At 40.8% G+C, this 144,179-nt stretch overlaps 9 protein-coding genes across 10 annotated transcripts; 4 read left to right on the forward strand and 5 right to left on the reverse strand.

Annotated features, from left to right (window-relative positions):
- Nucleotides 1-2,991: 2,991 nt before the first annotated feature.
- On the reverse strand, nucleotides 2,992-12,734 carry LOC139345055 (zona pellucida-like domain-containing protein 1). The gene is made up of 10 exons (XM_070983512.1): nucleotides 12,641-12,734; nucleotides 8,610-8,836; nucleotides 8,342-8,526; nucleotides 7,430-7,502; nucleotides 6,351-6,448; nucleotides 6,131-6,211; nucleotides 5,337-5,508; nucleotides 4,622-4,739; nucleotides 4,449-4,469; nucleotides 2,992-3,134 (listed from the first exon to the last, which is right to left on the reverse strand). Exons 1-10 carry the CDS (start codon nucleotides 12,732-12,734, stop codon nucleotides 2,992-2,994), a joined length of 1,212 nt encoding a protein of 403 aa, XP_070839613.1.
- Nucleotides 12,735-16,798: 4,064 nt separating this feature from the next.
- hist2h2l (histone 2, H2, like) lies at nucleotides 16,799-17,496 on the reverse strand. Its single transcript, XM_070982707.1, has one exon. It carries the CDS (start codon nucleotides 17,494-17,496, stop codon nucleotides 17,116-17,118), a length of 381 nt encoding a protein of 126 aa, XP_070838808.1. The 3' UTR covers nucleotides 16,799-17,115.
- Nucleotides 17,497-17,825: 329 nt separating this feature from the next.
- Nucleotides 17,826-18,594, forward strand: h2ax1 (H2A.X variant histone family member 1). Its single transcript, XM_070982706.1, has one exon. The coding sequence runs from the start codon at nucleotides 17,826-17,828 to the stop codon at nucleotides 18,210-18,212; it is 387 nt and encodes a 128-aa protein (XP_070838807.1). The 3' UTR covers nucleotides 18,213-18,594.
- Nucleotides 18,595-19,766: 1,172 nt separating this feature from the next.
- LOC139344583 (heat shock cognate 71 kDa protein) lies at nucleotides 19,767-27,428 on the reverse strand. 2 transcript variants are annotated; one of them, XM_070982872.1, is made up of 9 exons: nucleotides 27,267-27,428; nucleotides 25,861-25,999; nucleotides 25,435-25,640; nucleotides 25,197-25,349; nucleotides 24,549-25,104; nucleotides 24,226-24,428; nucleotides 23,907-24,105; nucleotides 23,155-23,387; nucleotides 19,767-20,335 (listed from the first exon to the last, which is right to left on the reverse strand). In XM_070982872.1, the coding sequence occupies exons 1-9, from the start codon at nucleotides 27,411-27,413 to the stop codon at nucleotides 20,138-20,140; spliced, it is 2,034 nt and encodes a 677-aa protein (XP_070838973.1). In that variant the 5' UTR covers nucleotides 27,414-27,428; the 3' UTR covers nucleotides 19,767-20,137. The 2 variants fall into 2 exon arrangements, with proteins under 2 accessions (XP_070838973.1, XP_070838974.1); XM_070982873.1 differs by having other exon boundaries at nucleotides 25,861-26,072; nucleotides 27,267-27,395.
- Nucleotides 27,429-28,192: 764 nt separating this feature from the next.
- Nucleotides 28,193-35,978, forward strand: LOC139344882 (cytotoxic and regulatory T-cell molecule). Its single transcript, XM_070983308.1, has 10 exons — nucleotides 28,193-29,011; nucleotides 30,315-30,455; nucleotides 30,712-30,879; nucleotides 31,061-31,180; nucleotides 32,340-32,495; nucleotides 33,009-33,260; nucleotides 34,041-34,098; nucleotides 34,469-34,635; nucleotides 34,975-35,076; nucleotides 35,753-35,978. Exons 1-10 carry the CDS (start codon nucleotides 28,966-28,968, stop codon nucleotides 35,920-35,922), a joined length of 1,380 nt encoding a protein of 459 aa, XP_070839409.1. The 5' UTR covers nucleotides 28,193-28,965; the 3' UTR covers nucleotides 35,923-35,978.
- A 930-nt stretch (nucleotides 35,979-36,908) lies between these two features.
- Nucleotides 36,909-41,740, forward strand: LOC139344453 (heat shock cognate 70 kDa protein). The gene is made up of 9 exons (XM_070982645.1): nucleotides 36,909-37,016; nucleotides 37,981-38,190; nucleotides 38,972-39,177; nucleotides 39,259-39,411; nucleotides 39,520-40,075; nucleotides 40,208-40,410; nucleotides 40,602-40,800; nucleotides 40,981-41,213; nucleotides 41,296-41,740. Exons 2-9 carry the CDS (start codon nucleotides 37,986-37,988, stop codon nucleotides 41,491-41,493), a joined length of 1,953 nt encoding a protein of 650 aa, XP_070838746.1. The 5' UTR covers nucleotides 36,909-37,016; nucleotides 37,981-37,985; the 3' UTR covers nucleotides 41,494-41,740.
- A 1,025-nt stretch (nucleotides 41,741-42,765) lies between these two features.
- jhy (junctional cadherin complex regulator) lies at nucleotides 42,766-61,080 on the forward strand. Its single transcript, XM_070983624.1, has 8 exons — nucleotides 42,766-42,886; nucleotides 45,916-46,359; nucleotides 49,211-49,958; nucleotides 54,393-54,826; nucleotides 55,246-55,546; nucleotides 58,299-58,384; nucleotides 59,774-59,903; nucleotides 60,877-61,080. The coding sequence occupies exons 2-8, from the start codon at nucleotides 45,980-45,982 to the stop codon at nucleotides 61,078-61,080; spliced, it is 2,283 nt and encodes a 760-aa protein (XP_070839725.1). The 5' UTR covers nucleotides 42,766-42,886; nucleotides 45,916-45,979.
- A 4,908-nt stretch (nucleotides 61,081-65,988) lies between these two features.
- On the reverse strand, nucleotides 65,989-68,711 carry bsx (brain-specific homeobox). The gene is made up of 3 exons (XM_070983814.1): nucleotides 68,333-68,711; nucleotides 67,520-67,710; nucleotides 65,989-66,922 (listed from the first exon to the last, which is right to left on the reverse strand). The coding sequence occupies exons 1-3, from the start codon at nucleotides 68,700-68,702 to the stop codon at nucleotides 66,680-66,682; spliced, it is 804 nt and encodes a 267-aa protein (XP_070839915.1). The 5' UTR covers nucleotides 68,703-68,711; the 3' UTR covers nucleotides 65,989-66,679.
- Nucleotides 68,712-71,922: 3,211 nt separating this feature from the next.
- Nucleotides 71,923-74,895, reverse strand: lim2.1 (lens intrinsic membrane protein 2.1). The gene is made up of 4 exons (XM_070983480.1): nucleotides 74,721-74,895; nucleotides 73,917-74,066; nucleotides 73,291-73,425; nucleotides 71,923-71,984 (listed from the first exon to the last, which is right to left on the reverse strand). The coding sequence occupies exons 1-4, from the start codon at nucleotides 74,893-74,895 to the stop codon at nucleotides 71,923-71,925; spliced, it is 522 nt and encodes a 173-aa protein (XP_070839581.1).
- Between the last annotated feature and the right edge of the window lie 69,284 nt (nucleotides 74,896-144,179).

Raw genomic sequence — 144,179 nt, forward strand, 5'->3', positions numbered from 1 at the left:
CATGAACATTTATGAATCAAAAACATGCTGAAAAACTGCTTCATGCCTTTATTTCAGGTCGACTCCATTATTGTAATGCACTATTTACTGGCCTCCCAAAATAAAACACAGAGACCTCAGCTCATTCAAAACTCTGCAGCTTGGCTATTAACCAGAACCAAGAGGAGAGAGCACATCAGTCCAGTTTTAGCTGATCTGCACTGGCTTCCTGTAACATTCAGGATTGATTTTATGGTCCTCCTCCTTGTATACAAAACCCTTACTGAATGAGGACCAAGCTACATTGCTAAATCCCATGTGTGGAATTTGCTGTCAAGAACACTGTGATCATCTGCTGCTGGTCTGCTGGAGGTTTCCAACAACAGACAAAAGAAAATCAGGGATGTAGCCTTTGTCTATTATGCCCCAAAGCTCTGGAACACACTACCTACAGATAACAGGAAGCAGCTCACTGAATATTTTTAAGAGAAAGGTAAAAACCATTCTCCCCTGGTGACCTCCAGTTTAAAGATTTTCCCATAAATCTCCTGTATATTTTAACCTTACTAAACAAAAAAAGCTGAAAAGGTTGGCTATAACATAACGGCAGGCATAACCACTGGATATATGTGGTAATACAGGAGACAGTTTGTAGAACATTAGCTCTCATCACATCCAGTGAGGAAGAAGAAGGATGAACGTGAGAGGGATGGAAAACCTGCCGAAAAGGCTGAAATACTCGCAAGTATGTCATCAGTTGGGAGGAGGCTTACCCGTACTTCACGCAGAGCATCGTCAGTCAAACTCATGCTTTTTGTAATGTGCCCCACGGATTTCAGTCTATCACATGGAAATGTGCCAAGCATAAGCTCAGGAGCAGGAACATGCTCCACCAATGACTGTATTTATAGCATCTCTACCATTTTCATAACCTCCAACCCTCTGTCTCTCTTGCCAGTAGCCTCTCTCACAATCACAACTAAAGCATAATGTGTCACTGATGTGTACACGTCCCTCAAGTAACCAGGTATCTGATTGTGACCACCTGACTGCACTCACTTACTGTAGGAACTAGTTCACTCAGTCCTTGTTGCTCTCATATTTTAAAGCAAGTAAAGATAAAGTTTGTGTACCCTTGTCTAAATGTAAGGGGTATGTAGACTGGTTAGGGTGGGCCGCCAGAGTTCTCACCAAGTCCCCACCAAGTCTCATGTTGCTGACTGCCACCATAGTAAAGGAATGAGAAGTGTGGAGACCCTTGATGCTTCTATTTCATCCTTTTTTCTTTTTTCTTCTTTTTTATGTCTTACTTTAACTATTATTATCAAGGGGTTTTATTCTCCATCTTATTTGACATAAACTGTCTATCCCTGTTATTATGTTCTTTTTCGCATGAAGTACTTGGTGGATGTGATTTCTTTGTTGTAAGGAACTTTGAGCTGCAGTTCTTGTATGAAAGGTGCTATTCAAATAAAGAATTATTTCTGTTGTTATTATATCTTGTCCAACGCCTAAATAGCCAGAGAGAGTCTGTGGTGAAACGCGCCTACACATCTTCATTCGTGTAGCAGTTGTGCAGATGACTGGTGCTTCGTATAGCCACTGAAGTTCTAAGAAGGAGGATATGCTGTGTTAGTGGGTAGTTTACAGCCAAATCAAGGATATTACCCAGGCCTGAAAATGATAAACACAGTAAATGGCCCAAATATATAGACAGCCTAAATATAAGCATAGATGTCCTAAATATAAATGGCCTAGTTCTAAACATAGATATTTAAATATAATACATGGCCTTTATTTGTGAAGAATGCCCAAACATACGCTTAGAAAAACATATGTAAAATATTCATTTTCTCTTACGAGTTTTTATTGAACTTAGACTGGGGAACTGGTTCAGCTGTGGTCCATTTGTGTTTTCTAGCTGTCAAGGCCCAAATAGTCATCTGCAGGCATTTATTTGTTAAAAATATTCAGATGGAAAATTTCTACTTCAGTATGTTCAAACTTCTTTTGGTCAATGCCAATAGTACCTACAGCTTTGGGGATAAAATGGCAGAATGTTAAATTTCAAAAGAGCCCATTCTTGTGCACCAAATGGTTCAAGAACATGCCTTAGATAGGTCTTTTAGGCTCATTGTACTGGAATGGTAAGGTCCCATATTATGGTCATTTCTGGGCAAATGCAAGCTAGTCACCTGCCACCCTGTCAGAGAATAAGGCCTGACATCGTCACGTGCTCAGCACTCACCTACTCTATGGACAGCAGAGGCTGGGAGGCCAGTGCTCCACCTGCGTATCATGGATTTACAAACACGTCAAGTTCTAGATAAAGACACCGTGGGTTTCTTTTACAGAGAGCCTAAGATCCTTCATACAGCAGATTCTCTGCATTGAACGAAAGTCTTTCATATGTAACTATAATGTCAAATGCAGCTGCAAGCACATATAGAAAGCATGAAACATGCAAACAAAATAATATACTTTAATTTAAAATACCAGTATAAAAGTACAGTGTTGTAGCTTTATACATCACATTTGTGACGTCTTCTAAAGGGATCGCAAGAAACACCATAAAAATTCACCATAAATAATAACCATATGTTTTGAAAAACACCTTCTTTACCAAAAGAAATACAAAAATTTGTGAACCTAGATACAGATGTGATATAAAAAAGAACCTGAATGTGAGCTACAATACATACATCACCTTACTTTATAACACATAATCAATGCCCTCACTTCTATTACCCAATATCAGAGTATAAAATGAATATAAAAGCCTGAAGCAGTGTGCATGGCTATAATGTAGAGTTATGAGTCCATGTACAGTACTGTTGTTTCTGCCTGACTGGCAGGAGGGGATTAACTTGATGACAAAGGTTGAATTTATAGATCAGAAGATACAACGTTCTGGTATTCTCCCTCCTGTGTAACTAGTATTATATACGATACAATTCATGTGTCCCCCCCCCCCCCCCCCCATACTGTACGGGTAAATGAAACAGGACAAAATCAGGACAGAATTGACTTGTTGAAACTGATATTATGCTTGTACATATGGTGAACAATGAGCGCCACCAGAGTAAGGCAGATGGCCCCGAGGATGCCTGCTACCACTGAAACAGTCAGCACACTACTGTTCATCTGCTGAGGCCCTGGGAAGGAGAGAGACACAGAGCATTACACCATATAGAGCAATGTACAGTTTATGTACCAGTGAGCATGATGGAAACTGTACACTGTATTTATGTAAAGCATACTGATTCCTTTATTCAGCAACTGTGAAAGGTTTGAACTTCTCTGTCAAGCTCTCGTTTTCCTTTTCACACACCTTCTTTCTTCACTTTTTGTGTAAACAACCAAGTGCAACCATGAATGCCTTTGAGCAGAGACTGTCTGAAGATGTGTGCTGTTATCCCCATGTGTATAATTCATCACATTTTGCCCATGGATGTATTAATAGAGCTGGATACAGTGCTGCCACTCAGCCTCACCACTAATTAGTTCCAGTGGTCATTTGCAGCATTAAAAAAAACAATCCCCTGTAGCCCTTAAAGCATTTTCCCCAAAGATGACATTATTAAGAGACAAGTCTAACTGCAAAGAAGGTGAAAAAAACTATTTTTGTTTGGACAATGTCATGGAACGCGTGGGCAGTGCAAGCAGCAGAAACACTAATGGGCATGTGCAGTGTGCTGCACAATGTAGAACCAAAGCTGGAAGTCAAGAAACTTTTATAGCTTATTTGCTCATTGAACAAATTTCATTATAACTACTGGGCAACATATTTGAGTATGGTATGGTTCTTATAATACATCCATGATCTTGTCCCTCTCCATAATGGCAGGCTTTGCATTCTGCCTTCAGGTATGGCCATTTTCTTTTGAAACATATGGAACCCTTAATCCTGCAATAATGAAAGACGGGACTTTCAGACCACCTGGTGGCAGTGGAAACAACAATATTATGAATTTGTTAGGAAAAAGTTGCTTATGAACACATCTGGCAGTTACAGAGCAACATGACCGTTCATTTGGCGTCGTGTTCCTGGTACCCTGGCAAAAACACATCCAAGCTGAGGGGAGCTTCGCATTTAGGATGACAATTCTTTGCAGGTTCAGTGCCACTGTGCTTTTCTTGTTGTCATTTGATGATGAGTTTAAAAAAGGAGCCAGGGTTGGAACTTCTCTCTCGAGCTCTCGTACTTCTTTTGTCACTCAAGTGAACAACTGAGTGCAACACCATGAATACCTCTGCCATGAAACCCAACCAACAGCTGCTCACGTGCAACTCTAGGCCAAGGTAAGGATTCTTTGTCCCACCTTTCACTTTGGACAAATTCACTCATACTACATCTATTATTCCCTGTGAGTCTTGATCTATGTCTATGATCGGGGTGACTACATGACATTTTTGTTCAATGTTTGATAAAAATGCAAGAACACAGAGGATTGGCAGTGTATGCATACCTCCAGATGCCACCAGATATCCTGCAAGAAAACAAGAGAAAACCTGAGTTCATTCAACTCATGCAGACTGATATGTGACAGGTATGATTGAGCAAATATATAACTGTGTCTTCATGACTACAGTATCTCTGAATTCTGAGGCATCGACCTATGAAGCCTGTTCACATCCTCACCGTTGTTGTGGCGAGTAGTGATGGGGCCTGAGCTGATGGTGGCCATGTCGCTCACTGTGGTGACCTGGTCGTCGCTGATGGTGCGACGCCTTCTCAAATTGGTGCCAGTGGTGCAGTTCTGCAGGTGAATTGGGTGATTGTCTTTTTGGTTAGCTCAGTTTTCCAGCAAAAACAAAGTACCTTAGGCTTTTAAAGTGTAATAGAGTACTTGATAAGCCGCAGTGAAAATGAAAAACTTTCTGATTTCCATGAAAATGTTGTCTGAAAATACAACTACTATACAGTAAAGCTTTATATCTAGATCCATAGCATGATGACTGCATGATTTATGCGGCCCCATATCTCAAGCAATTCTGTTTTGTTCATATTGGACGAATCTGCATCTTATGACTTAGATCCAAGGCAAACGTCCAGTGACACTGGATATCTGGCAAAAGGATTGCATTTGTTATGTATGTATGTATGTATGTGTGTGTGTGTGTGTGTGTGTGTGTATGTATGTATGTATGTATGTATGTGTGTGTGTGTGTGTGTGTGTGTGTGTATGTATGTATGTGTGCGTGCGTGCGTGCGTGCGTGCGTGCGTGCGTGCGTGCGTGCGTGTGTGTGTGTATGTATGTATGTATGTATGTATGTATGTATGTATGTATGTATGTATGTATGTATGTATGTATGTATGTATGTATGCATGTTGCCCCTGGAGACAGAATCTGACCTGAATGAGGGTTGGGCAGAAGGAGCTCACACAGAGCCTGGTGGCACAGTGCACATAATAAGTGGACATAGTTGTTTCTGTGTCTTGGACAAAGCGGAAAGCCTCGAAGGAGAAGCGGGCCTCTTGTTGCTCTCCGTTGACTCCCATTACCGTCTGGCCATCCCGGTTACACCTTGAAGAGGAAAGACATTGATGTTTTTGTCCTGCTCTTCAGAGTTTTCTACCAGGTTTCAGTCCAACAACAACAACAACAAAAAAAATCAGCGATTCTGACCAACAGACAGGATATCTTCTGGATTAGTATGGGCTTGGGTCACAGGTGCTTTTACCACTAAAACAGACTGATAACGTGACCCTCCTCCTTTAAAAGGTTTCATATGGGAACTTTATGTTTGCATAATCTGAACACTAAGAAAAGGACCAAAAGCTTTGATGAGTTCAGATTTTTCCAGATGGAGCATCAACCATTCAATAATGAAGACCATGGGAAGTGGCTTAATGCCTACACTTGTATTTTTCTCTCAAACAGATCTGTAGTACACATGTACTTTTTGTGTTTTTTAAAATGGAATGTTTCCTCCTTCGTTCGGGAACACTCTGTCATCACAAGCCAAAAACTCCCTGCAAACACTGCAAACAGAGACTCTGAATATCTTCACACTGGAAGGAGTTGTCCAAAAGGTCCATTTTCAATAACCTAAAACTGTTTGTGTGTTGATGACAGGCCAAAATGAGTGTAGACTAGACAGGAGTCAAGCTGTTTCACCTCTCATTTCAGGAAGCTGATAACTCACCCAACAAAGAGGTCATGATATGACGTGTTGATGTGGAGAGGCGATGCTGTGGCATAACATCGGTCCAGGAGTACGTTGAATCTACAAGGAGCAGTTTTGGTTTTGGCCTCACATATTTTCACATTTCCAGATATTTGGCATCAAAATGTTACTATGTTTTTTTATTTGTAATTTGTAACAATAAAGAAAACAAAACAGTCAGCATACTTGTGTGAAGTACCTGTTAGTAAGGTTGGACGCCTTCACTTTTACATAGATCCTGGTCTTTAGCTCCAGGCCTCCTGGGGGGTTCTGCAGCATGGATGAGTAGCTGTTATCCTTTAGGCCCAAGAAGAGAAGAGAGGGAAGGATGTTTTTGAGATTGAACTGTGTTGGTCATTTTAACAGAATGCTCCGAGGCCCAGTATCAGTTTGCTGAGGTTGTTGTCTGGGCGACATGATGCATAGCTATAAGATAAGTGTTTCTATAAAATGCTATTTTCATAATTAGCCATGTCAAAAAGAAAAGGAGGAGATAGAATGTAACAAGTATCAAAGGTCTGTGTGTAAATAAGAAAAGAATCTGGTATCTGTGGCTGTCACAGGCCTAATAAACCCATCCACCACCTGAACTCTGCCTGTGCACTCATTGCACATGACTGGAGTCTTCCACAAGGCTCGGCAGATATTGTGAAAGCTGGAGTGAGCCAGTCACACAAGATAGAGCAAAGAGCAAATTTCTCAATGCTAACATGCTAGCTTGACTGCTGTGGGTACGTACACAGTCGTGTTTACGTTCATTATGATGTTAGGTGTTTTGGTTAGGGGAATTCTTCTTGTCTAAATGCACTAAAGATGCCGTTTTGACAGAAATAACCATTTGATAAAGATGAAATATGCATAGGCTTTTTACTGGTCAGACATTTTGACTTGTCACAGTAGAAAAAGCACAGGAGTTACAACAACAATGAAAATGGTTGTCACTGCTCGATCTGATTAGTGCATGCACCTGGTTAGTGTTAGGATTAGCCATCAGTCAGGTGTGAGCTCCTGACCTGCTGACATCTGGCAGCAATGCAGATTGGGTAGTGACAGTCTGCAAAACTGTCCCACTAAGCCATGATAGTATGACAGTGAGTCAGCATGCACAATACCAGGACCCTGAGACTGAAGCAGCTACACTGAATTCAAGCAAACATGTCGATTCTGAGTTAGAGGAGCAACAGTACAGTCTTTCTGTTTTTGATTACGTTTTACACAGCGTCCCGACCTTTTGGGATGGATGTTGTAAAGGAAGATTTCTGAAAGTTAAGACTGTACCGAGAAGAGTTGCATGCTCAGTGTGCTGATGAAACTCCCATTCTTGTCCTTGACTACCAGGCTGACCCCAGACCTGTTGGACAAAAAAATGATCTGTCAGCAGCCGGAAATCGTTCGGGGAAAAACCCAAATCATCATCAAGCAGATTGTGTTTCATCTGACACAGAGGGACACAACACACAAAGGTGAGAGTCGAGCCTTACTGAAACCAGAGTGACACCTCTGAGGACATGGCTGTTCCTGAAGTATGACCAAACATGCTAACTTGATATCTTTTAGAATTCTTTGAACATTTTTTATGAAAAAAAAAAAAAAGAAAAAAAGAAAAAGTGTGAGTGTAACATAAAAGGTAAAACTTTAATGGATATGACAAGAAAAACATGAGACCTAAGGTGAAAAAATTAAACATAGTAAACACCAACACATAAAACCTGTAAAACTCACCATACAATCCTACTGCTGTTACCACTCTTTCATGGTGCCCCACCACTGACTAGACTGAGCTGTTGATGAGCCTTTCATTTCAAAGCTTTCATTTCAGATCATTTGAGAAGTGTGCAGATATTAAGAAACAAGAAAGTAAGGTTTAACACACATGTTCATATCAATCATGAAACCTTCAAAAAATACTCTAATAAAAAGTGCAGGACTGAAAGTCATAGGCCCTTGAAGGTTCAAAATGTGCTTGCTGTGCACACCCACCATATCCCCCTGTTCTCACGTCTTTGTGTTTCAATTAGTTCCTGCTGCTACTTTTGCATGTATTTGTGTTATTGGAATTAATATAGAAAAATTTCATCAACAACCATGGTACCAATGCATAATTTGATTAACAAAGCGAGAGTACAGTTTCAGAGTGTACTTTGGGGAGCAGAGAAAAACACAGTGATGAAATGTGGACTTGCCACTTACACGCTCATCTGAGTATTGTTGACCAAGTACTGCAGTGGGTAGTGGCAGGAGAACCCGTACATCACCTCCTGGTGATAGGTGATGGCTTCTGTGCTGGGGTCCTTAGAGCAGATCATGCCTGAGATGGTGATGTACTGGACATTGGAGAAGTCTGCAAACAGTCCCGTCCCCACCTCCTGAGTGACCTTTGAGGAAAAAGGTTGAGTTTGATGAGTGAGAATCTGTGTGAGTGGCATCTGCTGGGTGTTTTCAGGTTTAGATAACCTACTGTCAGCTCGCTGGAGCAGGCAGAGATTGCCTCCTCTGTGATGGCGAAGCTGAATTTGACAACAGGTGGGTCTGCCGTCCAGTCAGGAGTCCCTTTACACTGGTGTTTGGAGTGCTCGGAGTTGAGGGCCAGCAGTGACTCATTGTATCCATTGAAATAGATGGGACACAGGAGGATCTGGAGGTCCATAGTCTGGGAGCCACAAAGAACCTCAATATCTGAGTTAGCTAAACAGAATGAGGATGAAACAAGAATTAACTTTCAAGATTTTGAACACTTTATTTGTCCATAATGTCAAACTGCAGGGACAAAACTCTACTGCTATACAAAACATCTACATATTCCTCTTCGAATGAACAGAAGAAGTCTCAGTAAATTAATATCATCATGTATACAACATCATTTTAACAAATACATACAACATACATCTGTTAAGTGTTTTGTTAGTGATTTACACAAACAAACATGGGACGCAGTGTAACAAGTAAAAACTAGAACCCAAAGATTCTTTGTTTAACAGAATACAACAGATTCAAGTTATTGGCCACAACTAGAGTCTGTGAGCTTCCTGCACCAGCAGCAGAACAAGAGCAGCTGTTCCTCATCCAAAGTTAACCAGCAGAAATCCTTTCTCACTTGGTGGCACATTGATAAATGAATCCTCTCGTTTCCTTTTTCATTTTATTAAGTCTTAATTTATTTCCAAAATTAGAAACAAAATTACACCATGGCAGCCAGTGGAATTGTGGGAATTAGTGTTGAATGTATGGACTCTCCACAGCCAGGGAATTGGTTTTTAATGGCAGGATAGACTACAGCTACAAAGAACAGCACGGCGCCATCTTTTCACCTCACACACAAACAAGCAGCTCTGGCCGTATCCACTTTAACACGCTTTCATCTTAAAACAGTATTTCAAAAGAAAAATGATCCCTCTCCAGTGTTTTAACACTGTCTGATTGTTCACACACACATTTCATTCAAGAAACGTGAAGCCGCCGGTGCACACACACTGAGAATGGATTTTACAGTCAAGTCAGAGATGTCTTGTGTCAAGCAGGAAATATCAGACACACATGATTTGTCACACACAATAATGACACACATTATTTGCATGTATGTCTTATGTCTGAATGGTATCTTTAAATTAGATTTGCTTTTGATTACAGGTTGCAGCTTAGTGTTAATATTTTGTAAATATGGGAAACCAATGAAATGCTTAGCATTGTAAACCAAACTGTATTTTCATTTCATTGTCCTGCTCTAACAGCAGTGTTAGCTGTCAGATGGATCCTACCTTGATGCCATAAGCGCATGACTGTTCCCAGGGTTTACGTTTTTCTGACGTGCGACGCAATGAGGGGACGTGCTGACGTATACAGGTGCATGTATTATGTCATATCCGGTTGCTGTAGTTGTGGTGGTACACTTGTATTGCCGTCGTTTATGTTACAGAGATTTATTACCCGATATACTTGTAAACTTATATTATTTCTGCTCAAGCACCAACAGTTCCCCCTTTTTCGGGACTTCCTCGTTAATTATACTGTTGTTTACGTGCTTGTTGGTTCCGCTAGCATTAGCTACGTTATCTCAGCACTTAGCGACGGCTCTCTCTTCCTCCTGCTCTCTTGCTCGGTGTGTCAGATGTTTCGCTGTTCCTTTGCTTCTTTAGTGATACAGCTACATGGAATAAATGTGGTTTATTGGCTGTGTTGGAGGCGAGGCTTGGCCAACACGAAGCGCTGCTCCGCGCTATGGATACCCAGTAGTTAGCTGCTGCAGCTAGCCAGGCCAGAGTAGCCGGTGCGGACCGACCCAGGTTGGCTCCTGAGCAGCCAGGACACCAAGGAAATGATGGGGGCACAGCAGTTGATTAGGGCTTGGAAAGACATGGTCAGATTAGGAGACATTCATTCATCCCCCTTTGGACGGAGTAGCTCTTCTTACAAATCTGACCGAGTTTATCAGTGAACCAAAACCATGATCACTCCGAGTGAAATCCAGGAGGCAGAGCTGTGTGCCTACACTGCTCTACGCCTCCGTAAGAGCGCCATAGAAACTGTGTCCCCCCACAGTGAAAGTAGCTAAATCTAACGTAAACAGAAGAACTTCAATGCCATGTCTTAATATAACTCCTCTGTTAACTTTATTTCCTCCCAAATTGATCACCTTGTTGGAAGTGCTGCAGGTTCACTGCTTATGGCACTTGACTCTATTGCACCTTTAGAAAAAGAATCTAATAAGAGAAGGAAAGCTCCATGGCATACACCCCAAACCTGCAAATGAAAAAAAAACATTGCCGTTCCACCAGTATGAAAGAATTCCAAGCCTGTCCAGGGAAGGCCCTCCTCAATGGCAGGGCTGCTCTTACTCATTATTAATAGAGGAAAATAAGATCAACCCCAGGTTTCCTTTCTATTCAGCGTTGTATTCATTATTACAGACAAATTCATCATCTCCTGCCATCAATTAGTCCCACTTTATCTTCAGACACCAGAACCTTAGAAACAGCTGTTCAGTCTGATATGTTATCTTTTCTCCCATTGACCCTCACCAACTAACTTCAATGATTTCATCATCTAAACCATCCTAAACCACATGTTAGAGCCCATCTCAACATGGCTGCTTAAACAAGTTTTACCTTTAAATGGCACTTCTTTGACCAACCTGTCTTTATCAACATGCTATGTGCTGTGGTCATTTAAAGTAGCTACAATAAGACTTCTTAAAAACCCTACTCCTGATCCAGGCGTTGCCAGTCAGCCAGAAGACTTTCTACACTTTATACATAACAATAGTTTGAGGATTTTCCATGATTCAGAGTGCATCACAGCACAGGTCCAAGGACTTGTCTCTGTACTAGTCTTGTTAGATCTGAGTGCTGCATTGGACACCATTGACCATCACATCCTATTACAGAAACCGGAACAGTTAATTGGTACTAAGCTGGTTTAAGTCCTACTTTTCAGATCAATTTCAGTTTGTGCATCTCAATGATGCACACTGAAGTTAGTCACATAGTTCCATAAGGTTCTGTGCTTGGAACGATAGGTCCTTAGGCAATGTTATAGGGAAACACTGTTTAACTGTTTTGTAAGATGTCACTGCTATGCACATGATACCCAATTATATTTATCAGTGAAGCCAGAAGAAACCAATCAGGTAACTAAACCTCAAGCATATCTCAGAAACTCACTTTCTTATGATGTAGCTGCTCTGGATGTCCTCCAGCACCACTGTAACCTGAAGTCTCCACATCTGACTCGATGTACATGCTTTGTAATACTGTCACTGTACATTACACATATTCTTTCTATTTTTTACTGTGAGCTTTTGCACATTACTCAGTCAATATTTACACATTCTATCGGTCACAAAATCTGTACAGCTCTTTTCTTTATAAAAACCTATATTTTAGACAATTTTAAATTTTCCTTGTATTTTTCAGATATTTCAACTGTAATTTTGTATTTTCTTTATATGATTCTTGATGACTCAATGACAGCACTTGGGACAGCACTTGTGGCAACATATACACAAACAACCATTCATGCATACACTCACACCTAGGTGCTTTTTCAAATAAATTGCCATGATATCAAACTTAAATATATAACACCTTATAACGGTTGTTCCATTTTGCTGTCATTCTTTCATCTTATCTTCAGGTACACATTGACAATGCAAAACAGCAAGAGCTGCTGCGAATACTAATTCCATTTGCAACTGTTTTTTTTTCCTTTTTTTTTGAAACAGGGAAATAATACCTTCATTCTGCTTGTTTTTTGCCCTCTACTGTTATATATAACTCCAGCAGTCAACAACAAGCTCCATTCAAGCTCTATTTTCAAAATCTGTAACACACCTCACAGAGATAAAGACACACTCAGATTGGCTGGTTGTATGTGCTGATGCTTACTGGGTTGCAGCAGAGAGGTATGAAAGGAAGAAAGGTGGGGGAGGGGCAGAAGTCAGAGCAGCAGGTGGATGAAAAGGATGAGAAACTGAACACTGATAGCTTCACTGACCTGGACTTCTAAATGTGGAGTGTCCGATGCAGGCATTTTGACCTTGGGTGAAAGGGATTGTGGCAAATTGGTACATCAGCAGAGCCAGCCACATTGTCTTCAAACTACTGGAGAAACAGTTGACAGAAATCACAGGAGCACATGACCATGACGAGAGCTTGAACAGACAGTGAAATATACAAGACCTCTGACTCCATGAGTGAAGGAGCACTCAAATCCTTTTCTTATTAAAGGTACCAAGACAACAAAGTAAAATGCTCCATGTCAGCAATACATTGTTAACAACAAAATGTACTTGCTATATACTTAAAGAATATCAAAAGTAAAAGTACCTGTAACTGTACACACACACACACACACACACACACACACACACACACACACACACACACACACACACACACACACACACACACACAGGGCTTTTCTCAAATCCTTGTTTTTTTGTGTGAAAAACTGGATAATTAACCTTTTCAGAACTCAAACAGTCATTTGAATTTGAAGGAACTGCTAATAATTCCTAGAAATTTGTCTTTGGTCATAAGCCATAAGCTTTGGCAACCCCAGTTTTAATGTTTATCAGTGTACAGTACTATATTTTATAACCTTATTGTACATGTTTTTAATGTTAATCCTAATCTGAAAAGTTGCCAGTAGCAATATTCCCCTTGCAAATGTAGAGGACACCTTTAAAGAGGAATGAAATATTCAAGTTAAGTACAAAATCACTTACAATTAATTATACTAATCCATCCTTGAAGAGAGCCGGGTGTATCAGTGAAAGCAAATTATTTCTTAGGTTCATTTTTATCTGGAAGCCATGAGACATTAAAAAAAGAAATAATGGGAATAGAAACTAAAATTTTGTGACAAACGCAGTCAGCAGTACAGACTTTTGTTGAATGGCTGTGTAATATCAAATTCCAACTAGAGTTTAGACCTGGCAGATAAAACAACATAATCCATTTATCTTATAGCCAATAAAAAATATTAACAATATTGCATGCTATGAGATTTCTCTTTGAGCCAAAAGCTTAAAAGAGTAATTTCTTACCTCGTGTGGATAGCGGGAGTGTTGTCCTACTTCAGGTGTCTTTTGTGTGTCTGCCGTTACCTTCATGACTTCATGATTTATACTGGCCTTCTTTCCAGCTAAAAGGATTTCACAGGAAGCCCACTGAGAAGAAAGGGGAAGGTAAGGGAGCAACACAAGATGGCTGGATACACCAACCGGATCATCTGACAGACATGGAACAAAAGGTGAACCTATATGGAGTGTCCTTAGTCTGCTGGAACACTATATCAAGTGGCTTTATATTGAAATTGTCATTTCAGCAATGATCTCAACCATCAGCAAAAACTGGTCATGCACCCTACATCAAGTCTGAACAGATAGATTCGATTGAAGAGAAGAGACGTTAAGGAAATCTATAGGGAAACATTTACAGTACGAAATGGGTTTAGACAAGATCATTTTATTTATTCTTTTAGACCAACTATGACTTGATATTCACTTGGTGTTTCTTACAACTCACTTAGTTGCAAACATAATGACTGAATTTTACTAAAACATCTTCAAGTACAGTTACCAGGCACATACAATCAGAGCAAAATCTACAGGAAACCACAAAACAAAAACAGCTGCAAGAGCCTCAGACAACCTGTGCTGAAGACATTACATAACCAACATATTCATACCCACTGCATTGTTTCAGCTATATTTATGCAATGAATTACGCAATTATGAATTCTGCTCTACTAAAGTGCTGTTTTTCGTCACATCAACACAATCTTGCCAGGGGCTACCACCCTTTGTTCAGAAATTAGGTCTCCTGCACACCATGTCACTCTTGGAGAGAAAAGCATACCCTGCCAAACAAAACCTCCAGCAGCTGTCACCTGAACCACGAATCCCCCCAGATCCCCTCCAGGAACCCTGAGACCTGATCCAAACAATGGCGTGGAGATGGGCTTACACAAAGCTTAGCATTAAGTGTCCTGTCTGTCCTTTTTCTCATTCAGCAGCCATAAATGTATCTGAGTGAGTTATTAGCAACAGATAACCTCCAAGATCTACTTTTTCTTAATCCTGGGTGCTGAAGCTTGAGTGGCACATCGTGTTGGCATGAACACAGTGTATGGATGTTTTTATGTCACATGACATCCCTCCCTTATGAATCATGTTTGGTTCACTCTGATCTGGAGCAGCTGCTTCATCACATTATATGTGGTTTTACTGTGAAGAACTTGTTCAGGTTTGTGTCAAAACATTTCATCCTTTTTTTTTTTTTTTAAAGTGACATTATGATTAAGTAGACCAGGAAACAATAACATGCTCACTTCAACAAAAACTCTGAACTTGAATATCACTTCAGTTAAGGTGATATTCCCTGTCCAGCATTCTCTCTCTTTGGTTTCTGTTTCCATCACCTATAGCACAACAACCTTCACATCCAGTGAATTCCTGATTGGAGCTGCTCCTTTCATTGTATACTGCAGTAACAAGATCTACATGATACCACAAAGATCCTGTTCTGCTTTTGTTGAATATTAGCCACCAGTTAATATCACTCCTGCTCTTAATCATGTGGCCAAGATCTATTCAATCTATTAAAAATGTCATTGCCAACGGCTGTTTCACTGTAACTGCTGTGCATATTACAAATAATGAACTCATTGAGAGCAAATAGCAACACTTGAAACTACATCCCATCACATTCTGCTTCTTTACTAGTCGAGTAAGGACAATAAAGATACAAGATGTCATTGGCCAGAATGATATGGAAGCTGAAAGTCTGGTATTTATTTATTGTGCTGTCCTCTTCGCTCTAAAATGTGACCATATGTGTTTGAGGCTTTGCTGATGTTCGTGCATTATTTCCTTCCCTTCATTATTTCTGATACGTTTCCATCAGTTTGCTGATTGCCGTATTGCTGATTGCTGTATTAATTCAGCCTCATTTTGTGTGTTTTGTTGGATCTGTGGAGCTTCCAAGGTATTTGGAATGATGTTTTTCATCATAAGCTCTGGAATGCTCTTTTGTCAACATTGTCCCGTTGAATAAAACTTGGCTCTATCATTTAATACTTTGGACCAAAGGCTGCTGAACTTTGGTTTCTCATGTTTGATGTTTCTGATCTTCTTGCATCTTGGTGTTGGGTCACTAGTCATTGTACTTGATTACTCACAAACACAAAGTTGCATTGATTGCACCATCATATGAATTTCACGCACCTGTTGTACTGTTTGTTGGTGGAAGGTGGCAAATGTCATTTACTCAAGTGGGCCGACTTCAATACAATCATAAGGGACTGCACTTCACTGAATATTTCCAATTCACTCTATATTTTTATTTCAGAACATTTTGCACTTTACAGATTAAGATTTTACACAGAAACTACAGGATCAAGTTTAGAAAATACAACACCATATAGATGAATTTAGGCAAAAGTATACAGTGGAGTTCGTAGTAGTTTCTCCTTGAACAGCTACCACATCAAGTCCTGTTTTCATGTAAACACATATGGAGCCTAACACTATGTGCATAACTGAACACTGTCAGGTCACATTCTGCTTTGTAATAGTGCTTTTTGTGATTCATGTACATTTTACCAATAATATCTCTGTACTTTCCCATCACATTTTCAGTGCAGTAATGGTGCACTGTGGTACAGCCTTTAATCATAAAGGAGAGTATGCTGGAGTAACAGGAAGACATTTAATTCTATAAATAGTTCATCTTATCTCTTTTAATCCTTATATCAGAATATATTTACAGATAAACTGCACAGCATTTGACCACCACTTGGCAGAGGCCCACTGAAGGCAGCTGTGGTTCTCACTGGATTGAATACTTGGTTTGTCATCTTCCCCCACCAGCCTGTGAGCACCTGCACCTTTCCCCATTAACTCCAGCTACCATTAGGTGTCACTCTACACCACAACCTGCAGCCAGAATTCTGTATTTCCCCCACAACGGTCTCATTTCACAGGACCACAGGTAGAAGTCAAACTGCTCACTGGAAATAAATCACAGCTTTAATCTCACATGGTTGCTTTGGACTGCGTCCTTACATACAATTGAGTGAGGCGGTCCATTTTAAGGTGCATGTATACAAATCAGTATTACAATGGTGCAAAGCAAAGAGTCCCACAGATTAAGAACACTGACTTACATTCGTTCTGAATTTATTAAGTTATTTGTTAAAAACGTTACACAGCTCAGGGAAAAAACAAACTAACACTGAATAAAAACAAAATGGCAGGCTAACGTTCCAGATCCAGTGAATCTCAAGACATTCAACCTAAGGCCTGGGTTCGATTGGCATTCATTCGCTTCAAAAACCGGAAATGGTGCAAAATCACAAACGCAGTCTTGCCAAGTAAACACCTGACACAGTGAAAGGGGTGTACACATCGTCTTGGAGGTGATTTGGTGAACGTTGTCCCCCTCGTATGGAGCCTCCGTCCACCTTTACTTGGAGCTGGTGTACTTGGTCACGGCCTTGGTGCCCTCGGACACGGCGTGCTTGGCCAGCTCGCCGGGCAGCAGCAGGCGGACGGCGGTCTGGATCTCCCTGGAGGTGATGGTGGAGCGCTTGTTGTAGTGCGCCAGGCGCGACGCTTCCCCAGCGATGCGCTCGAAGATGTCGTTGACAAACGAGTTCATGATGCCCATGGCCTTGGAGGAGATTCCCGTGTCTGGGTGCACCTGCTTCAGGACCTTGTACACGTAAATGGCATAGCTTTCTTTCCTGGTCTTGCGCCGCTTTTTGTCTCCTTTCTTCTGCGTTTTGGTCACAGCCTTTTTGGAGCCTTTCTTGGGCGCAGGGGCTGATTTTGCAGGATCAGGCATTTTCTCTTTGTGGAAACGTCAAAGCGACCGCAGGAAGGGACACAACTCAGGATACCGCCCCATCGCCGGTCCCCTATTTATAACGTGGCTGTGTAAATGCCTGTGTACCATTTCTTCACTGCGATTGGAGCACAGTCTACCAGAGGACAGGCATTACCGCTGGACCCGCTGCGCCATTGGCTCATGCATTCCAGTTTCACTCGGCCAATCGGAGAAGCCTTTGCGGTTTATATTCCTTTACTGACAAATACATTACGTAAAGGTCCAGACTGTATCATCCTCCATTTTACCGTATTCCTTCTCCATCAAGCACCACAGTTTGAACGATCATGTCTGGTAGAGGGAAAACCGGCGGCAAAGCCCGAGCAAAGGCTAAGTCCCGCTCCTCCCGGGCTGGGCTTCAGTTCCCGGTGGGTCGAGTCCACAGGCTACTGCGCAAGGGCAACTACGCGGAGCGCGTCGGCGCCGGGGCCCCGGTGTATCTGGCGGCCGTACTGGAGTATCTGACGGCTGAGATCCTGGAGCTCGCAGGCAACGCGGCCAGGGACAACAAGAAGACCAGGATCATCCCCCGGCACCTCCAGCTGGCCGTGCGCAACGACGAGGAGCTCAACAAACTGCTGGGAGGGGTGACCATCGCTCAGGGAGGAGTGCTGCCCAACATCCAGGCTGTCCTCCTCCCCAAGAAGACGGAGAAACCGGCCAAGAGCAAGTAATAAGACTCCCCGCAGGCCCCGACTGAGCCGGGACAAAGGGCTCCCCTCAGAGCCAGCCACTTTTTCATATCAGTGTTAGTTTTTTGGATAAATAACCTTTTAAATAAGGGGCATTGTTCAGTGTTGCTGTTTCTACAATGAAAACAGACACTCGCTTCACATCGGGACTATTCATAAACTGCTGTTGTGTTGTTGGCTGTGGAAAATGGAGGCGCGTTCAGAAGGCTGCAGAATGATGAAGGATGAAAAGATCCGTTTTTAATGTGGACCAATCCTGATGGGAGGGCTTGTTTTTAGTTTCACAGTGCTGCTACAAACGTTGCAAATTTGTTGTATTGTTTATGTCATGCTGTTTCAATAAATGTCCTGTAGCCTTTTGGCACTTGGCAGTTGGTCTTTGTGAGAGAACAAACGGGCTGCGGCTCCTCTGCTCTGTAGAATGCTGCAGTTTGAGCATATTTAAGCCTGCTTGTGCATATAAGCAGTGAGGTTCAGCTCATCCTCATCAGGGGGTTTAACTCCATCACGGTATAGATGGACTGAGAGTTCATCAAGAGAACAATGGAGAATGTTTTAACCAAGATGTGCAGTTTTGCATCATGGTGGTAGTTTGTTGTCACTCGCACTATCAAATTTTCTTTACTGCTGCAGGTGATATGAGCTCTGTGGAAACAGTGTCTGGTTGCTGGATTCTGCAGTTGACCATACATTTATTTTTCATATAAAGGCAGTTTCTACTCATTTACATCATGTTTGTGATTTTCAACCTGAGAGCTGACCAAACTGAAAGCTGGTTGAAATGGAGAGTCAGACATGACTTAGAATGGAAATCTGGGCCTGATTTCTCTCATTCACCTGGCATTAGCAGAGGATTTTCCATTGCATTTGTTTGAATTAGTCACATAATGGAACTTGTGTTTTGTACATGGGATTACTCTCCAACAATACAAGTAATCATTTTTATTGTTCTCAAACACCTCTCTGCTATCTCTCCCCTGCAGAAGCATGATTGAAACCAGTCAGCACTGCTAATTTCTGCTCTGCCTCAGAATTATTTCTAATTGAAATAGACCAGCAGATTAAAATTCATATGTTTAGGCTTGCATCTTTTCGGCAGCTACTACAGAAACCGAATATTAAGACTTAGTGTAACAACAACATTTTGATGCTTCACTGACTTATCTGGCTTTGGGGGGAGCAGAATGCAGGGACAGCAAGAGCACACTGCCCCTGGAGCTGGGGGCAAAGTCATTCAACATATTTCACTCCCTGTAGCTTCATTGCAGCACAGTTATTCTCTGCTCACTTTGACTGCAAAGAACATTCTTTTCTGTGTCTCCTAATTAATCCAAATAAAGTTAAATATGATAGAAAACAAGAAATAAGGCACTATTAGCTGTAGCTACAAGAATATTCTGTGTAACCAGACAGTTTCTGTGAGATACAGTTTTAACATGCTTGCTAATGCATATTAATATAGATGATAACTAATATTTGTGTTGATGACAATATTGTGCTGCCAAGAATCACAAACACCATCAAAACAACCTTAAAGACATTTGATATTGGAGTTGTATATTAATCTTCCTAGATCTTTGTCATTTTCGCGATACATATCAATACTAATCATCAATTAATTTAAATATTCCAAAAGTCCACAGTGACCTTTAAGTCCACTAGATAACTGTTCAGTACATGAGCACAAAGCTGTATGAAATGTTGGAAACAGCTGTCAAGGCACGTGCTTCAGTCATAGTTTATTGTTCTGGGCTTAAACATGACAGAATTAACAGACGGTGTTTCTTCACAATCCTCATATGTTCACAGAGCAAACATCACTTAACATCATGAGTCTGACTTTATGGTCTCTGCAAATGTCCATGCTTGTTTAGTGTTCAGGCATATGAACGAGCCAGACACTGTGATTAATCAACTTCCTCAATGGTTGGTCCAGAGGATCCTCCACCAGTTGGAGCACCACCAGCTCCAGGGAATCCGCCTGGCATTCCACCGGGCATCCCACCAGGCATGCCACCAGCACTCTGGTACAGATTGGTGATGATGGGGTTACACACCTTCTCCAGTTCCTGTTGCTGGTGTTCATATTCATCTTTCTCTGCAGTCTAGCACAAAGAAATCAGATGAGTAACACAGATGATTTTATTTAGTTATTAAGTATCTATATGGTTTAGCGGATGTGGAAACCTGCTAAATCCTAGACCTATTAAAGTTTGGAATTATAATGCTTAATCCATAATGCTTACTTCCTAGTGAATAAGCCACTCATACTTTCAACATAGAATTTACAAGAAATCATTCCAACTCTGGCATCAACCCATGAACTAAATTTAGGAATTTATATATATATTGAGCTCATATGAAAATGACTTCATCTTTAAAGCAGATATACAGTTGTGGTCAAAAGTTTACATACACTTGTAAAGAACATAATGTCATGGCTTTCTTGAGTTTCCAGTTATTTCTACAACTCTGATTTTCCTCTGATAGAGTGATTGGAACAGATACTTCTTTGTCACAAAAAACATTCATGAAGTTTGGTTCTTTTATGACTTTATTATGGGTTAACAGAAAAAGTGACCAAATCTGCTGGGTCAAAAATATACAACCAGCAATGCTAATATTTGGTTCCATGTCCCTTGGCCATTTTCACTTCAATTAGGCGCTTTTGGTAGCCATCCACAAGCTTCTGGCAAGCTTCTGGTTGAATCTTTGACCACTCCTCTTGACAGAATTGGTGCAGTTCAGTTAAATTTATAGGCTGTCTGACATGGACTTGTTTCTTCAGCATTGTCCACATGTTCTCAATGGGGTTTAAGTCAGGACTTTGGGAAGGCCATTCTAAAACCTTAATTCTAGCCTGATTTAGCCATTCCGTTACCACTTTTGATGTGTGTTTGGGGTCATTGTCCTGTTGGAACACCCAACACCCAAGACCCAACCTTCGGGCTGATGATTTTAGGTTATCTTGAAGAATTTTAAGGTAATCCTCCTTCTTCATTATCCCATTTACTCTCTGTAAAGCACCAGTTCCATTGGCAGCAAAACAGCCCCACAGCATAGTACTACCACCACCGTGCTTGACAGTAGGCATGGTGTTCTTGGGGTTAAAGGCTTCACCTTTTCTCCTCCAAACATATTGCTGGGCATTGTGGCCAATTAGGTCGATTTTTGTTTTGTCTGACCAAAGAACTTTCCTCCAGAAGGTCTTACCTTTGTCCATGTGATCAGCAGCAAACTTCAGTCGAGCCTTAAGGTGCCGCTTTTGGAGCAAGGGCTTCCTTCTTGCACAGCAGCCTCTCAGTCCATGGGTGCTTTTCATTACATTTAATTGTGCCTCCTTGTCTCCTCTCTTCTTCGTCGACCCGGAAGTCGTTTCCCCTCCGCCATGATGAAGGATCTTCCAATTGCTTAAATGCCCCTGAAGGAGACGAGGAGCGAGGAGAGAGGAGGCTTCTGAAGGAGATCAGAGTGAGGATACACCGGTGTAGCCTACGCGGAAGTCTTTTATTATTTAAGGGGCGTGTCGTATGTGGCACACGTTTGAATCATGGCGGGAGCAGGTCTTCACAAATGTTATCTTGATTCTTGTTTCAACTGTGTCCTTTTAACAATTGTATCTGTCACCAAGAAATTAATGAAAATTCTTGGTATATTACGGTTTTTTAAAGCAAGGCTACAAGGGTGTTGGTTTAATCTACCACACAGCCGTCCTCTGTTATGCCTCTAATGGCATATAATTGAAACCTCATCAATAGCAATCAGGAGTAGAACAGTCTGACTGCAGATCTGACCATAATATCACGTTTTACAGCTTTTACAGCTGTGCAAACGTCATCAGTAATTGACGTCGCTTCGGACTGACGCTGTGGAGCGAGGATTTTTCATTTCGGAGTTTCGTTTCCTCCGTCCTCACGTCCCTTCCTCGCATCCCTCTTTCATGTCCTCGCTGGGCGGAGCTAAGATGCGAGGAGAGGAAGCGAGTGGAGTAGACGAGGAGACCAATTTATGGAATGAAAAGCACCCCATGGCGATGCAAAACACGCTTGATTGTGGACACTGACACCTGTATTCCAGCAGCTTGGCAGATCTGCTTTTTGGTGGTTCTTGGTTGACTCTTAACCCTCCTGACCAATTTACTCTCAGCAGCAGGTGATAGCTTGCATTTTCTTCCTGATCGTGGCAGTGACAAAACAGTGCCATGCACTTTATACCTACAAACAACTGTTTGCACTGTTGCTCTTGAGACCTGCAGCTGATTTGAAATGGCTCCAAGTGACTTTCCTGACTTGTTCAAGTCAATGATTTGCTTTTTCAGATCCGTGCTGAGCTCCTTTGACTTTCCCATTGTAGTGTGTGTAGGCGTTTGTATCCAATGAGCCCTATTTAAATGGCCTCAGAGAAGTCACCAGCTGTAGTCACTCATAATCACTCACAAGAGGTTAAGAGGCCATGCTATGAAGCTCATTTCATTGACACAACTTTCTAAGTCACCAAAATTGCTAATTCATGTTGCTGTATGTATATTTTTGACCCAGCAGATTTGGTCAGTTTTTCTGTTAACCCATAATAAAGTCATTAAAGAACCAAACTTCATGAATGTTTTTTGTGACAAAGAAGTATCTGTTCCAATCACTCTATCAGAGAAAAATCAGAGTTGCAGAAATAACTGGAAACTCAAGAGAGCCATGAAATTATGTTCTTTACAAGTGTATGTAAACTTTTGACCATAACTGTATCTGTTGATATGCATTGACCTCCACCCTATCAATGATTTATTTCTTCTAAATTCAATGAGCAGACAAGAACACACATGCTAATAAGGAAGGGGAGTCACAGGAAAGTGGAAGGAAAAAAACATTATATTCTTGTTGTCCATATTCATAAACTTATGTTACTGTAATAAATCAGCACCAGTTCTCACCTGGTTCTTGTCCAACCAACTGATGACCTCGTTGCACTTGTCCAAAATCTTTTGCTTGTCATCATCACTGATCTTGCCAGCAAGCTTTTCATCCTCCACAGTGGACTTCATGTTGAAAGCATACGATTCCAGGCCGTTCTTAGCAGAGACCTTGTCACGTTGGACATCATCTTCAGCCTTGTACTTCTCAGCTTCCTGAACCATACGTTCAATGTCCTCCTTACTGAGACGACCTGTCAAAACAAGATCAGCATTTAAGTATCTGTTGTTGAGATAACACTGTGGCTGCACTTGAGTTAGCAGTTTAATCCTTTTTGTATCCTTGTCATTAGTGATGAGATGACCTGGGAGCCAGTGGCAATGCTAGGCGCTCTTGGGGCTCCAAGCAAGAATTCCCCAGGGCCCCCACCCCACCCGTGCATGCTGCAAAAATTTGTTTTTTTGCACATGAAAATGCACAATTTCTGGGACATTTGAGATGAATACTGAAAAAATAGATTAGTGGTTCTCAAAGTGAGGTCCAGAGACCAACAGAGGTCCCTGAAAGCCCAGGCCTATCAATAATCATTGTTGTAACGAAAGAAGGAATATTGAATTGAATTGAAATAAGTGGCTTGGGCCCTTCTAGTGGCCAGGGGCTCCAAGCAACTGCCTGGCTTGCCTGTCCACAGGCCCCATCCCTGCTGGGGGCAGAGTCAGACATTGTGGCACAGTACATTTGAGACTGTGCTTATATTCAACTCAAAACTCACCCTTGTCATTGGTGATGGTGATCTTGTTCTCCTTGCCAGTGCTCTTGTCGACAGCAGAGACATTAAGAATTCCATTTGCGTCAATATCAAATGTCACCTCGATCTGGGGAACACCACGAGGAGCAGGAGGAATGCCTGTCAGCTCAAACTTGCCCAACAGATTGTTGTCCTTCGTCATGGCACGCTCACCCTCATAAACCTGTTGGTTACACAGTATGCACTGTCACTTCCAGAAATTATGTAAGATGTAAGGTGATCTACTATCTGCTGTAAATATGAATTGCACAAACAACTGAATCTCATCTGTTAGGGTCTGCACCTGGATGAGCACACCAGGCTGGTTGTCAGAGTAGGTGGTGAAGGTCTGGGTTTGCTTGGTAGGAATGGTGGTGTTACGTTTGATCAGGACAGTCATGACACCTCCTGCGGTCTCAATACCCAGGGACAGTGGGGTGACGTCCAGAAGCAGCAAGTCCTGCACATTCTCAGACTTGTCACCAGACAGGATGGCTGCCTGGACGGCTGTAAATAAGGATGAGTGGTTAGATTTGGAAACATTGTTCACGTTAACCATCAACAAAAATCTTTTTTAAAAATCATATCTGGAGTTCCAGTTGGGTGGATAAGAAGCTAGACACTTACCAGCTCCATAGGCCACTGCTTCATCTGGGTTGATGCTCTTGTTGAGCTCTTTTCCATTGAAGAAATCCTGGAGCAGCTTCTGGATCTTGGGGATACGGGTGGAGCCACCAACCAACACAATGTCATGAATCTGAGACTTGTCCATTTTGGCATCACGCAGAGATTTCTCCACGGGGTCCAAGGTGCCACGGAAGAGGTCAGCGTTCAGCTCCTCAAAGCGAGCCCTGGTGATCGAGGTGTAGAAGTCAACTCCTTCATACAGAGAGTCGATTTCAATGCTGGCCTGGGTGCTGGAAGACAGGGTGCGCTTTGCCCTCTCGCAAGCGGTGCGCAGACGACGGACAGCTCTTTTGTTGTCACTGATGTCCTTCTTGTACTTGCGCTTGAACTCTGCGATGAAGTGGTTGACCATGCGGTTGTCGAAATCTTCCCCACCGAGATGAGTATCTCCGGCAGTTGACTTGACCTCAAAGATACCATCCTCGATGGTCAAGATGGAGACATCGAAGGTGCCTCCACCAAGATCAAAGATGAGAACGTTTCTTTCAGACCCAACCTGAAATATAAGAAAATTTTGAGCAAAGTTGTGCATATATGGGAAGAGATAAATCATGGTACTACTACTATCTACTATGACCTAAATCTCACCTTCTTGTCTAAGCCGTAAGCAATAGCTGCAGCAGTTGGCTCATTAATTATTCTCAACACATTTAGACCGGAGATAGTTCCAGCATCCTTGGTGGCTTGACGTTGAGAGTCATTAAAGTATGCAGGCACTGTGATAACAGCATTTGACACGGACTGAAAAAATGAGGAGAGGAGTTTGAAGTATACTGTGGTAGCACTGTTGATAGTGACCCAACATGTTATTGTTTTGTAAACGTACCTTCCCAAGGTAGGCTTCAGCAATCTCTTTCATCTTTGTCAGCACCATGGAGGAGATCTCTTCTGGGTAGAAGGTTTTGGTTTCACCTTTGTATTCAACCTCCACTTTGGGGCGTCCGCTATCACTAATTATATTGAATGGCCAGTGCTTCATGTCGGACTGAACTACTGGGTCCTCAAATCGTCTACCAATCAGACGTTTAGCATCTGCAATCCCCATAAAATTTGAAAGAAATATTTGTTTGTTCAGATACTTTAGGTTAATTTACATTTTCACATCATATTAACTCATGACAATGATTAATTGTCATGAGTTAATTGTTGTCATGACAATTAAGGACAAGACAATGATTATTTATTCACTCAGTGATCTAGCAGTCACAGTACAAGACAATTAAGACAATACTTCATACTGCAATAATCTTACCAAAGACTGTGTTGGTGGGGTTCATGGCAACCTGATTCTTGGCTGCATCACCAATCAGTCTCTCACTATCCGTGAAGGCCACATAGCTGGGTGTGGTCCTGTTGCCCTGGTCATTGGCAATGATTTCGACTTTGCCATGCTGGAACACACCAACACAGGAGTAGGTGGTCCCAAGATCAATGCCAACTGCTACCCCTTTAGACATGACTGCTCTGAAAAAGTAAAACGATTCATAGTGGATGTTATTCCAGCAGGGGGCAATGACACACAATGATGTGGGTGGTAAGGTATTCATATGTTAATCAAGTAGTTTTAGGTTTAGTCATATCTTCCAAGTGTGGTATATGATTAAAGATATACAACCTACCCCCTCCCACACACTTAGTGAGTGTAACATTTGCCTATTTCTTCTTCAGCCCTAACTGTGATGGCCTATGTCACCTTTCAGCACTATGGTGCAATGTAATAGAATAGCCTAGTGTCTGCCAAGGATCAGATGTCAGTTGAAGGCAGCCATCTTAGACTGTAGAAACACAATATAGGCCAAACTGAGGCCGTGTGGAGAATGGGTCTGGCCATCTGAGGCCATTTATTAGTCACATACATCAATTAGGAATCCCCGCATATTCTGCACTTGTTTGACTCATGAATGATTAAGTGTATTTTTGTGCAGGGCAGGAATGTGTGTGCCCCAACAGCAGAGAGCATTCTGCAGCATTCAAGCAGCTGGACCCTGGACAGTCTGGGAGAGACAGACCCTCATACTGCCCACACTGCCTGTGACTGCAGGATAAAGTTGCCTTGCTGCAGTATCTTGTCAGTCCGACATCTATGCTCTTAGTTGCATAGATTGGTGAGACTGATACCCAGCCAAGTGTCCAAAGAAATGTCATTTCAGTCATGGGTAATGCAGTTTTTTAATGCCTGAAATACAAATGATCAACTTTATAGTTTTTATGATAAAATTATGACAGGAATTAATAAAGCAAATGAAAGTAGGCAAATATAGAATTAGAAACTTGAAGAGTTCATTTGCAAAAACAGATAATAGTCTTGTTTTTAAATGAATAGAACAACACCAGTTTCATTTATGTTCTTTTGAGTGCTCAAGAGAAAAACATGATTAATGAAAATTAATATGGAAATGTCTGTTCTTGCAAATGAAACTTTCATACACAGAATCATGCTATATGTATCTTAATGAATATTATAGGAATATTATTGGGTTAGAAAGGAAGAAAAACATTAATCATGCCAGTTTATACACACCATTTAGGACAGCAGGCACCTGACACTACATAAAATATATCGTCAGTGTTCTTTGGCAGTAAGAAGCATGGCTGCACATGTCAGGGCTAACTGGGAATAACTATGCACAATCCCACTGAGAGATATTTTCATCCTACCTGGATGATGCTGTGGATTTGAAGCCCGACTCTCTCCTTCACTAGATGAATACAGGCAGAGGATGCTCGTCTCACTGCTTCTATACAGGCATCCCAATGGTCTGTGAGCCAATCAGCTAGTAGAGCAGCAGTGAGCTTCCAGCACATTCTGGATCAGTCTTCATGTTCCCCTTGAGCCGTCGTCCTCTGATTGGCTAAATCCTGGACAGCTGTAAAAAAAAAAAAACCTCTCAGAATAAAAAGAGATCAGAGACTGAAATAGCTGGAGAAAGTTCCAGGGCTTTCCTCAGTGTGTACTGTAGGTGGGGTTATGGTGAGAGGTACAAGCAAGTGTTGCAGAGAGCAAATAACTATCATTGTTTGACTGGACTGTAACCTGACTCCTTCATAAGTCAGGCTGCGACTGCAGGTGCTGCTGCATTAGCATCATTACATAACATGTTGCAGTCCTATGCATCCATTACAAACATACACCATACCACTACAGCAATATTTCCTGATTTACAGTAATGACAAGAAGCTACATTTTAATTGACAGAAAGACTTGTTTAAAAGGAATCCTCTATCTGAAGTATATTTAGCCTACAGCTACATTGGTTAAAGAATGATTGGTTCAAAAAATAAATGTAGTTTTTGAGATTTAATTCTATGTTATTTTGCTAATCCAGAAGTACAACTTAAATGTAACACTTGTACCGGGAGATCAGAGAGAGGTAATGATAGCATCAAATATGAAAGACTGGGAAAAAATCTAGGACCACGTGAGTAAAGTATAGGTTACTGATGATCTGTGTTTTTGATGAATAACTCCATCTGTTCAAGTGTTGAGGTACTCAAGAGGGTCCAAAAAGCATGTTTCCCTCTGTTAAGGTTACAGAGTTGATACAGAACAGAAGCATGTTTTTTTCTTTTTTTTTTTTGAAATAACAAATCAGGATTTGTTTGAGGCAAATTTTGTTTGGGTGATGTGTTCTGGGCACCATGAATGTTCACCAAATTTCACAATAGCTGAAAGTAGAGTAACTTAAAACTGGTACCGTCGGCTAGACCTCTCCACAGGAAACCATAGACCTGGGCGAAGCAGTTTACCTCAGCGACATGGCGGCTGGGTCGTGACGATTACAGTCCCTCAACCAGAAGTTCAAGAGAAGTTCATTTAATTGAGACCTTTAGGCACTCTGATATGCATTGAAGTGTTATGTTGTTGTTTTTTTTAAAACCAAGCACCCTGAAAATATTCTGAACTTTGAGCTCTCATCAGTTTTACGAACTCTATCTCTGTTGTCTCACAGAGAACGTGTTGACTTGTGACAGCAGAAAAAGCACAAATGTAACCAATAACAATGATGATGTCTGTCCTCCATGTTACTGTGAAACACAATATATACCTGTATTTGTTGTTAATGTGAAGATTTTTAATGAAAATATGCTGAATATTAAGCTTTTCATGTTTTCATGAAATAACATAAAATGATTGCTGGATAGTACAACCACAACATTAAGTCACAGAAACAGAGCTAATATGTATGAATCCTGAACTATTAACCTTGTGCTTTTACAGTTGGTATCACATGAGAATCCCTGAAATCAAAACTGGAAACCACAGAGCTGTGATGTCATGGAAGGTCCCTCAGCGGAGTACAAGTATATGAAGAGATGAGGAAACGCCGCAGAGTCAGAGCGGTAGTTAGTGACAGAGATGGAACCGAAGCTGCAGCTCTGCATCTTCACGCTGCTCATACAGGGTGAGTCCTTTACTATCATTACTTGTTGACTTTTTACATTGTAATGAAAAGAAGACAGTGCTGATATGAGACAATAAACTGAAAAAAAAAAGAAAACAACACACGTACCTACTGGAAGTGAAACCTTTCTAGGGCAGTGTGTGAGGTTTCAAACTTGATGGCTGACTGGGGAAAAATATTAAGGCAAAATTACAAACTCAGTCTGAGGAATCAAATGGTTGGATTTTTCTTGACTTAAAAAAGACTTGTTGTGTGAGCAGATGCTTTTTGAGACATTGGATTTGCATTTGTGCATAAAGCTTTAGATTTAGTCACCAGTACATGCTGGAATACGTTCGTATTTGGATTCTCATCTAATTTCTCCATGTTTGATTTCAATTTACCATCTATCTATTATTATGTTACCCACTTAACAGAACAGAACAGAACAGAACAGAACAGAACTTAATTCTTTAACAATTATTAGTACAGTATGTGTATGTATGCATTCATGTTTGAATATATACTACATATATCTGTCTGTTTGCTGTTGTGTGATAGATATATCTTTCACTGTATTTAGCATTTTCTGTGGATTGAAATGTCATTTGTACATCAGGCCACTAATGATTTGAAGCCTAAAGAAAACTCTCAGCAGCATGTTGTTTGCTTATGTAGGTTGCTTCTGTGGTTTTTACTCCACTGTTCAGTTAAAGTAATGCAATACCTTACACACAACCCACACGTGTGAAAACTCTTGATGACCTGATGATCCCTCAAGCCCACCTTCCTCACCACTGGTGTCAGTATGCCCCCACGTCTGTGTTTTCCAAACAGCTCGTCATTTGTACCCCATAGGAAAGAAAAAGCACCCAAAGCCCCCATGTACGGCCCACAGCTTATTTGTGTTTTCTCTTACACCCCCCATTGCTTTCACTTTCACCGTGAAACGACTGACCACATCACTTCCTGTCACATCAGAAGTGCAATATGTGTGCTACAGGGGGCTACTTCTTTTGTACCTGCGTTAGGGTGAAGAAAGTTATTTTTTTCCATGTTAAACCACCTCTGTGTACACACACACACGCACGCACACACACACACAGATGAGTCACACTGTGAGAAACAGAGGTACAACATCGGACACCTCTGTGTGCGGGGGAGGCAAACATACTTTAGCTGCTTTTGACTTGATGTCATTTTAAGAAATGTTACATGTATTGTCAAACTGCGCTGCTCTGCACTGGAAATAACATTGTGCTCTCAACATGATTTTCAAAGAAGTCAATGTTCCTATTTTTTTTTTATTTTTTATTTTTTGCAGTTTCACTTGCGGTGTGGCAGCGTGTGACCGTGAAAAAAGGTCAGACAGTTGACTTGAGCTGCCCAATCACTAATGCTCACCAGGCTAATGTGGATTGGAAGAATCCTGAAGGATATATTATGTTCTTCAAGCACAATGGAGGTAAAAATGAAATATCTTGTGCTTCAATCACATCAGCTAATGCAGGGATGCCCAAACCTTTTTCAAGTTTTTCATTTTCTATAAACATCCTGCAGTCAAAATCAGACCACATGTCGGGCCAAATTTGGCACCACCTCTCTGAACTAAAGTATAAGCAGCAACACAAATTGTATGCTATTTGGGTCAGAATTACAAGAATATCTCAGACCTTTGAATAAAGATATTAAACATCTTGTTATTTTCCTTCACTCCCCAGTTGAAGTGTCTCCAGGTGTAAAGGACAAACGCTACAGCATCAGTAAAGTGTCTGCGACAGAATTCACCATCAGAATTTCTGATATCACCTTCAAAGATGGAGGCAACTACACATGCTCTCAGTATGACACTCACATATCAGAGAAGAGAGTGGAGGTGACAGTGTTAGGTGAGTATAACCGACTGGGTCAGGGGTTAGATTATTGTTGAAGCCCCAAAGACGTGACACTGAAAATGATTTAGCAACTTTCCTGCTACAGACATAACCTTCACCACGACCATTATATTGTGTAGTTGGATGAACATTTCATAATACTGTAATAATTGTTCTGGTGTTGATTATTTTAAAGGTGATCCCAGAGTGAAAAAAACAAAGCATGGAGGAAGGTTTGACATTAAGTGCACAGCTGAGGGGAATCGCTATCCTCCCCAGATATTCTGGAAATTGGATCAAGGCCCAGAAATTCTTGGTAAGTTACTAACTAACTAAACTTGTGAACTTAGAATAAATGGCAAAGGTTACACTGTAATCAAGACGTGAACCAAAGAGTGGCACGGAAACTAACATGACCTGAATGAAACCTTTGGCTACGTTCCCACCAAACGCGATGAAACAAGATCGCGCGGCAAGATTACATACAAAGTCAATGCAAAGACGCGATTTGATGCGTCATTTTGCCGGGCGACGAGATGGACGCGATTGCGCGGCGCGATGGACGCGTTGGCCGCGAAAATCGCTCTCATCGCGTCGCCCCATCGCGCCATCGCTTCATCGCTCGAGTTGAAATTATTGAACTTTTGCGGCGGATTCGCGTGAAGACGCGCCGCGACAGCCTATCAGCGTTGAGATCGTCATCGACGTGCTGACGTACGGACGAGGTCGACGAGAGAATGAAATAGAAGAATGGAAGAAATGTTGTTGTTGGGCGGGCTTGTCGCGCGACGCGATGACGCTGCAAGGGGTTTTTGTACCAGCGTCAAAACTTGAGCGTCTGGCGCAACGCGATTTCATTTGAGGCGCGATTTGAGGCGCTTGGTGGGAACGTAGCCTTGCACGCTGCTTTTCTGAACCTCCAGGGCAAAAATGCTACTTCTTACAGAAGCCGGCCTCTTTTTAACGGGACATTCGTCTTGCAGCACTGTGGGTGGCACAGTTGTTTTATAGAGATGAAACAACACTCTGATTTCTGCTTCACTTTATCTTTATTTAATAGTTTTGTAGTACAGCACATGTGAATAGCAAAAACATCAAAATAGTAGATATGCTTGTAGACCTTTCACTGTTTATGAATGCCCAGCTCTTCATACTGGTCATCTGGTTTGTAGGTGTATCAAAATTTGATTTAGCAACCACAGAGTAGACTTGTATCTTGATGACACTACATCCTACAGTTACAGAAATCATTAACCACATTTGGTGTATTACTGGTTTGGTAAATGTTATTTCAAGGCCTGACAACAGTTTGCATGAGGAATTAAAAGTCCTTTGACACTGCTTTAATGATGAAGATTAGTAGTTCATGATCAAAACTCTCAGCAATGTCACAGTGTGATTGTTCTTTAACTGCTCATGCAAGCTGCATCACCCGCTTTGAAACTGATATAAATGTCATCTGTTCCTTTCCACAGCTCATTCCCAAGTCCTACATGAAGACAAAAAATATGTCTCAAAGGCTATGTTGACTCTTCAGTCTGTGGAGAACAGAACCACTGTGAAATGCCTTGTTCGCCACCCAGCTCTGCACTCACAGCCTCTGATGGACTTTATCAAAATTGGACCAAACTGTGAGTACAATTAACTTAATCTGGAAATAATTATCTCGGTCTGTCTGTGATTCATTGAAACCCCAGCTGAGAAAATTTGTAAAGATGACTTTTATAATAACCTAAACTTGCTTACTGTAACATACTTCTGCATAAAGGCTGATATTTGAGGAACAGTGAATCAAGCATGGTTGTGTCGTCATAAAGCAGGGAAAGCACTGGGAGGGTTTTTCCTCATGACTTGCTCCATTACACTGTCCACCATAGCACCAGACTGTGAAATTTGACCGCCACCCCCGCCAAAAAAAAAAAAAAAGCCTCTGTTATTTCCTCTTTCTGTATGTTCTAAATAGTCTGGTTTCCTGAAACACACACACACACACACACACACACACACACACACACACACACACACACACACACACACACACACACACACACACACACACACACACAACAGATGTCTGATTCATAGATTGTTCAAATGTCATCATGAATTTTCACTTAATAACATAAACCTCCTTTCAGTCACAGCAACAAAGTCATCAACGACCACCACAGCTCAGCCTCGAGGGCCAACAGAGGTGCTGAGAACCACCGGCTGGCTCAGCACGAGGAGAACAGCAACTAGAGATGTGAATAGACCTTCATCAGAGACCTCTAGAAAGTCATCAACTATGTCCTCCACTCAACTGTTTTCCTCCAATGAACCAAAGACAGTAGCAGCACACACTGGATTTCCTCTGCGCCCTGTTACATCCACAGGCTCACACCTCAGTACCAGAGGTGAGGGAAACTGCATTGATTTCTATACGAACTTCATAGCACACAGGCTTTAAGTGACAAAATATTCCGTATCAGATGACAGGTGCAGAGATAAGATAAGGGACACAAACGAAAAAGTTCTCTTAATGGTACAGGGCAGAATAAATGTCACATCAGTTCAAACTGTAAATGATGGCTGACCTCAAAGACTCACACAACACTGTGCATACAATATCTACATGGATTAATTAAGATGTACATGATCTAACAAAGGAAAGTACCCTGCATCATAAATAATGATGTGAGATAAATGAGGCTTAAATGGCTTGACACTATGCTGCACCTCTTATTTTTTGCTTTGTATCATAAATGTGGAATATATTACACAAATTGTCAGCCCCTGTGATGGAAACTCCAAATATCTTACCATTACAATGCATTTAGATCAGTCACTTTACCACCACTGTAGCTGTGATACCACAAGATCTGTTTCCTGTGACGGAAGCGTCAGAGTAAAGTGTGAAACTCGGTTACGTGAAGTGTATTCATAAATTCTGGAGATGGAACTGTGAGGCTTGATGAAGGTGAATTACTTTTCTGAGATGTGCAGAGCTTTGTCAAAGAATTGGTATCCCACCTTGAAAGCCTTAAATATTACACAGAACCTTACAATTCCTAGCCTCTTAAATAACATTCATCTGTTTGTCTTCTTGCAATACAAACACAATCCTCTTTGGAAAACATACCTTTTCTGTCATCTTTCTTCTAATAAGGTCTGTTGAATAAAATGTTTTTTTCTAGATAACTCAAGAACCTCTATATCATCAGGCTCAGCCAAGAGGAGGAATGATAACTTAAGATTTGAGAACTAGCTAGTTGATGCCATCTAGTGGTAATACTCAATGACTACAATTCACTTAATCCATTTCGAAAACAGGGTTGACTGGGGCTGCAGCATCTTATTAAAGCCTGTGTTAATTATTGTATCTTCCTTTGTCATTATTGCTTAAAGGCTGGACATCTGTGTCTGAGACAACAGAGGAGATCACATCTTTTAACCATACAGAGGGAAACAAAACAGGTACATCCACACCATTAACACTACCAGTGTCTGCATGGTACACATTAAAATTCAGGTCCTCTGGTATCTGGTGTCTTGTCTTAGGCACATAGTAAAACTGGTAGTGGGCTTTAAAAGCGATTCATGTTTTGCTGAACTAACTAGCAACATGCTGTCAATTCCCAGTGGGCTTTAATGACCCAAATATGCGTACAGGAAATGAAGGAAGTCCATCTTTACTAGTCTTCCTGGTGACATGTCTGATCTTGGGTCTTCTGGTGGTGGTTATCTTTTTTGCCGTCAAGCTGAGGAGAGCACACATCCTCTGGAAGAGAGGTAAGCAGGCCATATTCCCAATTTCTGCATGCATCGAATCAAACCAAACCAAACCAAACCAAACCAAACCAAACCAAACCAAACCAAACCAAACCAAACCAATATCAGCCTGAACCTGCTCTTACTTTGAACTTTAGTCTGGGTAATAAATTGATGAAGCAAATGGTTCATGCTGGTTGTGCTCTGGCCTCTGCTTCATGTGTGTCCAGAAATATCTTCCCACAACTATAGAATGCAGCAGTGAATAGTATTTAGACTTTCTTTTTGTACGCTTGTAGTTGCATCATAAAGCCAGAAGTACTTTATTTTTTGAAATGTATTTTAAAAAACATATGACAGTTTTTATTGTTACAGAGAATGAAGACTCTGATCCATCTGAGGAGAGCAGTAAATCCAAGTCAAGCCAGGAAGAGAAGAACTCCCAAGGACAAAGGCGAAGAGGTAGGCAGATGATTCAGCACTCCTTGAAGACCGGAAAGAATACAGAAAATACATTTGTGCCAGCAGAGACTGTAATCCAGCTGCAAAGAATTGTCTGTGTCTGTACCCATGGCATACTTTGTGAAGTACAACATGGATGATTTACAAAAAATGTTGTGCTTGGGGTTGAAATTGAATGTGATTCTTATGGAGAGTGTTTGCTTATTTTTGGCAGCCTGGGGGAAAAAGCACATGATGTCCACTTGTCAGTCAGGAAAGGCCATTTGTGGCCAGATTTATGTATGAGGCAGCTGAACTCAGGAAAACAATCCGAAATTATGGGTTAATTTCAAAATTTGCAGTAATTTCATGTCCAAACATTTAATGCTACCCATGAACTCCTTGTCAGCCCTGTGCTGCTTCTCTGTGTACATCAAGGTGTATCTCTATTTTTTGTATTGTACATTCTCATTGTCTTATTCATGGCCCATCGATGACCAGTATCCCATCAGCTGACACAAACCATGCCAAGCACATTGTGATACCTAAGGGAAAAAATGGCTTATTGGTTTTTGACTGTATCTGTGCCGACTTATCACATTCAGTTTCAAGGGTCTTTCCACAGAAACAGAGCTGGCACGTAACAAACTTGTTTTTGTGATGAATAACTGATTGTAATGTGCTTTCTCTCGCATAGGGTTCTTCAACACGGCATTCACCCAGTACGTCGTCGAAGAACAACCAGTGATAACTTCAGTGATAAACACAGCTGCAATGGTCACAGCAGACTGTGTACAAAAAGAACAGACTTCTCAACATAAAACCCCAGGAAAAACCACATGTGAAATAAAAGAGACAGAGCTGTAACAATCTGTGCAGCATTTAGAATGTCAGTGGTATCATCAGCACCAGTGAAACTGATGACTTTATGGCACTTATGACATAAAGAGTGTATGTTTACACAGAAGCGAACACAATGGTAACAATGCTCAGAACTGTGGTACTGTACTGTATGTATAATAGTGTGTATATTTTGTCTTTACATGTACTAATAAATTATATTTTGCTAGAACATGATGGCATACTTAACTTGAACATGGATGAGTGATGTTTAAAGGAAATGGCCTATGAATGATTCTTTTGCATACTATCTCTATTTTTGTGACATTTTCTATAAAGTGGCGTCATGCGATATGTGACATCTCAAAGGACTGTTTTCACAAAAAAGTCAGTCACAGAAATCTGTAGAGTATAGGTTAATCTCCAGATGTATGGTCCCATGCTAACACTGCAGGCCTCTGGCCTTCAAACACTCGTTTTACTGAAACAGAAACTAGATGAAATGCATGATCATCTGTCACTTTAACAAGGCTGGGAACAAAGGCCGGCCCTACTTCATTAGTCGTTTAAAACACACCATTTATAATCTATGTACACTGCATTATACGCTCCTTAAAAACGATAGATGAACAAAAATATTTAGAATATTTGACGTTCAGTGTTACTTTCGATTTTCACAATCACTCGTAGCTAGTCCCAGTTAGCCGCTTACAATGTCAGAACTGTGCGGAACTTTATTCCTTGCAAGAATAAGAGTATAAAATCATTCAGCCATGTCAAATTACACGCACTAATACTTCAAATAGATAAATACATCGTTAGCCTAAATACATTTTCTATCTCCGGACAATGCTTCCATTCAGGGCATGTGGTCGGCCATCGTGATTGTGAAATAATGGCCAGGATGTATTTCAACGTCATTACGTATGCTAAATATCATTGGTGGACCGTTAAGGATGGACTCGAAAACTCGACGTGTGATTGGCTGCTTTGCCGGTAATATATAAGGTTCCGCTAACGGTCATATCCCCCTTTCCCTTCTCATAACGGCGAGGACAGGCTAACGTCGCCGCAGTCCACTCCAACCCAACACCCAAAGTCATCCTCGGATTAACAATTCGGTAAGTTATCCGTGGATGAATCGTAAATAATAAGTATATATTTTTGTATAATTTCCACAACCCTCGTGGGTCGCTCCAATTGTGTGTTCCGTTAACTTTAGTATATTTGTTAGTAACTGTCGCAGTTTGGCAATATATGTAATTGTCTTTTAAATCACTAGTGTTGAATACAAACGATAACGTATAAATAATGTCGCAGATGACCAGATTCACAGGCGTCTAACCGGGCTGTCCTCCCGAGCACCCGCTTCCGTTGGGAGGGTGGGGGTTGGGAGTCTGAGACGTTCGAGAATGTTCTCGAACAACTAGAGTCAAGTCAGCGGGAATGCAGAGACTTCCGGTTACTCCTTTTCAGAACAGTGGCCTTATTTCCTTGCGTATGATTTAAGTCGTTGGTCTTGAAAGTAGGCCGAGCTTTTTAGTGATCAAGCTAGCAGTATATTAATTGCTTTATTGCGATCATGTGGAATAGAAAGTTGGTTTTATCAGTTTCCGGTTTTAACTGGCTGTCTGGTAAACTTAACGGCTCATTGTTGGACCAGACCTAGCGCCATTTTCTCACAATACCTTTTCTCTTGCAGCGTGGTCAGCCATTATGTTTATTTCCACGTTTAAACGCCGATTTGTCGAGCTTCATATATCCTTTTATATTGATAATACTGTTTGATAAAGACAATAGTCCATTAGTGACTGAGTTGCTCAAAGACTAGAGTGGTTTATAAAACAAAAACATTAACGTGCAGAAGAATTGTTTGTGCCCTGAATGCAATTTGATTTGTATAATCATTTCCTTGGTTCTGCTATTCAGCATTTCTTTGTCCGGCTGAAGTGTACTGAACTGTAGTGTTCTAACTGGTATTTGTGCCTCACTGTCATGGGCTGAATGTTTTGCCTTGTGCAAGTTTTAAACTACAGACTGATGTCAATCTGAATCCACGGCTAACAAATGAACTGTTTTCATTAGGAAATATGTCAAAGGGACCAGCAGTTGGCATTGATCTTGGGACCACCTACTCCTGTGTTGGTGTGTTCCAGCATGGCAAAGTTGAAATCATTGCCAATGACCAGGGCAACAGGACCACACCCAGCTATGTGGCCTTCACGGATAGTGAGAGACTGATTGGTGATGCAGCCAAGAATCAGGTTGCCATGAACCCCACCAACACAGTCTTTGGTAAGTGTTCAGTACTGAACAAGTGATATTGTCGACTTGTCAGTCTTGTCACACCTGTTTATCAAGTAATTTGTTGTCACAATAGTTGAGCACCTCAAAGTCAAACCCAACCCTACCTGCTTACCTTAAAGGTTAGTCACAGTCACTTCTGCTGCTGGACAAACCGTTTTCAAATTTTAACTCCTATCAATTGGATATAAGTGCTTTACTTACAGAATGGAAATAGTAAAAGTTGTACAAATGGTACACTGTAGTGGTGCATAATTCTATAGTTTCAGGAACGAAGCACAAAGAAACATTTGCATATCAATATGGGGTAGGCTAGCCAGTTATCTTAACACTTAGCAAGGGTAATTTACAAACAAGCTAATTACTAAAATGAGTCGTAACGGATTGCAGCGATACAATAAATACTGTTAACATTTACTAAATAGTTGAACATCATGAAATGCAGAGATAAAAGTCAATGTGTTATATGAACCTTATAGCAGTAATGCTAAAATATATTATCAATGAATATTGCAATGGTACAGCAGATGAGCAGGGAAAAAAGCAGAAACAAACCCGTAATCTCAAAATAAAACATGTTTTGTTCATTCACAGCAATAGTTGGAAAACATTATGAAAGCACTTCTGAACACTGATGATTTTTCTGCCACCAGAATTTTCTGTCCAAATCTTGAGTATCTGAGTGATCTTATTAATAATAGGCCACAATAGAGCGTGTTTCTTTTTGTTTAAAAAAAAATATCTGTATGAACTGTCTTTTTGTCTCCCTCAGATGCCAAACGACTGATTGGCCGCAGGTTTGATGACACAGTTGTGCAGTCTGATATGAAGCACTGGCCATTTAATGTCATCAACGACAACACCCGCCCCAAAGTCCAGGTTGAGTACAAGGGTGAGACAAAGTCCTTCTACCCAGAGGAGATCTCATCTATGGTGCTGACAAAGATGAAGGAGATTGCTGAAGCCTACCTCGGAAAAGTATGTTATTCGGCATAGCTCTGGATAAGAATTCCCATTTTGATATGATTGTACTAATTTTTGTCTTTTTTTCTTTTGCAGACTGTCAATAATGCTGTAATTACAGTACCTGCCTACTTCAATGACTCTCAGCGTCAGGCAACTAAGGATGCTGGCACAATCTCTGGGCTCAACGTTCTGCGTATCATCAACGAGCCAACAGCTGCTGCCATTGCTTATGGGTTGGACAAGAAGGTAAATAAAATTCAGAACAATTCAACCACACTTGATGTCCACTGTACATAACAAAACAGTGATCAATCATAAGTGAGTAGCTTTGAAATATTCTAACACTCGTTTCAGGTTGGGTCTGAAAGAAACGTTCTCATCTTTGATCTTGGTGGAGGCACCTTTGATGTCTCCATCTTGACCATCGAGGATGGTATCTTTGAGGTCAAGTCAACTGCTGGAGATACTCATCTCGGTGGGGAAGATTTCGACAACCGCATGGTCAACCACTTCATCGCAGAGTTCAAGCGCAAATACAAGAAGGACATCAGTGACAACAAAAGAGCTGTCCGTCGTCTGCGCACCGCTTGCGAGAGGGCAAAGCGCACCCTGTCTTCCAGCACCCAGGCCAGCATTGAAATCGACTCTCTGTATGAAGGAGTTGACTTCTACACCTCGATCACCAGGGCTCGCTTTGAGGAGCTGAACGCTGACCTCTTCCGTGGCACCTTGGACCCCGTGGAGAAATCTCTGCGTGATGCCAAAATGGATAAAGGACAGATTCATGACATCGTGTTGGTCGGTGGCTCCACCCGTATCCCCAAGATCCAGAAGCTGCTCCAGGATTTCTTCAATGGAAAAGAGCTCAACAAGAGCATTAATCCAGATGAAGCAGTGGCCTATGGAGCTGGTAAGTGTCTAGCTTCTTATCCACCCAACTGGAACTCCAGATATGATTTTTAAAAAAGATTTTTGTTGATGGTTAACATGAAAGATGTCCGTCTGTTGGTTTCCAAATCTAACCACTCATCCTTATTTACAGCCGTCCAGGCAGCCATCCTGTCTGGTGACAAGTCTGAGAATGTGCAGGACTTGCTGCTTCTGGACGTCACCCCACTGTCCCTGGGTATTGAGACCGCAGGAGGTGTCATGACTGTCCTGATCAAACGCAACACCACCATTCCTACCAAGCAAACCCAGACCTTCACCACCTACTCTGACAACCAGCCTGGTGTGCTCATCCAGGTAAGCACAATGTCATGTTATACCTGTCTGAGTTTTGCTGTGATGACATTTCTTCTTGGCATTTGTTTTTTCACCAGTGGTTTCAAGACCCAAGGTGGCCCAAACCTTTATTGGATGTCTTGTCACAATAATGTTGGTGCAACTATAGACACATTGTGGCTAAATTGGTTAACCCTGTACACTTCCAACAGGTTTACGAGGGTGAGCGTGCCATGACCAGAGACAACAACCTGCTGGGCAAGTTTGAGCTGACAGGCATCCCTCCTGCTCCTCGTGGTGTTCCCCAGATCGAGGTGACATTTGATATTGATGCCAACGGCATCATGAATGTCTCTGCTGTCGACAAGAGCACTGGCAAGGAGAACAAGATCACCATCACCAATGACAAGGGTGAGTTTTGAGTTGAATTTAAGCACAATCTCAAATGTACTGTGCCACAATGTCTGACTTTGCTCCCAGGTTGTCTGATCACTAATGACAAGGATACAAAAAAAATTAAACTGCTAACTCAAGTGCAGCCGCAGTGTTATTTCAGTAATGGATAATTAAATGCTGATCTTGTTTTGACAGGTCGTCTCAGTAAGGAGGACATTGAACGTATGGTTCAGGAAGCTGAGAAGTACAAGGCTGAAGATGATGTCCAACGTGACAAGGTCTCTGCTAAGAACGGCCTGGAATCGTATGCTTTCAACATGAAGTCCACTGTGGAGGATGAAAAGCTTGCTGGCAAGATCAGTGATGATGACAAACAAAAGATTCTGGACAAGTGCAACGAGGTCATCAGTTGGTTGGACAAGAACCAGGTAAATATTTTTTATGTATTTATTTTTTTACTTCATTTTAAACCGCATGAATTTGCCTTGACATTTAAATGTCTTTTTGCAGACTGCTGAGAAGGATGAGTATGAACATCAACAGAAGGAACTGGAGAAGGTGTGCAACCCCATCATCACCAAGCTGTACCAGAGTGCTGGTGGCATGCCTGGTGGGATGCCAGAGGGAATGCCTGGTGGCTTCTCCGGAGCTGGTGGTGCAGCTCCTGGTGGTGGATCCTCTGGACCAACCATTGAGGAGGTTGACTAAACATTGCATTGTTTCAGCTTCTGCTTCCTGAAAGATGTTTTCAAAGAAAGTAACCCTCTTGTAGCACTAGCTAAAGAGTGTAATTTAAAGAATTTAAATGGGGTTCAGGGATCACATTTATTGCATTGTTTGCGACACTGGGGAACAACTTGTAGTTGACACAGCTGAGCTGTCAGTTCATGTCTGGTTAAGTGTTTTGTATACTGAGATGTCACTGCCTTGACAATAAAAAAATCTTGTAACCCTCCATACGTCTGTTTCTGCTTTGCAAAGGCCTTCAAAAGTAAAGATGAACCTCATTTACAGGAAGGGCACTGAAAAATTTTGAGGTGACTTATGCTGAGATACAAGTATGATGAACATTTCAGTAGAGACACCATGAAATGTAGGTACAGGGCATGATGTGAGACTTGCAAATAAACTGATGATCACAGGGTTATGTGATCTGATACCAGTGTTAGTGTTGTGTAACAACATTATTATGTTGTGACTGACCACTTGTGCTGTTTTAATGTATTAATTTTAATGTTAATCTAAATATTTGTGACTTAAGGAAAATGGACTGGGAATGGGCATATGAGAGAGGAGCCTGTCTAACATAGTGAAATGGTGTATTTTAACCCAATTTCATCTTTTTCTAAACCTGACAAAGAAGTTTTGTAAAAGGCAACCAAACTGCCACAGCAACTGAATAAGTGAACTTAGACAAAAAAAAAAAAAAGTCAATATATCAAGTTCCACATGAAACGGTGGTGAAAAGGTGAAAATCCTTCAGCCACATTAAGATTAATACAAAGATAAACCTGGTTGCGCACCGAACGACCACTGGGGTAAATCGGCTCTGTCGACCGTTTCACCTGCAGATATATGTCAGGCAATCCGTATAGACTCGCTTGTTAGCAAAACGACTTTTTTGGCCATTGTATTCCAAACACCTATTAAGTGACTGCAGTATATTGCTGTATGCAACAGTGAAATGGTGACACATCTCTCTCTCAGGCCGAGTGGCGTTGTTTTAGGTTACAGTAACTAAGATGGTCTCTAATAATCAATACCAAACATATACACGGTAGACATGAACCACCATAAAAAGCACGGCTGTCATAAGTCACTGCCCCATCCCATTTAAGTGTTCCATTTCAGGAGTCTGGTACTCGCTCGCTTGAACGCACGACTTACTGGTGACAAGTGGAGTGGAGCCACTATTCAGTTTTAGAGCCATTAAGAAGTATCAGCTTCAACATTTCTGTCCGGCTGTGACAAAATGTCTGCCGCGAAAATACGTTTGACGTCAGAACGTGAAAGTCGGAACTTCAATCAAGACTGCTAGATGGCAGCGTTTGCGCGTCGGCGTTTCCATGGTAGCACTGGGGCGAGTACTGGAGGCAAACAGGTGAGTGTCTGAGTCGATTCTCTTACTTTACTCTCGGAATGTTTCTTTCCAGTGTTACTGTAAATGCAGTAGATTACGAGGTTAAAACTTTGTTTTGACACGAACGCTAGCGTCATTTTGCAAAATATACGGTCCCTGCAAAGCTATCTGACAGGCAGCTCTAATACTGTTGTTAAGCGACATTTAAACATCTGTCATGCTATCGTTCAGCAATTGCAAGAAACAGTCGACCCTAGCACGACCTTACTATTTTCCACTTCACGAACGTTAGGTGCGGTTATATAGAACAGCTACCGTTCTTTGGTTTGAGAGATTCAACCGAGGAAACAGTTCCTCTCACCAAGTTATTTCACTTTCTGTCGGTGGGGTGCCCTCCGAAGCAATGAATGCTTTCATTTAGGTAACGTTCCCAATCAGTTTTACTCCTGCCTAGTCCACATGTACACTCTTTTTTAATGGGCTTTCCCTCCCTCCTTCTACAAAGAACAGTTAAAAAATCTCCATAATCCATAATTATGAAAATGCAAAAATACTATTGAAACACTGACAAGAGCACGCCAAACCAACAGGCGGCGATATAGCGTAACCTTAACTCAAAAGGCATGCTGTTGCCCAATCAGAAGGCTACCTGCAGGTACACGTCGGAGCGTGCTCTTTGTTTTTTTATTCCACTATCAAAAAGGCACATGCCATACTCAACAGAATGTTGAATCAGAGACGTATGCATGTCTCCCCTCCCAGGATGATGGAAACCAAATCGACTTGCGAATAGATCTTAATAGTGTTTTCTTTTATACATCTGTCTGTAACTAATGATGGCTCCATACTACATTCTACAATATTCCTTTGACTTTCTTTATTATGTCTTTGATAATTTTAACATATTCCTCATCTCTCAGGTCAATGTTAAACTTCCAATAATCTTTACTTACCACTACTTTTTGGATTCAATACATTTCATTCAATTCAACACAAGAGATCTTAAAAACAGACTAAGAACGGACTTAGACGGTTTCTTTATTGAGCCCAATTTGGGAAATTATTTTGTTGTAGTAACAATTAAACATACAGCAAACACAGGATGTACACACAATTATTTAGAAAATTAACAAAAAATATAAACAGGAATAAAAATAAAAAATATAACTAAGTAAAACTAAATATAGTTATATAATATATCATACAATAAAAATACAATATAACTAAGTACAGTATTTACAGCAAAAAACAGTAAAAAAAATTTGTGCAAGTAGACCAAATGTGCAATATTACAGTAAACAATGATCTGTCAAGGGAGCGCTACAAAGAGACCCGTCTGATACATACTTCACAATTTCAGATGTTGCAAACCATAAATCTGTTCTGGATTTGGAGCTGCCATTTGGTTTAACCCATGAAAATTTGCTAACATCTGGATTCATGTCCCTCCAAACATTTATCAGAGTTTTGGAGCTAATAAAGTCAAGTAAAACGATAATATACTGGTTAGTGTATATCTAGAAGAGCATCTATCCTCCCATTCATCAGGCAGCAGATTTATGTCCCCACCAGTCAAAGTACACTCAGCACGATAAACTTCCTGATATTCAGAAATAACATCCATCATTTTCAATAGCAACAATTATTATATCAATAAGCACTGAGCAAAATAACAAAAAATCCTTCAACATTTAACACAACTGCAAGTCAATGACTGTCCTCCTCAGCTTTGAAAGTAGCTGCCTTCCCAGGACATCTACTGAAAAATAGGGTACACCGATCAACGACAGGATTTTTTTTAGAATCAGTGTTGCACAAATGGATGTAAATTAATCTTATAAAAAACAAAAAATGCAGTGGGCTTTTTGCCCTGCAAAATAAAAATATACCTTTCCTCTTCACATTGTCTCTGAAATCTCTTGTGTTTAATGAAATAAAAGATGAACTTTTGTGTAACATGAACAATATAACAAACTGCTCTTTTAAAACTTAGAAAACAACAACAATAGGACATGGAAACTGTAGATTAGAAGCTTTCTTAACATTCCTTTTGAAGTAGAAACACTGAGTGTTCCTCCTATATCAAGAAAACAAACAGCCCCCCTCGCTGACCACTTATCTGTCATTCTTTAAAAAAATATATAAATAAATGCAATGACCATTTCTAAATCCAAACCTTTTGCTGAGATATGTCTCTGTGGCAGATCCCTGTATGATTGCAGACCTGTGACTTCTTGCTTTTCTTCCATGGGCCATCTCTGTGCCGACCATTGGTGAACTGTACAATCGCCTGGTGGGTCCTGTTCCCATCCTTCCCCACCAGGCGATGCACAGTGTCCATATCACACCCTGCCTGATATTTTCATCCATCCTCTCCTTCAGAATGAAGGCATTACCTGCCTTTATCATGGCAAACAAAGGAGATAATAGTGCACACTCTGTCATCACAAGCCAAAAACTCAGTTTTCCTTGTTTACACATCAACACTGCAAACAGAGGTTCACCCTGGAGGGACTTTTCCAAAAGCTCCACTTTCAGTGACCTAAAACTGTTCTTTTTGTGAACAGAGAGCCAAAACATGTATACAAATCTATGATTTGGAAAATACCTGCGTGAAGTGTGGACTAGGCATCAATTTCAGGGTCCTGGTATTGTGCAAACCTGCTCACAAGTCATGACTGGAAAAAGTCAATAGAATGGAACCATCATTAATGTTACTGTATTAGCAATTTATTATTATTTCCTCCGTTAGTTCCCATCATCAGTACATGTTGTTTCAGTTGTCATTTAGAAAACTAGAAAGAAAGTGACTATGCAAGCAGAACTTCACTGCTTGGCTACAGAAATGAAACTATTTCCTTCATCTGAGGCTGGTAAAACTTAAAAGACTCCCAGAAGTCTTATGCTTTTAGACAATGTTTATAAATCTTTATTGCAGGCATTCAGTGACGAGCTCAAAGCCATTAAATAAATGCTCAACACACTTCAGCTCTTAGAGTCTGCTAGTCATCTTGTGCAAAAAAGTGTTCTTTTTTGTTTGTTGGTTGCAGACTTTGTAAGTTATCACATAGATGATCATCTTCATGAAGCAGGCTGTCCACCTGCAACAGAACAATGGATAAAGGATTCAAACGGGAAAAGATGTGTCAAATATTCAAAACTGAGCAAGAGAAGCATCTTTCTCTGAGGCAAGCAGTTCTGGCGGTCCAGTGGGACTCTGTGGAGTCTGACACAGAGAGCTTGGCCCAGGAGAGAGCTTACCAACAGCAGCTACAAATGTGTATCCATCAAAACAAATACATACTGCCTCATAAGGAGCATGCTGACAGTTTGCAACATGGGGACAGAGAGGATGAAGAAGCAAATGATGAAACTGAAGAGCTTCAAATTTATGACAGCCTAGATGAAGCAACACACCTCAATGTGAAGAGGAACCCCACCGTGTTACAGAATGAATATGTGGATACACAAATAGAGGGAAGAGAAGCAACAAGGTAAGTTCCACATTTTCCGTTTGTGTTTGACAAAAAGCAGCCCAGCTTTGCAGCAGTCAGTTGTGATCGTAAGAATGTTCTGTTGCACATGAAATGATGCCCAACAGTGGTGTCAGGCTATAATGAACACGCCCTGAATACACCTTTATGTCACTGCGGAAAAGTTAGACCCTCAACAGGGTCAGCAAAGCAAGGATTACGGCTCATCTTACAAGACTGAACTGGTAATATTCTAGATTTTTATTTTTGCGTACAATGTCAAAATACATCCATACGCATTTTTCACTTCCTTGCTTGTCTGTGTCCTTTAGCTAATAAATAGTACATTTGTTGGGTGAATTTGGTGCATTAGTGGGTATTTACACCAGCAGCACGGTGTGTCCAGAACATAGGACTTATTCTGATATAGAGTTATGCAGCTTGGCCAGTAGATGGCAGTAATTGATTTTAGTGGAACAATTGCTAATGACTGAACCTGCAGTCTTTATTCCTGGTGGAAAAAAAGGTATCAAAATAACTATTTACTCTGTTTTGATTAATACTTAATTTCGCATCTGGTTGTTATAGAGATGAATGAAGTATAGACATTGTTTTGAAAAAATCTGACTCATCACAGTCTGTGTGTAGCCTTGTGTTTCACAATAGTTCTATGAACATGTGGCATTATAAGCAATTCACCAGCATGGGATTGTGCCCAACCTTATTCAATTAACCAATTGAACTGGACAGTTACTTTCACTGTCTGTGACAAATTAATTAAAATTAAGCAGATAATAGTGCTGCTTAGATGAAATACAACAAGGAGAATTGCAGCAGCAATCAAAGCTTTTACTTTTAAACAGCACATGGATGATAAAAGATAAATAGCCTTCATTCATCACTTAACAATGAAATGGTGTCAGTTATTTAATGAGATGCAGACACCGATGGTAATTCGGGTGCTTTCAGAATAACGGCTTTCTTTTGAGGGAAATTAGATTTTTGTTTTGTTTGGGTGGATCACAATAAGTGGTCACTCATGGTCCATTAACAAGGATCATTGTTGCAGTAAAGGAGATCTCTCTTTCTCTCTTTTCATAGAGCAGATGTAGGCATCTGTGGTGAGGCACAACACCACATCTGTTTTTGCAGTCTTGTCGACTCGTATCGTTGTCTCCTCTTCTCGTTCCCTCAGACACTGCCTGATAGTCATTTCCCTCCAAAATAGAAAAGGGGCATTCTCTATTTTCCTGTCATTAACCCGTGCAGATTGATGCCCACCAAGTGTGGGTCCGTTTCCAAAGTACATTGTTTCAGAGGAAAATGACCATGACATATTCTCACAAAAGGCTCCATTTCATAGAGCCAAGGCAGCGCACACAGTCCCATTCCCATCATCATGTTCTCATAGTCCTCTCTACTGCCTCCTCAAAGCGGGTAAACCTTTTCACACATTGCCACTGCATACTTTACAAATGCAATGGGCATTCCTCATTCAAGCAAAAGATTCCTATTTAAGCAACTCCTTTCATCCCTCTTCACTACATTTTACACCTATCTCACTCAAAATATTGAAAAAGATATTTGAGTATTGTCCATGAGACCAGTTTTTTCATTTTCCCATTCAGTTTTTGTCACATTATTTCAGAAGTCTTTGTATTTAGGTGTCTGTATCTTGGGCAAGAAATAAGGCTGTGGTGTTTTGCCAGTGTTGAAGGCATCACGCTCAGCTGCATGTTGTCTATAATGCATTCTCCAACTTGTTTGAGTCTGAGTCATTAGAGAGACATCCCTTACCCTTTTGGCCTCATCCAAGTGAAGGGCCCTACACCTAGGCAACCCTCCCCCCGACGCACAGCATCATGGCAAGAGAATTAGGCAAAGAGGCTCTCTGCTATTTATTTTAATGAGATCTTTTCATCACCATCAGAAAGAGCATTTTAGCCTGCAATTTTCAATCCATTTCATAAGCTGAAAATTGCCGTTTGTGAACCATTCCCCTGCTAGTAGCTCTCAAATACACTCTCATTAGTGAGCCTGGAGGTGAAAATACGAAAATTATCTGTAAATACAGGCTCATAATCCCCCTCGTCTGTTTCAGTTTCAGAAGTCTCTGATAAGGTCTAGCTCTCTTTTTTGAGGACACCATCATTCTAATCAGAGCTGTACGATAACTCTTTTGCACATAGCACTGGTGCTACAGAGGGTGAAAGTTTTGTAGCACGGGCCACAAAATTGTAGCATGAGTATAAAACATCTGTTAGCGTCTCTAAAAACAAGCACAAGTAGTTCAGACAGATCACAGATCACTTAAATTAAAGATGCTGCATACAGGCACCATCCAAACCTCAACAAGAAACGTTTTTAGACAAACATTTTCTTCATTTTTTCAATATTTTCTTCTTCTTGTATGATAGACTACAACTACTAAGTAGAACAGTGATGCGCCATCACTATGTCCACACTATTACACATTGCATTTTAAAAACAGTGTATTAAAACAAGAACGAGCTTCGTTTAGATGAGAGTTTTTGCTCCATTTCAAACAGTCTCACACACACAAAGCTTTGGTGCTGCTGCTGTCACTTCATTTATCATACAGTTATGGCGTAATGCCCCTTGTTCTTTTGACTTCTCACTATAGGCTTATGTGGCATTCAGGTGTCCGAAAACACTACAACACTCATTAATGAAGCTGCTCTCCAACAATGAAATCAATCACTAGCAATATGATTAAGACTACTATACTTGGACATATTCTTTGATTTATTTTCTCATCACCAATAGACCTTTCACTTGCATGCATACATTAGTCTCAGGTGAGTTGTATTGAACATATCCTTATTGCTGTTGTCTTTCTTTAACTTTGCAGCCAGGTGCCAGCTGATGATGCCTATTCTGACCTGCGCTATGACCCCAACTGGAGGACCAACTTGATAGGAGCTGGCCACTTCAATGAGAGTCCACAAGTTTCTGACAAGGAATATTACCAAGTCCCTAAAGAGAAATCTAGTCAGGCATGTGGTGACAGACCGGGACTGGTAATGAAAGGAGGATACAGATACACTGTCTACACAAGCCCAGCTGTTGTGGTGACTCCTCATATGGCTGACAATCAGTCTGAGCAGTCATACAGCCTACACCCACAAGATGGTCAGAATAGCTCAGTCATATCTCCCCGGGGTCACAACCATGCTTTAAAACTTAGATCACCCGAGGCTGACCTTTCAAGGCCATCCCACAATTTCACTAAAAATGAACATGACAACATTTCACAGAGAGGATTCAGAAAGAAGAGTGGGAATAGCTGTGATGATGATGGTGAAAATATTAGCAGGTCTCCTGAGCTGACAGAAGACGTACATGCTATGTACCTCCAAGAATTTAAGACTTACTACCAGCAAGAACTGAAACTCTCAAAGGGAGGACACAGTCACACACAGCACATGAGCACATCTGCATTGTCAAGTCCTCAGGATTTGTCAAACAAAAAGCTAGAAAGACTCACAGAGAACATAGTGGAACGCAACAAAATAACCCTGGGACGCAACATGCCTAAATGTGTCTCCTATGTGATGGTGCATGCACATAAGCAGGACACGCCTCATAACATGAAGAAGGTGTGTATAAGATGTAGAGTTTTCTCAGTAGCACCTGGTTACGGTTAAAATCACAGAATGAGAATCTGATCTTTGAAATTTGCCATCAAACTCTTAGACAGCTCAGTAATGGTCTCCCTCAGGCATGCTTTCTCTTGAAACAGGTTGCAATTACAAAAACAGACACCAGGAGCTGCACTAGCACTAATAATCATTCATGTGCAGCTGAGCTATTGTTAGACTTGCATGACTTAAGATTAGGTTTGACTGGGGACAGACTACTGAAGATACTGGAATGAAATATTAAACAGTTGTCTTTTTAAACCCAGTTTAAACTGTGAGAGTTTACACTTGAGTTTTTGTGAAGTGTTTGGCAGTGCTCATGGCTTTATAGGCCATTGGTGAAGTTAACTACACCTCTTGAATCTACAGAATTAAGATGCTTTAACACAGAGGTCAGTTCTGGGGCTTGATCATGTGTACACAACAATTGTCTTTTGTAGAGATCTGGTGACTGTGCACTCAGGTGATAAGAAAAGTAGTCAAGTGTCAATATATTTATCCCTGAAAGCTTATTCTAATCTCAGAGACACCATTAATGGGCAGTTGCTTGAATGCAGCTTTTGCATGAGGGCAATGTAGGCTAAGATTCTTTGCTTTTTTGTTTTTTTTTCTATTTATTTCCTTTCTGCATCAGCCAAGCTCATGCTCATTTAATAATATTATTGCTATCTATATGCCTTTTTTTGTCATCTCAGACAACAACTAAGAGAATATCCTATGATGTTTGCTCTGACCCAGTCCGGAAAATTAATTTGGCAGAGGAGCATAGCTGTTTTTATCTGCCTTCTCCTCTACCATGTGAAAAGAGCCATGTCTGGCTAAGCAGTGCTTATTATGAGTTGATGTGTACAACAAGAACATCAGAGATGCATGGTTACCAATAGGCTCTCAGACATCCCTGCACCTGGCACAGTGGCATAATTGGTCAGGATGGCCCGCATTCCCCATTTGTCGGGCCACAAGACTGTTTGCTGGCTATAATACCCCCAACCTTGTTCACCCATCTGAGCCCCAGCCCTTTACAATGTCTCATATCATCACCATTTACATAGTCAAGAGCCGTTAGCTTTGTGCAATGGTAAACAGAGCGAGAGCCTTTCCCTCTCCTGAACCCTTGTGTTTTGTCATTTTCCCTCTGAATTCGCTTATTAGTTTTCCATTGCCCTTTCTCCCCATGGACATGTCTTACTTAATGGGGGACATAGGGCACAAAAGAAGGGGGCACCAATTTGCATGTAGTCTATTACAGTAAGATTAATCAATTAGTTGGGTGTGTTATGAAAACAGTATAATATATCAACAAACCTTACCAAAATTGACTTTTTAAAAACAACATGTTAGAAACAAGCTCATCAAAATTAATAAAATCTATTTCAAAAGTGCAGTTCATTGCAGCTTTGTGATTAACATGCTAACAGTGACAATCCACCCCAAAACAGAACAAACATATGAGATTTGTATTGAACAGACTTGCTGACATGAACATAAGGAGGTTTCTCAGGAAAAAGGACTCATTGTCATTGTCATGAAACGTCTTTTAACCAACATTATTGAATAATTACTGAATTAGAGACTGAACTAAGTGGCACAGTGGCAAGTGCTCAAGGTTAAACTGCTAAATGCACACTTGAATCAAATGCATAGCTAACTGTGACTGTAGACTGTTGTAGTGTCTGCAGAGTCACAGTCTGTTGGATTATATGAAGACAGCATCTACTGGTGATGTTTCTTGGTCAGATTGGAGTTTTGTTCTCTGGCCTCTTGTTTTGGAATAGGACTGTTTATGCTCATACATGCTAAATGAGAAGTTGAAGATCAAAGAAATAACATTTGAGAATTTTTATTCTTCTACCTTCAGTGTGCAAATTTTGGAAAATGTAATATCAAATGTGACAGAGATCTTAAAAAAACAAAAACAATGTTTCACAATTAGGATAACCTTTCCTAATAATCTTTTATCAAATAACTTGTTCTGCTTCCTCCCACCCGTCCTTGTCTCTAGCTCCTTGCAAAAGATGTTTCCATGTACAAATCGCGTCAGTTTCACAAATCAGTCTGAATCCAGGCAAGCCGGTTGCTTCTAGGCCCTTTTATAATTTTCCATTTGGTGTTTTGAAGACAACTGCCCTCTGAAGGCAACTTGTGATAATTAGACATGTTATTATATGTACACAATTTCCTAATGCAGCAAATGTTTAGCCCAGCCAAGTGGCAGAGTGGCGGTAGCAATGATTGGCTTCATTGGGGCTTGGGCCTCCTTTGATAAAGACAGAAGTAGCAGATCAATCTTCTGCTATTGCACTCACCCCTTAGAGTCCCTTCTCCTCTTGCAGGCCCTTACTTCAAAGCCAGGGGAACATAATGTACAATCTTTTAATAGCTTTAGTCCAAAGCTCTGGGGAGCTCTCTGCCACTGTATACCCTGCCTCAGTCTAAACACCTAATCAAGATTACCTGGGCTGGCCACAATAGCAGCTAAATGCAATTCAAGATCCACAGATCCTTTGAAGTCTTCATTGCGAAAAGCAGATGTTTCCCGGGTACAGGAGGTAATACAGCTAGCTGCAATTGCCAGACTTTGTTGTGACATCGTCTCACAGAGAAGCAATTATGGGCCTCCCAATTTAGTAGAAAAGATATTACACAGCTTACGATGCTCGAAATGCAATACAGGCCGGATCATTTGCTCCAATTGATTGGGATGTTTATAATGTGTGACAAAAGGCAATGGCGGGGGAATGGGTAAAGGTGAGAGGTACATAGTGTTTGTGTGTGTGAGTGTGTACACTCCTGGACATACAGTAGTCACTGACACCTGATCTTCAAACAACTGCTCATTCCCTATTGATCATCTGAAGCAGCCCCCACATGTCTAGAGGTCTCTCTGTCATTTCAGAAAGATCCCCCTTTTTGGTTCAGTAATTGCCAAAAGCATAAAAATATACTTGAAAGCTAGAGACAAAGGACAATACAGCTTACATACTACATCACACTGTTCCATGAAACAGCATAAGGTTTAGGTGGTTTGTCCAACGGTGCCCTGAATTTTTCTCAGCCTATTAGATGCAATCACAAACACACTTATTGATGGATGTGTTACAACTGGATCCACTCATTCCTTGTGACCTTCACCTATTCAAGCTCACAGAATTAGTGGCACTCAGTGAAAAAGTCTTCAGCCTGTCAATATCATTGATCCACTCAGATGGTCCTCTGCCACTGAGGGGAGTCCTGAAGTTAACTAAATGATTTTCATTACAGCATTAACAGAACATATTTCCATGCCACAAATGGGTACATTAGGAACAACTGAAACAGTAAATTGATGTAATATGATGTGGTCGAAGAAGACAGGCATTGATAGAAATGGGTGCAGTATTGATACGCCTGTGTAGGTTTAGTTGTATAGGTTTTAATGGGCTTTAGTAAAGGCTGCACTTCCCGTGTATAGACAGAAAGCATATAAAGACTGTTTATTTCAACATTCTTCTGGATCAGCATGTTGCTTTCTCTTTGTTATCTATATAAAGTTGCATGAAACGCTTAAGGAAATGCCAAGAAACCCCTGTTCTTTTCACTTGGTTGACATATCAGCCCAAACAATGTGTGACATCTGGTAAAATCTAGTGTGGAGTTTGTGTATGAAAGCATAATTGCTGAAGTTCCAGCAAGGGCCACCTAGCTGCTGCCCAGCAGGGACACTACAATCCTGGCTTAAATTACCTTTGGGGAATGTGGACACAAACACTGATGGTGTTGTTGTACTGAGGCTCGCCAGAGGCGATTTCAAAAAATAAAAAGAGTCGGAGTGAAAAAGGAGAGAATTGTAGAAGCATTATTATTTTGAGCACTTGAGCAGCCACCTTAACGCTGCCAAGCAGAGGAGTATGAATATTTTCCCACTAGAATGGGCAAAGCTGGTGTTTGCTAAATCAGCAGCATTAGATGCATGAGACACAGGCTCATAGACCTCCTGCTAAATAATTTGGTGAGATCATGCAAAGAAGAGCGCCAGCCCTTCTTACCCTAGGGAAAGAATTCTGCCTCTTTTTATAGAGCTTGTCTGTTGTTGTTTTTGTGGTGTAAATGGATAGATTTAGAGTTGATCATTTGTACACATACACCTTCAGAAATAGGCCAAGCCATACTTTGAAAGTTAGCATATCTCAGAAATGCAGAGGAGTTAAGTATATTATATAAATATATATAAATATACAGTCTTTGAATATGACAATTGCAAAATTAAACACATATTTTAGTTAATATACAGTATAATTATTATTATAATTTGTCTGGTTTCTGTTTGGTGTGAATGTTTTTGTGGAAAAACATGTTACACGCTTGCTCTGGCATTCTACATCAATGATGATTTTTATCCCACTCTAACCCCAGGTCACCCAGATCAGCAAAGGGAAGAAATCCCAGCAGAAGGAGTACTCCAACCCCCCTCAAAAGCAACAGCCCCCTGCCCTGGGGGTCAGAGCTGAGCGGGGACACTGTCTGAGCTCCCTATTAGAAAGACCAGCCGCTGTCACTCAGCCAAAACCTCAGAAGATGACTTCATCACAACCTTTGCCTCCGACCCTCCACCTCAACATCAACCTCAACGCTTCATCCCATCTCCTTCCGTTACTCCAGCAGAAGGACCAGGATTCCGTCACCGACGTAGCATCTCTTCATTGGAGCCCAGCATCTGAAGCTGAGTTTGCATTGTCCCCTGGGTATGGACAAATAAATACAGGGAAGTCCTCTCACATGTCACAGAAAGGGGTAAATGCGCAACCCCACCACCGAAACCAGGAGAGTAGCCCTGAACCATGGCAGAGGTGAACCATTTGTACAGTTTTGTTGTTGTTTCTTAACTGATCAAAGATTAAAATGATATTACATTTTATATTCATATTGGGAAGTCTTGATCACTGTGGCATCAAATATTAGTATTTGAGTAGAAACAATAGAGCAAATAAAGTCAAAAACAACAAAATACTGGAAGAACCGAATCAATTACAACACAACAGTGAAACACAGACAGATGACAACACACTACTCTGTGTCAAATGACAACAATAGCACTGAGACAAAGAAGAGGAGTTGAAAAATATCTGATTGATGCACCATGTGAATAGGCAATACATAAAAAATTCTATAATATGAAGAATCATGATTTGTTTAATTTTTTTTTGTCAAGTAAACTACTATCATGGGACCCCTCATTTTTTATCCACCAATTATTTTTCTATTTCAGGACAACTGCATCAAAGTGGCCATTATCCTGTGGAAGGGAGGACCAGATGTGGAGTCCAGGTGAGGTTCACATTAAGCAATTTCCACAAAACCTCCCCAGGACACCCACCACCCCTTCGTCACTGGGTTTGGGCTCCTACACAGTTCTGCCTCCTATAGAAAAGCCAATGACTGGAAAAGAGCCTGAGCTGAGCCCCATTCAGGTTGTGAGCACAGCTTACCCCATCCATAGAAGCAGCTCTGATGGCTACCTGATTCAGATGGAGAAACAGAAGCAGCTGAAGGCAAGAGTCGCATATAAGGTCGGTGTGTCTGTGAGCTTCATTAGTGTCCTGAATGGAAGGATATTATATGTTCACACATTTTCCTATGATGTACAACAGTTATATATGTATTTATCTGTGTATTCACACACACACACACACACACACACACACACACACACACACACACACACACACACACACACACACACACACACACACACACACACACACACACACACATAAAACCCTCTATCTGAGTTTAAAATCCATGCATTTTAATTTGTGTTCAAACACAGCTTGAGGACCACAAAACTCACTGGCACATACTGAATAATCACATTCAGTTTAGCAAAATAACTCATTATGCAGTTTCACCGAACAAAAGTGACACATGAATTCTTCAACTGAGTGGCATTTCCCTTTAATCCCCACATACACAAGAGGTTACACAAATAAATGCTGCTTTGAAGTCACAAATAATCCCCTCAGCTGTCTCCATGCAGGGACTGCTTAATCCAGCAGGAGTGTTCTGGTGACTAAGGGCACAAAACATCAGGTTAATTGTCTAGCTCCACTAAGATTCACTTAATTGCTATAAGATGATGACTATATAAACCGCAGGCTCTGAAAAGCCATTTGAAGATGTGTTAGAGGATAAGGTGATTAAAAGGGAGAGAGTCTGTGAGGCACAGGGCCACTAAAGATGCCCATTTGCATTTAATGATTTGGCTGTTGTTGTTTTTTCCCCTCTCCTTTGGTTTGTCAGACTCAGTTGTGCAGGTGGGTCTTGAGTATGCTATAGAAAGTGACTCAGTCATCCTGCCTTTTCCAAAGTATTTGCATAGACAGTCAAGCCATGTGAGGATTATTATTATCATTATTCGTGCCTTGGCTTTAGGAAGCACTTGTTTTATAAGTCAAACTTAGTTCTGGTTAACAGTTTCTAACTCAAAGTGGAAGACTTATTTAAATAGAAATGCTGTACTAGTTACTGTGTGTCTCACTGGTGAAACTACTCTCAGCACTGGTGTAAACTGACTGCGAACAAACATTTAAAAATAAAGATATTTTTATCATTTCAATCTTTTTAGCAGCCATGCTTTAAAGGACCAGTGTGCAGGATTTTTGGTATCTAGCAGTGAGGTTGCAGATTGTAGGCGAACCTCCAGTGGTCGCAAGAAAAGGCAAAAGACCCTCAGTGTTTGGATTGTTGATAATTATTTTCAAGTGATTATACAGTAATTAAAACATACTTATGAATATTAGATTCCATGGCTGCCATATATTTGTGAATAGATCCCTCTAAATCTAACACAGTGATCCTTTAACTGCCATAATACAAGAAAATGATGTGATCTATCTGTGTTGAAGCTAATAGCCTCAGCTGATACAACCTTACACATGGTTGGCCATGCTCTCAGCAAATGATACACTACACAGCCAACATGAGCCCAACAGCATTAGGATGCCAGTCATGGCAAAACAGGGAAATTCAGGCCTCAACTCTGATTGATTATATGTGTAATGTATCATATTTATGTTGCACTAATGTGAAAAAATAAATTAGTTTATTGTTAACATTGCAAAGCACAGCATATTTTCCACACCAGTTAACAACTAACAATTGAGTTACCCATGAAAGGCTAGAACGTATGATTATGTGCTTAGTTGTATTCACGCTGGAGCCCTCACATGGTCCTCCTGTGGTGCCCACCACTCCCCACCCCTTGACCTCCCATCTCTCCCACCATGTCAGCCATCATGTCTGATGAGATTACAGGCCCAATTTGTAAAGCAGTTTGGCTGCAGTACCTGGGCATGAAAGCAGATGAGCGTTGGAGAAAGCGGGGAGAAGGCTTGGAAAGAAAGGTACCCTGTTGTGTCCATGGCCAAAGGCTAAAGCAAATGAAAATCCTCCTTCCAAAAAGCAGCCAGTACAATCTGGAATGTTTAGCTCCTTTTTGTCTGCAGCAGCATGTGGATTGCCTGGTCTCTCTCTCTCTCTCTCTCTCTCTCTCTCTCTCTCTCTCTCTCTCTCTCTCTCTCTCTCACACACACACACACACACACACACACACACACACACACACACACACACACACACACACACACACACACACACACACAGTCACAGTCACCAGTGCCTTTGCCTGTATTGTATGACCTCAGCTTCAGCTCACCATCAATGTCTGTGAGTGCTTCAGTATCATTTCAGAAACACTATGTTAAGCTGTAGATGGTGCCAAGGCAAAATCCCTCACAAACTCATATACTGTTTGTGCCAATTTGAATTGAATTTTGGTCTTAACCTGGGGAAAAATAGTGCACACAAACTAATGTTAACTACTACTAGTTCTCTTGTTTATTTGGAGTAAACTGGGTTTATTTAGCATGACCTAGACAGCCACTATCGTTGAGCTTAGCTTCATGGCTTCATCATCTTGGGTGATGACCAAAGTGGAAGACCAACTGACAGACGGACATTGCCATTATTGGAGCCACATATTAAGAGTTACTAAAAACATGACAACAGTAATCTATATCTACATTGATCAGAATTGCAGTTGGGATTTCATTGTTAGTAGCATGGTGCCATTTTGACAGCTGTCAAACAAATGCAAATCAGTTCAAGAAAGTCTGTTTCAAAGTAAGTGATCACAAGTGTCACTTGATGTTTGATAGCACAAGTCGGATCGATTGTCAAGTTACATCTGTCTCTCTCTCTCTCTCTCTCTCTCTCTCTCTCTCTCTCTCTCTCTCTCTCTCTCTCTCTCTCTCTCTCTCTCAGGCATACAGTCTTAAAGACTACAAACAGCTGAAATCAGATATACATGTACAAGGCCTGGGTCCGGATTATAAAGCCATTGAAAAGACAGTAAGTACTGACCTGACCTCAGAGTCATATCAGCAGAAATTGTCACTGACCCATCAGTTTGTATGAGGTGTGTTCATTTATATTTACCTAGAAACTGCACAGATGTAGTATTGAGGTGCCTCTGAATAATGCACAAGCAGGCGTGTTAGTGTTTTGTGGACTACTGGTGAATATAATTTAGTCATAGTGCTCTCTGTTTTCGCCATGTGATGTCGTTTGATGCATGTTGCTTTGGAGTTGTTGATACAGTGGCTTCTGTTTTCCATGAAATCTTACTCTTGTTGAGGAGGAGAACTTCCAAAGCAGTTTTTACACCACAATTGGATCCTAAACATCAATTGAAAACTTTTACTTACCAATTTCTTTGGCAAATGTTTCTCTTGACAAACAGTAACTACACTCAAAACAGAAAGCTAAAACAAACTGTAGTATTGATTGATTGAGAGAGAGAGAGAGAGAGAGAGAGAGAGAGAGAGAGAGAGAGAGAGAGAGAGAGAGAGAGAGAGAGAGAGAGAGAGAGAAACAAAGTCGAGTTATTCCTTGATCCTACTGGGCAGACAGAAGCTAACAAGCAGAAAGATTCACATCTACCCCTGCAACTTCCATGTCGGCTGTCTGGTATATTTTTACATGCATTCATCATTTTATGAGAGCTTTTCACCAATATGAGGCAGAAATCCATCTGTAGCATCTACATGTTTCTGCTTTCTATGTTTGAGAGCTTCTCTGGCAGATTTTCTAGCCAAGACATAGAAGATGGTTCAAATGAAAATAATACAAAGGCTGTGCTACATTTCAGGATGATATCTTAATTTGCTGTTAGGCAATATCAGATATAAGAAGTGACTCACACAGAAAAAAATGTGATAAGAAATTGTTAGGACAAACATGATTAGCTTTCATCCAGTCAGCCTCCTGATGTCCTCTAGTGCCAGTGTGTATCCACTGACCCTCTCCCAGCTCCCGTGTTCATCATTTAAAGGCTGCTATGCTGTTCCACAGATAGAATACCATTTACAAAGCAAATGAGAATACCCCTAAGAAGTTAAGTGCTCTTTGTGCTTTGATATACTTTTGTTAATCCCCAGTTGTATAAAGTGAGCATGTTTGGCCAATTTACACTAGATTGAGCCCTGTGCCTCTCTAGGGCCAAGCCTATTAGTGAATGATATGTGTAAATGTTGATAGGCCTACTGAATGGCTCGCTGTGTTTGTTTTTTTGGGCTGTGTGGAGAGGCTCTGCAGAGGGGAACACAATGAGAAGGGCTGTAAGGGAGAAATGGCTCAGTTAATTAAATCCCCTTTTATAATCTGCTTCTGTTTCTCTCTCTCTCTCTCTCTCGCTGTCCTTCTCTTTCACTCCCTCTCTCACTCTTTCACCATCATCATGCTGAGAAAATGAAACAACAGAGGCTGTATTCAAATGTGATCCGCGAGCGGAACAAAAAGATAAGTAGGATTCCCTTTCTACCGGCCAAGGACCCGGAAGGCAATGACAAGAAAGTTCCCAGGATGAAGGTGTGTGTGTGTGTGTGTGTGTGTGTGTGTGTGTGTGTGTGTGTGTGTGTGTGTGTGTGTGTGTGTGTGTGTGTGCATGTGTGTGTGTGTGTGAACCCTAACACATGTCCCTTTCAAAACAGGCAAGTATGCTTGTGGTTGTGTAAGAGAGACAAGTTGTGACTAAACAAAATGGCAAAGAAAGGGTGTATGAGATGAGGGAGAATGTCACTGTATTGTCCCAACCTGGGACCTGTCTGTCAAAGCCTTACAGGGCAGGCTGTTAGCCTTAACATCATTACTCTAATTGTTCACATTTCACCATCAATTAATATGTGCCACCATTTTATTCACTACCAATAACTAGCTCATCATGCTCAACTACTGCCAACTTACTACCTGCTACTTATTAGAAGCCCTGCTTCATAGCCACAATGGCAAACTGGTCATGTGACAAATATTTGTCATATTTGTGATACTATAAATGATCATGATCCACCAAGGCGATGGTACTCTTTATTAGGCTTCTTGGCACTTTGTTGTGAACGTAGTGTTTTAGTTTATGCCAGGATCCTGTTGGAGTGATGTTATCTTTCCATCTTTTCGCCAGGCAGGCCAGGCAGCATAGGTTGCTGTGGTTAGCTCAATAGTCCACTTGTGCCACTTTATGAGACAGGAACAGGATTTGATTTGAATTTTATGAAATTTTTACATTTTTCACAAAATGAAAACATTCTAACATTTACACTGTTGGTGATGGACAATTCCACCTTATATTTACTGTATTACATTTTAACATAACAGTAAAGTTATACAACAATGGCATACATGTTGCACTGTTCATTAGAGAAACACCATGAAATTTGAAAACAGACAGACGTCATACAGACATTTCTGAAGAACCAGCACCATTGACAGCAGCTTGTACAGTATATGGTGATCAGTGAGTACATAGACATACGTGGCTCTGTCTCTGTCTCTCTTCCAATCTTAGGCCTTGGAGTATGCCAAGACCATAGCCAAACCCCCCATACAGTCTCAGCCAAAACAGAAACACCAGTCCGCAGGCTTCACTGAGCACACTTCGTACTTGGAGGGCTTGGACGAGTCCCAGCCTGCCACATTGGAAGTCCTTAGAAAACGCCATGAAGAAGAAAAGAAGGCTGTGGCTCTCTTCAGAAAAGTGCATGCTGTCTGAGGCAAGGTGAAGTTCATGTAAACAGTCTATGGAACCCATGCTTTCTTTAAGAGAATTACCAAAAGATGGCTAAAGATAATGTCTGAGACGAGTGGCTCAGCCACCACCTGTGTTACTTTTAACATCACAAACAACATCGTGGTTCTCAACATTAACAACAACAACAAGAATCTTTCTGAATGAAAAACCCCAAAACAAATAAACATACATTTTACAACAGGAAGTGAACATGATTTTTCAGTTAGTTTAAGGTATTAAAGTGTTCCAATTAATATGACATGTTGATATTTAAAAACTATATAAATGCAACCTACAGCAAAATATCCAATGTTGTTCCCTTATATTGATGTTATTTGCAATCGGTTTTTGCAACAGTGGATGTCATGATGACATTGTGTCATGTCATGTGGAGATGTTAGCTTGTGAGCACTTTGGCTAAAGAAAGCAGTTTAATTGCCTCTTGCATGCTGCTCAGTGTACTTTCAGTGCCTAAGCACAATTATAGCAGGCCAAGTGGACAGCTGTGGTGGTGTGGCACTTCTCCAAAACTCACTTTATGCACACATTCCTAGTTTCACATCAACATCAAGTATAGAATTATATTTGATATGATATATAATAGGGCTGCACGGTGGCGCAGCAGGTAGTGCGCGTGCCTCACAGCAAGAAGGTTGCCGGTTCGATCCCCGGGTCAGGCGGGGCCTTTCTGTGTGAAGTTTGCATGTTCTTCCCGTGCATGCGTGGGTTCTCTCCGGGTACTCTGGCTTCCTCCCACAGACCAAAAACATGCTCATTAGGTTAATTGATGACTCTAAATTGTCCGTAGGTGTGAGTGTGAGTGTGAATGTTTGTTTGTCCTTGTATGTGGCCCTGCAATCGGCTGGCGACCGGTTCAGGGTGTACCCCGCCTCTCGCCCATTGTAACTGGGATAGGCTCCAGCCCCCCGCAGCCCCGAAAGGGATAGGCGGTATAGATAATGGATGGATGATATATAATAATGCTTATCTCTGGTGCTTGTTTTAACTATAGAGACATGCCACCAGTAAGCTTAAAATGGTCATTTTGTAGCTTGGATTTGGGATTTGTGTGCGTGAAAGGGAAGCCCAGGCGTCACAAATACCATCAAGACACAATAGAAAAAGTGAAACTAACTACTGAGACCCCAACTTCTTGAGGTGCACTTTGGAAAGAAATCAACAGTTTTTGAATGACTGTATCTGTGTCATTACATGTCTGCAGCATCGAAATGAAATGGATTTTATAGAAGTTTATAGTTTGATTTAGCCTGTAGCAGTGTGGTGACACGAAAGGTGGTGACATGCATGATCAGCCAGAGCTGTGCTTTTACTCCTTGAGTAACCTTGTTTAATTACATTGTCTCATCGACTTTGATGCACAGTCTCAGTGGGAATTGTTGTATGTGAAATTGCTATGTTGTCTTGCAAAAGGCAAAATAGATCATTTTAATATTATCTTTATCTTATCTTCTCCATATGCAAACATTACTGGTACCAAAAACAAGCAGCCCTACCACATCAGTCACAATTATTGCAGTCTTTGCATACCCCAGGTATGGATAGTTGGTTTTTGAGGCAGCTTCGTGTCAGTGAAAATGTATTTACAGGCACTGACTACATGAGTCTGAATGGGAACAGGTGGATAAAGATGAGCAACATACTTTTCCTAACGGCAGAGATGAATCTTTGCACTGTGGGATGAATACTGTTGTAATGAATCAGGTTTGGTGCGTTAAACTAATTTTAGCAGCTGCACTTACATGTAATACTATTGTATGTTCAGATGGAATTGTGTGTTTGTACATGCTCAATAGACAGATATTAAACAGTGTGTTTTTGGCAAGAAGGAATAAACGGCACTGAAGACCTACTGGCTTTAATTAAAAATAAGTGGTTGTAGTATGTCAGCAGTGCCACTGAGCAATCATAGAATCACCAACAGCACTTTTTCATTTTCACTATACAGTCCAGCAACTATCCCACATCACTGGCTAATGTCCATGCTCTATTTTTTATGGAAGAGACAGGTGATTCCCTTAATGTTATTCCAGCCACATGATCAATTTGTCTGCTTGCCACATTACACCTGCCTACACTGTTTAACAAAGAATAATCCACACACTCTTTGTTGTGGGTCTGATTGTTGTCCTTCCTTCATGTCTCTGATTCACAGTGGAGGAAATCCTTCTCAAATGACGGATGACATGCTGAAGCTCACCTGCTTTGGTCCTAGTCATAGGTTTTGTAGCCATGTTCTTAGTAGAAACTCCTCCCAACACAAAACACTCTCAAGCAGCTCATTTTACTAATTGAACCCTCAGATCATTATCAAAGCACAATTTACCTCTGTGCAATATTTTAATTAGATTATAGTCTCTATTTAACCCATCATAGACTCTTTGAAGCTCTGTGTTTTTAGTGTTAAGTCCTCAGATGCGCGGTTGGAAACAAATGACAGAGCCCTTTTTAATTTAATGAGAAACCCTGCCTATCCAGACTGAGTCTCTTTGCATCTTTTTTAGGTCCCACCTACTCATTTTTTGCCATTGAAATCAGTTAATTGAAGGAGTCTTTCACTGCTATACATGAAGGGGGCCAAATTAGCATACCTTTCTGCCCATTGGGAAGCTAAGGCAGACGTGGATGCTTTGATGTGAGAAGCACGCTTTCAGTAGGCGGCAGGCTTCCTGAAAATGAGCTGATGGCCCTCCTATTAGGCTCAAATGCAGATGCGTCCATGTGTTGCAAAACGCTTAATCTTTTAATTGATCACCTTCTGCATGGCCTGTTCTCCACATGGTTTTTCTCCCACTGCCTGTTAATCAGAATCGCATTTTGATGATGACACAAATTGCTTTTCAAAAGGCAGGAAAAGATGGCAAATCCAGTACGAAGGACAAGAGAGGACTACATTGTAAAGGGAGATGCAGTGAGAGATGCAGCTTTTGGTAAAACAATTAAAAACCTGCAATAGGAGCTTTTTCAAGATGCTGAAATGTGTGTGTGTGTGTGTGTGTGTGTGTGTGTGTGTGTGTGTGTGTGTGTGTGTGTGTGTGTATGTATTTGTGTGTGTTATCAACTCAATTATTAGTAAGTACATACTTTACTACCCTCCCAGCCTCCATTGTCATAATAAATGAACATTAAATAGTTTACTACAACACTTTCAGGCAAACAGCTCTTTTGTTTGTCTGCTTCCACAGTGTCATAGACCTACAGTCTCACAGTAGCTCTGTCTATGGACCCGGGGGCACACACTCAACAATGCAAAAGTGGCTTTTTTGTTAGTTGTTATACTGGACATCTGTTGATCAATATCATTTGAGGATTGTCTGAATGAGATAACCTGCAGCATGGACTCGTGCTAAATTACTTAATCAGTGAATTAATGAAATAACACTAAAATAGTGCATTACTTGTATTCATGTTTTTTACATCCACCATATTGATTAGGACAGAGGCAATATTACACTATTGCAGTAATTCCTGCTCCAAATGATAAACTCACCAAATCACACAACAGGGCCAACCCACAGAGAAATAATGGGCTAATTTCTTCAGTCTTCACTGATAATTAAATACCAATATGTGCTAAAAATGATGCTGAATCTCTTGATTTTTTTGGTGTTGTTTTGTTCCATTCTTTCCACGAACAGTGTTCAGAAAAATGTCTCTTGGCAGTAGCAAAATTAGATGTGTAATAAATAAATGCTCATGCCTGCAAAACTGATTTTGGACTACTGTTAATTTTGTTGTTTGTTTAGATAGAAATACCTAATATTTCCATGGCCATATTCTACACCAAACACACTGGCTGTATCAAATATTTATGTAGGCACAAGGAATACATGTATCAAAATGAATACATTTGAACTCTAACCATATTTTATTTCTTGATATGTTGAATTCTTATGCTTTTAGGGGCATTTGTGTGTCCTATTTAAATAATTAATACTTGCCGGCAGTGACTCAAAGGAGATGACAAAGACACATTTTCATGAAAAATAAGATGCTACTGGATCTCAGAGTTCTAATTTCAGCATTGTTAAAATTTCTAATTGATAGGTACACACCAGCAGATTGCTCAACATAGCTGTGCCACAGGGATGCTTTTTTAAATTCATTTTATTCTGTTCAATGAAACAGTTTTTGCAATGTGGATATTTCCACCTGACTCTGTTGACTTGATTTTCTGGAGAACACCGAAGTCCTTCCATCAAGCTTTGACCGGCGTGAAGGCTGTGCTTTGCTGCTGCGTTGGCCCCTGAGCCACACGCTCAGCACAGCACTGATGCAAACATGTACGAAATATTAGAAAAATCTGAACGCTGTGGTCACATTTTCTCTTCTGCTCAGCACAGAAGTAAAGCGCCCGAGGAAAACCAGAACAATAATAACTGAACTGCAAAACACTTGCGATGTGGAAATGAATAGAGATTTAGACTCACATTGAACTGAGGGAGGAATACATAAAATCCTCCTTATTAACGGGCAGTCCCGTGAAAGCGTTTGGCAGCTGCTCACTATTTCTGTCTTGCTGTCCGTTTCCTGCGCTTCTGTTTGTTGGCTTAATGCTCAGCGGGTTCCAAGCCACCATGCAGGAGACCCAGTAGACAACAAGCAGCCTCGCATTCAAGACTAAAGCTCCATGCTGTGGACACCGGCTCACAGTGAAAGTGCTTAGGCCTACAACAGCCGAGCACAGGGCCGTTTGAACTCCCTGCAACATAACGGGATCACACGCACATGTGCAGCTAAAGGTGACATTACAGTGATGGTACTGCGACGTGGCTCGAAATCAACCCTGCTCATTTGAGGTATGACACTGGCAAGAAGAATACAAATGGGCTTAAAAATTAGCAGGTCTGACAGAACAAACGGAGCCGAGAAGCGATTCATTATTTATATTCTATGTACAGACAATAATATAAATGCCAGCCACTGAAGAACAGTGACTCAAAACTTGATTTACAAAACTCCCAACAATATAGACAAACGTCAAATATTAGAAGTAGACAATAAAAAAAAGAAAAGAAAAGATAACGTTAAAAAAAGAGCAGCACGGGGAACGTCGTTTGGGCTAAGTTGAAAGGGATGGGGCAGCGTGACACGTCTGTGTCACAAAGCAAGAGCTATTCGATGGGGTTCTTTATCATCATTTGTACAGATTTTCCGTCTGAAAATAAAAAAGACAGAAGTGTGACATTTTCTAAAAAGACAAATGTCGACAACTTTTAGTACTAATATTAGGCTACTACAAATAAGAGTGGTAATAATAATAATAATAATAATAATAATAATAATAATAATAATAATAATAATAATAATAATGTTATGTATTCAGTGTCTCGTCAGGCGTAATGCGAAAATTCTCACAACCTATACACAGAGGAAAAGGGGAATTGTAAAAAAAAATCAATCTGCGTATTTGAATAAATATTAACATTATACATTATTGTACTGTATTGTATACCCCAGTAACTTATATTGGCTATTTGACGTGGAAGGAAAAGTCAGTATTATATACAGGACATTTACAGTGTGCTGAAAGTCGCTGCGTAAAGAACAGCTCTGCAGCCTACTATAGTAGATGATCCGGGGAGCAAATGTCATCCTCGATATCCACATCGTCGTCGTTTTCCTCCAGCATGTACGAGTCCGGCTCCAGCGCGTGTTTCAGCTCCTCCGCGCTCTTGTCGTTCAGTTCGCTCTCGCTGGAGTTGTCCGCCGACCTCTCCAGCTCCCCGGGGGTCTTCCGCTCGTCCTGCGCTTTTCTCAGCTGCTTCTTATGCTTCATCCGCCTGTTCTGAAACCACGTTTTCACCTGCACGGAGGAAATTAGAAGGATGATTCTTTATTAGCCTGTGCTCAAAAGAAATACCAAAGGCGCTCAATATCAAGTCAGCATTATTTGGATTTTTCAGGTTATTTAAATTGACTAAACGACGCAGACAGAAGAGGAATATGGAAAAAAAAAATGTATCATTGAGTTCGCTTCCTACTAGAATGACCTGTTGATGTAACTGTTTTCTTAAAGCTCTTCACTTATGTATTATTAGAGTAGACTTCATTCAGGTACGCATGAACACTTATTCTAAAAAGGCAAATGTCATTGCTGTACACTTTCTGGATTTCGTCGTGCTCTGTTGTATATTTGATATTGATATAGATTTAGTATTTTTGATTTTTCATTTGTGTGTTTCTGTGGCTCGTTTGATCTTTTTGGGGCTATAGTTGGAAAGAATAAACCAAAGGAACGCATTTAGAAACACACACGTTTCCCTGCACAAAGGCATCATACATGAGCACATGCCGCTTTACCTGTGTGTGTGTGTGTGTGTGTGTGTGTGTGTGTGTGTGTGTGTGTGTGTGTGTGTGTGTGTGTGTGTGTGTGTGTGTGTGTGCGCGCGCGCGTGCATACCTGTGTCTCGGACAGACTGAGCGCCGTGGCCAGCTCCACTCTCTCCGGTGTGGAAAGGTAGCGCTGGATTTCAAACCTCTTCTCCAGGCCGGACAGCTGTGAGTCGGAGAAGACCGTCCGGGCCTTCCTGCGTCTGCAGTGCTTCCCTGGTAACTCTGCGTGATGCTGGAACAAGGCCGGCACCTGCATCCCTGCAGAGGATGGAGACAAGAGATTTCCAGTTGGAACTTTTTTCAACGACATCAAAAATCTAAACAAACAAATGACAAAACTTCAAACATTCGAGTCACCGAATTCACTGTAACTGGATGAACAGACGTTTGGGGATTTCTGCTTTGATGATGGCTGCGATTTCCCGTGAATGTAAAAAAATACAACTCGTTTTAGCCAAACCAGTTACAGAATAAATAGGCCGATAATAATTAGCTTTTAAAGGTTGGACATAAGTGAAGATGAAAAGGAGAATAATCTAATAATAGTTCTTTACACTTGAATGCAGCGGAGGTCAGCAGCTTATTGCTCAAGCAGGGTTCAGTCAACTTCTTCATTTTGTTTGTGAGGAGATTCATCGCAGCCCGTCTATCAGTGCAGATGATATGTTCCATACTCATTCATGTTGTACAGGGTTCTGTTAATTTACAGATTAATACTGACAGCTGCTTATCTAAACCGAAAAGTAACAATGTGTTAGTATTTTGTAAAACTAGCGAACAGACTCTAGTTACTTTCTTGTTCGAGCAACAGTTTACTGCATGTGTGGCAGAAGTTTCCTGTCAGTCGAGGCCTCTGCCTCTCAGGCTCTGCTCTGCTTACCAGATGTGAAGAAGTACTGGTGATGCTCTGGCTTGTGGAGAGGATGGTGCGGATGTGGCGCAAGAATTGGGGTTGGCATCAGTGGGTATCCGTACTCAAGGATGGGCATCCGGGAGGCTAGGGTGCTACAGAACGGCGAGGGAATGACCTCTCTCAGCGGCTTGGGTTTGTGCAATAAGATGTCCTCAATGAAAAACGACGTCGACCTCTGGGTGGGCGCCGCAGACGCGTAGTTCATACTCATGATGTTAGATTGGGTTTGTTGTTTTCCTGCCTTTAAACCTGCACCAGCATCTATCTCTCCCCCCAGGTCTCCCAGGCTTAAATGCAGCCCCTGTGTGTGATCCGTGAATGACACTGTGTCGAGCATTACATAGATATCAGTGGGAGGGAAGATTTCCAACAAGTATTTATTCGGACAGAGTAGCGGATTGGGGAAATTGATTTGCACATCAGCCAATTAGAGCTGCGTATGGGCGGAGGGGCGATGTGGGGGGCCGGCTTTTCGCTCTGATTGGCTGAGACGCGCTGAAGCTGGTGAAAAAAAGCAAACAGGTTCCAGAAATGCAGCGCACCTGTGACACACTTCATTTGAATGGCAAGTGAAAATCTAGCCGAGCATCAGCTCGTAGCGAGGCTTGTGTTTTTGCCTAGCAACCATACGTTTGTATCGACCTCATGAGAGAATTATTTTCACCCATTGCAGTGTGGAAAACAGTTTCCGGACAAAATTAGTATTAATTGTGAAATTCAGAATCTCTGAAAAAGAGATGTACTGGCCATCTCTCTGTAACCCACGGCCCGCAGAGCGCTGCTCATTGTTGAACAGATCTGTTAAAGGATAGTCCGTTTGGTGCGGTGCCATGGAACTGACATGTGCACCATATTGCTATGGTGGTATTTTCTGCTGTTTCACATTATTTGAAGGAGCATCTACGAGCCATTACAAGCCTATGGGTTACTTAAATAAAATGTACAGATAAGATTTTATATCATATGGTGGAAACATTTGAATATTCCCGCAGTTGTTGGTGTTTAGTCTTTGTAGGCCCTCTGTTCAGTAGTGAGTTAAAAGTGACTTTTGATGACAGTTTATGTCATTTGGCTTTCTGGTGTGATTGTTCACTGTTGCCTGCAGTATATACTCCACAGCACATGGATGTTAAAACATATATTTGCACATTTGTATGTCATACATATTTGTTCAATCTATTAATCTTAATCTAATTAATTTTATTAATCTGTGTTTTTATTCCTCATGGCATGGGCCTCACGGATTTTGTGTAACTTTTCCAGTGATCGTATTGTTCCAAAGGCCAATGACTCTATAGAAGTCATCCATACTGATGATGAACATTAACACAAAACTTTAGATTGACTTGTCTGGAAACTTGAACATGCGACCACAGTGTTTAGAGGCTAATTGTCCGGGAAATTCACTCGAATTACTTCTGCACTCTTCCTTCATGTTAGTAGTTTTTGAATCAAGTGATGTAGCCTGTGTCACAGGAGGATTGTTCTGCTACAGGTCTGTCTAGTAATTCCGCGCAAATTGGCTGTAATTGTCAGTATTAAAATCTGGGAGAGTACAAGTGCCGCTCCTGTGCCCATTTGCGAAAGAAAGCGGTGCGCTATAATTTGTTGATATGGTGTTGTCATCACATTTCCAATCAGGCCGGTTAATGTGAAAGTGTCTTAATGTAGGCAGAATTCACGCTGCAATGCTATTAGGCAATTAAGGGAGATGTCAGAGCGGAAGTTGTAATCCTTGGGCTGGAGGACAGGATTTCCATTTGATCAGATGGAGGGAGAACACATTAATTACTGGGAATCAGTTACGATGAAAAAGCGCTGTTCTGCTGCATTAGTTTGCATAGGTTTGTGTTAAATGGACGTTTGTGCTGAAAATGTAAATTAGCACAGCTGAATGGTTGCAAATCAAACATCTTTTGGCATGACGGGGACTGTACATTAGTTTACCTGCAGATGACTCATTAACAACACCACCCATGAGTGGAGCTGTGGCAAAATCTGACACGCTTATTCTTAGAATAACATAAATATTTCTGTCGTTTCTTTTTCCATCAATAGCCCATTAGTCGGAAAATTAATTCAGGAAATAAAAGAAATTCTTTCCCTCTAGCAGGTTATCCGACGATTCTAGCTACATAGAAAACTACACGAGGACGTATCTTAGGCGGTTTTCTTGTGAACAGTGAAGTTAGAGAATAGCAGCAGGAAAGAAAAGACCCTTTAAACACATGGCCGACGCAGATGGAGGTAACCCTGCTGCACCTGGCTGTGCGTCAATCCCTTTTATGGAGCGCACCAGGATAACAAGTTGCTTTTAAGGGGAAATTAGAAAGTAAATGAAACAAATGGCGGTGAAATCGTCTTAAGGATCCATTCTTGAGGCGCGGTTAAGCGGCTTTTTGTGGCCATTTCATTAAGTAAAAATTTGAGCCGGTCTGGCAGTGCGTCACTTCGTCAAGTGGCGCGCAAAGAGGTTTGCAGTAGTGTACTTGGCTTATAGATTTGAAATCATCCGCGCTGGTGACAGTCAATGATAGAGCAAAGGAATAAAGGGATGCAGGAATACATCCCTTTATTTCTGGTGATCCACCTTTGTGTAAAGATGAATCTACGTTTTGGGGCTTACACAAATAATAATATAAATCCGTGGTACATGCTTGTGTCCTTTATGTTCCTTTCTATTGCTATAATATAGAAATCATAGAAATTGTTAAATTAGAAATACTTGTTGGGTTTGTTCGGTTTCAAGCTTGCAAACAACGACGTTTTAGTAACAGAATCATGGTTTCTGGTATTTCATTTTCAGTATGAAATTTTTTCAATATTTCTCTGAAATCTGATCACTTCAGTTGTAAGCACTTACATCAATGCACTCGCCAGAAGGGCAAGGAAAAACGATGAATCACTGTATTTGTTGTTTAATTACGTATGAGTGTGATTTTGGTTGTCATATAAGCACATGCCTTTTGCTTTGTATTTGTCCACTACATGTTCGTTCCATTATACGTCACATTAGACATCATGGAAACCATCATGAAAAAAGAATTTCCAACGAGGCTCTCCTTTTGAAATGTACCTATATATAGATGTGCGTTCAGTTCAGTTGCATAGGCTTGCATGAGAGTTTCAGGGTGTTTTTTTTTTTTTCAATCCAGCCTGGTCCATACTTAACTTAGTAGGACAGAGTAATAACTCTCAGTGGTTATGGACACACAGTAGCCTATCATAAAGCAGGGGCGGAACCGAATGGAGCACTCTAATGAGCACTCTAATGACACCAAACCCGCTGGCCAGCCTCCAACAACGTTACCAGACAACACTAAAAACACTGTCAAGGAAAGAAATGTAAAGTGTGTACAGTCTGTGTACAGTGTATGTGGATGAAAATGAAGAGGCATATATTTACCAATTCTTTATTGAAATCATTTAAACTTTGATCATTCATGTTCCAGAGGTAAGCTCTGCATCCATGTTGGTGGTGAGAATCTCCACTCAGCCTCGATGCAGCTCTCCTGGTCATAATCCATGGCTTATTTCTGGATGATGGTTTAAGTCTTCTAATGAGAGTTAGCACTCCTGGGGCATTCATGCATCCGATAGGCACATAAATAGAATATACCTGAAAAGACAGAGAGGAAAGGTCTTTGTTATACATCAGTCATTTTTAACTCATAAGCACCTAAAAAAATGAATTATTGAAATACTGAGTGTAATGATTTAGTGAATTTGTGGCAACAGATGCTTATGTTTAACTCATAAAATTGTAGTTTTATATTTGCAGTTTATTTATACAATATGCATGACTGTGTGATTTGTGTCATTTTAATTCAATATATATTCTGTGTATATGAGTGTATGGAGCAGCTTTGTTTGGTGTGATCAAAGTGACCAACCTAACTTACTGGGACACTTATTTATGGCCCTCTGCTATGTCAAAAAACCTTTACAGTGCAAGTCAAATCATTATATTAGCCACTCCATGGTATGCATGTGCTGTTTATTTAGCATCCAAAGAATTACGGCCAATTCCGAAAATATCACACAAATACATTTGTATCACAGTCTTGTAGTCTTCCATCACTGTACGTCAGTCGTAGCCATCATTTTGCTGATATTTTCCGTGTCAGAAAGACAGTTTAGCATCATGGTATTTTCAGCATATGGATGCTGTTTCCCTCCATTTTCATATTCAGTATGGTGAAAAGCCTGCTGAACAGCAGGTACTGCACAGCATGGTGGAGGATTCAGAGATGAGCACTTACTACAAGCATCACTTACTGATAATGTCACATCATTGATGCAACTGCTTGACTATGGATTAACCCATGTGTGGCTTGACTGCTTTCTGCTGAGGAAGTGAGTTGTTGCATTGTGTAATATTACATCTGTAGTTTTGCTTTCTTAAGTTCAGTACATGAAGTTTGGATACCAGTTGCATAGCCAGTCAGGCACTAGTTGAGGCCTTGGCAACATGTGGAGGTGAATACAATTTTACCTGCTTCAAAAGGTACTGCCTGATGCAGTGTAAAATTATTCATACAAGTAAAGAGTAGTTAGAGCCTGGTGCGAAAAATTTGTTATCCAAGCAGTGGTTTTATCTTCACTTCGCTGAGTTGGTTGTTGGTTCTCTGTAGATAAAAGAGCTTGGTCTGTACCAGCTCTATATGGAAAGTGTCCTGAGACAACTTCTGTTGTGATTTGGCGCTATACAAATAAATTGAATTGAATTGAATTGAGTGTATTAGTTGCTCATCCAGGAACTCACTCAAGGTTATAGTTTGAAGACAAGTCAACATTAAGCAGAAAATGATCACAGTTGAATTTCAAACTGAACACATGATGAGTGGAACCCTGACTAATGAAGGAGTTTGATGGAACCTTTGAGGACACCTAATGCAGTTTGGATTGTTGGGCTGCATGTTTACCTGAAAAGAAGGTGAGCACCACTGACACCCAGCCAATGATATAGGACCAGGAGAACCTCCAGTTTCCATAGCGTTTCCCATAGTAGTTAATAGTCACACCAGTGTACACTGCCATTGCTAGAAACACTAAAAAGCCTGAGCAGGAAAAAATAATATAAAAATGTTAAGAAAATTGTATTGTACAAATACTAAAACCATTATGAGAGGCTGCTCATTGAAGATGTACATCTCAGTTAGAAATCACTGAAGTTATACTTAAAGTATTTCATGGATTGACTCTTAGTAACAGAATAACACCGAATTATATTACTTATGCGGAACAAAGGTCGCTTCAAATGATGAAAAACAAAGCATTAAAAACATGGCGTAATGAAAGCTCTCTGTCATGAACGAGGACTTTTATGAACGTAACAAGCAGCTGTACTTTGTCTTGAAATTGCGCCGATAATGGAATCATTAAGAAGTCATTAGTTCATGATTAGTATGTTCTTTTTATGATTATTCTGATTATTATTTTTTTCAGAAACCTGAGTGTCAGTCTTTGGTGGTTCTAATCTGTTAAGATAAAATCAAATGCAAATTACAGCTCAAACCAAACAGTAGCAAAACAATAGAGTTGAACTTACATGAGATGAAAAACAATATGCCTGCAGCAAAGGTTTTGTCAAACCTGTCAAATGAGGAGTAATGGATGAAGGCCATAATGCCAATGATGATGCCAATGAAACAGGCCAAAAGAGAGAGGATCATGAGGGCACGGGTGGCATCTAAGTGGGCTGTGGACAAGGTCAAACATCAGTAGGAGTCACAGGTGGGGTCAATGGAAATCAACAGAGGTGAATGATTGTGACCCTGTTCAGGCCAAGTTAACAAGGCAATATGATGAGGAATGGTAGGATGGATCTTTTTTTTTGGGTGATAGTGACAATTTTTTTGGAACAGTATGAAATCTAATAAAAAAAGTCAAACCATTGGAGCGATGCTATCTAACATTACGAAGCCCATATGCTACAGCCACTAAGTGAAAAATGCTTGGACTTGTTACACTACTCATACGGCTCTCATTTCAGTGCAACTACATGGAAGAGCAAGTCAGCCCAGCCGCACTTCCAAATTCAAATTACTCTTGCCAATTAGCTGGCCAGATCATTTGAGATAGTTATCACCATTGTCAAGACAGGAGAAGAGCAATTATTCCTTCATAATTCCAGTTTCCAGATTTAAAATGACAAAATGAAGATAACCTTTCTTACTGGTACAACTCTTTGAAAAAGTTGCAGCTTTGTTGGCTCCACCCATTAAATTTTCGCTCAGCCAATGAAATGATTTCTGTCTCTGGAGCAGCTTCATCTTCCAGAGATGTTTGTAGAGCTAACTAAAAGTTAACAGTTTCCCAGTCATCTATATGAACCCTCCGTGGCCACACTTACCAATGCTGTCGTTGTGTGGGAAGCATTTCCCTGGCATACAGTAGCGCCACAGGCCCTGGTGCATGTAGTTACTGGATTGTCGATACTGCATCCAGTAATCGGTTGCTGTGGAAACGATCAGGAGGATGTTCCCCACGCCTGCACAAAACAACCCTCCACCCATAAAGCTGTACATCCTGCACCTGCAGACACACACACACACACACACACACACACACACACACACACACACACACACACACACACACACACACACACACACACACACACACATATAGATGAACATAAGGTCACTTAGCATCAGTGGCCAGTGGCACGGCCCCCTCCTCTCCCCACCTCACACACTTCAGCGAGAGAGGGTCTAAGTGTCAGTAATTGCGTTGTAATGAACATATTATTTCCACTGGATTGAGCTGAGGGGTCGCCTGTGTGTATGCTCCACTTTGTTCTCTAGGAGATCAGTCCCCGAAGATGGGCTTTACATACACCCCCACCCCCAGTGCAGACACACACACACGCACGCACGCAAACATGTCCAGCCTCTATCATGTCCAGCAATGCTTTGATACTTGATACATCTATTGCTCATTGTTCCACCTGGATGCAATATCCTGCAGCCATTCTCTCTCTCTCACTGAGAGCTGTCATGGATTTTTTGGGGAAGGATGATAGATAGATGCTGTATATCTTGTTATGTCTGAAATCTGAACGGGATGCTCGATGAAGAGCTCTGTGTATTCATTGAAGAGGTTTGTATTTCCGCTGAATCACATTTCCCTGTGAGCATCCTCTTCGGCAAGTTCCTGCAGCTGTCTCAATCTAAACTAGAGCACTTTTTAAAACCAGTTGATCCCCAGCACATCAGTCGTCTCAGAATGTCAATGTGCCATACAGAAAATTCTAATAATTGTATTTAGTCAGCTAGTTGGATTTAATGTTCTAATATTTCTATATATAATTTTCTATAATCTTCTTTCAAGCCTGGACACAACTTCCTGAAAGAAACAGTTGCAGTTGCTTTTCCTTTCATTAAGGGGTCTTGACTGCGACTGGTGCTGACCTCAAGGCTGACTGTTTCCTCTCAATCACACATTCACTTTTCCCCAGAAATTCTTCAAACCCTTACGTCCAATCTCTTCTATTCCTGTAAAACACCTGAGAAAACTGACCTACTAGGATTAAGAGAAATACTGCGCATGTTTTTCATACAGTGGTTTCATTGCTACAAAGCCTTTCCTTTGTTCTACAATATCTGTGTGGTAATCAGTTTATAATAAGGCTTACATTTCTCCATCTCTGTTTTTTGTGCTTTTTTTCAGTAAGAAAACCTCAAGAGGATATATGTTTTTAACATCTTTTCATCCACTGTCACCACACTTGTACCTCTTCGCCTGCAGAGTAAGAAAGGTTTGTCTCCATGGAACTTATGAAACTGGAAATATATCAAGACATTTTAAAAGAAAATAAAGTGAGACAAATAGCGCTGTCTCTTATACAGTGAATACTAATATTTGCAACCTTCCCTGTGGACGGACATTCCCTCTGAAAGCTGGAGCTGTGTCTCCGCATGGGAAAAAAATAAAACAAATACATAAAAAGGAAAACACAAATAACTAAATGAACGGCAGCAGTTATTGGACAAATTTCAGTATTATCTTACCTTAATCAACCCCTTTTATGAAGACGTTTATGAAGACAGGGTTACCTGACAAAATACAACAAGATCCTATAATGCCAAGACAGGCAGATTTCCAGCAGGGTAACAGCACTAGCGTTTGACGGGGTGAATAGGGAGAAACTGGGGCTACAACAAACACAGCACTGAGACAATAGGCCAGAGCGACCACCGGCCAATCAGCACCCTCCAGTTTTGTGGTTTGGGAATCTGCTGAAAAAACAGAAACGGTCAAAGCTTGGCAAGCTGAAGCAATACTGATGACTGCATGGTTTTGATTGAAGGGCTGAACTGGCTTTAGTGGAGGGCAAGCCAGGCATTAAATCAGAGTCTTTGGCAGCTCTGATTCTGATTTTTGTCTATTTATAAAAGCAAACATTGTCACACTGTTGAAAAAGTCTTATTAAATCTTGATATGCCAATTAAGTTTGAACCTTTTTTGAGTGCACTAAATAAATTACGCTAAATATATTTTTTCCAATGCATTTTAGTGAAAATTACAGTAAATATATAGTAATATTACCACATACACTATGTGCACAACTTATAAGTTACATTTAATATTTTCATCAATCAAGGTAAAAGCTATGATTCACGATTTACTTCAGTGTATACTAATTACAAAACATACACAATTTAAAACTTTGAGACAACTGATACATAAACTTTGTCACTTATATTTTATCTCCACAGTGTAAATGCAGTGCTTTGAGCAGTAACTATGAGGCAGATATTGGATGGAAGATGGTTTAAAGTGAGAGCAACCACATGCTCTGGTTACAGTTCATCTTGTATTCTATTTTATTTATATTTTTATTATAAAAGTTATTGAAAATTCTTTAAGCAGCATTTCATCTCTTTTACTGACGATTGTAGCTGTGCAGTCTATGAAGGTTGGCGGTTCTGCATAGCATGTCTTGTTGTTGCTCTCTGTCTGCTGGATGTGTAAATATGCAGCTTTTGTAAAGTGATTATAAATCAATCTCACTGTTGTTCTTAAAGCTCACTGCATCGCCCCAGAGAAGTGAAAAAAATCTATTCCTGCAGCTTGACAGATGAAAGAGTTGGATGTGTGCAAACAGTGTGTTTGCTGACAGTTCATGGAACAAGTGTTTGCTGTAGTTTCCTATTTTGGTGAGGGAAAGATAAGGCCACCTTCAAAGTGCATTCAAGTGACATTCTAAGTAGAGAGAAAGTGGATTGTGCATCGATGCCAGGTGTAAAGGATCATGCTCATATTTTTTTCACCATGATTTGGAAATCGAGATGTTCACCCTCATTCATTTCTTACAATCCTGTATAATTTAACAGCATGCTCCTGCTGAAATACTAATCTATAGAAATCCCACCTTGAGAATTGGCAGCACTGAAGGTAAATAGAGCCGCCAGATGTTTGAAGAAGCAACTCACACCAGCACAGATCCCTTCACTGTGCTCTGACTTGATGTCTCCTTCATTCTGACCATGGTCGTATTTCCTCTTGTTGTGCCTCTGTGCCATATCTAGCCAGGCCTCCCTTTGCTTTGACACACACACACACACACACACACACACACACACACACACACACACACACACACACACACACACACACACACACACACACACACACACACACAGACCCTGAAGATGAAAGGAGAAGAGTAGCTCCATTACCTGCATTACAGCAAGTTGCTCAGACCAATTGACAGCAACAAAATGCCCCAGAAAAAGCATTTTTTCTCCCTGAGATTTGAGTGCTGTACTTACATCTAACTTCATTTTTATAGACCACAGCCTATTTTCTTCCATCTGGAGTGTGGCAGCCAGGAGGGCATTTGATATCCTCCCATGCACCATCAAAGTGGACAATATGCCTCTGTGACAGAAGAGCAAATCCATGTTTTCTTGAATTCATCCAGCTTTTGAAAGATTAATTTTGTTATGGAAAGTCTACATTGATGTGGTATCATTGATGGGTAAGGAGCTCACACGGTACTCGGAAAGGTAATGTGACAAGAGTAATTACAAGGAGTGTGTGGCTGGGTGGCTGGCGTGCCTGCATTGTTGGGATAAAGTTGCTAAGCTTAGGCATGTCTGAAATCCTCCTGTTCATGTGCTCACCTGCTGTCTGATCAAGATGATCCACACACTGTCATGTCACTTTTTGTCTTCATGTGAAATTGTTTCAAGCTGTATCTCACTGAAAAAGTGACATTTCAGTGATAATAATGTATCTGTTTCCCTGAATGGTCCTTTAACCAATGGTGGAAAGAAACTAAATACACTTACGTATGATTTTGAGGTACTTTAGTATTTCCAATTTATGTTGCTAATATTGTACTTTTTATTCCACCACATTTATCTGACTGCTAGTTACTTTGAATTTACATGCACAACATTTCAGTTTGTAAGTGCTGTGTAAATATAGATTAAAGGCCCTGCATGCCCACACAGGTGTATTCATTTATTATGTCAGTTTATACCTGCTCAGTTTGGAGCTGTGTGAGGCTGCCTTGCTTACATGTGACTGCAGTGGGATTTGGTTTCCTTAATTATTCATTCTGCTAACAATTGCACACATTCAGTATTATTTCTTGTCTGCCGGCAAATCCCAAAACAATATTCATGGAAATATAAACACACAACTGCAAATTTTGGATGACAAGCAGTATCTCTTTTGTTTATCATTTTCATTTGAAGATAATATCTCGATTTTCAAAATTTGAGTTGACACACAGCTGAAGCAAAATGTCCTGACATTCGTGATCACATAGTACATGAAAACCCTGCACTGAGAGCTGATCATCAGCTGCATGTTTTGTTTCTTGTATATATATTTGTTCTTCATGTTAAGTAATTTCAGTTTTTATTTGTTTCCATGACTTTCTCCATATGCATATTTTACTTTGCATCACGTTTCTACATAAACCCCACTCTATTTCTCTTTATATACAGTCCCTGCCAGAAGACGCATCCTATCAATGAGAGGCTTTGATTCATCTTTGTGCTAATTAAACCAGTGGTTGAACATCAGACGACCTTTCATGATGGACAAAATGTACAAATTATAACAACACGTCCAACATAATGCTGTTCCACAGAAAGATAGCCTATGGATCATGTAAGAGAGGTATGAAGGTGACCGGAATAAGGTAAAAAGTGGGAGATGCTGGTATTTTCCAGCTGTGCCGTTCACAAGACACAAGGCCACAAAAACCTATAATGGCCTCTGAAAGTTATCGACATTAGCGGGCAAAATGCTTCTAAATCTTTACGTCCCAGCCACGCTTTGCCTAAATGCTTAAATCAACTCCTCGGAATTGAATTTTCAAGCCTTCAAATGGCTAATTTGTGCAGCAAGTGCTTTCAGCGTTTTCTCAGCAAATGAACGTTGGCTCTAATCATAAGAGCATGTGGATGGCGCTGCCTCTCCACACCCACCCATGAGACAGCCGTGTGGACGGGGAGAGAAACATTTCCACTTAACCACTTAAATGAATATATCAAGAAACTAATTTGCCATTTTAATTGCGTGATTTAGGAAGACGCTACTTCACTTGCCCCTCTTCCATCTTGGTTGATTTCCAATGTGAGCGCACATTAGATTGATCTATGAAAGACTGCAGAAATCACAACACTTAAGTCTTTTCATTTTCCCTTCCTAATTAAATAATTGAAATTCCTGTCAGTGTCTGCACTTAAGCCACACACAAACATTGCAGGCATGCTGTGTAGCTGAATGAATCGTGAAAGGCTTGTTTTTATCTTTTCTTGTTTGTAGCCTGTTCTTTTCTTTGCCTTCAACCTTTTTCTTTTTTGTCTTCCAAGAACCACAGATTCATTCCATCTGTCAAGCCCAGAAATAGATCAGTACATCCATTTTGTTGAGATTTGCCCATCCCATTAAGTGATTGCTTGCAGAAATGGCAGGGGACATTTCTTCTGATACGTTCCCTGAAACAGCGCTGGCAGACATTAAGGACATATTATTGAGTCCCATTTTCTCCCAGCCACAAGGATATCCATTAGAGTGGCACACAGCCCTAAATTTTTCCATTTTCTCCCTCACCAAACTTGACTTTACACATTATTTCTGCCTCTGTTTTGTAATTTGCAGCCACAAATTATATCAGGGAAAAGCCATCTCGTAGCATGTGGCTCCTCTTCCCAGGGCTATTTGCCAAGACTTGATTCTGAAGTGTCAAAATGGGCCCATCGTTACAGCTAATCATGACTGACAGCAGGATGCTTTAAAGTCCATACAAGTTGGCCCACACTGGAAACTTTTTGTGTGTGTGTGTGTGTGTGTGTGTGTGTGTGTGTGTGTGTGTGTGTGTGTGTGTGACAGACAGATTTTGTTCATATTCCTGTGTACAAAGAGTGTCTTCTCACACTGTTGCTTTCCAGACAGAGCACATTTCTTTCTATTTCTGTTTTCTGTTTTATGAAGCACAATTCTATCCTTATCAAAATATCCAAATATTACTAATGTAGATGATCAAATTTTGCCTTTCTGTTTTGCAAACAGAATGGAAAGATTAAAAATGTCATGTAATGTAATGCTGTCTAATCCAATAAAATCAGTAATAGCAAAGCTAGAAACTAGAACATCAATGCAGATGTGGAAATGTGCTGCAACTGCTCTCACTCCATCTCCAGCCTGTTTGTGTTGTGTTTGAAATATAGATTGACAATAAGATTATTAGAATTTTCCTAGCTCCTCGAACCATTGGCTTTAAAATATTCTAGAATTTCTCTTTTCAAAGCTGCCACCCCCCTTTTTTTTTTTTTTTTTTTGCAATTTACAGTTGACTATTCAGTGCTGTGTTTGTTTAATTAAATCCAAGGCAATCATGGTGGAGTAATTTTACTACATTTAGCACTAACAGGTGTTTCAGGGAGGATCGAGTGATGATATTATTGTTGTTATTGTTTACCCTGATGTTTTGGCCTATAATTGCAGCATAAAATGTTATACCTGCACATCCCTAAATGTAACATCTACAGACACACACATCTTTAATTGCTGTTGTACAGACATGTTTGAGAAAAGAGTCACATTGGCTTTAGTGTTGCTGGGTGAATTAGTTTAACCTATAATATTAATATTAAAAGTAATTAGGTACGTTACATGATTACTGCTATTAGAAAATACTATAACCTAACAAGTTCAAAGAACATGGAATCTTTAGTTGTTGTTTTTTTTTTTTTTTTTGCAGTTGAACTGCAATGAAAACAGCACAGTGCCGCATTTGAAGCATGTGAAAGTGAAAAGAAACCGAGGCTACCTCAGTGTTGTGGAGCTGTGCTTAGCTTGCGCCTTTTTCCAGTTGGAAGCAGAGCTCTTCACAGCTGACAGACACTTATCACCCAGGCACACTTTCTATTTCACTGTGATGATCTCTTACACCCATAAATTCAACATAATGCGAGTACTTCCACGACATAAAGGCTGTCCTTGCTAGCTGAGCTACACATAAGCACAGACACAACTGTGGGATCGGATACCTTCCGCTAGTGGGCAGCAGCAGCTGAAAAGTCGGAAAGAAACACAAACAGAAACAGTTATGATTTTGTTTATTTGAAAAATAAATGACTGATTACTTGAATTGCAAAACTAACTTGTTATGGTACATTACAACAAAAAAGTAGTTCAGTTACCCCCAGTGTTGGTAACCAGTGTTGGCTCTTGTGAGAGGAAATCTATGCTTAGCCCAAATTAGGGTTCTTCAAATTGTCCAGCGACCTGTGTTTGTCTTCCACTGCTGCCGTTTCCAATTTTCTTAGGTGTCTTTGTAGCAGGTTATAGTTAGCTTATATTGAAGATAAAAATGTGTTTCTACTTTTGTACAGGTTTGACTTAAGTTAGCATGACACCTCCTACGCCATCATTCCAATTTGCTCAAGTGTGTTTCACTTTATTTTGAAAAACAATTGTCATTATCTGATAACTGTATGTGTACACATTAGCAAAATTATGTCCACTTGACCATGGCCTTGTTGCGTTGCTCACTCATTCAGAGATAAACTCCAGGGTATTGCACAACGATGAACACAATAGCTTGTAATAAAATGCATTGAAGACCAGATCCACCAACAAACAGGTCAAGCCTTTTCACAGTGTTGTGGAGAGCACAATCACAGAGGCGTCAGAAGGCAGCTCAAAGGCCACAGCAGCCCCCCGCTGAGCTGACATTCTCATTGTGCCTTGCCCATTAATTCTGTCATTGTTGCTGCCCTGGCCTCCTGGAGTCCTATCAAAGACTCAATAACCACTGCTTAACCAAAGTCCATTGCCAATTCCCCCATCTCTCTCTCCCCTCTCTCTGTCGCTCACTCTTGCTATAAACCATCTGACAGCACGCGGGTGCGCGGAGCAACTGCCTTTCATTTCGACATGGCCGGGTTGAAAAGGCCATTATTACTCTGTAATTGTGGGAGTCAAACCCAATTAAGCAAATCTGTATGGGGGCAGATGCCGCCTACCCCCCACCCACACACACTTCGTTTACCCCTTTCTCTTGCTTGCTGTCACTTCACGTGGGCCGACTTGATCTCTGATGCGAGTTGTACAAGCAGCGACTCAGACCCCCGACTGAGGGGGACATGTTGCTAATTGAATTCTTGCTGGTCATTTGCTTCTTCCAAGTGAGCAAGAAGAAAAACAGAAAACTGCTACTTCATCTGCTGAGGCCATGGGAAGAGAAAGAAGTGAAATGACACTCCTGTCTGCAGCAAGCGAAGGAAAAAGAGGCGAGCAAAAGCTATTTAATCCACGGGGAGAGCAGTGAGAAAAGAGGGGCTTAGGCCAGCAGGGATCTGTGCAGCAGCGAGGGACTCCCTGAGCAAACGCTCCCATTCAAGCAGCATGCCACCCCCTGAGTCCGACACTTCCTGTCTCAGGGAGGGTTGGCTCTGAAATTAGGAGAGTAGAACTAAGGCAATGTTTACGCTTATATGGATAAATCTTAACATGCATCTTATTCTCTGTGCTTTTCGGTCCCTCTGACCCACCAAGCAGGTGTTTCTGACAAGTGACAATTAAACCATGTTTGAAAAAAAGCTGTTCAGACTGAATAGCCGTTTCATTTTACTTCATTCATTCATGTTTTACATATTATTTCTGTTTATGCCTAGTATAATACATAGTATGTATTATTATTGTAACATATCTTTATAGCCACAATCATAAATACATGGATGAAAGACTTTTTTGCACTTTTCTCATCATACCTGCTCTGTCAATAACAAGCAGTTCTTCAGAGACTATGGTAAGTCAGTAGACATGGTGTGAAGTTGATCAAGTGACTTGGCCAATAGAAGAGCTTCAACCTTTTTTCTGTAGTTTTGATGTTTCAGTGAATTTTGAAAAAATACTACTCAAAAGAGAAACTTTCAACATAAAATGAATGCTTTTATCAGCATGGAGGCTAAAATATAATGTGAGATGTGGAATTAACCTGATCGATAAAAGCATGATGAGACACACTGGCAGGATATTTAGGGTTTTTAGTATTTATTTTAATATTCTCTGGCTAGAATAGTACGCTTTTGAAGTAAGTCATCGATATGGAGCTCCAAATTGATAAATATCAAATAAATAAATAATTACAAAATAATCACATGCATAGGATTTTGTTAAATGAATAAATGAAGCAATCATTTGTGAAATTATTTAAGAAATTATTAAAACTCAACTCATTATTATGATGTTTACTGATCATGGTTATTCATCAAGTCACTTCTTATTTTCTGAGCTTTATAGGACTTCAGTTTTATTTCACAATGAGCGAGAGTGAGAGCAGGAAAAAGGTCAAATGAATTCTCAATCATCTATCTCATACACAGTGCATGGACACAGAAACTAAAGCCCCTATTTGTTTATTTAACTTAACAAGGCTGCACATGCTACCTAAAAAGCTAGGCGGGGCTGTGAGCTAGATTTATTACTCAGCACCAAAGAGAAAAGACGGTGTGACTTGAAGCAGTGTTTACGTAATGTTAACCTGGTTATTATGTAACCTGCAGGTGATAGCCTGTTGGTGCAGCCACCATATTGGTACAGGGAAGCATGTATGGTTATTAAAATCATCATAAATCACTGAATTTTCTAAAGATTTTCAAGTGGTTTGGTTTGTTACAAATGCCAGACATGTACTTATGTTACAGGATACTACAGAATTATTATACCAATATAATCTTATGTAGATAGTAATAGTAATATTTCTATAGCATAATATTTAAGATGAACTTATTTTTGTAATTCTATTATGATTAGAATTGTTTTACTGCATGTAAAATGGCTGTCATGATATAGTTTTGTCTATTATTAATAAAACAAATGAAGACATAATTACAATAAAGCTGAAAGATTCAGTGAATGGCAGTCTCAACAATTCTGTTTTGAATTATACATATACATATGTAATTGATAGTATTCAAACGGTGAAATATTCACATTTTGCTAATTTCCATTTTTCCAGAGTTTGAAGAGTTGCAGTGTGACAGTTAAAGTCTGATAAAATAATGTTACAGACAGGCAATTTCATAAAAAGCTAAAAAAGATTTCTGATGAGGTTATCGTCATCATCATGTATAAAGACTGAATCCGACAGTTTTATCCCCTATACTGTTCTCATCTGCCCTGTAATACCTGAGGATTTCTCTCTTGGTTGTTTAGAAGATACTATTACTCTTATTCTGAGTGACAAGGAATAAAATTACCACAATAAGCAATAGCCTATTTGCTTTTATACTTTTATGGAAGAAAAGTAAGTGATGCATGCCCAGTCTGGGGACCCAAAAGGAAATGACGCATCTCATGTGTTCTTGGTCGGGGGGATGTGATTGGCTGAAAGGTGAGGGGGCAGTGACTGAGTAACACTGTGAAAGAAAATGTGCCACTTCTGACATCAAAGCATATTGTTGCAAAAGGGCATTTTGAAATAAAAATGTATAACCAGTAAAATCACGAAAATGACATGAACATTCCATCATAATACATTGGGTTATAATACTTTCTTCAGTTTTCTCAGAAATTGTTGGTTCATGTATAAATTTGACTTATTCATATGATTATTCATTTAATAATATCCTTTTTATCAATTTAATATTCCTTGGTAATAACTTTGAGGTAATAACTTTTGATTGTTAAAATACATAAAGAAATGCAAATAAGACATGTAAACCTGCATCCAATATTTGATGATTTACAATTCCAATTAACAGGGTTAAGGTTAGGGTACTCCAACCCTAACCCCACTTAACATGTATGAGTTTTGTAACATCTAATTTAGATCTTAATCTACTGTATCTTCTCTACATGAAATGGACTATTTTTATTTTTCTAATAGGCAGTGAATATGTGTGTGTGTGTGTGTGTGTGTGTGTGTGTGTGTGTGCATGAGCTGTATGTATCAGTCAGTCATTTCAGATTGCACAACAGGTATTGAACCAATTACAGCACACAGTGAGAATGCCCACATTGTGAAAACAATGATTTCATCTAATGAGCAATGTGGTAGTTACTGTTGCCGCCACACCAACCTATCCTGGACTAATATGGAGGCAGTGAACAAGCAGGACATTGTCAGTGCTCACCCCAGTGGGTATCGCATGAATAAGAGCACTCATCCAGTTGATTTAAACGTGTGTGATCTCACGCCTCTTTCACTCCCACCTTTGTTGCCTTCAGAAAGGACAGGTCATAACAGGTCAGTGGACACACACACCCCTTAACAGGCTGCATATGTGTGTGTGTTTGAGTGTGTTGTTCACTACATGGAGGAGGGGTTGGTCGTTTTTGAGTTCCACCCCTGTTGAGTGTACACAGCGCTTTCCTTTTTTTTTTTTTTTTGCCAGCATATACAAAGCCCAGACCTAGACCCCAGAGGTGCAGGGACTCATGTGGTTCTGAATAACCTCGGCCTCCCTCCTCCCCTTCGGATTGGTTCTCCTCCCTGACTCTCACATGCTTTAACCCCCTTTAACCTCTTTCAGAAATCTTGGCACTTGTTCTCCATCCTTCATGGGTATTAAGCAAATGATCAAACAAGGAGACAAATGTGTGTCTGTGTGTCTGTGTTTGTGTGTGGACATTATTCCATTTCATTGTGTTTCTCTATTTTCATTTCCAGTCTGTAATCTCCTCTCCTCTCAATAATCAAAAAACCTGTAGACCAGTATTATATTAACAAGCTCTTTACAACATACACCTCCACCTTGTCCCCAATTATATATTTGCCTAGCAGTTTTATTATTTCTATGGATTCTACTATTTGATTTTAACTACATCAATAAAACAATATTGTTATTATTGTGCTCTTTTATTGTCATATTATACACTATATCACGCTATTAACTTGATTTCTATTAAATATCATTCATATTGTTGATTATTGCAGTATAGTCTATATGTCATTATATTAGTATGTATATTGTATTTATTATTTATAGCTGCGTCTGTGTATGTATACTTTGTTCACGCATCATGGCTGCACTACTGGGCTTCTTTTAAACAATCTCTATACGTTTAAATGTTTTTATGCTCGTATAGTATAAGGTGCAATAATGTATATGTTAATTATGTCTTTTTGAATATTACCTCTAATTTCTAAACAATAATAAACAACTCAGTGACTGTACATGAGCAGATGTGTACATGTAGCAATGTCTGAAAACCTTCACTTTAGAATTTAAATGCAAGTAAACCTTTTGAGAAAACACAATATTTTATCAAGCTAAATATCTTCATCATGTAATGCCTCATCATTTGGAGGAAGATGCATTTTTTTTTACAAATGCACAACATATCTGTTGTAGCCTGACCACTCCTCTTCAGACATTTTAATTATTAGTCACCGTAATTCTCAGCCTGGTTTCCACCTGTAAATTAACATACCTTCAGATGTCTTGATTCTCTCCGGTGGTTGTCACCTCCGTCAATCAGGGCATAATGGCAACTGGGGAACAAATGCAGCACTTGGAGGGACAATTGAGGAGGCCAACAGTCAGTAATTAACTAGTTCATAAGGCAATCTCATTAATTATCCCCTTCACTGGTTGCTATATTCTCTGGACGTCCTGATTACATGCTTATTGACTCTGAATCCTATGACGAAATGTTCCTTGCTCCACTTCCTAATGGAGTCTAAAAGAGGAGTCATTTACAAATGGCTTTATTAGGCAGAGTGCCCACATGGACCTTTAAAATGTTACTTGAAAATGCAATTTCACCTGTCGTTTGCAGGAGGCTTTCATGCACTTAAGCAGAGGTCATACAAACAGCAATGTAATTAGCGGTCTCCCTTTTACAGAGTCTGCTGATTTGAAAAGCGTTACACACCTTTTCTCCTCCATTCAGCATTAATCATTCATTTTCAGGGGGAAATCGCCAGGCTTATGAAAGACAAAACGTCATTCTGGCTGGCCGCTGCATGAGGCTGTGGATTTGTTAGACATACATGGGGAGGGTTGAGAAGCTTTGTGTCATGTGAACCTACTGTAGGAGAGGGCAGACCTTTGATTTTCTGTGACAGGGAGACTCAGTGGGGTCAAGCAACACTTTAAAAGTTACAGGAGTCATTTATCTTTTTCAGATTTGAAGAAACTTGATTTATATATTTATGTATATATATATGTAAATTATGTAGGCCAAACTCTGTACCTTGTCCTATCCTTTGAAAAAATGCTAAATGAAAATATAGATAAATATAGATATCTATAGATCTATATAGAGGAATATTCTGTGAGGGCAGTACCACAACCTGACTTACAAGCCCACAACACAGCAAACACAAACTATTAGCAAATTTCTAGTGCAATGGAGGAACCTTTTAAATGTGAGCAAATACTGAAATTTGCCAAACCTCCTCAAAGCACATCTCACCTCATGTCGAGCCTCCCAGCGTGACTCTAAATGCAGATAACGAAGAAATGGAAAATGGAGCCCAAATTGACCCTTTCACAGCGTGTTAAGTCAGTTTGTATGGGTACCTGGAGTGGCTGTCCCCCTCCCATCAATAAAATAATTTAAGAACACATTATACTCCTTTAAAAGGGCCCATTTGTCAGACCAGGTGACTCTTAAAAGACCCTGCGGATTAGAGACGCCCTGCATCAGGTACTTTTAATTCAGCCACGATCGATATGACTTAGGCTGCTGTTGTGTTGGGAGTGAATATTAAAAAAGAGTATTTCAGTTAAAATGTCTCTTGTGCATAAAGTCAATAAAAATGAATGGGGGGTCGACAGAGGTGGAGACCATACACGTTGTGGTGCAGTTCTACATGTAATTTGCAGAATTCGCATTGGTTTTCTTGGAAATAGTCACAATAATCATAATAATGTAGTATGAATAATGACAGCCATGGAACAAAATGAAAACTATTTTTCATAATATACTGTCAGCATGTTGGGACATGCCCCCCCTCGACCCCCACACAACCTTCTCTGCCGGTTCTTTTCTCTCTGTTGCCATCACACAGAAAAAGCAGTCACCTAATACATCGTGTAACATTTAAAATGTGCATCACGTCAATCCCTCACTTTGATTCTGCCCTGGCACTTTATTTTACCTCCATCCATCCATTAGCTAGACCCACTTATCCTTAAAGGGTTGTGGGCTATAAGGTAAAATAATCGCTGTACTTATTTGTTTATTGTTTATTCAGATCCCCATTACCTGGTAGGCAGCTATTCTTCCTGGGGTCCACATTAAAGCAGAATACATTATGAGACAACACACAAGAAGCATCCACACCAAATCACATACTGTATACATCCCTTTAACCTTTCTAGAAAAAAAAAAGCACAATCTATATCAACCATAACAACTTCAAACATCAACATTCAGTCGCTCTTTCAAGAAAAAAAAGCTATGGGACATTTTAGCCAGATGATGTTTTTAATTCAACATGGTTGAAACTTAAGTGTGATGATATGCAGTGTAATAGTTTTGTAAGCCAAACATGTTATGTGTATCTTGCATAAACTATTTGTCAAAGCAGCCACAGCAATTACACAGCAACATGAAACTAACGCACGAGAGCATGAGAAAGACAATGAAGAGGGAGAGACAGCACCTTGATGCAGGCAAGAGATGTGACCCACGACCCATTAATCATAATTTATAATAATGCAGTGCAGTGAGGATACAGATGTTTCATGTAGGAGAGGAGTGAAGCCTAAATGCAGATCTCTGACACAAAACCCAGGTCCCACTCATACCTGAGCAGTATCCTCTCAACATCAAAAGAGAATCGAGACAATATCAATAATAATGATAATTATTTGATTATTGATCTGGTGTCAGTCTCTCAAGCATTACTCCAGTTATCCATAGCCACATAGTTTCACAAGAGGTGACACAAATCAACATACAATAAACATACATAAAATACAACAAATAGAACAGAAGAACAGAGGACAATAATCTCAACAAAACAAGATCCCTAGGAAGGTCTTATTATGATAACAGCAAGATTCCCTGATATCCACTTATACATCAGGCACTAATACTCAGGTCATCATCAAACAAACAGGCAAGATCATTAAATCTACATAAGGTGCTTTTTTTTTTTTTTTTTGCTGCTTTTTAAAATATATTCTACTAGTTTTCCTTGTTTTGTTAAGGAACATGGAAACACATTCCAATGAGTGGCAGCTCTGTACAAAACAGTTTTCTGCACTGGTGAAGGAACTACTACATGACCTTGTGTTGCCTGGTATTTTGAGTGCGTGCTTTTAGTTATAGCTAGAATACAAATGTTTGCAAGAAAACTTGGAGTTTGAAAATTTTAGCACTTAATTTCAGACACTGCCCTTCCCATCTTTGATACAATCTAATCAATATGACAGCACAAGGCAAACTGTTCATCCAGCATGACACCTAAAAGCTTCACTTCACGGACCTGTTCCAAAACTATATGTTTCATTGAGAGGGACAGTAGCAGCTCACTTCTCAATGCACAATTCACAGCAAAGATAATACACTTTGTCTGTAGGTACATTTAGCGCAAAAACATAATATTTTCCACCCAATTACACACATGCAAATTTACTTTGCAGAACTTCAGTTTGTTCATCAAGACTATCAGTGGACTTAAAGTGTATAATCATCAGTGTACATCTTCATAATTGCCCTACTCAGAAAAAGGAGTAGGTAATTAGTAAAAACTGAGAAGAGGAGTGGACCAAGGCAACTTCCTTGGGGAATCCCACATCCTAAATTTCTTGTAATTGAGAAACTACCATTAAAGTAAACATACTGCATTCTGTTAGTAAAGTAAATATTCATCCATCTCACAACAGCTACACTGAAGCCATATGCCCAAAGTTTTTGTGTACCTATTAGTGGATTATTTTGGTCACTAAAAGATAACAGGCATTTATCACTATCAACTATTGCTACTCTATTTCAGAAGCACTGCAATCTCTCAGCCTTTCACTGCTGTGTTATGGTGGTTGTTGCAGGTAATTAATTTTCCTATATTGTATAATAATGTATAGAATAAATCACTAATATTAATTATTCTACATTGTGAGTACACATGTATATAATAAGAATTATGTAATACACCAAAGTTAAATGCTACAAATAATTGATATAAATCAAATTTATGATTGTGCTCCTGGACTTCATCTAATAATTTGGAATTATTATATTACTATGTTAATGACGCAATGATATTTCTGTTTTTCTTGCTCAAGGCATCATTAGTGATTCAACAGTCCAAGGCATAACCTCTGATCAAATGTATAAAATTGGATTGACACCTATTGTCACTCTCAAATTGTTTGACAAGGACAAGTACTATACAACAAAAATGTTTTCTGCTCTGTTGGGTGGGAACAGTATTCTCAAAAGCACGCCTGTAATGCTTTTAAATTGTACCCAAGTGTAGAAATCACAACACCAGCATTAAAGATTGTAATATGGACTTGGATATTTCTAAGCCAAAACAAGAGGAGGAGATAAACTAAATAAAGCTGGCCAACAGTATTATTCACTACAATTAAACTAACACAAAATTACAAAGACACTAGGAGAGGCAGGACTGATTAATCTGGTGAAAGCTTTGCAAGGCAGCTCCAAAACTCAGTAGACAGGATGTTAACACAGTCTAACTGCCCCAGGATCAGCATTCTGGACAGCTGTCATGGCAGTTGTGGACTGGGAACTGATGCACTAGGTTATGATCTAAACCTGTCACTTATCAACTATATGAAATGATTTCAATTTCTCTGGAAACTTCAGCTTTATGCCTCTTGTTACGATGTATTCAAAGGGAGTTATTGTTGGTTTTCAGTCTATGACATTGCTGTGTTCAGCCAGCAGAAGAATCAAACATGATATTATTCTGAAAGACATAATATACAGCTGTGAGATTCTATAAATATGTTGTTTTTCTTTCAAACTGTTTTTGTGAATGTATCACCAATTATACCCGTCATGGTCCAGACATTTGGTCTGGAACAAAACAACTTTGTTTTGCTGTCTGCATTTCAGTAAGCACATTTGTCATCCACACTTGGAGCCGATTGGAGTTGCTGCTTTCTCCATCTGTTTGTCAGTGACTGGAGGTTCGCGTCAGCTGAGCGAGGCAGTGATTTGGCATGTTAGTGAGTGTGTTGGGGCTAATCAGACAGAGGGGCCACTGTAATGGACAGAATCTGGGCAGAATCACAGCTAGACCTGCCTCAGTAGGGAGCGGGTAATACAACTAATTTCTCCACTGTCTCAGCGACCGCACAGACGGAAATGGGGTCAACAAAGGTGCAGGCAGCATCAAATGAACAGCTGTTGCCTTTCTCATTGTAGAGCTGCCAAAGAGGAGAATCTTAGCAAAGCCCAGCCCGTGCCCCCACCTGCTTTTGGTGTAAATGCAGAAGAATGTATGTACAAATTAAGGGCAGGACCTGCTCATATTACTTTCATTCTTCATCTCTGAAGCTTGCCTATCAGCGATGGCATACTGTGAGAACACTCAGTGCAGCTGTGTGATGAAATGTGCATAGGGTTACTCATAGATTCCTTTATTGGCTGAGGTTTGTACGTTGGTTGTGATAGAGAAACAATTGGCTATTATAAAGACGCCTCTCGTAGGGAAATAAGGTGTTAGTGTGTACATTGAAAAGGCTGGAGGTAGCTGTATGAAGTGTGGGTCTTTGTGATAAGACGCTGTGTATGTATTAATGCAGATATTAAGGTCCAATCGCTGGAAGCTCTGAGAGTTTGTTGTCCCATTTCTCTGTGATTGGACTTGTCCAATTCTAATCACAAAGAACAGATGTATGATACTTCATTTCATCAGGGTGCTGGCATCTATGTAAAGTATTTTCAACCTTGTGAGCTGAAAAATATGGACCTAAGTAAACTATGTTCTCATATAGTTCTGAATCAACACTTGCCTTGTTTTTATTCATTATTGATCTTATTTTTCTAGTTTATTATGCACAGCTATTCAGTGAATTGGCTTTGTTGTTTATCTGACTTTTTGTCTTAGTTTACTTTGAGTTGATGAGATAAATCTGGAATTCCTAATGAATTTCAGTCATTGGTGTATGACTTATAGGTTTCTTATGGGAAGATGTCCTACATTGTTTATCTTCACAAGACAAATATATATTAACTGACAACAATGTGAGGCAACATGCCAAAACTCAGGCCGTGTTGGTGTGAGAATCGCAATGGTGGAAAAACATACCAAAATCCTTTGCTTAAGCATCAGTGTCACAATTTGAAAATACTGCATTAAAGCAGTGATCCATGCCAGACTGGCAAATTACTGATGAATTAACATTATGCATGCAAGTCAACAAGTCCTATGAAAAGGCCTTTCTGACTTCCCTGTTTGTGGCACACACAAATATATACTGTTACTTAAAAAAAGGATTAGCAATTTCCTAAAACAGCTTGACAGTTTTTTTCTTTCTTTTTTCTTCAATCTATCAAACATTATTACAATTTTACAATTAGAGTTAAAATGTGTCATTTGGCAGACGCTTTTATCCGAAGCAACGTACATATGAGATTTTCATACATTACAAGCAAGGTTCTAGATGGGGGAGAATAACAAGAGTAAGTGCCCTAAAGCAAATTTCTGGTCCAACTGGACATAGGTGCTACAAGGCAGTTAAACAAAACAATGCAAAAAGTCTACAGTCGACCAAGAGGTTTTTTTTTTTTTTTTTTTTAATGAAACAAGGTGTTCAATAAAGAGCTTGGTCTTTAGTCTTTTTCTAAAGATTGAGAGGGACTCTGCAGAACGAATGGAGTTTGGTAACTCGTTCCACCACTGGGGCATTTGTTGATAATAAGAAAAATACAGAAAATCACCATCCTTGTTCTGCAAGCGAAAGGGCCATCAGCACACTATAACAATACTCCATTACGGGAAAAGACCATGGATTATTACTATTGATATATTAACATGTAGCTATTAGTCAATATAGAGCCATTTTTACTACTTATTACTGTTATACCTGGTTGTTTTAATCTGTAACAATGATATTTTCCAAGAACATTACATATCTGGATTGCAAAAATATTGCATTATTAACGCTCTTAACGCAAATCAATTTTAACGGCGTATTTTTTTTATGGCGAGATTAATGCTCTTTGTGACCTAGTGAACTTGTAGTTTTTTATAAGCTGTGGCCAGTGCTAGTATAAGAAATACCACAGGATCCGGTTGTAAAACGGAAACAAAACAATAGGCACGCCCCACACACGAGTTTGCGCTTGTCTGCTCGCTATCTTTTAACAGTATTACATCATTTGAGCACCATGCCTTTGTTCTTAGCAGCCCTCCTATTCTTTGCATAACAGTCTACAGACCACCCCAGTATTCATCCTCTTTTATCAGCGAATTCTCTGAATTCTTATCAGTTATTCACACCACCTACAACAGGATTTTAATAACTGGTGATTTTAATCTACACATCCACAACATCTCGGACACAGTATCCAGAGATTTTTTAAAATCTTAAACTGTCTGGATTTTAAACAGCATGTTTGTTACGCATGTTGATGTTACGCAGCCGACCCACAGCAGGGGGCACACCCTGGACCTGGTCATAACTTATGACCTGTCCGTGGGGGTGTCCTCTGTCGTGGATCTGGCTGTGTCCGACCACTACTGTGTGTTTTTTTAACATCGCCAGTTTTAATCAGCGGGAGGCACCAGTGAGAACAGTGAGGAAATGCTACCTAACTCCTGAAGTGGCTGCAAATTTTATCCAGATTTTACAGAGCACTCCTGCAGAGATTTTACCAGCACCCTGTGATTTTATTGTTGACAATTTTAAGAGCAATCTGAAGTCCACGCTGGACACAGTGGCTCCTCTTTTAACAAAAACAATTAAGAGAAAAACTATACCTCTGTGGAGAAATGAGGAAATTAAGCAACTGAAAAGAAACTGCAGGAGTGCTGAGAGGAAATGGAGAAAATCAAAACTAACAGTCCACTATGAAGTTTTACGTCAACATCTCAAAACTTACAATATTAAACAGGCAAGAATTTCTCAGTTCAAAAAACTAATCTCTGACCACAAAAATAATCCCAAATTTCTCTTCTCCACAATTGATCTTTTAATAAACAGTAATTTTAACAGATCTCACAAGACAATAACAAATACTCTGTGTGAAGACTTTGCAGACCACTTCAGGCGCAAAATTGATAACATCAGATCCAGTCTTTTATCTCAACAGGTTTTAACTACCAACACGTCTGGATCACAGGTTTTACCTGAGGAAACCTCAGGTAACCTGAACCGTCTCATACCTCACTGACCGACACTTCTTTGTAAGTTGGGATGCATGTTCCTCAGGAACCCATGAGATCAAATGTGGGGTTCCCCAGGGGTCAAAATCTTTTTAATTTTTACATGCTACCCCTCAGGGACTTCATCAGGAGGCACGGCATCAGCTTCCATAGTTATGCTGATGATATGAACTGTACATTAACGTGTCTCCTGATGACACAGGGCCAATTGATGCCCTTTTTGACTGCATTTCAGACATGGATGGCAGAAAATTTCCTTCAGCTCAACCAGGACAAAACAGAGGTCTTAGTCATTGGTCCTGAAGGCCAGAGAGAGAAACTTTTACCAAAACTACAAGATCCTAAACCAACACATTCTGTAAAAAATCTGGGCGTGATTTTGACTCTGAGCTTACTAAGTGCGAAATGCCGAATTGGGTGCGAACAAGATGCTGAATGGAAAGTTTAGTTTCAAAAAGTTGCCAGATGGGTCGACTGACAAGACCAAAGTTATCTGTGTGTATTGTTGGTGTGAACTGAGTTATTTATTTTTTTGTTATCTGTTCATCAACAGTGTTAAATTGTGTGAGATTTGATTCATTCAGATGTGAATGACTGCTCAAAGTGAGAATGTTAGTGTGAAATAAAACACTACACATTGTTTTCAATAAAAAACATTTGCACAAAGCAAGCCTATCCACTTTTCCATGTTGATAACAGTATTAAAATAATAATTCATGGACATTTAGAATAGATAAAAATGTGCGGTTAATTTGCAATTAATCGTGAGTTAACTATTTAATCATGATTAAATATTTTAATCGATTGACAGCACTAATCTGGATGTATTTTTTTAACCTGTAGGTAGCTATCAAGTGAGAAATTCAAATAATCAGGTAAAGTGCAGAAAGCTCAAACATTCACTCAGACAAGAACAATAGATTGTGTGCATTATTGTGAAAACGTGTACAAATGTGCACAGTATCTGTGCGATGACCCAGCTGGAAGGTGGACTCACTGAGCAAACAAATGGCAGCTGCTCCTGCAGTTATGATGAAAACAACATTGAGGGTGTTTGGGTGGCTGGTAGATAAGGAGCCTTTGAAGAGGCATGAATCACCTAAAATGATATGTTGCCCACACAACAAAACACAATCACCAAATGCCCTGGCGCTTAAAAGATCCTGGCCTCTGTTACTCTAAGTAAGATCGAAATCTCCTTTTTTATATTTCTAGTTGGTGATCATTTACACACTATTTCATACAGGCTTCACCATCTACGGCTATTGCCTGTGAGTTTATCTCTTGAGCACCCTTTAAACTTTAATCCATGCCCATCTGCATTGTGAGCCTATCCCAGCTGTCATTGGGCGAGAGGCGGGGTACACCCTGGACCAGTTGAACGCAGGGCATATTCTGTACCATGTTACAGAATTCAATGAATACAGACAGGAAAGCTGGTGCTTAAATACTCTTGCAGCCAGGTGAGTCTTGATTGGTGATTGGAATCAGGTGAGGTCATGAGATGAGCAGGTGGAGTGAGTAGGCAGGGCAGACCTGCTACATGCAGAACATGTCCACACAGACAGACAGGGAGAGACAGAGAAGACACAAAGGGAAAAAGGGAACCAACACACTAGGAAAAAGGAGAGGACAGGCCAGTGATCCTGATAGTAACCCATCCCCCTTTTAGCTTACCTCATGTCTCAGGATGGTCTCTATGGAAATTTCTGAGCAGATCAGGGTCCAGAATCCAGGAACTGCTCACCCAGTATCTCTCCTCTGGTCCACAAACCTTCCCATTCCACCAAAAATTGTTGTCTGGGCGGGAGAAGGGGGTTTGGTTGGAGGTTAAAGCTGACTGGCAATAAGAGGCTTGAGCTGAGAGACATGGAACACGTGGATTCTCATGTACAAAGCTATTTTGCTATGGGGTTGACAATGGATTTTATTCTGGTCCCAAGAACTGGGGAGCCAGCTTTCAGGACTTATTTTTTAACTGTGAATGATTTTAGCTGATAACTAAACTCTCTGACCTGGCTTATATGGCAGAGGTGGTCTCTGTTCTCCTCCACGGTTCTTAGTAGGGCAGACTGAGTCACCGTCCATACTTACAGACGCCTGCAGAGGTGCAAAACAAATCCGAAAGAAGAATGCTGCAAATATCAAGACACACACAACCCCAAAACAACTGCAAGAGACAAACGCTGCAAATTTACTGCCCATCGGCACCGATAAGCCATGGGGCCGCCGTCTTGGATCAGTCACCCGCTCCACTCAGTGCTGTTTGGCAGGCGCAAAGAAGTGTCAGCACATTTAATCCATCGTAACTCTCTGAATACTCAACTGATTTTCACGCGTTTTTTTTTTGCTGCAAACGTCATACATGTAGCTATGATAGAGGACAAATGGTTCGGCGTATTTTAATATTCACATGGGATTAACAGTAATAGAATATTCTGATGTAGCCTAGACTGTAAACACACACACACACACACACACACACACACACACACACACACACACACACACACACACACACACACACACACACACACACACACACATGTATGATCACAGGCAGTGATCATACATGTGTCCAGTCTCATTCTGCAATAAATTTGCCAACAGCTTGCATGCTGGGAGAACTCATATGCTCTCAACTTTGCAATGGAAATACTGGATCACAAATGCAGATTGTCCTAGCCAAAAGATAATATCTGACTTTGTGGTTTATAGACAGTATTAAGGCCAGGCAGAAAATGACTGACATACCAAAAGAATTAATCCAGACTTGCCTCCTTTCACCAGTGTAGCAGTGGACTACTTCTGATGCAGTGAGGTCAAGAGAGAACGGGCTATAGTCAGAAGGTATGGCATCATTTTTACCTGCATGGCTGGCAGAGATGTACACTTGGAGATTGCCTATTCTGAATACTGACTGTTGTATTAATGCCATAATAAGGGTCGTGTGTCTCAGGGGCCAAGTGTATCATTTCAGGTCAGACAATAGCACAAATTTTGTTGGAGCAGGGTAATAGTTAAGAGAAGCCTTAGCTGCCATAGACCACAAGAAGATTCTAAAGGCAGTGATTGTACTTTGAACCCCCATCATGTCATGGAACACGGAACTGCTTCTCATGGATCATGAAGAGTGACAAAGACCTACCAAGACAAGAAAAGACTTGCATGTACAATACAGGTGAAGGCAAAGACGGGTCAGTTGGAGCTGCCCATGTTCAAACTTTTTTCTGCTTAAAAAGCAGTATAAAGATCTTGTGGCAAAGGTCATGACCCACCATTAAATAACCCCTCACTCAGACAGAAGAAATAAAACACAGGAAGAACAGACTTTTTATGACTCCCTTTTTCTTTATTGTAATAGTTCATACCTTCACAATTAGCGGCTGCAGTGTAGGAGCTATTTACCATGTCTGTGTATTTATGTCAGTTTATACTTAGTAGCCAACATTAAGTTTACCATGGCAGTGTAGAGTAGTGTGGTAGGTGAACTCTACATGGGTGCAGGTGAAACAGACGATGAATGATGAATGGGGGATGGGTATAATTATTTTTATGGCTCACATGCTTGTTTGCTGGAGGCACCCATAGTCAAAAACCAAACCAGTCATCTTATCAGGTTTTATTTGCAGGTTTTATTGGGACCCCTCTGGAGGGCGGCAGCAAAGGCAGAACCTCTCTTGAGGCCGGTGTCAAAGGCAGAACCCCTCTCAGTCTGGAGGCCGATGGCAATAGCAAATCCAATCTGGATATTGGGCTGGAGGCGAATGGCATAGGCGGGTCCCCTCTAAAAGAGTTTGAAATGTGTAAGGACCAAAAACCAGTGGCAGAACCTAAGCAGGAAGCTGGCAATAGGGCAACAGGACTGGAGATCGGTGACAGGGCAACAGGATTGGGGACCAACACTAGGACAGCAGGACAGCAGACCGATGTTAGAGTTACATACTTTACACTCATCTCCTTATAAGCTACATACACATGGTCACACAACCAACATGCCCTCCAGCAACTATAAGCTGCACACACATAGCCACACAGGCAATATGACCTTTAGTAACACAGGTAACACATAATTTACATACAGAGGGGGGTCTAGCCATCTTCTCTTTCAGGGCGCTGTCTCCTATGGATTGGATGTGTTGTGTGCCAAGAGACTGGGACCAGCCTGTGGACCAAGGAGGGAGCACTAAAGTCTAAACCACAATGATCACCACCTGTTCTGACCAATCAGATAGCTGCACATTTCTTTTTGAAAGCTCTGTATAATGGTAATTCAGGCATTCTCATTCTGGCAGGTGGTTGCAGCCACATTTCCACTAGCGCGGCTCGACTCGACTCTACTCTACCCAGTTGTTTTGTGTTTAGGGATAGTACCTGGTACCTGATACTATTTTTAGTACCTGCTCTGGCGAGGTTCCAAGTGAGTAGAAGCGATACTATATGTGTGACATCAACAGCCTGTCGGCCACTGATTGGCCGAAAAGTTTCGTCACTGGTCTGCGACGCCCAACACCGGAAAAACAATCCCGCCCCCTCCATTGTAACGCCGGGCAACAGCAACCGCTGACTTTATTCTTTATTCTCACTTGAGGGAAATGGCTGCTCGTAAAATATCACTTGATGACTAAAAAGCCACAAACCGAGCAGCAAATACAACATTGCCTCGATGTCCTCCATTGTTTGTCGGCTCTGTTTGCGTCGCGTACAAATTGACGTCATGGCAGTTTCGCGCAGCAGTGGTATGACGACCCCATCTACGTTGAGGAGGTACTATGAAGTACTCAATTGTAATGGAAATTCAGCCAAACCAAGTAGAGTAGAGTAGAACCGAGTCGAGTAGAGCTGGAACTGTGCAATGGAAATGCGCCATAACTGCCTGCAGACTGCAATTTCTCAATAGACTGAGATCCATGTACATGTTCTCTATTTTATCCTTAACTGAAGATAGAATATCTCCTGACCTCTTTCTTCAAAAACGACCACGCTCACACCGGCAATGGGACAGCAGGACTGGAGGCCAGTGAGGGACATGGTGAGGCCAGGGGAATGCGGCTGGAGAGCACCTGTTACACTTTTAAGAATGAAGCTGTGGTCGATTCTTTGTGTCGCACATTAATTTTTTTATTCCTGCAGAAATGGTAACAAAACATACTAGTCTTAACGTCTGTGTTGCTCCGTGTTACTCGTACTGTCTGACGTATCACCCTATTAGCGACTGGCCTATCTCAGAACACACATTACACGTTTATCAAGTCAAGAACAATCAAATTACAATCATATAATCATGTAGTAATCCATCCTGTAAACAATATTTTCACCGTAAGTATTTATACTCAATGAACTTCTTTTTAATCTCCACTTATTCTACCATGAACTGTTTCACCTTTTTAACTTAGCCTAGAACTGTATTCATCTCACCAGTATTTATTATCATCTCTGTCTAGCTCTATGTTGCTCCAAAATAACGATGAAATCTAATACTGAAATCATGTCTTACATATAAACTCTTATTTTTAAATGTAGCAGGATCATCCATGTTCGATAGATCGTTCCGCTCTTATTCTGAAAACCCAACCGGAAACTGTGTACTGCCGGTGGTCAAAACTGCAACGCGCGCACTTTATTATTGTTAGCATGGTTAGCATCCGCGTCGTTAGCCTTCGCTCTTTCATTCACACAAATAAAGATTTTACTTCTTTCAACTCATTCGCTAGCCAGAACTCTTAACACTGTGATTCTATCAAAGGTTGCTTGTTCTCAATTTAGAAAACAGTTTTATAGCTCGTTTTCAACATTTTTAGCGCTGCGTCGCCATAGTCAGCACTCGTTACAATGGCTCGCTCACTCCATTTATTCAAATCACTATATGTCACAGTCTAAGGCTTATACATGTTATATTATTTTCATACATATTTCAAGATATTTTAATCATGTCTCTGAAAACAGTGCCACACAACCACTGTCAAGGAATGCTGCAGGTCAACAGTATCTGAGGGTAGCTGCAGCTCTGGACCAGAAGGGGGCAACTACATCTCTGGCTTAGGAGATAGCTGTAGCTCAGGCCCAGGAGGAGGCTGTAGCTTGGGCCCTGGAGATGGCTGCAACTCTTGCTCATGAGATGGCTGTACCTCGGGTTCAGTAGATGGCTGGAGCCTTGGTTCAGAAGATGGGGGGGCAAATCAGAAACAAGACATGACTGGAGGTAAGGACACTGTTGGCTAGCTGACTCAAGGGCTGGAGCTAGCAGGATGCAAGCAGGCCTATGGCTAGCCAACTTAAGAGCTGGAGCAGGCAAGAAGCTACCAGGCCTGTAGTTGGCCAACTCGGAGGTGGGGCTAGCAAGAGGCTAGAAGGCCACTGACTAACCCATTCAGGACCTGGAGCTGACAGGAGGCCAGCAGGCCAGGGACTAGCTGGCGCTGGAGCTGACATGAGTCAAACATGAAACAGCGAAAAATCGTAATGTTTTTAAATTAAAATGCATTAATATTGCCGCTTTCCTGCCACAGGCTGCCAGTAACTGCCCGAAAGTTCCACAGGCCTCCTCTTGCAGTGCTATTAGCTGCCAGTGCTGCTGTTGCTGTCTGTGCTGAATCTTCCGAGTCAGCAGTAGTTGTTAAACACATCGCCCATAGTGTGCTAGCCGGCTGCCTCTAACCTCTCAGTTATAATAGGCAGCACAGACTAAAAGCAGCACATTTCCTCTGTCACACACTCAGATGTTTTCCCCACACATAACAAAATGAGTCCCGTCATTACATCTATTGCTTACAGCGCACACACACACACACACACACACACACACACACACACACACACACACACACACACACACACACACACACACACACACACACACACACACACACACACACACACACACACACACACCTCTGTCTGTCTTTGGTGTCTCCTCTCATCCCTTGGTAGGTGTGACTGTGAATGCATCTAAATGTCATGTCCTAAATGAGCTACAAGCTACAGTCCCCACACACCTTCTTTCCAAGTGTCCAGTTCCAAGGTTGTGTGTACTGGAGTCTCCAGAAGCTTCCTCTGGGCTGGACCCCCTGGAGGGCATCAGAGCACACTCCTCCAGAGGCAATGCATCTTACATGGCTTTGCACAGAAGCATGACAGCGGAGGACTTTTGTATTGCAGCTTATTGGTCTTCCCCCTGTTCATTCATATGCACTCTCCTGCCTGCTGGCACATGGAGAGCTGCCTTCTTGTCTCTATTCTGTTCCTGGCTGGACTGTTATAGTCCATAACATTCATCTCCACTTTCACACAGCTGTAGATTTTATTTGTTGCAAGCCTTCATATGGAGAATATTAGATATTCTCTTATGCTGTGCCATTGGGGGGTTCTGACACGATAGCTGGGCATTGAATGCTTATTGTGCTTGATATTTTGACCTTGATCAGCCATGGTAATTTGTAAGCTCTCAAAAATTTGCCATGGTATTTCAGCCACCTCCACTCCACTGAGGTTCAGACTGTTACCCATATCTGTTTTTCTTGCTCCAGTATTAAAGAGAGGTTAGCTCAATAACAAACCTAAATTTAGGTTTCAGCATCTCAGGGATAAGAACATTAAGCACTGTTTGGTAAGATGAGGCCCTTAGTTTGTTCCAGTTAGGTTCCTGTGCACTGCTGACAGCCAGCTAGTTATCACTCTACTATACTGCAGCAGATCACTGCTGTTATCATTGATATTGATTGATGACTGGTGAGGTTGATGCAATTTGGACCAAGAGCAGGAAGCAATGTTGTGATTTAGACTGCTTTTGACCTACAATCAATACTGTGTCTGGATGCATAACTGTTTAGCAAGAGAAGAATTCATCAATGTGAGTGACCAACCGAGTTAAAAACTTGCCACCTGCGAGCACGGCTGTTCACCGTTGCTGGTTGACCAGTAATCCAACATAAGGCAGGAGGATCATCCAGTATGTTTTTTCCTAGTTGGTTTAACACTAAATATTGAGAGGACAAAATTTCTTCTTTTTTTGGAGACATTTGATGAATACAAATGGGCCATGATGTTTATGAAGTCTGTGAAGAACAAACAAAAAAACAACAAACAAAGAAGGCAGGAATGAATTACACACATTTACCCTGGATACCACACATCAGTCTCTCATACACCAAGCAGCTTAGCCAGAGAAAAAGAGAGAACAGGAGGCAAAAACTGTAATGCACATGCCATCTAAGGCTGAGATGCAGTAAAGCTTCCCCATCAGGAGAAGTAATGGATTAAAGGCCGCTGTGGCTCTGCAGTTTGCCAGTCAATGTTCTTTTGCTCTCCTCCAACCCAAGCCCCCCTCCCTCCCCTGTTCCCTTCCCGCTGGAAGAAGTTGATTTGCCATCAATTGCCATCTTGGCTGGCGCCATTAATGCACGCCCACAAAAGGATGACACATCGCATTATCACCTCACTCCCCTTCAAATTAGAGCTGAGCGATGCCTCGGCGCAGCTTGTGACTGGTTAACACTATCAGCTATTTGTAGGGATTGTTCTCTAATACGCAGCGTCTAAAGATTTCATCAGGCATTTGATGACGGAAATAAACCACTGCCCACAGGGAAATTGAACTGATTAATGGAATTATGCGTTGGAGGGGAGTCGATACAGGCAGCAGACACTCACATGGGGATGAACAGAGCTGTTTATCATGGGCCAGACTGGAGTGGCTCGGCCGAACAACCTCTGTCAACAACACACTCACCTCGAGCAGGGCCTAGGTTATGTGTGTCCACTGGAAAAAACAGGGATTAAAGCCTGTGCTGCTAACTGTGGCTGTTCTCAGCCTGCCTCCACTCTAAATGTCCACGGCCATATGGGTCCTGTTGGATACTAATCATTTTATGTCATCAATCTCACAGAAAAAGCATTATAAATCTTACCATGTAGGGTAGGAACTGCATTCAAATACCACTTCTTCTGCTTTTACGCTCTTATTCTGAGACAGTTTTGTGCCTTCATTCAGACGGGCCCCCCTCAGCATTGTTAAGTGCTCTCTTAGTCCGCCTTAATGCACCTCTACCCTGCCACCGAAACTGTAGACGACCCCCTTCCACCATTATAGCCCAGTCTGTGTCTGATTCACATGACAATCTCTTTTTGCATGAATTGTTTCTGGCTCTTAAGGAGGATGCAGACAGGTTGCTATGGTCATTTGACAATCAGCCACACACTTGGGAAAAAGCAGTTGGCCTATTAAAGCTATTCTCATTCACTCCCTCCTAGAAAATGTGCTAACTACTAGAGTGATAATACAGTTTTTTTTTGTTTTTTTTTCCATAAATACATTAGCTCATGAACATTTTATGTGAACAATAACAATAACAAAGCTTCTTTTATTTTTACACTGTTTACCAAAATCAGAGTCAGGGCAAACAAAACAGGTATTGAGTGCATGTTCACACACTGATGCTGTCTCACACTTCACTCAAACTGTCAATGATAATGTTGCTCAAAAGGTGTTTGGGTAAGATATTTTAAGTTAAATATTAAAGTATAGGTAAGTTAATTATTTCTGTAGTCACACAGTCCACATAGCCAGAGCCTCGGTTTGTAACAACAGAATGAATTAAAAATAATGTGTAGTGACATCTAACTACATTTAATATTTCTTAGTTGATTAACAACTCATAGTCTAGTAAACTTCCTTAGGAGTAAAAGCTTTGTGCACAGAACTGACTGACATAATGACTATGACATTGTTACTGAATTAGCAATTAGTTGGTTTAAGTATCCTCATTGTCTTTGCCAAGGAAAAAATGCAAATGAATAACATTATGAATAACATTTGATGGTTTTCTTCTTTAACAGCTCATGCTAATATCTCTGAAGTCATGAAGTCAAATTTGCAACAATTTCAGGACAGTAAATTGCATATAACTTCTTTTTTGTACTTACACACTCAGATTGAGTTTCGGAATGATTTCAGAGGTACCTTTCTTGTTTCAAAGCCTGCTGCAATTTTTCCTGCCTCTCTCATGTGACATCAGCCTCTCTTTTAAAGGATTTTCACCACATATTTGTATAAAAAAAAACTGTCTTTGAAGATTTTTTCTTAGGAGTAATTAAATAACACTGAATACTTTTAATCACCTAAATGTATGCAATTTAATGTACAGTTTCATTTGTTTTTCAGGCCATGCAAACATTCTGGAACATTCTGCATATTGGTTTTTGTTATATCAGTAAAAATAGACATACACCTTCAGTCCAAATGAAATTACTGCAGTTCATTTCATCTTACTTGTTTGTGTCAATGTAGTAGTGAACAAACTAATAACTTTAAACACTATATTCTAGAAGTGGTGTGTTTATTCACTAGGAAAATACCACCTGTATTCTCACAAACTTTAAGACAACATAACCTTCATTTCACAGTAATCTGAGAATTATCTCCTCCTAGACTGATGTGGCATTTGTATGGATATGCATAAGACTTCTGTGCCAAGTTATCCCAAGAACTTCTGTATATTTGTAGAGAACACAGAAAATGATCAGTAGCAGAGCTGTTGTAAGAGATGAAACCATTGTTTCCTTAGTAGCCTTAGTGTAAACATGGTTTATCCATCTTCAAAGCTTTAGCAGGAGTGCCCTCTGGTGTATGATCAATGAAACTGGAACAAGTCAAATCCAAATCCACTGAACAGCTGAAAGCTGAACAGCTGAAAGTGTTCAGGGTTCAAAAATCCACTAAACTGTAAGTAACTGTAAACTAAACTGTAAACAAATCAGACTTTCTGCAGAATATGATGTTTCAATAGAGGACATCTTTTTTCTATTAGGGTTCAAAACACTAAAATGGGCTTACAAGCCTTACAGCATCACAGGACTGAGATACACATACTTATTATAAATGAGCTGATAAAGATTGGCTACAAACACAGCCGCCATCAACCAATAAACTTTTCAAGGTGTGGAGCTTTGGAGGAAAATGGCCATAACTCATTATCAATTTGTCCAATCATCATCAATCTGGGCACATATTTTCAGGCCATGTTTGGGAAAAGGCCCACTGAGGCATTTTGAGCTCAAACCATAGGGGGCACTATAAGCACCAAAAAATGGTAACCTCGACAACCAGGGGACACAATTTCACCAGTTTCGGTGTGCATGCTCTGGAGGCAAGTATGAACCAAAATCTGAGAGCAATATTGATTTGTGCAAGTGGCCATGGTCTATCACAGATTTGCTCATAACTCAAGATTCCTCTGAGCAATCCTGTTCCAAAAAACGGCCCACAAAATGATGAATTTTAAAATTACACGTTTCTAAGATAACTGGAGTATATCCTATAATTTCTGAGACACTTAACCTGGACATATTAAATTGGACATATTTCCCAGTCAGAGTCAATAGCAAGAAGAAGACCTAATGAACATGGAAATGTTCTGGATGTCAGACATGCTTTATGGCCTTATGTGCCATTGTTAAAAGTTGTAATTTTGTCATTATGCAGCCAGTTTCAGTATTCTCTCCGACCACCTTGAACTGTCATGGAGTTTATGAGAAGTCTAATGTTTTTTCTTAATGCTCTTCTACGTGACCCAAAATTAAAGTGCAGATGCCATTTCATTGTCACAAGAAGTGCACATACAAGCTTTCCCCTTTTTATTTTAAAGTTCCCAACACATCATACAGGATTTTTATGACAGTGAAGCAATTTCAGATGCCATGTACAGATGTCATGTCATGTACAAATGTTTTTTTTTTGTTGTTGTTTTTTTACTGCAGTCTAGAACGTGAAGAATGAATAAGGAGACTTTAAAACATCATTAAGGGTTTGCAGGATTCAGATGGCAGAGAAGCAGTTTCATTGTAGGACAGTTTATTATTGTCAACAGCTGGTAATTCTTTTAATTTATGTTTTTTTTGTGAGCCTTTAGTGATACATCGAAATGAATGGATCAAGACTGAGACTTTGAAATAGAGCATACGAGTCATACAGTGGTAACCTGTGCATAGTTTCACTAATTGCATTGCAAAAATCAAGTATTAGTCAAAATAGGACTTTTCTTCTCATTCGGGGAGTGACAGTGCCATTTAACATTGCAATAGTGAAAATTAGACATTCTTGCAAACAAGCTAAAAACACTGTTAATGTGTAATCATTCATAGGCTTATAGGTTGGACTCAGTTCTTTTTCTTTTTTTTTTTTTCATCAATTTATCTTTGCATTGTGGTGTCATACTGATTTTCTGTCTTGTTTTGTTCAACCACTACCACTGCTCATGCTCCAGTTCTCTCTCTGCTGAATGAATCATAATTAAATAAATCATTTCCTGGGAGTTTTCTTAAACTAAAAAAATATGACAGTCCACCTAACCTATTTATTATCTGATGGTATCTTGACTCCTGTCCAATATAAGACAATTTTGTTGCTATAACAAGCAAAAGTTGCCATTCCCACCAACTGTAAGAACATGGTGAATCCACAAATGCATGTTTGAAAACACAGATGGGCCAATTAAGATTCCAGTTTAAAAGCAGAGGGATAAGCGTGCAGTGCATCTCCTTCAAATCCCCTTAGTCAAGGCTTCTGTGCAGTGATCTGCTTTGCTGCAGATCCGGCTGAGACTGGAGTCTAACGCTCATGTCTTGAAAAAAACAGACCTTTCACCCATTAACCCCAAACTGTCAAACAACACACACACCATAATGAAAATTTCAGTTCATCTTATGTCACAACTGTCCTTGATGATGAGGGCTTGCACAGGAGAACGTGTGTTGTTTCATTCCCCTAATGTGGAATGAATGCTAAAAACCTCTGACGGGAGCAGACAGTGCATTATGTGAGTCTTTGGCAGGTTCTCCGAACCGGCTGAAGGGGAATAAAGTGACTACGAGTTAATCACTTCATATTTCTTCCTCCAGGTTTCATCCATCTTCCTGTGATGACTTACTGCTGGCAGCCACTGAGGCATTAGATCTGAAAGTGATGGGAGTCATATAGACTTAGCTTTTGGCTGGAAATGATTTAGCGAAACAATGCAAAAAACAAAAAAACAAAAACAAAAACCAGACAGCACCCCGAACCCCTGGAGACAGTGTTTTTAAGCTTCTGGTGGTTTGTTCTTCAAATACATTAAATAAATCCCTTTTCCACTGGCAAGTCGATAATGAGATTACACACAGAGGCTGTGTGGAAAGTGGGCCGAAGAGAACAGCAGGGCTGAGTCAGTCTAGAGAGATGAGAGATGGAGGATAGTGTAAATCAGGAGCGGGTGGAGGAAGGGCCAGGGTGCAGAAATAAACTGTAAAGTGTATATAATGCTGCTTTCATATGATGAAAAAGCACAAGAAGAAATTAAATAGAGAATATAGAAACACACACACACACACACACACACACACACACACACACACACATATATATATGGCATTTAATGCAGTAATACAGTATTACAGTATTTCCAGCTGTGCTGCTGTGATGTCAGAATGTCTGCTTTGAAAAGGTCTGCAGTTCAGCTTCATTGGAAACTATAAAGAAGCAAGAATCAGAGTTCAAGTTAGCAACATATGTTCAGAAAGCAAAACACCAAACGTTAAGTACAAGATATATTTAGAACAAAATTTTGGGGCATCACTAATTTATGTGGTAAGGGGCCCTCAGCTCTGGAACTTTGCTTCTCTGTAACCTTGTTTTAAACCAACTTTTCTATCAAATCCTTATTATGACTTTTTGTTAGTCTGCTAAATATATTTGTTATTATTCATTTTGGGAAATATACCTATTCACTTTCTTGCCAAAAGTTATACGACACGATTGATGCCTCTGTAATATTTGTACCATAGACCGTATGAAACATCTGTGATGTCACCCAAAGGTTTCGAAAGAACCATGCTCAACCAATCCTGCCAAACTCCCACCTAATCCAAAAATGGACAAAGAGGTGGAGTGTGGGTGGACCCATACCCTACATTAGCTAAAGACACCAAAAGCATCTTTTGTACCAGGCTGTAAAACATGTTTATTTCTGTCGGGCATTTTAATATGGAGGTCTGTGGGCATTGACTGACTTTTGGAGCCTGCCTCAAGAGGCCATTCAAGGAACTACAGATTTTGCACTTTTATGTTGGCTTTATCTTTTATGCCCTGGAGGTTGCTGTTTGATTTGTAAGCTATCTACAAAGCTAGACCCAGCAGCTGGTTAGTTTAACACAATGACTGGAAACAGGGGGAACTTATGGTTTTAGTTATACCTGCAATCATATTTAGCAAACAGAGATGAGAGTGGCGGGCTGTCAACCTAATCACCCAACTCTCATCAAAGAAATGTATGAGCATACTTCCCAAAATGTTAACATGATTTCTTGTGCTGCAATCCTTTTTATTTTCTTCTCATCCTTTTCTTTTTTCTCTTGTCATAATTATTCATGATCTTTTCTTGTCTTATGGGTATTCCATTGCATATTACTGATCATGATACTTGAAGACAAAAATAAGTCTGGTCAGATTTATTGTTGGGGCTGCAATGTGTCTTCCTGAGGGAAATCAAAGAGGTGAATCATTTTTTCTGATTTTTATTGACCCCTGTTGGTGACCAGTGGCAACAGCAGCTCTGTGAGTACTCATGTGCTTGTAGCTGAAACAAGAGAAAGTTACTTGAAAATAAATGTTTAAGGAAAAGCTATTACATGCAAAACAATGACACATCCATTTTTTGTTAGTGATCAGCTCTGTCCTGGTGAAGTACTGGTGCCATTTTGTGGTATGGGGCAGCAAAAAGCTCACCTATTGCAACGTTGCTGTCATTTTTTGCAAAAAGTTCTGGTTACCTTTCATGAAGCCTTGCAGCAATTTCACTGGAGCAATGAATAGTCGGTTCACTGTGTAAATAGATGGACACAGCGGGGTGTCATAAGAAAAGCCTCTAAGCACCTTGAAAATCGCTGCCTTTTGAATTCAACCGTACTGGCAGAACACAAAGAAGCCCGCTCCTCTCATGGAGTCCACATGTCGGTATCCTTCAAACATTTCTCTTTGAGAGGCTGGTGTGCAGTAGCAGCTGCACTCTCCTTGCCTTCATTTTGCCCTAAAAGTATTTTTGATCAAACCTGCTTCACATGTATTGATTTTACTGTGAACATTTTAAAGATCATTTCAAATATTTACTAGAGCAAACTACAGCAGGTGCATTGCAATGCACATTATCTGTTTTTTGTATACTGTATTAAATGTTTATTTTTTTCTATATATTTTTCAGTTTATATTTTTCTTCACTAGTGCCGTGGGGTTACATACATTTTGATGCAATGGCTTGCATGGAGTCTGAAAAGGGCAGAGGCAAACACTTTCTAAATGTTTCAGAATTGGCCTGGAACCTTTGTGGGTTGTCACATCCCTCTCTTCCCCACCTGATCTGTATTTTTTTTCTGCTGTATGAAACATTAGTAAAAGAGAAAGGCCACAAAAATGATCCTTTAAAGGGCAGCTCCTCTTCTGCACCCCAGAAATGCAAGAGGGATCAGGAGTATTATGATTCATTGGGGAAAAGTTTTGAAATTGTTTAAAAAATTCATTTTGTTTTTTCCCCCAGTTAAATGTTCCATCTCATGGGAGCAAAGAACGCAATATCCTTGCATTGCTGACCCCAACCCAAGAGCAAGTACTATATTCTATAACTGCGTGTGACTCTAAAAGAAAATACTGTTGAGATATCAGATCAGATAACACCAACATTTAGTTCTGTTGTTTAGCCTACAAAGTAGTCAACCAGGATCTCTAGTTTATAGTTATAAATCACTGTTTGTGTTTAAATTGTCCCACTCAGGCCCACATTCATATCATTCATGTTTATTGTTTGTATATTAAGTGGAGTAGAAGTTGGCCACAGCCTAAAACTGCATTTGCAAGCTTTTTCCTAAATAGCTTTGTATTGCTCAACATTCAAGTAGCTTTAAAAGCTGACTGCAGATCAGTGTGAGTTGTTTGCATAGCTCACATACTGTGAAATGACTGAATGGCTGCTGATCAGTGGTAGAGCCAGGTGTTCTTCACATCTGTATACATCACTGTGGATGGCTACCACTGCACTCTTTCACATGCTGTAGGGCCTAAAACATTGTCCCTGATTATACTTTATCGTAATATCTTCATTCGGTGTGCTTAATCTAATTATTGTTTAATCTTCCTCAGTAGTTTTGTGCTTCTTTTATTCTTGCTGATGTGCTTTTCCATGCGGCTCCAGCAAGTTCAGTTTCCTTCAGGTGGTCATTAGTTACATCTCATTATTTCATCTAATACCCCTTTTTTCTTATAGTTTATCCTGATATTGGCTGTTTGGTAAAGAAGACGAGATGGTGAAGAAGTAATATTTTAAAATTTTCTCAAAAGTGGAAGCATTGAATTTCTTTGGAGCACACCAGGATTGCATATGTATTACTGTATGCTCAGGAAAGAGGGAAACCCATGACAGAATGAGAAATCTTCTTTATAGATTTTTTTTTGCCCCCCATTTCACATTTATTTTTCCCTAAATTGGTGCCAGCCACAGGCAAAGCATACAAATTACACATAACTTCAGCCTCAGTTTAGAGGGCATTTCGCCCAGAATTTCCCTTGAGAATCAGACAGCATCATTCTACTGTTACAAAGCTTTTACTTCATCTCATCATGTCTCTCTTTCTCCTGATATACTGTTTACTATTTCAACCCATTTGTGAGTCATTATTCTCAGTAATGCCTTCTTCACAGCTCCCATTAACTCCAAGCTGCTCCTAAAGTGCATGAAAAATACCCTGGAGAGGCTTCAGCTAAATGTATGCACAGCTATTCCACCTTCACAATCACTTGCTGGTGCTGTTAAATAAGTTTCACATCAAAATTGAACAGGAAAGGCAGTGAAATAGGAAGGTACAGAGGAAATGTTCCCAGCAGTGAAGCACAGAAATGACAAAACTCCATTTCAAGTGTGAATGTTGACACAGGCGCCACAGTAAGCCTACCTTCTGTGATCTCAACAGCACATTTGACAATTTACCAACATGCACAACATTCACATTACAAGCAAATCAGTAGTGTATTATGCAAAAATGGAGAGGAACAATTGATTCCTGCCAGCTGAAGCAAGCACAGGTGTGTTTCCTCTCTCCTAATCCCAGAGCTACACAAATACGTTTGTTGCGATTTGGCTGCTGATGGATGAGGATGATCATATTTATTGAGATAAAGCCTCTTCAGAGGTGCTATTTCAATAAGAGGCAGCAGAGGGCGCACAGCTCAAATCTTTGAAAATGACTGCCTGTTGTCTCCCTACTGTGAATAAAATGGGTGACAGCACCTTCACTAAAAGAATAACAGTAAGATTTTAAGAAATAAGATTCTATGAAAAGTCTGTCTTCCCAGCTGTTGTGAAATGACACAAGTGTGACTGAGATTAACAAAGATAAAACAAAAATGGCATAAAGACCACCATGCAATCAAATGTAACCACAAGACAGACTGAACTTAACACCAGTGCTTCTTAGCACATTATCAGAGTTGATGTTTTTGCCATACTGCCATTTCATGTAAATATGCTTTAGATTCGTGAATCAGAATTTCCACTGCTGATAAAAAAAATAACGGAAAAAATCCTGCATAGGGCTTCACATACTTAGACCTGCAACATATAAATAAATAAATACATAAACACAGATGCTTGCCTTGTTATGCTAATACAATAGAAAAGACAAGGATTTGTTATTGGAGTCAGAGAGATCATATTCCACTCCTTCCAGACACAGACAGTTAAATGAGGTATCTCATTAGGCTTTTTAAATGTGCTTCAAACATTACATGACAACAACCCTGGCAGCGCTTTTACAAAACAGAAAAATGTTCCTCTTGTTAACGAATGGGATTTAGCCCTCCCACCTCACCCCCGTGTTGCATGAAAAGGGATTTATCAATAATACAACAAGACAAATGAAGAAAAACAGCTATAGAGAAAGATAATCTAAGTCTGGGCATGAATGCAGCCTCACCTTACTGAGTGTGTTGTATTTTGACAAAGGACATGACACACAGTCAGAGAGAGAAAAGTGGATGGAATGAGTAACACAAGGATGCAATGAGAGACCTTCTAGAACTTAGAGTTGATTTTAATTGCTCCTAAAGGCTACCACATTTATATATTGACTTGCCTGCTTCATGTTCCTTTCATGTAAAGAACACTTTGGACTGTCCATTGCAGGGAGAACACATATGTATTGAGACAAAATGCATGTGAACATCATGTATGAGCACATTCAGACTCCTCTGTAAAAACTGACTGAAGCTGGAGATCAAATCCCGAATCAGTCACACATGAGGCAGTTCAGTTCCAAGCTGCTGCACATAAGTGTGAGCTCACATACATCATGGATGTGTGCGCTCCCTCCCACCTCTGCTACCTTATACATCAATGAGTGGACCTCTGGCCAGCTGTCAGTCAAACTAAAGGTTTGGGGATGATAGTGCCATGGAGGTCTCATTGCCAATAATGAAAAGCTTGTGTTGAAGACCGACTGAATATATATCCAAATTACAGCATGCATCACTGTCTTCTGCACAAACTCATCCTCTCACAGAGGTTAGATTAAAAAAAAACAAACCCTAAATACAGTCTTTTCTTGTTTCTTGTCAAATCACAACGTAGAGTTGCAGCACCAATCCCAAGTAGCAAAGACAAAGAATGGAAACTTAAGACATCAACTTTCTCTATAAGAGCAGTGACAAAGCTGGACTGCCACTGAGAGGACAAGGTTAGGTTAGGAGAACTTGTCATTTTTGCTTTTGAAGTCTGAAGTGAAAAGGTGCTTGTTACAGCTAAAATTGCTCAGTTGAGACTTCAGCAGACTCACATAGCTTTTAAGTGTCCAATATCACCAGCACCCATAAATGAGAACATCATCTGTTTAATCAAGAAAACCCAATAAAGGATTTCTTCCTGCGGCAAATGAGCAAACTCAATGACTCACAACTGATTCAGGTCCAATTCTACCACTCAGCACTCAAAAGCTTCCTTGCATCATCTGTCTTTTCTGTAAGTCTAGGTCCTCTTTAACTCCTCCCACCCTGAGGCGGAACTTGGTCTTATTTTCCACACTGGTGAGTGTGTCACTGAAAGTTTTATTGCATGAGGGAACTGACGAAGCAGAGAGGAACTGACAGACGTGATCTGTAAGTGGCAAGTAGTCTTGTAAGGGTGATCAATGACAAAAACTAACCATTCACAGTCACAGTGCTCTATGACCTGATTTTGAAAAACTTAAGCAAACAATTCCAAAATGGGAAAGTGTCAACCTTTATTATTATGGTAATGCCAGAGCAGCTAAATAAAACATGGTTGCCTGCTGACAGCCTTCACCAGACTGCTAGTGTTCGAAGGTGCAACTGGATAGCTTCTGTCAACCCAGAATGAATATGTTTGCATGTATTCAGCATTTAGCTCAACACACCAGCGTACCATAGCCTCACAGGTGCTAGTGTGGCTCTAGACTTAATCTTGTTAAGAAACACTTGAGGTCTGGCACTTCTAACCACGCTCAGCTTAATACATGATGGCACTTCTTTGCTACTGTCTGCTGAAGAAACTGAAAGTCGCAATACATTCTCTGTTTCTCTCTAGTTTGGTTTGTGCAGTCGTCCATTGCTCATTTGTATCAGTTTTATTCATGTAAGGTTCCATTTTATTGTTTTTGTTGAATAACATCTGAAGCACATAGAACATTTAACAGTTAACAAGCAGCGTGGAAAAATGGACTCCTTGTGAGCTCATGCAGGGCAGTCTCCTGTGTCTCCCACTTGACACCTTGGTTTATAGAGATAAATAAACACCCTTCCTCCCTTCCAAATGTAATGCAGCTCATCAGTAGTCAAATAAGGAATGATTATCACCGCAGGTCCTTCTCTTAAATTATTTTCACAAATGGCTTGGCACAGCAAAGACAGATTACCACAATGCTTTCTCTGCGTCATCTCATTCAGTGGGCTGAACTGGAAATGATCTCAGTCCTCCTGATGGCCAACTTACCTCTGTTACACTAAATACTCTGCTTACTATTGTACAGTCTATTCTCACTCTGTGGCATGCTGCATACAGACATGAAACACTACTCAGTTTTATGGCAGTTATGTCACAGATAAATAAAAGTGGCAGCAATTTTAGTTTTATGACAGTACAACAGGATTCAATAAAGAGCACCCTCTAACATATGAGAACTCTGAGTGCAGGTTTATGGCATTACAAACTGTAAACAAAGTCTTTCAGAAGAGGTTAACACAGAATATTTTCATAATCATTTCCATAATAAGTAAGGATTAAACAGGAGGGATTCTGATATTATCAGGGAACACTAAATTAATGTATTCAATGTGAAAAATAAACACTGAAAAATGAGCTTTTCTCTGACGGAGTAATGGCACTGTTTACTTTTCTTAACAGTGGAGAAATTGGCTATTAGCTGCTGTGGTAAAAGAGAGCACTTTTCACCCATTTCCCTCACTTGTATTCTCCCAGCTTGTCTGTTTGAACCTGATTCTGGTCTGCTGCACAAAACTGTCATTATCCCACACACCCATAACTTCTCACACCTAAATAAATGCATGGAAAACACATGCATTTGAAATGTCAACTACTTTATTTGTAAGCACACATAAATGGTTGAATTTGATTATCCAGTGTTGTGGTTATTACTGAAAAACAGTAACAGCATTACTTCCCCCCAAAAGTAATAAATTAGTGTCATAAGTAACTTTTTAGTTACTTTTAAATGTCTGCTTTGAAATGCTGCCATTGGTAATGTGTGCGTGATATGACCAAAATCTCATATCCTGATATTACAATTACAATTTGCCATTTGACACTTTTATCCAAAGCAATGTACATATGAGATTTTCATACATCACAAACAAGGTTCTAGACGGGAGAGAACAACAAGAGTAAGTGCCCTAATGCAAATTCCTGGTCCAACTGGACATAGGTGCTACGAGACAGTGCTATGAAGTAAAGCATAGAGTGCATAGAGTGAATACGGAGGGTTTTTTTAAAATATTTTTTAAATTTTTTTTTAAATTTTTTATTTATTATTTAAGAAAAAAGGTGTTCAGTAAAGAGCTTGGTCTTTAGTCGTTTTTTTAAGATCAAGAGGGAGTCTGCAGGTCGAATGGAGTTTGGTAACTTGTTCCACTACTGGGGAACCACAGAAAAAGAGTCTAGCTAGAGACTTTTTACCTTTTTGAGCTGGCAACGTCAGGCGCTGTGCCTGGGCAGAGCGTAGTGAGCGGGAGGGAGCATAAACCTGAGTGAGGGAGTTTACGTAGGTCAGAGCAGCTTTAGTGAGAATTTTGTTAGCGAGCATCAAGGACTACTTGATGCAGGCAGCAACTGGGAGCCAGTGGAGGGATATGAACAGTGGGGTGCCATGTGCTTGTTTGGGCTGGTTAATATAGCGATATCAGACATTTCATATCCAGGTAATGACAGGCCACATATCATAATATAGCACATTTTCTGGAAATTCAATGAATAAATAGTTTATATAAAATGACCAGGTGGAAAGACCTATTTCTTATTGCACTTTGAATTATACACCCAACAATCAAAAGGTATTTATTCATACTGGATTATTTTTCTTCTTTTATTTAGAATCCTTATGCAAATTCAATCAAGCAGACCAATGTAACAAAATCTTAATGTATAAGATATATTAAGGTAAAAACACTTTTAAACAAAATTACCCAATGTCTGAGTCTGGGCTTTGTTTTGACCCCTCAACAGTACTTACTCATCTGTGGACTCTGTATGCGCTGTCATTCTTGTGTAGGTGGTAAAAGACGCTGGGGGTGTTTCAGCATGGGAATAGTCAGTGGCAACATTTTTAAAGTCTGGTGTTCTGGTTTGTGTTAAATGTTTTATTCCTAAACGATGTCCATGCAACATAAGTTGCCCCGCTTTTAAGTATGAGCTCCTCATTTTGTCTTGGTTGGATTCCTCCTATTTGGAATCACCCCATTCTGCATCATGTTCACTCTCCTCCAAGTTTGTTTCTTCCTGCTTGCATGTAAACACAATGGGCTCTATTTTCGACTCCGCTGCCAGCGCGGCGCAGGCTGCGCCACCGGCGCAGTAGTATTTTCGACCGGCGCAGGCAGGCGCACGGCACATTGGGATTTTCGACCATTTCGGTCTGCGTCGGCGGCGTAGAAGTGCGCTGAAAGCTTGCCACCTCAGACCTGAGGCCTGTACCATAAAGCCGGATTACGGTTTAGCGAGATAACTTCAGGCTTAACCCTGGCTTTTCGGTACCATAAAGGTGGCTTACTTTCTATCGGACTACGTTGCCATGGTAACCTATGCTGAACACCTAACCTGCTCCGGAGCAGGATCAGTTCAGGATAAGAGCTCAGCAGGTATAAAAGCCCCACCTACTGACCAATCAGTTCTCTTGGAAAATGGCCTGTCCGTTTTATGAGAACCCGGTGGATCTTGGTGCACAGTTTGTGCGAAGAGCACTCAGGCGCGAGAGAATATTTAGAGATCGCTGTAATCCGTTCGAATTGTCTGAACAATCACTGTACGAAAAGTACAGGTTTTCGGGAGAGGGGTTACAATACATCTGTCAGCTGCTGGAGCCTTACATCAGTAATGTAACGCACCGCAACCACACGCTGACAGTCTCGCAGACAGTGTGCATTGCACTGAGGTTTTCTGCCACAGGTAATATATTTCTTAGTGATGTTTGTAATTATTATGATGTCTTTAAATCCCTCGTTGGATGGGTTACAAGCAAGCCACAGATAAAATGCCATTAATCAATTATTTGTTTAAGTAAATCATGGATTGATTGATTCATTCATTCATAGGTACTTTTATGTATTCTGTTGGCGATGCCGAAAACCTCAGGAAAAACACAGTATGTAGAGCTATTCATAAAGTCGCGGGGGCCCTGACTGAGCTTGTTGATGCATTCGTGGTGTTTCCCGGCCACCTGCCCACACAATGCATCAAAGAGGGCTTTATGACATCGCAGGTAAGCAAGGTTGATGTGTAATTTGCATAATGTAGACTAAGCCCTGGGATGTTTGCCGTTGTATGTTGTATTGTATATAGCCTCCAACATGTAGGCCTACATATACATATGCTACATGTATAAGATATAGCAAGCGTACTGACCACTTTGAAGTATATTTTTATACTTATGTTTGATTTGCTCCCATGTTCTCTTTGCTCCACTCGGGTTGCATCTGAAATAATAAGGCTACAATCACATGCCATAACGAAAAATTTCATACACACATACATTTATGGAACACACAAATGTTACTGTAGTCAGATATACAAGTGACACAGTCGGCGATTTTTTGCCAGCAATCCTTGCGCCGTTTGGCAGCTGCAACTGTGTTGCTTTTTGCCTGGATTATTGATTTGTATTCCTCGTATTTATTAATTATTATTGTTTGCTCCGAAATATGCGGCTCGGGCTGATTTTTCCATGTTTGCGATTGGTCGCATGCAGCAAACTCCGCCCTTTTTGTGTGAGTGCACACAGATCTAGATTGGACAAGCCTGAATTGAATTAGTGAGTTGATAGCAGGCTTTATGGTACCGAAAATCCGGAGGGCGGATGTCTCGTTAAGTGAAGCCCGATAAGTAAGAGGAAGCCCGGCTAGGTTAATCAAGCTTTATGGTACAGGCCTCAGGTCAACTCTGTGCACTAGCAGCGCAAGTGGATTTTCGTAAACCAGCGGAGTCGTGCGCTCACGTCACCAACACCTCACAGGCAGGTTTCCACAGTGTCTGGCATTTCACTGTGATCAATAATTAGCAACAGCCGCGATTCAATGCAACTATCTGAGTCAGCACATACAGTCAGACCTAAATTTATATATTTTGATCCTTATCTTGTTTGGCACGCGTAATGGTCACTCAACCTGACCGAATGTACACAGGTGAAACAGGAATGTCTGGTGATCTGTGACTCAAATTGCCTGGTGACAAACGTGTATGCCACTTTCAGGGGGACACCCCTCTGGATGGGTGGCTGCTAGGTGATAACGGCTATCCACTGAAAACGTGGTTGATGACGCCAAATATCACACCGTCAACAAGACAGCAATGTGGTTTTAATGGTGTTTTCAGCAGTGCATCTAAGGACCTCATATTTAGACATCAGAATCAGAATCAGAAATCCTTTATTTATCTCCGAGGGGAAATTGTTTTTATTGCAGTGCTTACAAGAATAGAATTAGAAAAAAATTTGAAAAGTAAGAAAAGAGAGAGAACTATATATATAAAAAGCAAATATAAAAACAAAATATTTATATTGAGAATAAATAAATATATATATATATATGAGAACAAAATATACAGACAGAAGAACAGACAGAATATAAAACAATATATATATACTGAGAAAAAAATAAACATTATATACAAACGAGTGTGCAAAGTAATACAAACGTCAGTCTCCTCCTGGGAGAAGTTTTGGCGTTCCTGTGGGGTCTCAGTCATCCTCGAAACTTGCCATGCGCCTCGCCAGCGCAGCGGCGTTCTTAAAGGTGAGGCAAGGAGCTGCTGTGATTGGTGAAAATTTCACTCGGCTGTGTCAAACCCACTCCACGCCTTCTCCCCTCCCTCTTTCCGAGTTGTGCCACTCGGTGGGACTGAGATGAGAAGGGTGAGGAGATGCGCCTGCAGCGCAGTGCACGAAAATACCAAAGTCTGCGGCGCCACGCCCCATCAGCGAAGCGGACCTGACATTGCGCCGTGCCAGCGGCGGAGTCGAAAATAGAGCCCAAAGCGTTGACCAAATGACGAAACATTTCCCATCAAGCTGTGTTACCAACTTGTTACACACAACACAAAGGAGGGACTTGTCTCTGATATTGATTGGTGTTTACAGCCATAGCACTGACTGTGCGCTACATTCCCGCTGCCGTGCAGCTATTGGTCCTATTAGCTGACTATTAGCAACAACTCCCTCTCTTGCTTCTTTTTACAACAAACATAAATATGCAGAATCAAATAGCACTCCCAGTAAACATGACTGGACTGGGATGGGAATTTACAGAGGCCTGATTGATAATGGTAATTGGTAATATACTGCTGAGATGGTTTTCTTGCTGGGTTTTGCTCCTGGCACCCGAAGGCTGAGTCAGCTAACATTAATAGGAGTGCTTTCTGCACAGCTAACGAACGGTGGTTACAGTTGGCAGTCAGCTTACTTTATCAACAAGTAAAGCCATCTGTCCATCATGGACTTCAATAAATCACCTCTATACTGTATTCCCTGAAACTGTTGGATTTCTGGATTTGAACAATAAAACTGCATAAACTTGTACATTAAATTACTTGTAAATTCTTCTTTCATCAAATGTGCCCATAGACCTGTTCTGTTCTGTGCAAGTAGATAGTTAAAAACAGTTGATCGCCTGCTTAATCTCTGAATCACTGGTGTCAACATCAAAGTCAAACTGTCATTTTTGATGTTGTTTGGTCTGAATCAACAGCGTTATTCAAAATACAAATCTGATTGAGTCAAAGTCATATGACTGATGACCACAGGCCTGCCTTGTCCTCTTGACCCTCCCTGCCCTTTTCACTAATGCTCCTCAGTCAGAAGCAACTTTAGCTCTTCAGACAGGAAGTAAAGCACCTCTGCTTTTTGGCTCTGCTGTCTGAAGTTCAGCTCATATGGTGAGATTATTTCTCTCAGTAGCTCTTCCTCTGGGAAATGTTTTTGAGCCTAACTAAACTTGCCCTGTTCTTGATTGTTTGGACACTGCTTTTGCTCAGTACCTTATTGCTTAGTCAGAAATCACAGTTATCCATGGGAATAGCCAATATATTCCAATATTCAAGGCCTTGAATTGAAAACGGCTAATGGTCTCCTGTGCTGAGAGTGCAGACTCACTCAGATGGTCTTCTCGTTATGTGTGATTGAGTTTGTGTATGAAGTTCAGTGGATTCATCTGCGGGCTCTATCCATATGATGGTGGTCTGGAGGTTCATCCTTCACCATTATCAGACAGTTTTCTAATCAGCTCCACCAACTGCTCCTGTGGGCGTGTGGCAGCAAACACAGTTTAGTGTTATAGTGGGATCAGATGAAGAAAACAGTATTGGACTGGGCTTTCTCTCAGTGGGAACACTGGAACACTCTTTGATGCTCTAATTTGATAAAAGTGGCTCTGAAGTGGATTTATTTGCACACCAGATACAGTATATAGACCTGCTGGTAGTTGCTGACTAATAAAAGCAATTTATCAAGTGACATGTGAGTGTTGTATGAACTGGCAATTGAGAAGAAAACATTCAAATTCAAAAGAATTAAATGTAATTGTAAAGTTACAAAGCAGCATAGCAGTTGGTTGAGGCATCCAAGAAGCACTCTGAGCTGTTAAACAGTGAATTTTAAAGTGGCAACGCAGAGATATTTGCTGCAGAGATAAATGTTCCCATATCCATCCATCCATTATCTATACCGCCTATCCCTTTCGGGGTTGCGGGGGGCTGGGGCCTATCCCAGCTACAATGGGCGAGAGGCGGGGTACACCCTGAACCGGTCGTCAGCCGATTGCAGGGCCACATACAAGGACAAACAAACATTCACACTCTCACTCACTCACACTAGAGTCATCAATCAACCTAATGAGCATGTTTTTGGTCTGTGGGAGGAAGCCGGAGTACCCGGAGAGAACCCACGCATGCACGGGAAGAACATGCAAACTTCACACAGAAAGGCCCCGTCTGACCCGGGGATTGAACCGGCAACCTTCTTGCTGTGAGGCACGCGCACTACCTGCTGCGCCACTGTACAGATATATATATATAGTGGTCCCAGTAGTGATCAGGGCACTTGGACCGGTAACCCCCAAGCTGGGAGAATGGCTCCAGCAGATACCAGGAAGAACATCTGAGATCTCTGTCCAGAAGAGCGCACTCCTGGGAACAGCCAAGATCCTGTGCAGAACCCTCAAGCTCCCAGGCCTCTGGTAGAGGACCCGAGCTTGAAGGAGGCCCAATACCGCCCCAGGCAGGGGAAGGGGATTTTGAACGCACGCACGCACGCACGCACGCACGCACGCACGCACGCACACATATCTATCTATCTATCTATCTATCTATCTATCTATCTATCTATCTATCTATCTATCTATCTATCTATCTATCTATCTATCTATCTATCTATCTTTTTGGTTTTACAGTTGACACATGGCTACAGGCAAACTTAAAATCATGACAAAAGAAACGTTATAGCAGCACTATTAGCTTTTGGTTCCTTGTACTGCTGAATGTTCAGTTTGAAACACCATTGCTTTTTACATTATCCCCTCTGTTGGTGGAGGCTTTTCTAACACTGCGCTCATCTTTCATTTGAAGCCAGTAAATCTGAGTTGTCCCTGCATTAGGATTCAGCAGGCCATTATGCACATCATAATACTCTGCTCTGAACAGGGAAGCCTTTGTTAATGGTTCCATTGAGTGGTGCAGTATGTGACTAGCAGGGACAACTTAATTATTGATCACAAAGATGAACAGTATAAGTGGAGGCACAATTTAATAAGTATGAACAGTGCCAAACTTATATAGAATTTGTGGACAACTTTTATTTGAACCGCTGCTCCAGGGTGACTGTGAACTCACCAAGGTTAGTTAAATGGTCCTGGAAAGACCATCCACCCAGCCATCACATATGAATGCATCAGATCCATCAGTGTCTCATTTGACCTCCAACTGTCCACCATTTCTTCTTCTCAGTCAAAACACTTTGCCAGAATTTAATCTTATTCATGCTCTATAATGAATCATATCTATGCTTCTCATTTCCATCCAATTTTCCAACTCTCTATTCACTCTTCAGATTTGTTTCTAACCATCAGTAGTCTGACAGCAACCTCACTATTTTTAATCTTCCTCAGAACAAGTTTACTCCGACTGATGCAAAGACTCAACACTGAGTGCAAGTTTGCTCTCAGCTTATGAATTACCATTTTGTTCAGATGAGCTATTGCTTTTATTTCATCACCTGATCACACATAGGTATATTTGCATGAAAAACTGAGCTAATGAATAGCGTTGACACTCTCGTATTGTCATGCATTAAATGTGTGAGACTAGCTTTTTCTGATTGAAAATAAGGTCAGAGCATATATTGAAATCTGAATCATTATTTAGTCACCAAACACCTCAAAGCCTAACTAATCCAAAAATCATCTACAGTATACTACTTGCTGGGAATTATGCTATATTTTTTGGAATGATTTGCATTATTATCCTTTTGGAAAAAGCTCTACATCTTAAAAGATTATGTTTTTTGAAAGTGCTTACATATTGGAATTAAAAACAAACAAACAAACAAACAAACAAACAAACAAACAAACAAACAAACAAACAACAACAACATGTGGTTTAGAATTATGCCTCCTTCATATTATTGTGTTTTCACAGCAAACATCGAACTGTAATTTAAGTTTGGTCTGATGGTGCTGCCATGAAGCATGAGCAGCCTATCACAGCCAAATGTTTAAAATGTTATTTATGAGGCTGAATCAGCCTTGCAAGAGAAATGGTGAAAAAAGCAGGTTTTGACCCCCTGCCACCCCAAAAAACAAATTTCCAAAAAATGACATGGTAAAAAGAGATCACAATAAATTTGTCCTTGTCTCTGTCCCTCTGGAGGAATGGGGTTGTTAATTCTGCCTTTTATGTGTGTTGTCTGTCTTCTTTGCAGATCTTCATGGTACAGAGGAGATTGTGTGCTGTGCACTCACATCTATTGCATATCTGTCTGTTTCTCTCTCTCTCTCTCTCTCTCTCTCTCTCTCTCTCTCTCTCTGTCTGTCTCTCTCTCTCTCTCTCTCTCTCTCTCTCTCTCTCTCTGTCTGTCTCTCTCTCTCTCTCTCTCTCTCTCTCTCTCTCTCTCTCTCTCTGTCTGTCTCTCTCTCTCTCCTCTGCTGCTCTTCCTGAACCTTCCTTTTTCTTTTTGTTAAATGCTGCATTAATGGCAGTGTTTGGGGTGATTTCCTTATCTGAATGGTGGGTGTAGTAAGGTGTACAGATTGTAATGTTCCCTGAGACAAATTTGCAATTTTGGGCTAAATAAAAAACACAATAGATGACAATAGATGTGCTTTCAGTTTAATGGACAAAACTGATTGTTAGGTTTCAGCTGTTAGTGGACAAAGTTGCTGTGAACAATTTCTTGGATCAGTGGTGGGGATCATTTAAAATCAGTCACTGGAATCTAATTGTGTTAGAACTTGCATTTGAGGTGCACATCATCTTAAGGAAGAACACGAAGAAAAAAAGAGGAACAAATAGATGGAAGATGGAGACATTAGATGTTAAAACAACAACAAATAGTTCATTTACTGAGACTACTGTCTTTGTTTTCACTCTGTGTTCATCTTCCTTTCTCATTTAGAATAGAGCAGCAAGCCTCTTCACAAGAATCCAAATGAAAAACCATCTTAAATTAATATTTTGAAACTTTGAAGTGGGTGTGGATAGGCCTGAATCTACTGTATATTACTTCTCTTTTAGCTCCTTTTGAAAAGAGTAAACTGTAGGCTTCTCGCCTTGGGCTCTACAATCAAAGCTCTAGTTTGAAGATACATTTGAATGCCTATTAGCCATTGGGTGCTGAGCCTCTAAGGCAACCTGATGCCTGAGGACATAAGAAACACAGACTTTATATCCTCTTTTAAGCACATTATTATTACCTTTCATTTATGAGCTCAAGCTATCTTCACTACAACCATGACTTAGACTCACAGTAAGGCGACGGGATGAGCACTACTGAACTTTGTCTGTTGTGATCTGCTGTGCTTATATGAACAAAGCCAGTAGTGTCAATTAATGTTCTTGTTTGTGCTTGCTAAAACTTGAACATTGTGGAGCTGTCTGTGTCCTTACCATCAGCACTTGCAATCATATTATTTACCAGCTAATTAGGCATGAAGCTGAAGCTTTGAGCAGAACAAGATTGAGCACAATGAGATGAAATCCTGTCTTGACCTTGCTGTTAGTGAGGTCGGATTTGACAGCTAGCCTATCAGATGGCCAGTGGTGATTATTATGCCAAACAGCAACACAAATAAATGTCAGAAAAAGTCAGGCCATTCATCTGTCTCTTGGGGGGTGGGGTGGGGTGGGGGGAAGCATCATATACCATGAAAAAGATTAACTTTGATTGGAGAATGTTGAAGCACATGAATGCAGCAGCCGTCAAGTCATCAAATGCAATTCAGGACTTCATTAGCAGGCAGCAAGCTCTCTGCTCTGCTTTGCTCTGCAGTACTAACGCAGCTCTCCTCCCAAAGCAATACATCCCTCCATCTCCACCCTCCATCTCAGGTGCTTCGTACATCCTAAACTGTACAACTTAAACATTGCTACCCAGCTCAGGGTTGTGGGATTTCCCTTATTTTAAAATGCAGCACGCACAGACATACTTTTACAGTTCCTTACATTCACTGCCATTGTCTTATTAGAGTCATTGCAAATCCCTGTGCAGGCCCTATGAAAGAAAACTGACTAGGGGGTCGTTTGTATGCAATACAAGAGATGCTGGTGGTGAAAAAAAGCATGAAAATGCTGGCATTAAATATGCCATCCTCTTCCCCCAGGTCCCCAGAGTTGGAGCCTCTGGCATATTCATCTCTGCTCTCTATCTCAATGCTCCCAACAAAAGTAGTCTGCAGAAAATCATCCTGAACCATCTTTCTCCAGCTAGATTTTAGCATGGTTTACCAGAATGCTGAAATATCATAACTGTTCTTTCTGTAGCAATGCTGCTGGAAAAATTGCTAGACTAGATAGTTGGTTGCCATTTTATGGTGTACAAGCGAATAATTTGACACAGTGCTCTCTGGGAGGCAGGCATGAATTTCAGTGAAAAAGTTTTCAATGCTGCGGCATGAAATATCTGCCTGTGTCTGCTCTGTGACTGTCATGGCAGGTGAGGCTGAGCAACTGTAAAGGAATTGCTGAAATATGCATTGAGGCATACATAGGCAAGTGGATGTTCACACAGAGGATCAAATGAGTGGAGCTAGAATCAAAATCAATGGTTTACAGAGCAGAGCAGTTGATTCTTGAGGCCCCAACCTGACGATCCTTTTTCTCTATTTGCTCTATTTTCGACTCTGCTGCCAGCGCGGCGCAAGTTGCGCCACCGGCGCAGTGGTATTTTCGAGCAGCGCAGGCAGGCGCACAGCGCACTTGGTATTTTGGGAAACCGAGGTGTACAGAGGTGCGCCACGATGGGCGTTGCGGCGCAGCAGGGGGGAGGTGTCGGCATAATGAGCCAGTGCATTGGGATTTTCGACCATTTCGGTCTGCGCCGGCGGCGTAAAAGTGCGCTGAAAGCTCGCCACCTCAGACCTGGTCAACTCTGTGCGCCAGCGGTTGCTGAATTAGCAACAGCCGCAATTCAATGCAACTGTCTGAGTCAGCACATACAGTCAGACCTAAATTAATATATTTTGATCAGTATCTCATCTGACCACATCGCAAGTGCTTTCAAATTGCCTGGTGACAAACGTATATGCCACTTTCCCCGGGTCGGCACATGACTCGTTCATCCGGCGAATTCTAGCATCCCTACAGTCTTTCAGGAGGACACCCCTCTGGATGGGTGGCTGCTAGGTGATAACAGCTATCCACTGAAAACGTGATGACGCCATATATCACACCGTCAACAAGACGGCAGCGTGGTTTTAACGGTGTTTTCAGCAGTGCTTGGTCAGTCATCGAACGCACACTGCGATCAATAATTAGCAACAGCGACGATTCAATGCAACTGTCTGAGTCAGCACATACAGTCAGACCTAAATTTATATATTTTGATCAGCATCTCATCTGACGACATCGCAAGCACGTTCGGCATGTGTAATGGTCACTCAACCTGACCGAATGAACACAGGTGAAACAGGGATGCGAACTAATCAATTAACGTCGCTGTTCCAACCAGAAACAGCCGTGGCATCCTACAGAGCATATATACTGCATCTATCTCAGAGCACTCAAGAGACAGAGAGAGACAGACACATGGAAAAAACGTAAGTGATGATCGTTGTCCGCTATTACCCACGTCGTTTCATTCCAAATACAAATGTTATCATTGTAATGCTTAACGTTATCTACAAAGATGGAGTACATCATTGCTTTGAGGAGGATGAGGAGGAGGAGGAAGATTTACCATCTAAGGACCTCATATTTAGACATCAGAATCAGAATCAGAAATCCTTTATTTATTCCCGAAGGGAAATTGTTTTTGTTGCAGTGCTCCTTACAAGAATAGAATTAGAATAAAATTAGAAAAGAGAGAAAAGAAAGAGAACTATATATATAAAAAGCAAATATAAAAATTAAATATCTAGAGAAGTTTGGGCGTCGGACACTTTCCTGTGGGGTCTCATCCTCGAAACTTGCCATGCGCCTTGTTTGCGGTGTTCTTAAAGGTGAGGCAAGGAGCTGCTGTTGCGCCGCTGGGTGGGACTGAGATGAGAAGGAGGAGGAGATGCACTGGCGGCACAGCGCACGAAAATACCAAAGTCTGCGCCGCCACGCCCCATCGGCGCAGCGGACCTGACTTTGCGCCGCGCCTGCGGCAGAGTCGAAAATAGAGCCCATAAAGTCAGACCTAAATTTATATATTTTGATCAGTATCTCATCTGACCACATCGCAAGCACGTTTGGCACGCATAATGGTCACTCAACCTGACTGAGTGTACACAGGTGACACAGGGATGTCTGGTGATCTGTGACTCAAATTGCCTGGTATATAAATTTAGGTGTGACTGTATGTGTTGAGATAGTTGCATTGAATCGTGGCTGTTGCTAATTATTGATCGCAGTGAAATGCCAGACACTTTGGAAACCTGACTGTGAGATGTTGGTGACGTGAGTGCACGACTCCGACGGTTTACAAAAATCCACGTGCCCAGCGGTGCGCCACTGCTGCACAGAGTTGACCAGGTCTGAGGTGATGAGCTTTCAGCGCACTTTTGCGCTGCCAGCGCAGACCGAAATGGACGAAAAATCCAAATGCACCGGCTCATTATGCCGACACCTCCCCCTACTGCACCGCAACGCCCATCCTGGCTCACCTCTGTAGGTTTACTAAAATACCAAGTGCGCTGTGCACCTGCCTGCGCTGCACGAAAATACCACTACGCCGGTGGTGCAGCCTGCGCCGCGCTGGTGGAGTCGAAAATAGAGCCCCCTGGAGTTAATGAGCATTCAACCTACTGGGCCTCTTCTGTTCACTTTGAAACAGGGGCTATAATTTCTGCATGTGTATCTGCTTGCGCCAGGCATGCATTATGGGACATCAGTGCCTTGGCCTGTAGGCAGTGGTGCACATAACTTTTTTAGTAAGCTACTTAGGTGAGTACAGGAGATGGTACTCTTCCCATACATAGCGTGGTCTTCATAAACACAATCTTCCTTGCCATCCTCCTTGGGGGTCTCCCTTGCTGTCTGCTTCTGCATGGTAAATGATGAAGACCTCCTAGTCTCTTGTTGAACCTCTGACTGGCTGACTCCATCACATGTCAACTTTGTCAAGTGAATGTACGTCAGGACCGAGAGACGAGTTTGTGTCAGATGAGATCTGTACTTGGTTTTTATTACGCAGAGATGGCAGTGGAAGAGAGAATTTAAACACCTTGCTGATGTTAGAGTAACAGTTTGAATTGCTTGTATGTACTATTTGGACCAAGTCGCACACAGAGGATGCTGCCAAATGTTTTCCTGCCTGCTTTAAGCTCATCTGTTCCCTCACAGCTGAGTCTCTGTCAAGTTGTAAGGTGGTGATTGTGATGTCCTCCGATCTATCAAAGAACTGCCCCCAAAATTCAGTTCACTGCAATTTCGCTTTTAACTCCCCACTGATAGTTTGTGCAGTGCTCTGCATTATCTGTGTTCCCCTTTCACATCAATATACACCTCCAGTGTTCACCCTGAGTCGCTTCAATAAAGCAAAGTCCTCAGTACAGGAAGACATAAGACATATATGTTTAGCCTTATGAGAAAAACATCACAGCTCGTTCTTCATCCAGCCTGTTTTATTCAGCAAGTGGGTGACATGACTTTTGAGCTTGATGAGCTTGTTTGTTAGTAATGGCTTCTGCCGCGTTGGTGTCCTTCCTCTTTTTGTACTTATCAAATGATAGATGATTGAAATTCTCAGCCTGAATAAAATGCACCATTTTGTCTTCGAGATGTGGATGTAACGACGTATGTTGAGCCACATTTCGGTGACTCATCAGCTACTTTTCAGAGAAAAGACTTCTCTTCTGCTCAGGTTTGGTTTGACGTTTCTTTGTTGGTGGCAGAGCTCTGAAGTAGTCTGTTGCTTTTTGGATATCTCTCACAGTAGTTTACTATTTTTGGTCAAATGTGTTGACAAGAAACATGCATAGACCATAGACCAGAGTCATTGTGAGGCTCAGTGACAGTGACTGCAGCTGTCAGTATCTTGACAGTGCCTGACACTGCCAAACTCCCAGCTAATCCAAAAATGGGCAAAGAGTTAGAGTGTGGGTGGAGCTGAGACGGGCTGAAAGAAGCCTGGTTGCTGATGCTATGCCATGTGTGTTATATAAAAATTTACCCCACGCACAGTTGTCATGAACAGGTAAAGTAGCTATAGAGACCAAAACAGTGTTTGTACCAGGCTCTAAACGTGTTATTTCTGGTGTAAAGTTTTTAATATGGGGATCTGGCACCATACAAACAGCACTGTGCAGGTCTATAGGAATTAACAAATTTTCGGTGCCAGCTTCAAGTGGTCATTCCAGGAACAGCAGTTTTATGCACTTATGTCCTGGCTTCATTTTTCAGGTTGCTGCTTGGTGTAGACGAGATGTGTACTGATGACCAGTGGCAGTTGCTGCTGTCTTCTTCTTCTGTTGAGTTTTATTTTATTCTGGATACAATTAAAATCAGAGTCAGAGTTGAGTCATTCAGGGTGAAACATTTTTTTTTTTTTATCATTTATCATCATTTCCATTCAGCCACATAGGAGGCTGCTGAGTGTTGGGCATATAGGTTACATAATTTCAATTTCCCTTAAACATTTAGCCTAATAAATCATTTTCAGAGTTCAAAAGACACCATAATTATATCCTGTGTTATTCAATAATGAATTCACAATCAGAACTGCTGATAAATACAAATAATATAGATAGACTCAAATAATGAATAAATAATATAAAAGCATTCTGCTGGTTCCTGTGTCTCTGAGCAGCAACACAGTACACTATACAGAATGCAGGGTGCAGGTGTTTGTTCAACAGGTAACTGCTGTAAGTAAAATGGTGAAATGTCATTAATGTCATCGAGGATTGCGGAATGAAGAAATGGAAAGCAGACATCTTTCTCTTGCATAAAAATTGGATGTTTTGTTGTCTCATCCATCCATGCTGATGGCTGATGAATTCCTGTGGCCTCCAGAGGGCTTTATACCACATAAACATAAACAAATGTTATCACTGGACATTTGTTGAATCTACTGATGCTGCTGAAAATCAAAGATGGTGCAGGATTTTTTTCTCGTCCGTCATCTGAAGTGCGGGGTTATAGGTTTGGGACTGAATTGGAAGCTGTAATGCTGCAGCAACAACACTACTGTTTAAAATGGAAGTCTCATTTTTGACACTGTGGACACTAAAGTGGTGGAGGCTTATACAACAATCAGTGCAAATGAAAGGTAAGAAGTTAATTGTTGAAACAGCTCTGAATGTGCTCTGTGCATCAGAGGAGCTGGAATGAGGTTTATAGTGAAGATTAAGATGGTTGTTTGTGATTAATTGTAGCGATCATATTGTTGGCCACAAGTTGTCCATCACAGATGTGTTATTTGCTGTGCTAGACATAACTGTTACTGATCATCAGGCTGGCCAGCAGACTATTTGTGTAAGAGGTTGTCCATGAGCGTAGTGATAATCCATAAGGCTTGGCTTGATGTGTAGGGTTAAGCAGGATTGTCAAATAATCAATTTCGCCCCAGTGACTTACTTTTTGCCGTGCTATTCCTGTTGGGATTTGTCTCTGATTTCTTCAATTGATCCAGGGGATTTTATAGACACATGAGCTTGACTGCTGTTGCACTTTGCTGAACTCCGTGGCAGTCAAGCTTGGCTGGGCTGCTTAATGATTTCTTTCATTGCATATTTATCTACTGAGATGGCTGTGTTTTTCAAAGCGGAGTAGTACTAATAGTGCATCAATAATGTATCTGGTGGCCTCACAAATGAACTGTTTGATAGACACCAGCAGAGTGACTGAGAGAGTGTGAAGGGAATGCAGGGATCAAATTAAAACTAATAATTCCTATTATTTCCATGGAAATAAACATATGTTTGCTACTATTAGCAATTCATATGACACAGTGGTGATTTAGTCTATAGTGAGTCCTTGTGTGCTGCTGGTGCATTCATGGACACGCAGTGATGTGCTATAGCATGCTGTTGGAAAATCATATCAGGAAGATATGCAGCAAATGTGAATGTTCTGAAAAGGATTATGTTTATTTTATTTTCTTGCATTTTAAAGGTTGCTATTCAGCAGCCATCTCTCTATTCTTGAATGTCAGAGTGTCCCTGAAAGCACCAACAGGAAGAGCTGTCAGCAGAGAAGTTGCTTGCAGCTGCATCAGCATGTGACAAGGTCACTTTTGAAATATTTTGCAGTGATTTCAGAGTGATTTTACTGAGATACAACATGCAAAACCACCAATATGGCCACAGTGTTGCATTTGACTCTATTATTGAGATATTAAGCTACATTTATGTCCATGAAAAGATTTTTCTAATTATCATCCTGCACCTGTTTGTCTCTGAAGTCATGGGATATTTTCAGGGAATGGCCTCACAAGTTGTTTTAAATTATGTATTGCATAAGCCACTAACTGTTTTACACTAAGTATGTCACTATGATTTAACAGGTATTTTACTTCAAAGAAACCAGAGTCCTTGTGATCTTAGAGTTAGTCCATTTCAGCCAATTTCTGCTCTGTTATTCTGTTTTGTTACAAAGTTTTACTTTGTGCAAGGACAAAACCAAACAATGCAGACATCAAACAGAGAAAAAATCCTGACCAGGCAAAGAGAGAGAAGGAAGACGAGGAAGGGTAAAACTTCAGACTGTTATTCATCGAGGACTGACTTTCTTTTCCTTTTCTTTTTACTTGCCTCATCTTATTTAGGTTACAGTATTTCAAATTCAAGGATCAAAGAAAAATTGGCAGCACACTTAAGCATTTAATTACTTTCAAATGTTATTTGTAGCCACCCTGTAATTGACAGGTGATATCTTAGAGTCGTCAGACGTCACGGCAAAAAACAAAAAGAATGAAAATGAAAATGAAAACAGGATCTCACAGAAAAGACAGAGCAGAGTACTTTTGAACACAATGCAGTAAGAAATAAAAATCCAGCCTCTTGATGGGTGTGGTGTTGACACTTCAGACTTGATGACTGACAGATTTTTCAGAAACCTCCCTGCCTTCCGTTGAGCGAGTGAGGAACAGTTATGCATGTAAATTACAAACCTGCTCAGAGCTTTCAGGGCTGACAGTGATACCCACTGTTATTCAAATTAACACAGCAGATTACAAAAGTAAAAGTGGTGGCTGCTGAACATGTCAGAATATGAGAACCAGTTTAAAATTCATGGGAATTTAGTATTAATAAGGAAATACATATTTTCTACTTCTCTCAAAATTAATTTGCCACACCAGAGTGAATGTGTATGCATTTTTAATGGTTTACTATTGACTGTTAACTGAATTACAGGAACTTGTATCCGTTTTAGGCACTGAAGCTTCTCTTCACACTCATTTTCTCACTGAATTCTGATGTGGAAGTTTGCATGGTTCTCATGTCAATCTTTAAACTCTACTGCCTGACATTTTCAAACCTGTTCAGTATCCCTCACTTTTGCCATTGCAGAAGAGACTGAACCAAGGCATGGACCACTGTCTTTTCATTGCTGGCTTTTGCAAATTAATATGTCTGTTACTGATCATAAAGCCTCCTGTCACTCACTAAGGGCAAGTATTTGGGCAGTCAGTTTTCTGCTATGTGTTGTCCTTAAAATCTCTGCTGGTGATTCTCTTGACCCTCCGTCCACAGACTGAGCCAAACACAGATCAAGGGTGTCTGTATAAAAGTGCTGTAAAAGCACTGGTCTTCTGAACAAGGCGCCTGAACCTGAAGGACACATTTATAACTTCTGCCAGATTCAGGAAAGCGAGCATTTTATTGACTCTTTCCTGCGGCTCCAGTAATTGAAGCAAGTGATAGCTGGGGTGCTTGCCATCCATAACATATTGAGGAGCCCTTCGGTATCTCTAGCAGGGCATTTTACCATCTCATCAAAAGACCCTTGGAAGCTATTTATCAACGGCAACAGCACTGAGGAGGTACTTCACCTTGAGGAACGGAGAGTAGCAGGCATCCAAGGCAAACAGAGGGAAGAGATCGAACAAAATGAATTCTTTTATTGGTCGGAGTCTTCTTCGAGTTGGATGCGCTGGCTCGTGAACAAATTAATGTTCTTTCACAATTCAGTGTGCACAGCCTCTATGGCCACTGAGAGCTGTGACAAATCTACCATCCAAGAGGGCTAGAAATGTTTTAGAGGAAGAGTTATTACATGGCAACAGAGGAGCTGTGCTTTTTCAAGGGCAGACACAATTTATCCTCCAGGAGGCCAGTTGAGATGCAATGGATTTGATTTCCTGCATACACCTCAGCCTTGTAATTCATTGCACTTTAAAGACTCCACTTCCTGCTGGCCCTATGTCTTCATAGAGAGGAACACGCATCTTTACCCAGGGCCAGTGGTCTATGTGAATCATCAAAATTACAAATTTTTTTTCTAAAATGAGAAATCGATTGAAGGATTGGTTCATGTGAGAATGTGACTGGTGCTTGTGACAGAGGCTTAAGAGTTTTTTGAGAAAGACCTGGGACCAAAGGTGGACAAGCATACAAGTGGAAGCTGTTTGTGAAGGAACTGAGTAAAGAGCTGGAAAATCTTTGAAGGACTGCTTTAACTCACATCATGTTTCCAAATAATGAATATGATGTCAGTTTGTGGAGCACTGGAGTGGCGTGTTCTTCAAACAGCTGACAGGCAGCATCATATGTGATGGGCCTGTACAGCACAGTTATACAATGGCCTTCAAAAAAGTAGTATGAAGTCATCTGATATATTATAACAGTGAATAACTCCTCGGGCTCTATTTTCGACTCCGCTGTGCCGATGGGGCGTGGCGGCGCAGACTTTGGTATTTTTGTGCACTGCGCCGCCGGCGCATGAAATGGCGTGGGTAATAGCGGACAACGATCATCACTTACGTTTTTTTCCATGTGTCTGTCTCTCTCTGTCTCTGAGTGTTCTGAGATAGATGCAGTATATATGCTCTGTAGGATGCCACGGCTGTTTCTGGTTGGCACAGCAACGTTAGCCGATTAGTTCGCATCCCTGTTTCACCTGTGTACATTCAGTCAGGTTGAGTGACCATTCCGCGTGCCGAACGCGCTTGCGGTGTGGTCAGATGAGATACTGATCAAAATATATAAATTTAGGTCTGACTGTATGTGCTGACTCAGATAGCTGCATTGAATCGCGGCTGTTGGTAATAATTGATCGCAGTGAAATGCCAGACACTGTGGAAACCTGCCTATGAGGTATTGGTGACGTGAGTGCACGACTCCGCCGGTTTACGAGAATCCACTTTTACACCGCCGGCGCAGACCAAAATGGTCGAAAATTCCAATGCGCGGCTCATTATGCCGACACCTCACCCCTACTGCGCCACAACGCCCATCCTGGCGCACCTCTGTACACCTCGGTCTACCAAAATACCAAATGCGCCGTGCGCCTGCCTGCGCCGCTCAAAAATACGGCGCAGCCTGCGCCGCGCGAGCCCCTCATGTCAATATCCCAACTTTCCTTTTAAACTTAATGCTGCTTGGATTTTGGGATGATGATGGAAGGATACCCAGTCATTCTTAAAACAATGGCTCAGTGTGATTCACAGAATTTAAAGCACAGGTGGGACTCGTGTAATGAACTGGATAATCAACAATACTCAACATGTAAATGTCAGCACAGAAGTAGCTAGTTACTACACAATGAATTAATAAAAGGATCTTCAGCTTCTGTCTGGATTTAATCTTGCAGAAATTGGCTCAGCCTCTGTTTAATTTAGCAGGCAGGTGTTATTCTGTGTAGGGCAGCTTGCAGAAAAGCATTTATCATTCTGATGGATACTGACTCAGTTTTAATGTTGATTAGAAAAATGTAGGGCTGGTGCCAAACCTAAATAAGGACCACTGTAGTACTGGATGGAAAGCCCTATAAGGAGAGTAAATTATTATAACAGAAAACATGTTGTCAATAGGAAGGAGCAGATTTACACTCACTTAGGGCTACTGAAAAGTGTATTTATATTAAACAACAGATTTTAACATCTATTACAACCACCCTTTCAAAGGAAAAATTTTTATAGCCAATTAATGAACTTATTAACTCAGTCTAAAGGTTCCTATGGGGTTCATAATGCTTCATACACACAAACTCACAGAACCAGGTCTCTATAAAATAAAGCTTTACTGACATAAGCACACAACTAATAACTACATACACAAATAAATAAACAAATGAACGTAGCCAGTGATGGGCTAAATGCTACCATGAATAAATACAAAGGATACAGAAATGAGCAACTGATTAATAAATGATTGAATGACTCATATTGTGAATGCCGCAACATACCAAATTTGTGAATGAGGACCATCAGACAAGATCAAGCATGATTAATCACATGCAATAATTAGAGGAAACACAGCAGAACAAGTGGATGAGCTCTTTAAGATTAAAGAGTGAAATAAAGCTTAAGGCACTGTTCAGCAGTTGAGAGAGATGGGAAGCCAAAAGGACTTATCTGGAGTAATTACATATTGCAACTGTGTTGATGGGAAATGCTCATTGATGTAATGCTTCCTAAGTATTCGTGTTAGCGTCAACTCATCACAGGAGACATATTGTTTAACCTGTTGTTTGATGGCCAGGGAGAAAGGTTGCTCTGCAGCAGGGTTTCTCAACAGGGCGGGGCATTTTGCTGCAAATGGGGACGTTTCTATAACAGTGTTTACGAATCTACAGCAAGAGTAGGCCCGGAACACGGATGCGTCTGCAGTGTGTGCGCGTAGCGGAACCTGTCGCTTTTTATTTCACAGCCTGTGTTAACAGGTTAGAGCTGCCACACTGCCTGCGTGAGCAGCGCGGCTCAACTGCCTCTCATCAAGAGCTCAGGAGGCTCGCCTGTTTTTACTGTGAGCCGTGCGCGGTACCCAGAAAAATATACATCCCTTGGTGAAGAAGCTGGCTGAAAACCATCAAGCACAGGCCTTGCACTAAAGTGCAGTTCTCTGACCTGACACAAATAGCATGCAGAAATAGTTTGTGCATGTTAAAAAGCCTTTTTAGTCAGCTTAGCAGTTAGGCTACTGTGACTGTCACTTAAGCCAATTTACTGTATTCTCTCTGTACTCTCTGTTGCGCAAGTGTAACCAATGTAGTAATATAATAGGTTTATATTTTACCAATAGTCCGTTTTTTTTTAAAATTTCTGTTCATGTTTTATTTTGGGGGAACTTTTGTTTTGTTAATTGCATTTTTGCTGTGTGACCTTTGACATTTCGACGATGTCAATTCCTGTGGATTTGCGCATTCTCCTCAGTCGGCTGCAGGCCCTGCTGTGGAGAAGTAAGATCACGCGAGTGCTCCTGTGATTCACAAGTTAAAACGTGGTAAAAATGTTGGATAAGGGGCGCAAATCTTATTATATGCAGGTCACAAATAATCTACCTTATTGTCATAATGTTTATTTCATCGTGTATATGTATTTTTAATCCTGTACAGCACTTCTTTGTAATATCGTCCCTGTCCGATAAAAAACACGTATCTCCACTTTTAACGATTTTGACTTTCCATTGGCTAAGGAATATTCACATTCTCCCCCAGCAACAGGTAGCATTGGGGATCCAAGTGACCAATGGAAAGACGTTTTATTACATCATATATTTAACACGTATCTCCATTGGGTGTCAGAAGTGTCCATCAGTGCGCGTATCTCCCGCCTCTGGCGTTGCCTGTATATCAGATGATTTGTCATGTCCGTAAACACAGACTGTATACCGTCAGTACTTGGCAGACTTATTATAGCATCTAACGCTAGGCTAATGTTGTCCTTGCATCGAGCGATGCCGTTCAAAAACTTTTTATAACCATGACAGTGTTGTTTATGTTAGATTACTGACTGAAATGTATTCATTGACGTCTGATGTGTCTGTTATGTGCAAGTAAGTAAGATACAGTAGAGCAGTTGAGGCAGAGAGGAGGGTCAGCAGCAGTGAAGCGATAGACGATAAACTCTGTGATTTCCTTGAACCGAGTCAGACTGATGCATGTGCGTAAATACAGTATTAGATGACTCTTTGCCTATATGGACTAATCTGATTTCAACACAAAATACCAAAAAAATCTTAGATTAGGGTAATGTGCTATGTGGAAATGTAGGATAGCCTGCTATCAATAATTTATGGATTTAGTGGGACATGAACGGGAGACTCGAGGCTCGTAAATGACCGGGCATCATTGGAATGCATTATTTAAAAAACACGTATGTCCAATGTCACTCACAACAACGCACGTAAATCCGATTAAAATACTAAACGGGTTGCTAATCACCGTGTAACTATAGGTTTTCATTTCGAGTCCTAAGTGTGTCTAATTACTGTGTTTTGGGTTTAATTTGTAAGTTAACTGACGAGTAAAACACTTTTTTCATGCTCCTGAAAAAAACGAGTTTTGGAGATACGTGCTTTTTATCGGACAGCAACGATATGCTAGTTTACTGGTCTTAAGCTAGGCTAAGCTAGGCTAACAGAGCATATGGTTTCTGATGGGTTAGGGTTAGGGTTAGGGTTAGGTCTGCCGTTCTCTCCTGTTCTCCCTAAAGGATGTGCATGTAGAAGCCTCGTCGAGCTGCTGTACCGATGTTATGGTGTTTTACACAGATGAAATCCCCATCAGCTGGCAAGGCCGCAGTTGTCCTTGTCTCATTCTTGATCGTCTACAAACACAACGCAGAATTGGTAGCGAAACAGAGTGTCAGGCCAGACTGGTTGCACAAGCTCATTGTATTTTTTTGATTGGCCAGGATTTTTTTTTTAAATTACTATTTTGAACTGTGATTGGTTCCTCAAGTTAGATCAGTGAATGAGCCTAATTAATGTTGGAATTTGATAATACTCATAATAATTATCAAACTGTGTTAAATGACAGGGCTACAGTGGCTATGAATACAGTGGGTAGGCCTACATCTCAAATAGGCCAGTGAAATACAAAAGTGCTTTCTTGTTGATGGGGGGCGGCAAGAGGTGTGGGCTGCTCTGGAGGGAGGAGAGGAGAAGCAACACTGCTTCTCGTGGACTGCTCTCGAGCATTCTCTGGTGTGTTCAGTCCCACATAGCAGCTTGGCCAGCTGATGTGTTTCTTTCTCTCACCTGGAACTTCTTGGAGCTCTTGGGTATTTTTGAGCCTCTTGGATTCCATGTGGCAACTTAAGCTTGAGTCAGCTGTCTCTCAACAGGCAGCAGGGTGATAACATGTTCACAACGCACCCACTTGGGTGTGCAGGAGATGCGATGAAAGCTCTGGCAGAATTTCTCACAGTCCTGAATTTTTTAACTTTAAATGAAAGCTTTGAACAGACCGGAGCAGAATCCTTGAAGAAAGTTTCTTCTTTTCAAGTTAACTACGTGTCTTTAGCAAGCTTGTTGCGGCTTGGGATTCAGGTAGTCTCTGTGTGGTGGAGGAAAGTTCGTCTCTGGACGAATGGGCCAATGGTCCACTTGCCAGGGACGATGCTCAAGGGGTCAGTTGTAGGCTAGTGCCAGGGCTTATCTTTGAAAGCAAGTCATAAATTAATAAACTGGCTTAGGTTCACCCCCTAGTTGCTGCTCAGCATTCCTGTGTTCATCCTCCATGAATCTTGCAGGCCTGTTCCTTGACCCAGAGAGCACATGGATGATCACTGCACAGAGGAATAATGCTAAATGTACAAAATGTTCATCAGCATCCATGATGAGTCAGGCTACACCTAAATGCCCTGAAAAGACCACTGTCTGTACTGCTCTGCATAGGCGCATATTTTTGACATTTCCCTCCAAGTGTCAAGGTGTTACTGAATCACCTTTACCAGTATTTTAACACCCCGCTTTAACTCTACATAGTGTATGGTTTACGCAGTGTTGAAAATTTTGTGTTGACTGGAAAGATGTGGGGTATTTTGATGCTCAGTGACAGAGTGATATACCTAACTGAGGATCTGTTGAACTTCAGGCTGAACTAGGCATCGTCGGCTGCACCACTGGCAGTGAACTGAATGAACTAGCAGTGAATTTGAAGAGATTGGTAGTTTCTGTAAGGTCTAAATGATTGAAACATCACAGAATTTAAAATGTAGGAGCAGTGGACTGGCTGGAATATACATCGGTGGTGTCATTACATGAGACAGCTGAGACAATCACAGTGACACATGACAATAGCTCAACAAATGAAGATTTGCCCAGTTAAGACTTTAAGAAGAAAACATGCAAGGTTGAAAAACAATACTCACCACTAAGTGGAAATTTGAGCCTGTCATAGCATATTCAGCACTGCACAGTTCAGTCACATGGGCACATAAGTAAGTATGGACAGAGGAGCAGCGGCAGCGCATCACATTTAAACACTGTATGCAAGGACTTGATTCAGTGACAAGCTGCCACAGCTGCAGTGGACTGTACCACTAATCTATCACATACTGACTATCTTAATTGTTAGATTTGTTAGTAAAAAGTGAAACTTCTTTTTTTTTTTTAGCTTTGGACCAACTGAGAGTCACATTGGGCTAAAACTGTTAGTGTTGGTGCCATAGAGGGAGACAGAGTGTGAGAATATGTACAGAAGTGTTAATGTGATATAAAAACTTTGATAATGAAGCCTAATGTTTCTCTACGGTCCTGTGGTGTATTGGTGAAGTGTATGAACTGCAGACTGAGGTCTCTGTTACAGTGCCAGACAGACAGATATCAGCATTATCAGTACAGAAGGCAGCTGTCAAAATGCAAGGCGTTTCTTTGGCCTTATGCAGTTCTTTATACAGCCTTTGTGCAGGCTCAGCTCATACAGTAGATGGAACAAATTTTGCAATAACGCAGGAATTAAGACAAACATGACATGACAATCACTGTCACTAGAGTTGCTGTGCAGATGCATCTAAAGAACTTCGTAAGAATTATGCACAAATAAGGGATATACTTAAATATTCAGACATGTTTTAACATGTATATAAAACATTGTGCTTTGACTAACTGTGTTTCAGATATGGTTTTTCCACAAACAATTCTTGTTAAAATCCGTAAAATCACATTGTTACCTCTCCCACATTCAAAAATCATGAATCTATGATTATGCAAATCGGTTTCATTTCAGAAGATTGATTACTTCACAGGAGATGTCTCCTACTTTACTGAAAAGTCTGTTCTCAGCATTTGTGCACTGGAGACTCCTTAAAACTGGATTTTCAGTGAGGACAGAGAAACTTTCTGCTTTCAGCAGATGAATGTGGAAACAGCCCTCCAGTGTCAAGCTCTGCACATCATTCTGCACAATGAAGCTCAAACATTCAACTGTAGTAACAGGAAGAAAATCAGATTTCTGAGGGGAGGTGGAATTTGAGAACGTATCATCTGATACAGGTGAATAATGTGATACACACAATGAGGGAGCAGCACTCCTGATTGGGCAGTCTTGAAATGTCACTCATGGCACCATTTTGGGACTGTGTTTTAAGCAGATTCAAAACGACGAGTGAATCATTACAAAAGGCTGTCATGGATCTGATGATCTGTTTGTCTCGTCATGGGAGTGCTCCCTGTGTGTGCCAGTAATACCAAGATGAACTACATCAGGCCAACAAGCACAAAGCATTTTCAGAGGAATCTACAGTGCAGGAATAGCACTGAGAGACTGGGAGTGATCCTGGTTGAAATGTTCATTCCCATCATTGACAAGTTAGTCAGCTGTGACTATAGAATGGATGCCTGGCAGAACATTAATGACAAAATTGGGATTCTACCAAACAGAATCAGAGGATTAATGGACTGAGGCTGATGCAATGTGCGTTTTGTACTCATGATTTAATCCAAACTTCTCAGATGAAATTATCCAGTTCAGATGGTTCGAGCAGGATAAGTCTCCTCACAAAGTGCTGAAACATGGTGTGCAATCAACTGCAATCAATGTGCTTGCAGCCTTAGGTATTCTTTTTTTTGACTCTGTCGATGAGTAATGACGAGTTGCCGTTACTAAATGTCCAGTAACAGTATATTTCACCAGTAAACATGTTAATGTGGTTGGCATATACATATGAGCACAAGAGAGACAAGGGACTGAGAGGGTATATATATATATATATATATATATTAGAGCTGTCAGTTTAACGCGTTAATTAGATTAATTAATTACGCTGCAAATTAACGCGCTTTAAAAATTAACGCAATTAATCATGAGTGGCAAGTCAATGCGCAAGCATTTTAAATTTGGCCCTTTGAGTGACCCGTAGGCTGCATCCTACCTGCGCTACTAGTCAAAAGCAGGGTGACAACAGACATGGATGCGACACCGGAGAGCGAGGCAAGCCTACTTGGCCCTTTGAACGGCAAGTTTATTTATAAAAAGAACAAAGACGGGACTATTAACAAGAACGCAGTGATTTGTACCTTGCGTAAAAAAGAATTTTCCTATCACCGTAGCAGCTCCAGTCTGAATTATCATTTAAACGCTAAACATGTAAACATGCAGTTACTGCTAGTGCCGCAAGTGCTACCGTGAGCTCACTCCGCCAACCCACACTTGCTGAGTTAGGAAAACGAATGAGCAAAGCCACGACAGAAAAACTGACAAACTCAATCGCAAAGTGGGTTGCTGCTGATTGCAGGCCGATTTCAATCGTGGAAGACGAGGGCCTAAAAGAGGCGTTTCAGATCGCGTCATCTGACTCTAATTTCCAGCTACCGTCGAGAACTACAGTGATGAAAAGAATTCACCAGCTGTAGTGTGAATGTCAGTGAATTGTAATGTCCTAGAATTCAAATTCTTTATTTGGGGACCTTTAGCAGATATGAGATTGTAATTAATTAATTAGATTAATTAATTACAAATCCTGTAATTAATTCGATAAATTTTTTTAATCGCCTGACAGCACTAATATATATATATATATATATATGTGTGTGTGTGTGTGTGTGTGTATGTATGTGTATATATATATGTGTGTGTGTGTGTGTGTGTGTATGTATGTGTATATATATATACACACACACACACACACACACACACACACACACACACACATATATATACATATATATATATTCTCAATATAAATGTTTGTTTTTATATTTGCTTTTTATATATATAGTTCTCTCTCTTTTCTTTCTTTTCTAATTTTATTCTAATTCTATTCTTGTAAGGAGCACTGCAACAAAAACAATTTCCCCTCGGAGATAAATAAAGAATTTCTGATTCTGATTCTGATGTCTAAATATGAGGTCCTTAAATGGTAAATCCTCGGCCTCCTCTTCATCCTCCTCAAAGCAATAATGTACTCCATCTTTGTAGATAACGTTAAGCATTACAATGATAACATTTGTATTTGGAATGAAATGACGTGGGTAATAGCGGACAACGATCATCACTTACATTTTTTTCATGTGTCTGTCTCTCTCTGTCTGAGTGCTCTGAGACAGATGCAGTATATATGCTCTGTAGGATGCCACGGCTGTTTCTGGTTGGAACAGCGACGTTAAACGATTAGTTCGCATCCCTGTTTCACCTGTGTACATTCAGTCAGGGTGAGTGACCATTACACATGCCGAACGCGCTTGCGATGTGGTCAGATGAGATGCTGATCAAAATATATAAATTTAGGTCTGACTGTATGTGCTGACTCAGATAGCTGCATTGAATCGTGGCTGTTGCAAATTATTGATCGCAGTGTGCGTTCGATGACTGACCGAGCACTGCTGAAAACACCGTTAAAACCACGCTGCTGTCTTGTTGACGGTGTGATATATGACATCATCACGTTTTCAGTGGATAGCTGTTATCACCTAGCAGCCACCCATCCAGAGGGGTGTCCCCCTGAAAGACTGTAGGGATGCTAGAATTCACCACGATGAACGAGTCATGTGCCGACCCGGGGAAAGTGGCATACACATTCGTCACCAGGCAATTTGAGTCACAGATCACCAGACATCCCTGTTTCACCTGTGTACATTCAGTCAGGTTGAGTGACCATTATGCGTGCTGAACGCGCTTTCGATGTGATGATGTGAGATACTGATCAAAATATATAAATTATGTCTGACTGTATGTGTTGACTCAGATAGTTGCATTGAATTGCGGCTGTTGCTAATTATTGATCGCAGTGAAATGCCAGACACTGTGGAAACCTGACTGTGAGGTATTGGTGACGTGAGCGCATGACTCCGCCGGGTTACGAAAATCCACTTGTGCCGCTGGCGCACAGAGTTGACCAGGTCTGAGGTGGCGAGCTTTCAGCGCACTTTTACGCCGCCGGCTCATTATGCCAACACCTCCCCCCTACTGCACCGCAACGCCCATCCTGGCGCACCTCTGTACGCCTCGGTTTCCCAAAATACCAAGTGCGCCGTGCGCCTGCCTGCGCCGCTCGAAAATACCACTGCGCCGGTGGCGCAGCCTGTGCCGCGCTGGCGGCGGAGTCGAAAATAGAGCCCAGAGACTGAGGGAGAGGGAAACATGAAGACACATTAGGAAAAGGAGGGGGAAACTGCAGATCTCCACAGAAAGATGCTTCTTGGTCACCCAAACTCCACTGAAGAACTTTATCCAATCTCATTTGTTCTTGCAGCTC

The sequence above is a fragment of the Chaetodon trifascialis genome, chromosome 16 (genome assembly GCF_039877785.1).
Source record: "Chaetodon trifascialis isolate fChaTrf1 chromosome 16, fChaTrf1.hap1, whole genome shotgun sequence".
Taxonomy (NCBI): Eukaryota; Metazoa; Chordata; class Actinopteri; order Chaetodontiformes; family Chaetodontidae; genus Chaetodon; species Chaetodon trifascialis.

Coding starts and splice junctions, on each gene's coding strand:
- LOC139344453 (XM_070982645.1), top strand. CDS start 37,986: ATGTCAAAGGGACCAGCAGTTGGCATTGATCTTGGGACCACCTACTCC. Junction 38,191..38,971: donor CCCCACCAACACAGTCTTTG/GTAAGTGTTCAG, acceptor TGTCTCCCTCAG/ATGCCAAACGACTGATTGGC. Junction 40,801..40,980: donor CACCATCACCAATGACAAGG/GTGAGTTTTGAG, acceptor TTGTTTTGACAG/GTCGTCTCAGTAAGGAGGAC.
- LOC139344583 (XM_070982872.1), bottom strand. CDS start 27,413: ATGTGCTGGAAGCTCACTGCTGCTCTACTAGCTGATTGGCTCACAGAC. Junction 25,350..25,434: donor CTGAAGCCTACCTTGGGAAG/GTACGTTTACAA, acceptor TCATTTTTTCAG/TCCGTGTCAAATGCTGTTAT. Junction 24,106..24,225: donor AGCCTGGTGTGCTCATCCAG/GTGCAGACCCTA, acceptor TGTAACCAACAG/GTTTATGAGGGTGAGCGTGC.
- bsx (XM_070983814.1), bottom strand. CDS start 68,702: ATGCTCGACACAGTGTCATTCACGGATCACACACAGGGGCTGCATTTA. Junction 67,711..68,332: donor CCAGTACTTCTTCACATCTG/GTAAGCAGAGCA, acceptor CATCCTCTGCAG/GGATGCAGGTGCCGGCCTTG. Junction 66,923..67,519: donor TCAGTCTGTCCGAGACACAG/GTATGCACGCGC, acceptor TCCTCCGTGCAG/GTGAAAACGTGGTTTCAGAA.
- h2ax1 (XM_070982706.1), top strand. CDS start 17,826: ATGTCTGGTAGAGGGAAAACCGGCGGCAAAGCCCGAGCAAAGGCTAAG.
- lim2.1 (XM_070983480.1), bottom strand. CDS start 74,895: ATGTACAGCTTTATGGGTGGAGGGTTGTTTTGTGCAGGCGTGGGGAAC. Junction 74,067..74,720: donor CCCACACAACGACAGCATTG/GTAAGTGTGGCC, acceptor CCTTGTCCACAG/CCCACTTAGATGCCACCCGT. Junction 73,426..73,916: donor CATATTGTTTTTCATCTCAT/GTAAGTTCAACT, acceptor TTTCCTGCTCAG/GCTTTTTAGTGTTTCTAGCA.
- jhy (XM_070983624.1), top strand. CDS start 45,980: ATGGATAAAGGATTCAAACGGGAAAAGATGTGTCAAATATTCAAAACT. Junction 58,385..59,773: donor TATAAAGCCATTGAAAAGAC/AGTAAGTACTGA, acceptor TCACCATCATCA/TGCTGAGAAAATGAAACAAC. Junction 59,904..60,876: donor AGAAAGTTCCCAGGATGAAG/GTGTGTGTGTGT, acceptor TTCCAATCTTAG/GCCTTGGAGTATGCCAAGAC.
- hist2h2l (XM_070982707.1), bottom strand. CDS start 17,496: ATGCCTGATCCTGCAAAATCAGCCCCTGCGCCCAAGAAAGGCTCCAAA.
- LOC139344882 (XM_070983308.1), top strand. CDS start 28,966: ATGGAACCGAAGCTGCAGCTCTGCATCTTCACGCTGCTCATACAGG. Junction 30,456..30,711: donor GTTCTTCAAGCACAATGGAG/GTAAAAATGAAA, acceptor TTCACTCCCCAG/TTGAAGTGTCTCCAGGTGTA. Junction 30,880..31,060: donor AGTGGAGGTGACAGTGTTAG/GTGAGTATAACC, acceptor ATTATTTTAAAG/GTGATCCCAGAGTGAAAAAA.
- LOC139345055 (XM_070983512.1), bottom strand. CDS start 12,734: ATGTGGCTGGCTCTGCTGATGTACCAATTTGCCACAATCCCTTTCACC. Junction 7,503..8,341: donor AACAATACTCAGATGAGCGT/GTAAGTGGCAAG, acceptor TTTGTCCAACAG/GTCTGGGGTCAGCCTGGTAG. Junction 5,509..6,130: donor TATCATGACCTCTTTGTTGG/GTGAGTTATCAG, acceptor TTCCTCTTCAAG/GTGTAACCGGGATGGCCAGA.